General features: G+C 34.6%; 9 protein-coding genes across 25 annotated transcripts; 3 read left to right on the forward strand and 6 right to left on the reverse strand.

Moving 5' to 3' along the window:
- The first annotated feature begins 5,344 nt into the window (after positions 1-5,344).
- On the forward strand, positions 5,345-23,461 carry LOC138332063 (zinc finger protein 235-like). Its single transcript, XM_069280013.1, has 2 exons — positions 5,345-5,476; positions 20,283-23,461. Exon 2 carries the CDS (start codon positions 20,346-20,348, stop codon positions 21,615-21,617), a length of 1,272 nt encoding a protein of 423 aa, XP_069136114.1. The 5' UTR covers positions 5,345-5,476; positions 20,283-20,345; the 3' UTR covers positions 21,618-23,461.
- A 3,625-nt stretch (positions 23,462-27,086) lies between these two features.
- LOC138332005 (putative RNA-binding protein EEED8.10) lies at positions 27,087-45,909 on the reverse strand. Of its 11 annotated transcripts, none has more exons than XM_069279938.1 (21): positions 45,840-45,909; positions 44,488-44,623; positions 43,716-43,810; positions 42,560-42,643; positions 42,075-42,207; positions 41,268-41,496; positions 40,647-40,760; positions 39,503-39,600; positions 39,067-39,107; positions 38,636-38,711; positions 37,645-37,701; positions 37,314-37,424; positions 36,721-36,769; positions 36,438-36,481; positions 34,331-34,410; positions 34,008-34,113; positions 33,178-33,265; positions 32,477-32,620; positions 31,591-31,704; positions 27,665-27,895; positions 27,087-27,323 (listed from the first exon to the last, which is right to left on the reverse strand). In XM_069279938.1, exons 2-20 carry the CDS (start codon positions 44,614-44,616, stop codon positions 27,693-27,695), a joined length of 1,995 nt encoding a protein of 664 aa, XP_069136039.1. In that variant the 5' UTR covers positions 44,617-44,623; positions 45,840-45,909; the 3' UTR covers positions 27,087-27,323; positions 27,665-27,692. The 11 variants fall into 11 exon arrangements, with proteins under 11 accessions (XP_069136039.1, XP_069136048.1, XP_069136022.1 ...); XM_069279947.1 differs by having other exon boundaries at positions 44,488-44,593; positions 45,799-45,908; XM_069279921.1 differs by having other exon boundaries at positions 45,799-45,901.
- Positions 45,910-59,946: 14,037 nt separating this feature from the next.
- On the forward strand, positions 59,947-63,909 carry LOC138332072 (sulfotransferase 1C3-like). Its single transcript, XM_069280023.1, has 5 exons — positions 59,947-60,343; positions 61,269-61,580; positions 62,316-62,425; positions 63,066-63,252; positions 63,775-63,909. Exons 1-5 carry the CDS (start codon positions 60,172-60,174, stop codon positions 63,888-63,890), a joined length of 897 nt encoding a protein of 298 aa, XP_069136124.1. The 5' UTR covers positions 59,947-60,171; the 3' UTR covers positions 63,891-63,909.
- A 3,887-nt stretch (positions 63,910-67,796) lies between these two features.
- LOC138332080 (retinol dehydrogenase 11-like) lies at positions 67,797-87,075 on the reverse strand. 4 transcript variants are annotated; one of them, XM_069280047.1, is made up of 9 exons: positions 85,907-87,075; positions 83,401-83,597; positions 82,610-82,695; positions 73,477-73,684; positions 70,856-70,890; positions 70,339-70,536; positions 69,438-69,591; positions 69,140-69,257; positions 67,797-68,006 (listed from the first exon to the last, which is right to left on the reverse strand). In XM_069280047.1, exons 3-9 carry the CDS (start codon positions 82,661-82,663, stop codon positions 67,880-67,882), a joined length of 894 nt encoding a protein of 297 aa, XP_069136148.1. In that variant the 5' UTR covers positions 82,664-82,695; positions 83,401-83,597; positions 85,907-87,075; the 3' UTR covers positions 67,797-67,879. The 4 variants fall into 4 exon arrangements, with proteins under 4 accessions (XP_069136148.1, XP_069136136.1, XP_069136157.1 ...); XM_069280035.1 differs by lacking the exon at positions 83,401-83,597; XM_069280056.1 differs by lacking the exons at positions 83,401-83,597; positions 85,907-87,075 and adding an exon at positions 85,105-85,644.
- A 146-nt stretch (positions 87,076-87,221) lies between these two features.
- On the reverse strand, positions 87,222-93,495 carry LOC138332103 (ADP-ribose glycohydrolase OARD1-like). The gene is made up of 4 exons (XM_069280068.1): positions 93,243-93,495; positions 92,835-92,904; positions 92,302-92,455; positions 87,222-89,896 (listed from the first exon to the last, which is right to left on the reverse strand). The coding sequence occupies exons 1-4, from the start codon at positions 93,254-93,256 to the stop codon at positions 89,616-89,618; spliced, it is 519 nt and encodes a 172-aa protein (XP_069136169.1). The 5' UTR covers positions 93,257-93,495; the 3' UTR covers positions 87,222-89,615.
- Positions 93,496-99,103: 5,608 nt separating this feature from the next.
- Positions 99,104-101,032, reverse strand: LOC138332112 (kelch-like protein 35). The gene is made up of 2 exons (XM_069280080.1): positions 100,875-101,032; positions 99,104-100,563 (listed from the first exon to the last, which is right to left on the reverse strand). Exon 2 carries the CDS (start codon positions 100,541-100,543, stop codon positions 99,302-99,304), a length of 1,242 nt encoding a protein of 413 aa, XP_069136181.1. The 5' UTR covers positions 100,544-100,563; positions 100,875-101,032; the 3' UTR covers positions 99,104-99,301.
- A 9,100-nt stretch (positions 101,033-110,132) lies between these two features.
- LOC138332119 (galactose-binding lectin-like) lies at positions 110,133-121,277 on the reverse strand. Of its 4 annotated transcripts, none has more exons than XM_069280115.1 (3): positions 121,116-121,277; positions 111,591-112,052; positions 110,133-111,261 (listed from the first exon to the last, which is right to left on the reverse strand). In XM_069280115.1, exons 2-3 carry the CDS (start codon positions 112,023-112,025, stop codon positions 111,250-111,252), a joined length of 447 nt encoding a protein of 148 aa, XP_069136216.1. In that variant the 5' UTR covers positions 112,026-112,052; positions 121,116-121,277; the 3' UTR covers positions 110,133-111,249. The 4 variants fall into 4 exon arrangements, with proteins under 4 accessions (XP_069136216.1, XP_069136200.1, XP_069136206.1 ...); XM_069280099.1 differs by having other exon boundaries at positions 111,591-112,055; positions 121,116-121,275; XM_069280105.1 differs by lacking the exon at positions 121,116-121,277 and adding an exon at positions 113,814-113,950 and having other exon boundaries at positions 111,591-112,055.
- A 4,667-nt stretch (positions 121,278-125,944) lies between these two features.
- LOC138310710 (galactose-binding lectin-like) lies at positions 125,945-128,326 on the reverse strand. The gene is made up of 2 exons (XM_069252048.1): positions 127,865-128,326; positions 125,945-126,171 (listed from the first exon to the last, which is right to left on the reverse strand). The coding sequence occupies exons 1-2, from the start codon at positions 128,297-128,299 to the stop codon at positions 126,160-126,162; spliced, it is 447 nt and encodes a 148-aa protein (XP_069108149.1). The 5' UTR covers positions 128,300-128,326; the 3' UTR covers positions 125,945-126,159.
- A 3,510-nt stretch (positions 128,327-131,836) lies between these two features.
- Positions 131,837-134,135, forward strand: LOC138332141 (kelch-like protein 29). The gene is made up of 2 exons (XM_069280124.1): positions 131,837-132,016; positions 132,490-134,135. Exon 2 carries the CDS (start codon positions 132,623-132,625, stop codon positions 133,802-133,804), a length of 1,182 nt encoding a protein of 393 aa, XP_069136225.1. The 5' UTR covers positions 131,837-132,016; positions 132,490-132,622; the 3' UTR covers positions 133,805-134,135.
- The last annotated feature ends 10,044 nt before the right edge of the window (positions 134,136-144,179 follow it).

A 144,179-nucleotide genomic window follows, 5' to 3' on the forward strand; every position in this document is an offset into this window, starting at 1 on the left:
TAGACGGGAAAAAAGATATATTTGAAGATTCAAGTCTATTATTAGGAAGTGTGTAATTTTCTGCATTACGAAGAAGGTGTTTGGTGTTATCAGCAACTATAGAAGGAAGGAGTGTTTGTAGATAGGTTGGGGTTAGCCCATGGTGTATTTTATAAAAGAGTTGGAGTTTTCTGCGAGACCGTCTGTTAGATAAGGGCTACCACCCAGTTTCACAGTAAATAGAGTTTCTGCTTGAGAACGATGGTAATCCCGTAACAATGCGACTTGCCTCTAATTGTAATTTTTCTAAGATTTCAGCTTCAGCGACCGTACAACCGTCCCACAACTCACAACAATATTCCAATATAGGAAGAATAAAAGTTCTATAAATTTTGCTTAACGTTTGTCTAGAGAGAATGAATTTTAATTTCCGTAGAACACCTAATTGTTTCGTGACAGTTTTACTGATATGGTCTATATGTCTGCCCCACTTACACTCGGAATCAATATACACTCCAAGATGTCGGTGGCTATCAACAAAGTCAATATTTACATTATTAAAAACAATATCAATTACATAATTAAGGTCAATATTCGAAATGAGGATAGCCTGTGTTTTTACTGGATTAAATTTCACTAACCATTTCTCGGCCCAAGACTGGATATTCGAGAGATCATTATTTATTTTTTGTTCTATAACTTGTGGGGATTTATCAGTGCATAAAAGAGAAGTATCATCAGCGAACAGCTTAGATAGGCTGTCTAAATTATCAGTAATATTATTAATATATAGAATAAATAAAAGGGGACCTAGGACAGACCCTTGGGGCACCCCTGCCTTAGTAATTTTAACATTAGATTTAGCATTCCCCAAACATACTTGTTGCGACCTATTCTTAACATAATCAGCTAACCATATCAATAATTTTCCCGATATACCATAGCTAGTTAATTTTTTTTCCAATCCCCTGTGCCACACTCTGTCGAACGCCTTAGCGATATCACAGAACACTAAACAGGTTGGTTGTCTTTTTTCAAAATTATCACATATATTTTGAAAGATTTCTATGAGTTGATGAGTAGTAGAATGGCCAGGTTGAAAACCAGACTGATATTTATAAATAAGCGAATTATCTAACAAATAATTATGTAAATATTTTGCGACTAGTCTCTCAAATACTTTACCAATTGTACATAATAATGAAATGGGTCTATAGTTTGAAGGATCTTGTTTGTCACCTTTTTTAAATACATTGTATAGGAATAACTAATGCACGTTTCCATTGTGTAGGAAAGGATCCAGTCTCTAATGAGGTACGAAAGATAATAGAAAGAGGGTAGGCTACTGCACTTGCAGTGTTTTTTTAGCATAATGTGACTAATTGAATCGTGTCCTACTGCTTTCCCACTTTTTAATGATTTGAGGATGTCAATTATGGCATTTACGGTAACTGGTACGTCAGAGATTATAGAGTCAGTTCTAGGTTCAGCAATAGGAAATTCCACCCCCCTGTCATCAATATTGGATATTGATATAAAGTAGTCGTTTAAAATATTTGCCTTTGTGTAGTCATCAATTTCAATAATTCCAGTCGCACTCCGCAGAGGAGGAATACAGTTAGATACATCAGAAATTTTAATAAGTCTGCGGACAAGTTTCCAAAAATTTCTGGGATTTGAATTACTAAAGTTATCGAGGAGACCATTAATGTCCGCATAAAACAATTCTTTTTTTTCTTTTCGTTTGATTGTTAACTTTATTGCGCTGTTTTCTAAAGTTATTTAAATTTAACGGAGTGCGATTAGTTTTATATTTATGAAGCAGTCTATCTCGTTTCCTAATTTCTCGTCTCATGTCCGAGTCAAACCATGGTTTATCATTTGGCCTAATGGTTACAATTTTGGAAGGAATGCACGTGTCTGCTATGCCTAAATATTTATCTGAAAGAACTTGACACATGTCATCTACATTATCTGTTGGAGAAAAAAGTTCAGTCCAGTCAGTCGTCTCTAATTTATTGTTAAAAAGATCAAAATTTGCATCATTATAACACCAGATTTTACGCTTTAAGTTTTTAGTTATCATTGTGCCTACAGTCAATTCTACACAAGTCGCCTGGTGATCAGAGATATCACGATCTATATCGATAGTGTCCGCAAAGGTGTGACTACACGTGTCAGATAGAAGAATAACGTCAAGGAGTGTGTCGTACGTGCGCCCGATTCTAGTCGGTCTGTCTATTACATTGGTGAGGTGAAAGTGATTTATTATGCTTATGAAAGGATGATTTCTGTCTGCTGTAAGAAGGTCTACATTGATATCGCCTACAATGAGTACAGTGGACCCGCGATAATCCGGACGCCGGTAGTCCGGAAAACTCACAATCCGAACGGAAATGTCATTTATAGCAGCCATTTGCATTTACTACACTAGGCTCCTGCGCTATTTGCTGGTCCGATTTTGCCAAACAAACTGTTGGAGTACCTGGCATATTCACAACTGAACACGATGGCATGATTATTTGATTCCATCAATGCAATTCACACGAGTTCTATGTCTTCTCCACAAATATACATTTTTCTCATATTTTACTGTATTTTACACGCAGCTTCATAAATTACATATCAACAGTAAGACTGACAGTTAGCCAGGGTATATACCAACAATTAATGAAATTAGTTCTGTTCAATTGCAGCACAGTAATGAGTTTTAGGCTTGCAAAATATCACTGTTTAAGGCCATTACATGAACCTTAAATGCTGATTCAAGGGAGAACCTGAAGGAGTTCCAAAAAGCGTGTATGCAATTTGGAGGTTTGTATACTGTGCAGAGAAGGTATTTTTTATTTGGAAACTGGATCTCAGTCCACACAACTTCACCTATGTGGAATTCTAAGTCGGCTCTACGACTAGTGCACAGGACATTGGAAGTATATACAATAATCCCCCCACCCGGAGCCCCACGGTCTTTACGGAACATATCATACCTGTCTAGAAGCATGTCGTCGTCTGCTATCGATATATCGAGGTGAGTCTCAGTAACACATATTATATCACAATCAGATGCTAAATTCTCTAGATATGCTAGCTTATTTCTAAGACTCCGAATGTTAAGATGAAATAAAGATATATCGTTAAAATGTGGGATGGGGCCTGGATTTGGATGAACATCGTTACAGGTGATCAACAATTACTGTATAATCAAGAAGAAGCATGGATTGTCGACAAGGGCAGATAAAGATAGCTGGACCATTAGTATTAATTTGATAGCATAGTACTTTAAATTAGAACATATTCCACTTAATAATCTATAAAGATTCATATGTGAAAGATACTGACTATGTGTTGAAACACAATGTGTACACATGTAAAAACAACCAATCGCCGCTCGGTATGACTCTAGATCATTACCCATTATCAAAAACAAACACAGTTATTGATTGATTGTATAGTAACTTACTTTGTTTTGAAACTGGCGCTGTATGGTTGCTTGCTAGGACATTGTATAGTCGCTTGTTATAAGAAAAAAGAGATTCATTTCCAACAGGCCTGTGAAACTAACATAGTACCGGTAAACAAGTTAATTAATAAAATCATCAAATACGCTGTCAATTCTAACTTTTTGTCAAATTAATTTCACAAAAGATAAATAGATATTTACATATACTTAGAGTAAATGCAACAAAAGAGCAACAGAAATAATCACGTTATGCTTTTTTAGGTATAACTTGGATTTCCGTGGGACAGTCGTTACAAAAGATTAAAAAGTATGGAAAAAGAAATGAATTAGTTTGATGTACTTTCTGGAGCAAAGGCGTAATTCCAACCGTATGGACAAGAATATTGTCAAAAAATATTTTAGGCGATCTGCTGAATTATCAAGACACAAAAAGTACAAATATAAGTTCATGTTAAGTAAGGTCTAACATGTCCACATAAATGCAAACAAAAATTTAAGTGTGCGTCTGTATTCCGTCTTTGCATATTACAGAGTTAGCCCCCTTGTAATATGCAAATACAGAATAGATTGGTATGTAATAGGTTTGTGAACCTAACGCCATTTATTGTTTCAGAAAGATTATATGAACATATTTCCATTCATAAACTGAAAAAAGCGACAAAACCGATAATTACAAAAGATAACCAGATTGAAGCGTCATTTTCGTGGTTGGTGCCAGTTCAAAACATGGTCAGGTTTGTGTTTAACGCCTTCAGTAGCTAAGACCCATTATGGTTTCAATTAAAAGCACATATGTTTACAATTATCATGGCACATGTAGTAATTTAGCAAAGAGGAAGTTTTTTTTATCTTTTTAGTACATGTCCTTTCCGTCAGCTTTTGAAAATAACCAATGTTATTCCAGGTAACTGCCACACAAGTAGTATTCAAATTACCCAAATGCATTGTCTTAATGATATAGTAACCTAAAATAAAGTAACGAAGCATAATTTCTTTAGGATTTACGCTGCTGGTTTTTTCAAATGTCGAGTGATTGAATTGGATAATTATTTTTTGACCACTTGTTTTATAATAAAATTTTCATATACCAGGAAACAGTGTAAAACATTATTGTTTTGGATATTGGCAATAATCGATGTTTACCATACTATCTTCTCTTCCTCTCGTTTCGATACTCCCAAGTGACTATACAGTCTCGAATTCATCCACGTCCGTTCATTCACTTTGAAAATTTAGCCAATTGTTATTCTAAGTAATATCACTATCTAACTTTAAAACTTAAAAATCTGGAGTCGTGTTGGCTTTTTTGACAATACTTTTTATATTTTGGTAAATATCCCTAACACAGACGCATGAAAAAACTAGCAATAATTTTGAGTCGAGATCTGTTCAATATATTTTCATGTGTCCTGCAATGGCTTTAGTCTATCGTGTAAGCACTATTGCAGCCAGGATACAGGGGTTTGTAAAGAGAAAGTTATGTAAATATATCGATATATTTAAACGATTGCGCGATTTTTAACTATTGTCACTCAAGGAAAACTTGATGACAAAATATTGGACCTAATGGGAATTTTGCCGTTTTAACCATATACAATAGTTAAAAAGTATGTTTTTCCCCATTTCCTTCATGAACTCCCATTTCCAAAAATCTGTTGAGAAAAAAGTTTAACACGAGAAAATTTTGTGCACATGTACATCCTTAAACGTGATCATGCATAAAGCATTTTTCTAAGATCTTACTTGAAGCGCTTCAAATAAGCCAATTCAACATGCACAATAATACACGAACTGAAATGTACACATACAGTACAGTTAGGGTCATCGCGTTAACCTCGGCTATGGCTAGATCTGAGCTATATATCTAGACCTAGAGTTATCGTTCCTTCCATTTAGATCTGGGTACAGAAGACGCTTGTCGAACATACGTTGCAGGAACAGTCTCGCACAGGAGCTAAAAATATTTTGCCAGATATCTGCATTCCTATATATTGATGTAATAGGAAAATTGTCTACAATAATCTAGCTGTGTTGAAGGTAAGACGTCATCAATGACAATGACGTGTCGTCTGCTACAACATTAGGCCTAAAGTAAACTTGAGTTTTTGAAAACGACCGCCATCGAACTCAAAATCTCGCGAAATAACAACGATATATCACCGAAACACGAGGAACATCTCAGTCCCGTGCTCTTGGCTTATTTCAATGTAAATTAAGCTTAAGTCTAAGGCATAACCTCTGTTTGTACATTGTAGTAAGTTGTTACTTGTAGACTCTCTTCCGCAAGATCTTGTAATCTCAAAGTCACTTGACTCCTTCAAAACTCGTCTTTCATCTCTAATTATTTTCTTCTCTTCCCCTATTCATAGCCACACCTTCAACAATATCGACATGATCTTCAATATGATGGAGTAGGTCGATTACTTGGTAGATGTAGATGTAGATGACTCGAACAGTACAATGCTCGAACACCTACTTTATTTAAGTATTAAGAAAATCGCTCAGTCCCACAAACATGACGTTGATCGGTTTCACAAGTGCCTGTGTGAAACTGATCGGCGACTTTCCTCTTAAATACGAGTTGCTTCCCCTACGCCAGTTTGAAAGTTGATGACGCGGCGAAAGTCAAACGTAACAATTCAAGCGTTTTCTAGACTGTGATTATAAACAAATGAATGTGTTCGTACCTACAGCAGGCGCGGATCCACGGGGGGGGGGGGGGGGGGGGGGGGGGGGGGGGGGGGGGGCGACCCGGCGTACGCCCCCCCTAAAATTCGAGGACCAAAAAATGAAAGGGAAGGAAAGAAGGAGAGGAGAGGAAAGAGAAGGAGAAAAAGAGAGAAAGGAAGAGAAAAAAATGAGAGAGAAATTTATGACACTTTTATACTACATGTGTGAACATTATTTTAGTGGTGCAAGTCGACGTGATAGGTTGTGTACCATTCCATATGTGTTAGTTGTTAACAAAAGACGACAATTCTGTCAATAAAATAAACGAATAATAGAACAAAAATGTGTATCGTATTGTGTTTTCTAATTAAATATATTATGTACTACTGGTATACAGTACTATAATCTTCCTAAGTTATCTTTGTAGGAAAAATATAGTTCCCATTCGAAGGGAGATTACTCTTACTGTTAAAACTATACGATTTAGCTCCCCTGAAAAAAGTTTTACGGCGGCATATTTCAAAAATGGCGACGTCATTGCCTTCGGCGAAGAAGCGGAGAAAGTTACCAAAGACTACCATTCAGCCACGTTTGGAGACTTTCTTTAAAATAGACGACATACAGAATGGGTAATTAGTTTAGAAATTGTTTATCTTAGATTTAATTTATAAATAATCAATCAAAGTTTAACTTTATCGGACCACTGATACTAGGTGAGTCAAAAGCTTAACAGTAGAGAGGAATGAACTAAAGCTGATGAGTGTGACTGTCCATAGAAATATTCGACATTTTACGTAACAAAATAGTTTACATTTGGATTTGTTAATTTTGAGTATATAGTGTAGCTAAGAAAAAAAATCAAAATAGAAATTTGGGCCCTGGTCACCGATCACAATCCTCCCCGGGAGCCCCCCCCCCCCCCCCCCCCCACACACACACACACACACAGTGACACAGACACACGCACACACACACCTCCCCTCTCCTCGAACACCCCAAACCTAGTTTGCAAATGAAAACCTTATCACACAGGTACACACTCCGCCTGTTAAAATCAATGCTGTCATTATTATTGTTGGTTTTTTTGGAGGGGGGGGGGAGAGGGGTTGTAAGCTTTTTTTATCGATTCCCTATATTTGCTATTAATTGTTGCAGATACGTAATTCTGTAACTAAAATATCAGATAAAGAACTTAAAACCATACTTTACCTATTTTTTTTACAATTTGGAATCTAGATCATTATAGGCAATTCACGAAGGATCACATGATGCATTACATCGTTCATCAATAAGACTACACAAAGCAACCATCAGAAAAATATGCAGTTTAAGGAAGGCTCGTAGTCTAGACATATTGAAAATCTGTGTACATTCTGAACGCTTAGAATTTTGGGCCGGAGTTTTACATCTCTGGTTGGGCTCAGAGAGTTTTACATAACGTATACATAATTTTTTTTTCTATAAGCTACAATTTAATCATAATAACCTTTTCGCCCCTCATAATCTAATTGGAGTATCAAAATAAAAACAAAATGGTTAAAAAAATTCGAAAATCGTATAATCAAAAACATGATATATATACATGTTGGCAATGCGCAGCCGTAGCGCAAGTTATAACCATGTAATTTAAATTTAATTTGTAAAAAGCCCATGTTATTTTACTATGGAGTTAACGAAACAGCAGTAAAATATGTCGTGTGCATACATGAAGAGCAGTTTCACTGTAGTGCAACTAGTACGGCAACGATGTTTTGATCCGTTTCCGGTATCGCTTCGGCGACATGAAGACCACGGTACTGTGCTTTGTATCACTAATTTGCTGGCGTTACGGATGATACCATGATTCCTGGTATGTAGTGATTGCTGAAAAGTATGATAAGTTTCAACCAAACCAAAAGAATATATTATTATCTGTTTTCTTATATTTCAAAAAATGCATTTGAATATCACACATGACAGTAAACACAGCTAAATTTTTCGTTCAGCTTCGATTCACCGACTTATATTGAGGTATAGTTTTACTGTGATTCAATATTGGAAATATTTAGACTTTCCCGTTCCCATTGGTATATAATTTGTTTACAATAATGGTGAAAATACTTATGAAATTCAACAATTTGTGTTCGATATCAGACTAGTGTCGCAACGGTTTTGAATTTCAATAGTGTACGGTTGAGATACAAGTTAAAAACAAAAGTGAGAATTTCTTTCTTTCAGAAAATGACATAAAAATGGACCAATTTTGTGTACTATTTTTAGAATTAAATTCATTAGACATAATATTTAACGTGTATGCGGTAAGACGACTTAGGAAAGCTTCAAGTAAAGTAAGTTTCAAATACTGGTAATGCTATCTTAATTTTGTAGTAGACTAGAAATGGGTATACTAGTTTATCCCGTAATGCGCTTGATACGTGTACAGTAACGTTTTTGCATACATTGGCTATTGTAATTTAAAAAAGCATATCGAATAGCACGCACAAGGACTTAAATATACTTATAAATTCTTGGTGCGAATCAACACACCATAATAGAAATATATATCATGTGACTGTGTTTTAACATACATCCGCACCATGATAGATATGCTAGAACAATCAATTTATGTCACACACCAATGCATGTCAAAATATGACAACGAATGCTTCATTGCACTAGTGATACACAGGCAAAGTCACTAGTCGTTCCAGTTATAAAGAAGAAAACAAACTAAAGTTTGATTACAAAACGCGTTCGGATACGTCTGTATCAGTAAGAATATTATTTGATAAACAGTTGAAGATTGGGGGAAATGCTTGGTTCGATTTCTATTTGTGTGTTGTCATGAACAACCGATTAAACAATGACAGTATTTGACTACCGATAAACCAAATATACAAAGATATATATACTTTTTACAGTTTTAAGAATATTTTAACGTTATTCAACGAATTCTCACAATGACTTAAACTCAGTTTTTTGTGACCTCTTGAACTCTGAAGAAATTAGTACAACAAAATCTACATGTAACTGCCAATGCTAATATTGAGAATTATCATACAATGGGTTTAATAGCCAGACAAAGGTACTGTACATGTGTACAGTGACAATATAAATATCGGTTCTTAACGGGCACGAAATTCAATCTGACGTTATTTCAAAAACGATTCGGAGACATCAAGAAACCAAGACGTTACGCCAACAAGAGTATGATAATTAGCTTAAGTTTGTATCAATGTTCACCCAACACAGTGCCCATGGACCATTTTATACGATTTTAAACAGAAAAACATGGCTCTTTCCAACGGTAGTAATCTGTTTCTTAAGCTTCCTAGAAAAATGAATTTTGGCCGCTAAAGCGTAGGCGTGGTAGATTTTTCTTGTTTTTTTTTTGTGTGTGTCGGGGAGCTTTCCACCTTTCGCAATATATACGTACTTTGTAGAATGTGAGTTAAACGATTTTTATCTAGACCCCTTAAACGTGTAAACATGGTCTATGGGCTCTTTGATTGGTCCATATTGAAATGAACTGTAGCTTATTCTCAGATCCTTGTGGTTACGCTAGGATTCGAGGACGGCGGAACAAGATGTCCGAATCTATTGCATATTTACAACAAATTTTGCCGTTAAAATTCTCCCAAAATAGTTTTTGTAGGTGTGTGATAAAATGTTTCATACATTCAAAAGTTTTCAAAAGTAAAAACTCCTTAATCCCACATCAAAGGATTTGAGAGACCTTATAGGCATTGTGATGATGGGCATAAAAACGGTATACGAAGTCATGTGCATATCAGATGCAGGTACACACATCTCATTCGTATAATGAAAATGTGCCTAATTAGTAATAGTATATATGCATTGGTCAGTGTGACCGAATGGACAGCGGCGAACTATCATTTGAAAGGTGAACTGGACAAATGTTATTAATGTCACAGCTAGGGATCTGATAATTATTTACAGTTTATATATTTATGTGTACATTAATTTTAATGTAATCGTGGACCCACAAGAGTACCCATAGACCATTTTAGACGTTATAGGGGTCTAGATAAAAAAAATCGGTAAACATCCTATTCTACATTATTGTACTACGCGAGTTTAATGTAGAATATGATTTTTACTGATTTTTTATCTAGGTCACTAAAACGTCAAAATGGTCTATGGGCACTCTGGTGGGTCTATAATTATATAAACTGTAACTAATGGTTAATACGTTACGGTTGGATTCTATTACGCATGGAGATGTCATCATATAAATAATACCAAACCGTTGCAATCTCAAACTCCAAACCGTACACTTTTTCGCAATATCATCGATCAAAACCGTTGCGCAAAGACTGACACAACGATATAAACAATGGGTCAAACACCCTTTATTCTTCATCAAATTTAGCAAAGTGCATATCAGATTGATACATATGAACCTAATAATTTGTTTCTCAGTCATATTTTGTGAATATCTTGAATAATAAGCAAGATTCAATTGAAAACTTACAGTTTTTGCTAGGAACTCGCATTAAGCTGTATATAAGTGTCACAATAGTATGATAAATAGGAGTACTTTGCGTGAAATCACGATCTTGATACAAGGTAGGATATCTAATTAACACTTGAGCTGAATATCGGTCTGTAACACCATACACAATGTCTTTAAACTCTACAAGTTGGAACCTGCCTACTCGGTACTCGTATATCAAAGCGATACCGGAAACGGATCAAAACATCGTTGCCGTACTAGTTGCACTACAGTGAGTTTGAAAACAGATTTAAGATGTGGCGCAGTGGTAGAAGGCTCAGGTATATAAGTTTGGCTAGGCGATTGGGTGCCGTAGATCGTGAGTTCGAGGCCCGGATAGGGCACGAGTCAATAAATTGCCATGCTTTGTTAAATTGTGTTTCTTTGATATTATATAAGGGTCAAAGAAGTAATATATATATAAGTTTTGTGTTACGTTGGTGTCAAGGTCACAGTTCACAGTAAAACGGAAATCACGTATGATTTCAGATTCCATATAGTCCACCACATTTTGTATTTGTTAAAAAAATGTATGCACCACATGATCTAGGGGTCTACAATTTTATTTTAACGACTCCAAATGAGCCAAATAAAAGATGAATTCGGACACGTTGTATTTTAACAGGTATAGCGTATATCGGCCCGTTTCGACCTACAGGTGATTGTTTTATAAATCCAAACATAAATATCAAAATATGAATCATATCTGATACATAAATGTTCTTATTTAGGGACATGGCACAATGTGCTAAAGGTTCAGTTTTCAAATTACAACCAGGTCAATCTGTTCTTTTCATTGTAACAAACAATAGAAATCCTTGGTTATGACATAATATATATTAAAAAATATGGTCTGAATCACATGATATCAAATAAATTTATAAATTCATACCTCATATACATTGTATACATCCTGATGATTGTAGGGAAAGAGTCAGTATAGATTAGCAATTATTATTTAACACATAATATTAAGGAATACATTTTCTGTTTATTGTGCGAACAATGAAATAGACTTCTGTATAAAATTTATTTTTGACATGGGAGATTCATAATACGTCACGTGCATTTTACCTATTCCGGAGTTGCGGGTAGGTATTGATTGTTACGTCATTATTTTGTGAGCGCAATTCGCCAATCTCTCCAAGGGTGCATTAGATTTACTTGTTAGTTATAGTCACAATTTTGGCATACGACGTCCGCCGTTTCAAAAACAATCACTGTGACGTAATATATAAAGGGACACAACGTATTAAACAATCGTCATGACGTAATATTCTGTGACCCCCCGAGGCCAACAGAGGTCACAGAATATTACGTCATGACGATGAACAGACGGTCAGTTCGTGAGCCGTTGACAGAGGTTAATGTGAGGACCGCAATGAACTCTGGGAATGATTGGCAATTCACGTCGTTTTCCAATCTCTCCCATGGTGGATTACGGTCCCCACAATTTCAATGTGGGGACCTTAATGAACCCTGGGAGAGATTGGTCGTTTTCTCCGAAAAGTATGACGTTACGCTCGCAAACACATGACGTCACAAAACAATACCTACCCGCAAGTGCAGATAAGTCTGTAATATGCCAATACGGAATAGTTCGTATTTAGCACGAGCAAGAGCTGTGCGCGTTTTGTCAATCCGCTCTTTTTACACACATGGATTTAGTAACTCACATACAATATAGAAGTAGCTTTTTACTAATGTTTTCCTACTTGTCCGAAATGTACAGGTAATATGCCTTTGCATATACTATATGAGATATCTTATACCGCCCACATCGCACATCGAGCACATGCAAACATCGTGAACACATCCCACAAATGTATATAGTGTCGGAGCGGAAGGAAACAACACTAACCCATCACAGGTTTACACAATGCTAATTTTACCCTGCTTCCCTTAAAATTCTTGACGTCGTTTTAAGGTAATGGTTGATCTCATGACGTCACAATTGATTCCTGGCATATAACCAATGAAAATTTGTCAGACATGGATCATTCTTTGGTGGGCGCCAATATCCCTCTGGGAACTTAGTTAATATTCTGCCCTTTTAACTGTTAGCTTTCATATCGAGCATGACTATCCTTTATTTGATTCATTATAGGATAAAATGCATTGCATCGGGAAGTCGACATCAAGGAGAGCTGAACGAGGGGGGACAGCAGTGTACATGTGTAGTCTTATTATTCCTTGCTTCATCCTCAATCTACCGTTCGGTTACATACCAAACTGAAGACATAGACACATTTCTTCAAAATGGCACTGATCTCTTTTTGGAACTGAACCGAGGAGGACCTCTGCTGATATCTGAACTTCCTTCGGTTGTTCGACTGAACGACCGTACAGTATCAGTTCATTACGAAGAGCCAAGAAGCGGACTGATGACACAGACAACAGATAACAATGATAGCATCACATTTGAACTGACAAATGGAATGAAAAAATGTTTGTCTGACTCCAAGACGTGCTTTGTCACAATTGGTGACAATCCAGGCGTTACCATTGGTGTAATCGACAATGACGTTAATTTTTTTATTATGGACTCCAACAGCAGAGATTCCTTTGGTAGATCCTGCCCTAATGGAAAAGCAAGACTTTTAAAAGTCAAATCAGTAGTTTTCTTAGTGGAATACTTGAAAGAAATGTGTCAGTCCATCTGGTCATCACCAGATATACCATTTGAGATAACACCCGTGACCTTTTCTTCTCCAACGGAACACCGGTGGCATGATGATATAGATGCACGTGTTCTTGCGGTATGTATTAGAATGAAATTAGAGTATACTTGTAGGAAACTACATGCATTTCCTCTTGACACACTATGTAACCAAGAGATTCCAACAGTTGTCTTTACTCTTCATTTATATATAAAATTGGAAAGACGTCCATCTTTGAATGATTATTTTAGTAGTCTGTTGCATGTAGTAAATTTTAGTGAATTGTTTTCCATTTTCTTTCACATTCTACAAGGCGTTTGATTATGATACCATTGCAAAACGTTTTTGAAGCATACAGGTGCCATAGTGAAAGCATCGAATTGGTAAATTTTATGACAGCCATAGTGCGGTGACCTCTTTCTCAGCAAGCTTAATAGTATTGTCGAACTCTAATGTCAAAAAACAAGCAATTCAAATCCAATCAAAACCGCACAAAGTTTGAAACTGACATATCCGCACGCGAAATGACTAAATTTGCAATTTTGACATTAAGCGGTATGGTTTATTTAATTAAGTACAAATTAAGAAAGAACAGACGAGATTCAAATTTGAAGAAGCGAAGAAATAGAAATTGCTTTAAATCGATTTTTTTCCTCGACAGAAACGTCCAAAGGAAACCGACAACTCCCCATACGAAACAGAGACTTCGCTATACTCATCAATTCAAACTCCTCAACATCCCCACGTTGCCGACTCCTGTCCTGTGCAAACGTCTAATGATACTCTCAACTCTCCTCAACATACCAACGCTGACGACTCCTGTCTTGTTCAAACGCCTAATGATACCTTCAACTCTCCTCAACATACCACCGCTGACGAGTCCTGTCCTGTTCAAACGTCTAATGATACTCTCAACTCTCCTCAACATCCAAACCTTGACGACTCCTGTCCTGTTCAAACGCCTAATGATACCTTCAACTCTCCTCAACAAACCAACGCTGACGAGTCCTGTCATGTTCAAACGTCTAATGATACTCTCAACTCTCCTCAACATCCAAACCTTGAAGACTCCTGTCCTGTTCAAACGCCTAATGATACTCTCAACTCTCCTCAACATCCAAACCTTGACGAGTCCTGTCCTGTTCAAACGCCTAATGATACTCTCAACTCTCCTCAACATCCAAACCTTGACGAGTCCTGTCCTGTTCAAACGCCTAATGATACTCTTAACTCTCCTCAACATCCAAACCTTGACGATTCCTGTCATGCCCATCAAAGATCAGTACACAGACCACTCCATGACATTGATATCAGTCATTTCATAGGCCGTGGAATATCCACTGACATAAAAAAGATATTGATTGATAAAAGAATTCCTGAAATGACCTTCAAGTTTCCAACGAAACAATATAAAGATAAGCGAAACAAAGACGGTGTTATGAAAAGGTCGTGCTGTCGAGATTGGTTCCAAAAATTTGAGTTCCTTACCTATTCCAAAGTAACCGATGGTCTGTATTGCCTCCCCTGTGTTTTGTTTCCTGACACAAAACATAGACGACCTAAGAAACTGGTCATAGAACCGTACAAAAACTGGAAGGATGCCCTACATGACTTAAAGAAACATGCGTGCTGTGACTACCATCAAGACTCAGTTGCCAAGTACAACGAGTTTAGGGCAACTTTGAATTTCCCTGAGAGGCGCATAGATATTGTTATGGAAGATAGTAGAGCGATTCTTGTAAACAAGAATAAAGTTATTCTAAGATCCATCCTGAAATGCCTTGAATTTTGTGGCAAACAGGGCATTGCTTTGAGAGGTCATAGGGATGATGGGAGCCCATTCGAGAGGGAAAATATCAATAACAATGGTAATTTCAAAGAACTCTTAAAACTAAGAATTGATTCAGGGGACTCCATTCTAAAAGATCACTTGGAGTCCTGCAAAAAGAACGCAACATACACCTCAAAGACATCGCAAAACGACTTCTTGGTGTGCATAAAAGACTTTTTGCAACAAAACATAGTCAATGAAATCATGAGTCAAACTGCAGGACCATACTTTGGATTCCAATGCGATGAAGTGTCGGACAGTAGCAACTGGGAACAACTAGGAATTGTTCTGCGTTACATCAAAGGTCACCAACCGGTTGAGCGACTCATAGGATTTGTTCCCTGTGAGTGTATTACGGGAGAAGCCATTTGCCAATATATCATCCAATGTTTTCAGGACATTGGATTAGATCCCAATATGTGTAGGTCAATGACAATGGATGGCGCAGGAAACATGGCAGGTCGCCAAAGAGGATGCGCAGCTCAATTTACCCGTCAATATCCAAAGGCAGTGTACCATTATTGTTCAAGCCATGATTTAAACTTAGCTTCATGTAAGAGCTGCCAAGTCAAGGAAGTACATCTAATGCTAGAAAGCCTAAAACAATTAGGCATCTTCTTCAAATATTCGCCAAAACGATCTCGAAGGCTTGAACAAGCTGTCAATGACGCTAATACGGGACTACCTACTGATGAGAAGATTGCTAAGACCAAATTCAGTTTGTTCTGCGAAACAAGATGGACTGAAAAGCACACAACGTTGTTTGACTTCGACGTCATGTACGAGGCAATCTTAAATTGCCTGGAATCAATAAGCATGACAGAAGAAAACTGGGACACAAAAACAGTTGGAGATGCCTATGGGTTACTGAAAAGAATCACGGATCCAACCTTCATAGCTTCCTTCCAGACAATTTTGTTCTTTTTTGGCTATACAAAAGGTCTAAGTAGAAAACTACAAGGCACATCAATGGATTGTTGTAACGGGATATAGAATAGTGACGCACGTGAAACAAATACTTCAGGAATGTAGAAGAGATGAAACATGTTACAACACAATCTTTGAAAAGATGGAAATCATGGCACAAAAAGCAGGACTTGCAGCTCTTGATATCCCACGAAGATGCGGTCGTCAAACACAGCGAAACAACACACCAGCCGATACTCCTCTGATTTATTTCAAGAGATCAATATTCCTGCCTTATCTAGATTCGCTGTTACAGCAATTCAATGACAGATTTAACCATTTGACATACCAAGCAGTTCTCAAGCCATTAATCTTATTCCATCCCATGTACACAGTACAACTGAGGAACAGATAAACGACATTCTGGCGAGTTACAGGGAAGATTTGCCATCACCAGAGGTATTCCCACAGGAGGTTCGGCTGTGGAAGGTGATGTGGCAGGGAGCAGATGAGAAGCCTGATACGATAGAGAGAACTATTGCTGACAGCAGAACATGTCATCTTATGTATCCGAATATAAAGAAAATTCTGAGTCTTCATTTGCTAACATCAGTGACAGGCTCCAGTGTTGAAAGGGCAAATTCCACGTTAAAATTTGTGAAAACTCCCTACCGAAGTACCATGGGAGCGGACCGTTTCAACTCGCTTGTCCTAATGTATATCCATAGAGACATTGAACTGAATTACGAAAAGATCATTAATATGTACGCCCAAAGGCATCCGCGAAGAATGACTCTTCTGAATCCTCTATCTGTTGACCAATGAAGAAAACATACTCGCCAATGATGAATACGGTAATTCTTCAACTTCGTGTAGTTTTCCAAAACAACATAATGCAAGCTGACAATTATCTTCATAAGTCTAAAAACGTGTACTGTTATCACGTAAGTGGTTCTTTGTAGAAACGTTGACGTTGTTTCTTATACAGTAATCTGCCAAACTTAAAACATTTGAAAACCTTTGCGCTTCAAAGGCTTGTTTTACAATTTGAACATCAATACTTAATTGTGCAATGAACAATCTTCAAAAGTTATTCTGTACAACATTATTAACTGTTGTGTGTTTTTGTTAGTGAACTTTAATATACCTTATGGACTGTCGCTTTTCATTCTCCGCAGATGCCTTTGGGCATACATGGACTGTCATTATGATGATAAAATGACCATCGGTATGGATGTAGATGACGTATAATTTAGCATAAAACACGAATGGTATTGGTAAGTAGAAACTTAACTTAAATGTGTTCATTCTGTCACGAAATTAAAATTGTGATCGAATTTTCGTTGAACTTTAAATACAATTCTAGACACTATTGACGATTTTGGTGCCTAGCATTATCACTATATTTTTCATCGACAGGATATCGAAAATCGGTCGGTCATTCAACTGGAATTCCTCTGAAATATGCGAAAATTTGTGGGGTCATCTTTGGCGTCTGGATGCATGACATCACGGCTAACGCTTGACAACAGTTTACAGATTATACATTTTTGACAAATAGATTTTAGTGTCTGTTTTATGTGTAGTTATCCAAATACAGGAATTTTAATGTTTGTCTCGATGAATTTGTCTCTGCAGAAAATTTGAATTAATCTTATGAAAACGAGATTAAAAATAGGCGCGATAAGTTTCTCGTGGGACACGATTTCAAAGTGCCGAAGGGGTTCTGCAATGTACTGGAGTCTACATTGTGTATATGAAGTTACACAATTTTCACAATTTCTTCGTGGTCTTTTGGGGCTGCCCATAAAAATTAAGTTTTGAGACATTGCAATTGTAACAATGTAAGAATGATGAATGAAAATGGCAAAAAAATACCCTGATGATTTTCTGGAAAAGTGTTCATATATGCCCCAGAATGCAGGATTTTGCAGCATTCATTCGTGAGCTTCTGGGGGCCTAGGCGGCCCCCAGACCCCTCGCCTCATTGGTTTTGTCCCACGCCCCCCCTAACTTAAAATCCTGAATCCGCCCCTGTACAGATCAATATTAACTAATATGAATCATGCACGGCATGGTAAGAGCGAAGCTCTACTTGTTTATTTTAATTTCTATTTCACGTAGAAGACATAATTTAGAAATAAAATAACGTACTTTAAACTATTAAAGTGTATGATAAAATAATTGTCTAACATTAGCCTAACTCAAAGAAATGAACTCAAAGATTCGGATTTCTCTGTGTCCATGCAAGGCCTGGAGTGCCGCGTATGCGAATCCTATATGATTTCGCGCCATTTGTTGACATGATGTGACGTCATGGTTCCTTGTGCTCATCTTCGCTTGGTGGATATTTTGACTGCATTCCATAGCTTTTAATTTTCAAAGAGTTATTTTTATCATTTAAAAAAATAACTAGAACACTGACACGTCAGAAAGGGCCCCGCTATGTGTCTGACGTGCTTAAGTGGAAAAGTAGTATTTTGACAACGAATTCTTCCGTGTTAGCTATATGTTGCTAATAAATAATTAATGTCAACATTAATTGGGAAACCGATGATGGTACATTATTATAATTCTTTGGAAAAAGTCTTCCAAGTATTTAACTTGAATCCTGATTCCAAGCTAACATTACATTAAGAGCATACAATTAACTCAAATAAATTTGACCTTGACCTTTGACTTAGTAACCTTGGCCCATGACCTTACCTTTGGACAGTCAACTCCTTGTTTAATTCTGAACAACTTTGCATCATAATGTTATAACAAAATGTTTATCAGTTAAGAGCAACAACATTGTGATTTTTTTAAATGTTAAAATCCAAGATGGCCGATTTTTTAATTTAATTTCAGCCTGAAAAATTACCAAGCAGATCTAGGATGGATGGGGAATCATCATGTAAAATATGGGGAAAATACTCCACTCCCTTCCATCATTAATGTGCAAAAGAAAAAAAAAACGGACAGACGGACGGACGGACGGACGGACGGACGGACAACCTGATTACTATAGGGCACCCGCATCTCGATGCGGGGCCCTAATTATAAATGTTTGATTACTCCTATTATGCATTTGCATTAGTTAAATATATATTTACTGTAGAGAGCAGTACCGGAGCAACGCAGGTTAAACCGGAAGTACGAAATTTTTTTAGCTATCCATGCATGCAGGTCATTGATCTCAATATGTACTTTTGCTTACGTACATGTTACCGGAACAGGGCTTCGATTTTCGACGCGCTTCGCGCGTCGAAAGAGCTTCGCTCTTATAATCAATTTATCGGCATAACTTTTAAGTGATTATCTCAGCGAAAATGCACAGATGATCAAGGAGATTGTGCTTCCAATGTTAGATGGATGTTTGTGTCACTCTTCTTTGTGATGCTTTCAATATACAGACGATCTGATGTCGTATTGAGGTTGGCCTACTGTAGGAATGTCGAAATTATTGTTGATTTATGAATTATTCATTATTCTTCTGCAGGTTCCTCATACAGAATATTTGAAAATTCTTGAAAGAAATACACAGATAAATATGTAGCCTAGGCCAATTATTTTAAAAGTGGCGATTGTTTGTTATCATTCGCGCCAGTATGATTTAAGTTTGATTTCAGATTCTTGACCAAACAAATAGGAAACAAAGAATTAATGAATCAAATAAATGGTCCTCGATGCGATAAATTCGTTACTATATAACTAATATTGTTGTAAGCAAATACTCCTTTTTATGTACATAAAAAGGTTTTCTTGTCTCTTGCGTTGGCAGATATTTTTTAATCATGCCTTAATAATATTAATATTGCAATTTAGCAGATTGTCTTAATTGGACATATCTTGTTTGGCACTCGCCTCACTTTTGGCCTTGAGTTAAGCGTTCGCCCCTGTGAGGAAGGCTCTGGTTCTGTCCACTGGTCGAGACACACCAACGTCTATAAAAGTGGTAATTTCTGCCCCTGCTTAGCGCTCAGCATTAAAGGAGTGGAGTGGAACAAATGGTTCACCCGTGGTCAGTATAAGCACTATATATATGTATATAGCACTATAAAAAGGGCAACAGTTCCACTATACAAGAAGACACAATACGAACATACCGCAGTCTCCCAAAACACGTACCTAGCACTTCACTCACACTACACACTGCATACATGGGAGGCCGCCCTTACATAACCATGGCTGTTAATAGGACGTTAAGATAATCAAACAAACAAACAAACATCAAAGAAAGTTTGGCACTCTGACTGTTGATACCATTTCATTTAAATATTTATTTTTATGTTTCAACAGGTTGTCACTAATATCAGTAAGAAGATATTGCATGTGGCGACTCACTCATTGTGAGAACTGAGAATGATAATGGAGGATAGTAATACACAGACACCAGAGACAGATCAAAACCAGAATATCGGATCAGAGCAGTGTTACCAATCTGATTACTGTGAGAAGGATGAGAAGGAATTAAGTGACAAAGGTGGTCCAACGCAATACCCAAAGTCGCGTAAAGTTAAGAAGTATTACAACTGTGGTGTATGTGGCAAGAGGTTTAGGCAGAGAGGTCTCGCACGGGCACACCTCCAGATACATGTACATACAGGAGAGAAGCCTTTCAAATGTGACTTTTGTGGTAAAAGGTTTAGTCATGCAGGCACCCTTAAGGCACACATCAGGATACATACAGGAGAAAAACCTTATATATGTGACGTTTGTGGTAAAGGGTTTAGTCAGACATGTACCCTTAAGGCACATATCAGGATACATACAGGAGAGAAGCCTTACAAATGTGATTTTTGTGGGAACAGTTATAGATATCCAGGTCCCCTTCAGACACATCTAGGTATACATACTGGGGAAACACCTAGAATATGGCAATGCGATGTCTGTGGTAAGGGATTCCATCAGAGAGGTGCCTTGCAGGTACATCTCAGGATACATACAGGAGATAAACCATACAAATGTGAGGTATGTGGTTATGAGTTTAGCTTTCAAGGATCTTTACATACGCACCTCCAGACACATACAGGAGAGAAGCCTTACAAATGTGATTTTTGTTGCAAGAGGTTCAGGCAGATGAGTGCCCTTAAGTCACACCACAGAATACATACAGGAGAGAAAGTTAACACGTGTGATGTTTGTGGTGAGGGGTTTAGCCAGTCAAGTAGCCTACAAACACACCTCAGGACACATACAGGAGAGAAACCTTACCAATGCAATGTTTGTGGTAAGGCTCTAAGCTCAAATGTATCCCTACAAACTCACCTCAGGACACATACAGGAGAGGAACCTTACAAATGTGATGTCTGTGGTAAGGCACTAAGCACAAAAGGGTCTCTACAAATACACCTCAGGACACATACAGGAGAGAGACCATACACATGTGATGTCTGTGGTAAGTCACTAAGCACAAAAGGATCCCTACAAATACACCTCAGGACACATACAGGAGAGAGACCATACACATGCGATGTATGCAATAAGGCGTTTTGTCAGTCAGGGTCCCTACGGGCACACCTCAGGATACATACAGGAGAGAAGCCGTTTAAATGTGATGTTTGTGGTCAGCAGTTCTGTCAGAAAGGTGCCTTACAGACACATCTCAGGACACATACATGGGAGAACCCTTAAATGGTAAGGATTTAGCATAAAATGATCTCGACGTATACACCTCAGAATAAATGTATGTACATCACAGGACAGGACATGTGCAGAAAACGTACCATTTTGTTACAAACAGATGAATTTCAGTGATGCCTAACAAATGAGATAGGTTTAGAAAGGAAATTCATTTAAGGATCTAGACACGTATCAGGATAAATGTACATAGTATGACATGATATAGAGATCATACAAGTGTTAGGTCTTGTCTGTCTGGAACACCTAAGAATACACACTAAAGAGAAATCTGACAAGTATGATGTGTTTAGCCAGCCAAATTTTTTTTTTAAAACATGCGATGTTTATTGTAAAAGGTCTGGACAGACAGGTCCCCATACAGACATGCATCAGTATACGTAAGGATAGAACCAATACTACGATGTCTACATTGCAGGGTTTATTCTATTCTTTTAGGAACATTAAATCATTATTCCTGAATTTTGTATTTCTCTTCAAAATGGGTTCAAAATAATTTTTATTAAATGTTGAATGGTTTATTTCAGTGTTTTATAGGATCTTTGTTTATGCTTTGTTCGTTCGTTTGCGGTTTAAGATAAGATTCAGGCCTGCTTAGAATAAAATCATCTTTCATAATGTAAGCATAATATTGGCACTTCATCATTAGTAATGTGAGAATAATTTTGGCACTTCATTTATAATGTAAGAATAATATTGACACTTCATCATTTATAATGTAAGAATAATATTTACACTTCATCATTACATGTAATAATGTTAGCATGATATTGGCATTCATCATTACATGCAATAATTTAAGAATGATATTGGCACTTCATCATTAGTAATGTAAGCATATTGGCGCAGCACTTCATCATTAGTAATGTAAGCATGATATTGACACTTCATCATTAGTAATGTAAGAATAATATTAGCGCTTCATCATAACATGTAATAATGTAAGCATGATATTGGCACTTCATCATTAGTAATGTAAGCTTGAATTGATATTGGCACTTCATCATTAAATGTAATAATGTAAGAACGATATTGGCACTTTATCATTAACAATGTAGGAACGATATTGGCACTTAATCATTAGTAATGTAAGCATATTGGCGCAGCACTTCATCATTAGTAATGTAAGAATGCTATTGGCACTTTGTCATTAACAATTGGGACTTTATCATTAACAATGTAAGCATGATATCGGCACTTCATCATTAAAAATGTAAGAATGATATTGGTACTTATTTGCCATTAAGTTCTTGCGGGCAGACCCGAAAGTGATTATATAATAAATTGACTAAAAAATTTTAGATATTATAAATGTCTTTACCATTGGATGTGTCATAAATTATACTTAGATTAAAAGGGGAAAGTGTAGTGTTGAAAGTTGCATCGACTAAATATTTTTACATTTATATTCACAGGTTTAAGGATAGTTCATTTGTAGAAATTTCAAATTACACATATTTCATATTTTAATCCTTTCTTGTATTGGTTATCATCACTTGTTGTATTTTATGATGAATGTTTGAATTTTGATTGAATAAATGCAATAAATGCGGTTTTGCTTTTTTTGTCATAATTGTAAATATATAGAACAATTTTTATTTTTTATTTTGTTTAAATATTGTGTAACGGTACGAGAGTTAGGTACATGTAAAAGGATTCGATTTTTTTTTTTTTTTTTTTTTTTTTTTTTTTTTTTTTTTTTTTTTTTTTTGCTTTTTACGGCCCTTTGACAACTAAGGTTATTTAGGGCCAAACTAAAGTAATGCATTAGTTTAACATTACTATTAGGATTTTACATCCAAGACATCCTAGAGTAATAAGTTTATATCCACACTGCCATTGGTAACGTATTTACTCGGTTTTGTGGTAATGCAATAAAGCCTTGGTACTATCAATATGGAAATACCTTTATCACGCTGATAACACAGGAAGTTGATAGTTCTGATGTTGACCAAAAGATTACATGTTTCATGTGTTGGCTGATCTAAGGCCTTGTTGTTGACATGTTATTTGTTAAACTGTTTGTAAATGTTGACAAAATACAAATGTATGGGGACATATACGTTTACGGAAAGCAAAGTGGAGCAGTTTTTGTCATAATTCTTTCGCCAAATAACCATGTCATTATATTTGCTGCTGTCAATAGCAGGTACTTCAATCATTGAGCGGATTAACAAAAAGTCTTTTAAATTATATATAACAGTGTGGTAAATTAATCAGAACTGTCGAGTAACTTGTACATATCAAGTTAGCAGCTTGAAATAATGAACTGTTTATCGTTCTTTCGATCGGTTCTAGCGCCGATGTGAGATGCGAAATGCAAAAAACAACAATATATTAGCAAAATTTAATGCACATTATCAGACCAAAACACTGGAAGCATAGAAGTAGCTTATATAGTATTTATGATATTTCATGATATGGTTACAATTAGACTACGAAATATTTTTTTAATCATATTTTCGTCCGATGAAATTAATTTTTTTTCTAAATTATGCGCGGTTGCATTCCGTGCATATGATTCATGAACAAGAGGCACATGGGTCTTAACGGTCACCTGAGTTCTGATACAGAATGAAACAAAGACATATAAACACTATTTATTGGTCCTTTGCACATATCAGGCTCTTGAAGTCTTTCTCAGACTAATAATTCTAACTAAGTTCGAACCATTTCCAATGGAAATTGAATAACCAATGCTAAAAAATATGTGAATGATCTTAATACTAGCTATATGAAAAGTATTTGACTCTACCCCTTTTGGCACTTTGCACAACCTCCTGGCGATGGGACCATATATATTTTTTAATTCTGATTGGACTCATGCCTTAGAAGACTTGTTCAAAATTTGATTGAATTTGCTTCAGCTGTTTTAGAGAAGTAGAAAATGTAAATCGTTTATGGACATACGCCGGACGACGACAGACAAAGGCGATTAGAATAGGTCACTTGCGACTAAAACTCTTACATATAATATTATTGACATACATGTATTGATCTAAAACAGGGAACACAAAAATTGTATATATATATACTATATATTGAAATCGGACCATAAATCACAGGCGTCTGCTTCTGGTTTGATAAAAAAAATATAATATCCTACCACTACTATAGTAGTGGTAGGTCATTATATTTTTTATCAAACCAGAAGCAGACGCCTGTGATTTATGGTATAGTAGTGGTAGGTTATTATATTTTTTATCAAACCAGAAGCAGACGCCTGTGATTTATGGTCCGATTTCAATCAATTTGGTATATTGCAGTGTATTTTTCCAAAACCAGATGCAGACGCCTGTGCATAAATACTAAAGTTATTAAACGGAAACCTTTTCTCGGACGGCGATACCTATATATCGCCCTTGCGTTGCAAGCGACACAAAAAGATGCAAGGTGACATTAAATAGCATGTAGCGTCAATTTTGATAATTGTTTTCTAACTCAAATACACTAAGTCAATGACCAAATACCGCGTCTAATGAGAGATACATCATACACGCAAGACCAAAGGTATTACCCGAGTTTGAAGCGGTACATTTGTAGATCTCGGCAAGCTTTATAATGTCATAATCAAACGCGACGCCCAAGTATATTTCCACAAGACTTTCATCCTTCAAAACATATTCGACCATTAACATTAAACCCTAGAAATGTCAATCATCAGCATCCAAAAGAGATTCCAAGTGGAAATCCCACTAGGAGTGAAGTCATCTCCAACTTCCTCACCATCTGGAATCGATGCTCAGTTTGTATACAATAAGTTCTTCCAGTCATGATTAAGACAGGTCTACATACAAACTCTGCACTGTACGATAATCATAATTGATGCCCCAAAATGTAAACAGTTTAGTAAGTGAAAGAAAAAGAGACAGCGGCTAAGATTCAGAATTTGTCGTGATCAAAAGTATGTTAGGTCCGTAGAACACCTCGCTACTCACAACGAACATCTTGCAGATTCAACTAAACATCAGTGCTGTAAGACTTTGTACAACAGTAAGAAATATCTAGATCTGTTTATTGTTTTTGTGTGTACACTGGTTTTTAACAGGTCGATCGACTTACCAGAAACATAATATAGATAGAGATTAATTGGAAAATCATCCATTGTCTTTGCTGATGTCAGGGGACCTCCAGTTTATAATTTGTCTGCTTACTACTACATGTAATAAGTTAAAATGTATATTATTTTAAATATGTCATTTTCCCATAAATACACATTAAATAATATATTAATAATATCATAGTCTGATATGATGTTTAAATATGATTTTTGCAAGCATGAACATAAGCAATTTCAAAACCGGAAGTGGATTTTCTTTTATATGAATCAAAATATTATTCAAAATTTGCCCATGTAATTTGAAAATAACTAAAAGTTTAATGCATATTAAATTTTCCCTTCTTTTTTGTACTTATATAATTATTGTTGAGGAATTTAATATTGATACACCGTATTATCATACAGGGGAACATCTGCTGATCTCTGGTATATGTTTCTGGTATTATGTATATCTGTGAATGCACATGAATATATAATTTAATATTCAAAACTAAGTAGATTTACGTATAGTAGTAAAAATATTAAATATTTGAAGATTTGTATATCACTCGATGGAGTAGAAATTGATATCATTTTATTTCAATAAGTACCAATATTAAGAATAGCAACAATGACCGTTTATATTCTTTTATAAATGAACGACACCTGATATTACTACCAAATTTAGTCTGAAACATCCGTGGAAAAACGGACCATTAGGAGTAATTTTACAACTAGAAGGATTTTATTTACGTTTGGTTTGTAATATTCTTCTCGAAACAGAATTAAAATCTTGGCCCAGAAGACGAGTGTATCGTTAGGGAACAAGAGGACAATTTTTTATTATCTTACATCCATTTTCTATTCATCATCAAAACAGTCTGAATTCCTCCTCCATGTCCATAGCTAGTATTTATTTGTGTCAACGATAAGGCCTTCTTGTGCATATAATCAGGCCATTGCCCTTTCATCTTGCCTGAATGTGTTTTAGTGGAAGCCCTACAGGTTCACTGGCTTTGTTTTATATAGAGAGAGAGGATATGATTGCATGTGACACAGTGACAGTCGCTTGATACAGATATATAATTATATACTAATTTTCGTTAAGGGGAATAAGACGGGTCGTTTCAGAAAGTAGCTAAGGCAGGCAATGTTTATTCTAATATTGTTTTGGTTATCAATGACGAGACATTTTACACTTAATTTATACATATAGTAATGATGGCTTTGCCTTACATGTACCCTATCGTATATCTTAGATGAGCGATATCGACACACACACACTCTTCTAACCTACATGTAATTAGCAGTCGCTTGATAAACAAATCAAGATCGTCAACTTCAAAGCGAACTATTAATTTATGCGATTATCAACATTCTTATGAAGTGATCCAATATAAAGAACTAAAAAATGTACACATTCGTGTCATTCTGGACATAGTTTAATGTTTATTTATAGCAAGTTCTGATATCAAAACATTAAATGAAACCATTATCGATTGCCTTTAAACAAAAGATTCACAAAGATGTTTCTTCTCCCAAACATCTCTCAGGTGTGCAGAGAGAATCTATTCGTGTTGAACATCTTTCCCAGATTATCTTAAACCTCTCGTTCTGTTCAGACGTCTCCAGAAGCACGGTCTTCCACCCACCAACGATCCCTGTGTTATAGAATAATAACAATTCACCACATATACATTCAATTTGGTACATGTAATCCAGTACCGATAATCACCAATGGCCAGTTACATTTGGAGGGATAACAATGCCAAAATTCAAACCATTTCGTCTTTCATTGTGTCTCACAATCTAGCTATCAATCAGTCCTCAATTCATACATGTAGTTAACGTATACATCGGTTATTCCTGTTCAAAGCATACTCCTATGCTTGTACAATATTAAATCCTTGTTCCTACAGAAGTTAAATCCTCTTCCTTCATAAATAGGGTAGGAATGATGAACCTTCTTTATTTAGAGGTGGTAGGGAATTTGAAAAATTACCTTTTTCCTTTAGTAGTGACAATGAAATTCAAGACATAGACCATCTCTCCTCTTCGAGCGGATCGTCTCCGATCAGGTAGTCATCACACTCTAATCCTTCCAATTCATAATCATCCCATTCTGTGTCCGACGTGATTTCAGCACCAGCAGCCATGACAGACTGGTAATGTTTGATCTCTGATGACACGGCCTCCCCCTCCCATTCCTCCTCCTCCTCACTGCTACCGTCAGCTGTAACAGTAAATAAAATTTGAAAAATATCTCGTGCGATTAGAGAAAGATTTACACATAATTCTTGATGTTTGCGTCTATGTATCTATTCTTATTTTGTATACGCATTTCTTCACTGTTTCTATCATAGCTGTTCACATGTGATTATGTCCGATATTTTTTTTAATAAATCGTCATGTTATTGAAAAATTCCTATTGCTGTCTAATGGTACTGATGGCTGAAATAGAGGTTGTAAATGCACAATGGTTTTGAGGTCATATCAACTTGGAATTGGCTTAGAAAAATAAGAAGAAAAGCCGAACTGAAAAAAATAAACATCACTGTAAGCACACCAGTCACTGTGAACAGGGAGCCAATCAAGAAAGTAGATTGAGTTTGCTACTTGGGAAGTGCTGACAAGGAGGAAATGAAGGGGATGCTGCAGCCAGGATTGGTTATGCAAAATCTGCTTTCGCTATGGTGAAGAGTGTTTGGGCGTCAAGTGAGATCTGCACAAAAACCCAGATTCTTATATTTTACTCTCATTTTATATATGGAAGCAACACTCAAAGAAAATCTAATGAGATCCAACAAAACCTGTTTGAGGTGACTTTACATCATCTGATGGCCAGAGAAGATCAGAAATGAAGATTTGTGGGAGCATGTGAGACAGGAACAAGTTGCAAACCAGATTAAGCGTAGGAATGGGACTAGATTGGACATACCATGAGAAAACCGACGTTTAGCACTAAACAGCAAGTCCTGACCTAAAATTCCACAATGAACGAGATGGAGAGGTCGGCCCGGAAAGGGTTGGAGACGACACACAGACACGAAGATGAGAAGGGAACAGTTAAAATGGTATGGAGTAGCACAATTCAGAAAAAAGTGTGATGAAGGCGTCTTTAAGATGGTCTATTGATGGGGTTAAGTAAGTATGCTCAATATGGTCCTTACATGATCGTTACATGATTTTCCTGTCTGCCTTTAGGTAAGGAAGTGAGAGGTTGTACATGTTCAGTGTGATTCTTACCTGACCGTAGCATGATTTCCCTGTCTGCCTTTAGGTGAGGAAGTGAGAGGTTGTACATGTTCAGTGTGATTCTTACCTGGTCGTAGCATGATTTCCCTATCTGCCTTTAGGTGAGGAAGTGAGAGGTTGTACACGTTCAGTGTGATTTTTTACCTGGCCGTAGCATGATTTCCCTGTCTGCCTTTAGGTGAGGAAGTGAGAGGTTGAACATGTTCAGTGTGATTCTTACCTGGTCGTAGCATGATTTCCCTGTCGGCCTTTAAGTGAGGAAGTGAGAGGTTGTACATGTTCAGTGTGATTCTTACCTGGCCGTAGCATGATTTCCCTGTCTGCCTTTAGGTGAGGAAGTGAGAGGTTGTACATGTTCAGTGTGATTCTTACCTGGTCGTAGCATGATTTCCCTGTCTGCCTTTAGGTGAGGAAGTGAGAGGTTGTACATGTTCAGTGTGATTCTTACCTGGTCGTAGCATGATTTCCCTGTCTGCCTTTAGGTGAGGAAGTGAGAGGTTGTACATGTTCAGTGTGCTTCTTACCTGGCCGAAGCATGATTTCCCTGTCTGCCTTTAGGTTAGGAAGTGAGAGGTTGTACATGTTCAGCGTGATTCTTACCTAGCCGTAGCATGATTTCCCTGGCTGCCTTTAGGTGAGGAAGTGAGAGGTTGTACATGTTCAGTGTGATTCTTACCTGGCCATAGCATGATTTCCCTGTCTGCCTTTAGGTGAGGAAGTGAGAGGTTGTACATGTTCAGCGTGATTCTTACCTGGTCGTAGCATGATTTCCCTGTCTGCCTTTAGGTAAGGAAGTGAGAGGTTGTACATGTTCAGTGTGATTCTTACCTGACCGTAGCATGATTTCCCTGTCTGCCTTTAGGTGAGGAAGTGAGAGGTTGTACACGTTCAGTGTGATTTTTACCTTGCCGTAGCATGATTTCCCTGTCTGCCTTTACAATGTAGGTGAGGAAGTGAGAGGTTGTACATGTTCAGTGTGATTCTTACCTGGCCGTAGCATGATTTCCCTGTCTGCCTTTAGGTGAGGAAGTGAGAGGTTGTACATGTTCAGTGTGATTCTTACCTGGCCGTAGCATGATATCCCTGTCTGCCTTTAGGTGAGGAAGTGAGAGGTTGTACATGTTCAGTGAGATTCTTACCTGGCCGTAGCATGATTTCCCTGTCTGCCTTTAGGTGAGGAAGTGAGAGGTTGTACATGTTCAGTGTGATTCTTACCTGGCCGTAGCATGATTTCCCTGTCTGCCTTTAGGTGAGGAATTGAGAGGTTGTACATGTTCAGTGTGATTCTTACCTGGCCGTAGCATGATATCCCTGTCTGCCTTTAGGTGAGGAATTGAGAGGTTGTACATGTTCAGTGTGATTCTTACCTGGCCGAAGCATGATTTCCCTGTCTGCCTTTAGGTTAGGAAGTGAGAGGTTGTACATGTTCAGCGTGATTCTTACCTAGCCGTAGGATGGTTTCCCTGTCTGCCTTTAGGTGAGGAAGTGAGAGGTTGTACATGTTCAGTGTGATTCTTACCTGACCGTAGCATGATTTCCCTGTCTGCCTTTAGGTGAGGAAGTGAGAGGTTGTACATGTTCAGCGTGATTCTTACCTGGTCGTAGCATGATTTCCCTGTCTGCCTTTAGGTAAGGAAGTGAGAGGTTGTACATGTTGAGTGTGATTCTTACCTGACCGTAGCATGATTTCCCTGTCTGCCTTTAGGTGAGGAAGTGAGAGGTTGTACACGTTCAGTGTGATTTTTACCTTGCCGTAGCATGATTTCCCTGTCTGCCTTTACAATGTAGGTGAGGAAGTGAGAGGTTGTACATGTTCAGTGTGATTCTTACCTGGCCGTAGCATGATTTCCCTGTCTGCCTTTAGGTGAGGAAGTGAGAGGTTGTACATGTTCAGTGTGGTCCTTACCTGGTCGTAGCATGATTTCCCTGTCTGCCTTTAGGTGAGGAATTGAGAGGTTGTACATGTTCAGTGTGATTCTTACCTGGCCGAAGCATGATTTCCCTGTCTGCCTTTAGGTTAGGAAGTGAGAGGTTGTACATGTTCAGCGTGATTCTTACCTAGCCGTAGGATGATTTCCCTGTCTGCCTTTAGGTGAGGAAGTGAGAGGTTGTACATGTTCAGTGTGATTTTTACCTTGCCGTAGCATGATTTCCCTGTCTGCCTTTACAATGTAGGTGAGGAAGTGAGAGGTTGTACATGTTCAGTGTGATTCTTACCTGGCCGTAGCATGATTTCCCTGTCTGCCTTTAGGTGAGGAAGTGAGAGGTTGTACATGTTCAGTGTGGTCCTTACCTGGTTGTAGCATGATTTCCCTGTCTGCCTTTAGGTGAGGAAGTGAGAGGTTGTACATGTTCAGTGTGGTCCTTACCTGGTCGTAGCATGATTTCCCTGTCTGCCTTTAGGTGAGGAAGTGAGAGGTTGTACATGTTCAGTGTGATTCTTACCTGGCCGTAGCATGATTTCCCTGTCTGCCTTTAGGTGAGGAAGTGAGAGGTTGTACATGTTCAGTGTGGTCCTTACCTGGTCGTAGCATGATTTCCCTGTCTGCCTTTAGGTGAGGAAGTGAGAGGTTGTACATGTTCAGTGTGATTCTTACCTGGCCGTAGCATGATTTCCCTGTCTGCCTTTAGGTGAGGAAGTGAAAGGTTTTACATGTTCAGTGTGATTCTTACCTGGCCGTAGCATGATTTCCCTGTCTGCCTTTAGGTGAGGAAGTGAGAGGTTGTACATGTTCAGTGTGATGCTACTTCCAGTTGTATCAAGGTGTTCATTCTCCACAGACGTACCTACGATATGTAATCAGAGCATTCTGTCAGCGATAAAAATTACATTAACAGAGAATGACAAAAGGTGTTCTTAGAATGAAGAGAGAAGTATAAATTTAAAATGCACTTTGACTTCACAGCTTAAAAGAAAATGGATTTGATTAAGAGAATAAATATATATAGTGATGCTTCTTATGTAGGTCAAACACCATCATGAAGGTAAATTGGTAATATTGAGAAAGCAACTTAAATTGAAACAATCATTTTTCTACCTAAAACAACAAAGTCCTCATCAAATCCCAAATTTAACAAGTCCCTTCTTCAAAGGGAGTCATATGGAGACTTATTATAATCCTAATTTGGGACTTAATTAAGAAAATTATTTGTGTTAGATCTTCTTTTACATAATTTAAAAAAAGACAGAAAATATTCTATACACAATAATTTTGTTAAAACTAGTTTTACAGAAATTAGAGAGTTGTAACAAAACTTTTGGATGGCAGTGTATACAAATATCAGCGAATTGCTTAAGAAATAGAATCTTCCAAAATATTGAAAGCTTATATCCATTTGTCAGAACTGGCTATAATTCCAACTGATTTCAAATACAAAAGTGCCAAACATGCAAAGGAGAATGTCTATATTTTGGAAAAACCAAGAGAACATGAAGAATGAATGCGTCATGCTCAGGACATCTATTGGGTATAAAATTAATAATTTTAATATTTGATACAATTTTGTTTAATTTTAGATCTGTCTAAAACAGAAGAGATTGGTACATCTGTACACATACCCCCGAGGACCAGGGTGAGAGGTTTGGAATCTTCCCAAGTATGTGTAGCAATAAACCTCTCCACACTGAGATTACTGATGTCAAAGTTTCCACTTAGGTCAGCAAGTTCAAGGTCATTACAAAGCTCAGCAAAGGTCAACATCGCTGAAAAGGCAGTGAGTAATCAATGGTTAGCAATGCTAACTTAACATGATTGAATGAATGTAGAATTGAATATTGAACATGATTATATACTCTTACTGTAAACGATAAGGCAGGTAAAGTGCATGGTGATCAAGTATCATTCAACAGGAATTCACATCTGTATTATTTACTTACATTTCGACTAAACAGAATATTTATTTTCTGATTTTTTACAGATTTACCATTTATTTGTACATTAAAGAAGTTTTTCCACTATTTTCCCCGTTGTTCATTTAACTTTATTTGGCCGAACTCCAGACATCTACAAACCACATGAATCAGTTTCATTTAAGATATTTTATTAGATTATGCCCATATCAAATAATTTAAATGATGATCTCTTGTGAAATTCAATGTGTCAAAGTACTTTTCAGTAACAAATGAGGATTTTTACTTTACTTGAAATGCATGTATGCTAATGTAAAATTCCTAATAAACACAAAATATCATCAGGTCACTTTAGATAAAGTTCAATTTAGTACTGAACTGTTGACGAGGTTAGCACTTTGTGGAGTTACCTTGATCTGTTATCCCAGAGCAGACACGGGCCACCAGTGTCCGTAACTTCCCAGACATAGCTAGAGCCTCCACACAGCTATCACTCACCTAAAGCACGAAGCGACAGGCTTTAATGCAACCAATAGTAATAAGATATAATCATTATTTAAGCTCAAGTTACTTACAATAAGCTGTAAGCATAAATTACCTGCTTAAAATCATATTGATCTTTGTTTGAAATATGAAGATGTGACACATTGATTGTGACAAATTGGGCTTTGATAAGACTCCAATGATATAATTGTGTAATATGTTCAGAGTGTAGAAACTTTAATGGCTCTCATTATTGTTATGGAGCCATCATTATAAAACACTGAAGGTCCTATAAAACATCAGCGTAACTGGTTTTTCTTGGAATTAGCCACAAATATTTCTCCAAGCTCCAAAAAAAAAAAAAAAGCAAAAAAAGTATTCAGAGTTATAGAAGACACTGACATACTGTATATTAAAATAGCTGCATTGACATTGACAGTTATCTTGATTATTAATTTGAACAAACTAATTGCTATTAAAAATGCTTTATTGATCAGCAATTATAAGGTACTAGTTCATTTTGTCTTTTTCTGTTACCGTATCTGAAAGAAGTAATTTGACAAGACTGAAAATCCTGGGACCCTGAACCTGAATTAGGTCATGACCATTCCTTTTAATGAGTATGGCATTCATTCATCTGTGTTTGTTACTTCGTTAATTTATGACCCTTTGCCTGGCGGGAAGAGTCATTTGAGAATTGTGATACATTTGACACCTATACATAGAGTAGAGTATTGGAAAAGAAATTAAGACTTACATGTGAGAGGTAGCTGATGTTGAGATTTAACAGATCAGAACATCGTGTTAAGGCCTGTATACCACGATCAGTAACATGTTGGTAACAGGCAGACACATCTACACAACTGAAATATGGATATAATTCATCAGACATGCTATTAATTAAAACTTTTATTCTATTTTTTATTAACAGATTTCCCTTATGTTAATCCCTTATGTTGGTCCCATTATGAATTGAACATGCATACTCAATACTTCTGCAAAATATACTATAATTTTAGTTGATGCTCCTTCCTAATTAAATGGTGAGAAAGTCTATTATGAAGAATTACATAGACTTACGTGAGGTTAGGACAGCCTACAGCACATTGTGTTAAAACTTCATCATCAACTGCAGAGTTCTGGGCAAAGCTCACTTCCTCCTACAGGGTAAAAACACAGATCAGGCCTCAGGATCATGAAACAAACTTTTTAAGTCCAAAAGTGTCTTAATTTCAGACGTAGCTACCGTATTTCACCGCAAATAAGACCCCCCTCCCAGAGAAGAAATAAAGGTCAAAAGTGGTGGGGGGTCTTATTTGCGGACAACCCGCCTGATAACATCAATCTATGAGGTCGCCATCTTGGATTTTTTAATGTCCTGTCATCGTTGTAAGTCGTATGACAGATGGGTAATAGCAAGATATTCAAGTATTTATAATAATAATGAAGACGCATGAGTAAAATTAAATCAAATGTTATGACAAATTAAAATATAATTTGTTAAACAATATTAGGGCAGTTGTAACGTAAGTCTGAAAGGAAACGCACATTTTTGCAAGAGTCACGCGGACATTCACCAATGAATCAAAACGAAGAAACAGCATCATAAGCAATGTCATTTTAATCTAGAAGTTTAAATAATCGTATTGTTATTTTGAAATATTCAAATTAGGTTATTGTTTATGATCACAACTACATCTCCGTCTTAGTAAACACGTGAATCAATTGCCATAAGTAGATGTTTTAGGTAATGATTGTATTGAGTTAGAATCCACGAGTGCAGAAACAATCTGCATCAATGACGAATATCTTTGCTGATTCATGTAAAAAATGACAAGCCGTACGAACACTAAAACGTGTTGAAGTGTTCATGGAAACATATATCGACGTATTTTGTTGAAAATAGCCTCCAATTAAATATAAGCACTGTTCACATTTCGTAGTTATTGATAATTAAATCACCCGTGAATTAACTTGAAGTTAATGACAAAAATAACAAGCACACAAACAGTACTAGTTCTTTACTACGTGATTTTTCTATGCCGATAAAATAAACAAAAAAAAGTTCCGATACAAAGTCATTTTGGTGATATTTTTAATTACTCCATTGCTGAAATTCATCATCCAGTAAACTGAAAAATAGGTGGGGGTTTTTATTTGCAGACATCCCCCCTAAGTCTGAAAATGTGTCAAAATAGGTGGGGGGTCTTATTTGAGGGAGGGGTTTTATTTGCTGTGAAATACGGTAATCAAAGATGACATAACAAAAAGTTACATAATTTCTGATTTGCTAAATCTAAACTTAAGTCTAAGATTGTTTCATGAGCCTGGAGCCAAAATTTTGATCATTTCATAGCCTAATAGTTCTTTAATTTAGATCTGGTTTGTTTATTTTATTTGCTTTAAATTATTTAATTGCCTAAAGTCCTATTTACAGCCTTGGTATTTAAGGATTGTCAGCAGAAATCTTTTCATTTTTAAAATGGTTATTACTAGCTACTTTTATCATATAAAAAGGTTACCATAAACAGAGCAGTACCTCAACATTCATTCGTCAGTCCCTCAGAATGAACAGACTTTTTCCCTGAATTTTTTTAAAATCTCCTCTGTCAATTTAATTTGCGCACCCCTAACTTCAAATTTTATTTTTGCACAGAAAAAATGTGCAAATTACAAAAGTTTTTACACTAGTTTGTTTATTTTATTTGCTTTAAATTGTTTAATTGCTTAAAGTCCTATTTACAGCCTGGTTATTTAAAGATGGTCAGCAGAAATCTTTATATTTTCAAACGGTTACTACTGGTTGACCTTGACCTTTACCTGATGTATATAATTAAAAATAAACATGTAGCTTACTGTATAGTTGGTAAATTTTGCGCATGAATGGCGCCTTCAATTGCTAGAAAGATAATTTGCGAAAATAAACCTCACAAATACATTCCAAACAGTAAATTTTGAAATTGTACACATTCAAAATTTAACAAGTATACAGTATTGCAGCTGTTAAACACTGGATTAATATTAGAAAAGCTGTTTCTTTGATTTATAGGTCAATTAAAGGTTAAAACTAACAGTCACTCAGTGCATCACCTGGCTGTCTTCATGATAAAGTATACCATATTGATACAGTTTACTGTATCTTGAAGACAGCTAGGTTCTGTACTGGTCTCATAAACACTGTACTCACCAGACAAACCAACTGTTCAATCTTCTTCAAACCTAATGGTGTAACTGAAAGAAAATTCAAACAAAACAACGAAAAAATATAACATTCAGATGCTAAATAAAAGTGATTGTACACAACATGTACATCAACTGGTAATCAAAGTACAAACCAAATGTAAATATTGGTTTCTTGGAAATATCAAAATTCTAAAATCCATGCTAAAATATGGGTTCTTTTTTCATGTGTGAAACCTTATCATCCTCACATCATGATCAGCAAGATGTTTACTTTATATAATGCTTACTTTGTGAGTAACTGCCTTCCAAATTAAAGACTTTTAACCTTTTAAGATTCTGAAAGAAAAGAAGAAACACACTAAATATATCTTAGACAAACACTTCTGCCTCGATCTATACAAAAATCAAAAGATAAGAAGGCAATTTTGCAAGACTGGATCATGCAAACAGTGATGGGTAACAATACTTCAATGTCTTCTATTTCATTGTTTGGACAAATCACACAAGAACACAACAATACAAACTAGAATCGATTGCTAAATAACTGATCATGACCCAACAGGGTATTAGACTCAACCACAGGCAAGTTGTGATAAAATTAATATACATTGCGCAAATTGAAATATTTGAACAACCTTTATGCTTCCAGGCAACACCCTTTAATATTAGAAATGAGGGGATGATGTTCATAAATTACAAATTACAATCTTTTCATGCTACGATCATGAAAGATGATGACAGAATACCTCGACCTAGCTCTAACATAATTAAGTCCTTGATCTGCATGTGATCCACTGTCACTGCATGACTTATGATCAGTTAGTCTTAAAATTTCCTTAATTCCTTAACAACATTGCTCTATAATGCCATATATGTTTACCTGTGTAATGTTGACGAGGCTCTGATCAGTCAGAGATTTACAGTGACTGATATATAACTCTGTTAGGTGTTTACATCGCAGACAAATCTTCCTTATTCCCAAATCTGTAAGCTGTTTAAAAATACATAGTTATGACCAATTCAAGATTAAGATTGATTCAATTATTCAATTATTCATAAGAGTCAATTATTCATAAGAGACATAATCTTCAGCTTGGCAAGTTGAGAATTATGCCTAGTAAGCCAGATCCATTTCTAGAACCCTGTTACAATTAGAAAACAATAGTGAACAGTTTTACATGACCAAAATAGAATTATTGTTTAGTACTAACCTTTGTACAGTGAGTAAGGTTGAGGAACTTCAGTGTTGTTGGCACAGAATGGAAACACTACAAAGTAAATTTCCAGAAATCAACATACAAATTATAAGAACACATAGATTCAGAGTTGATCATCATCTGCATATATACATGTGTCAATATCAAAGAAATCTTACAAAAAATTGATGCTTGAACTAAAGATGCTCCACGGCTGACATAGCATAAACCTCATATTCATCATTTGAACAATTATAATTAACACAAAAAATAATATAAGATAATTTATTTTGCTTTTGGTGCATGTGCAATCAGTATGTCATTCCATAAAGGACATACTGACACAGAATTTTTTCGGGATGCAATTAATTATTTTTAATATTTTTATCTTGAAGTAAAATGAAAAGCTCAAACTGAGAAGCTCAAACTTTTCAATGGTAGTAATGGTGTAAAGTAAGTAATTTTTGTAACTGAAGAAAAATTCTAATTTGTCCCTTCCTGTTTTTGATGGATAAAAAACACCATTTGTCAGCGGTGGAGCATCTATAATCATTATCTGCTTGTTATTCATCTGATATGATAAAATCTTATTCATAATTGGTATTGGTAAATGTATACATATATGTTCAGTATTATGAGCACAATATGACTTGGACATGACACATGAGGTGAGTGTTGCTATGTATGCTATACTGCTAAATGTTTATCCTAAATAATGACATCCATCTGAAAAGTCCTCTTCCTTGTTAAGTTGAGATTTAGGTAGAATAGGTAGGTAGAAGCATACTGGCTTAAGGTCTTTAGTTTAGTTTTTAAAATTGATCCTAGTCATGCAGGCTTTATAAAATGGTACTGTTGTGTTTCAGTATTTCTTAAATCATCTTGATCTGATATGGAATTCTTTTAATACAGTTTATAATATGCCAATTTTTACTTACAATTAGCCTTGTACATACTTCTATACATAGTTAACATTTATGATAATCAGCTGAACTTGTATACTTACATCTCCTATTATCCTGGCATTACTTTCTAAATCTACACGTTCAAGAGATGCACAGCCTTGGAAAAGCCATGTCAACCTGCATATCAAAGTACTGAAGGTTAAGTATGTTATACTTTCCTCGTACATTTAAATCATCTTATGATATGGATATTTAAGTATACTTAGAGTTGTTCATCATTAATTTGAATTTGGTTAACTCAAAGACATAGACGTCATTAATTTGAGGTTGTTTGGAAGCAAGAGGAGTCAAAATTAAATAACTTGCTCATCTCCCAGAATAAAATTACTATATCTAGCCAACACAAGGCAGTATGATGTGACCAATCAGACCAAGCTATTGTCTATAGATATTAATTGAGAGTAAATGTTTCTCAGTCACAGTGAGCTGACCCAAAATCAATCAGATGTAATGTTTAATGAATTTTACTTACCCTTTGTCACCTACATAGAAACTGCTTTGCTGGACAAAGTCCTGTCAAACAATGCATATAAAACATTTTGTAAATTTCACATTTACAATAGAAAAGGGCAAAAAACCCTAAACAGTATAAAAGCATCAAAAGAAAACAACACAGCATTAAATTTATTTAGACACGAACTAGACAATAAAAGTTGATATCAAGGTGACGTCTATGCTAAGTGATAATTGGAGAAAATGGGAAAAATGAAAAAGAAATGTTTTTCTTTATCAATGCAGATTATCAATATACAGCTATATTATTTGTTATTATGTATACATCCTCGAGTTCTCAAGGCTCATGGAATTTCTGTCAAGGTAAATCAAACCAGTGTTCCATAGTAATGAGCCAAAACTTGCAAAAGGAAATATTTGAACAAAACAAGGGCTGCAATAATTGCAGTAAATACCTTGAGTTTAGGACAGGCCTGAGCTATGGTTCTCAATGAGACATCAGTGACATTTACTCCCGACACATTAATCACAGTCAAGTTAGGACAATTAGCACCTGTGTTACAAAGATAATATTCAAGTTAGGACAATTAGCACCTGTATAATAAAGATAATCAGGTTAGGAAAAATGACACATATACAACATAGATAACCAGGTTAGGACAATTAGCACCTACATGTATATTACAAAGGCAATCAAGTTAGGACAGTTGGCACCTGTAATATTACAAAGATAATAACCAGGTTAGGACAATTAACACATGAATAACAAAGATAACCTGGTTAGGAAAAATGACACCTGTGTAACAAAGATAATCAGTTACAACAATTGACACCTGTACAACAAAGATAACCAGGTTAGGAAAAATGACACCTGTGTAACAAAGATAATCAGTTACAACAATTGACACCTGTACAACAAAGATAACCAGGTTAGGAAAAATGACACCTGTGTAACAAAGATAATCAGTTACAACAATTGACACCTGTATAACAAAGATAACCAGGTTAGGAACAATGACACCTGTGTAACAAAGATAACTAGGTTAAGACATTGGACACCTGACACAAAGACAACCATTAGGACATTGAAATGTTTCAATATTTCAGTATTAATTTCTATTCCCAATCATTCATGCACTTAAGTTCTTAAATATGCATAAATGTAATACGAGCACTCTTTCAAAATTGTTCTGTAAGTTTTATATTGATCAATAATGCAATGACTGCACATATTTTCCTGTGATACTTTCGACATTGCACACTGTGCAGACTCCATTAATACACATATTGTTACATTGTGAATCACTAAACTGTAATTGATTTTGTACTTTGGGGCCGCAATGGCCGATTGTTAAGGTGTCTCAACATATTAGCACAGGTCACCCGCCTGTGGGTCACAAGTTCAAATCCCAAGTGGAGCAGTTGCCAGGTACTGATTGCTGGTTGATGGTTTTTCTCCAGGTACTCCGGCTTTCCTCCACCAACAAACTTGGCACTTCCTTACATGACCCTGGCTGTTAATAGGATCTTAAACTAATAAAATCTTCAAATCAAAATGTCGTAATAAATACTAGGAATACCAGAATTAAAAACACTAACCAATACTGTCTGCACATAAGTCGGTGAGTAGTTTGGATGAAGCTGAGAGATCCAGCGCCCGCAGATACACACCACACCGAAGTAACAGACTGTTTAGGATGGAATCGGTCAGACCTGTAAACACAGAATAACACCACTCTGTTATGATTGAGGGACACAATTATGTATCTGGACGATGTGTTTCCTTTACACAGTTTAAAATATCAGCGATGTGTCTCCTTGTGGTAACAAGAAAACCTTGTCTACTTTATAGTGCTATCATACTGAAATAACAGGATCCCTTACTAGTATCCATAGTATTTTGAAAATAGGTGAGCCAATCAACTCACTGCTCTATGTTGACCAGGAGCAGAAACCATTGATAAACTCGTACATATCTACATGTATTGTATTCTATACAAGGTAATACATTTCACTCATTTTTTTTTTCATTCTTCTTTCTTATTTTTTTTTTAAAAAACACTTTAAAAATATACCATAATCAAATAACTAATAAGTAATTTTTCATGAGGCAAATTAATTTCCTAAGAAACAAAAATATTGTCATCTTTATTGCAAGAAACAAAAAATAAAAATCAACCTAATATAATGTTTCTTATAATCTTATTTAAGATAACATACCTTTCATAAAACCTTGGAACATGTTATGAAACTGAAGCTTGTATTGTCGACTCCAGGACTTCTTGGCCAGGTGGCGCCATTTTTTACAAACTCTTTCAATGCGAATGCGTTCTTTGATTGACAGAAAGGAGAAGATGAGAATGAGGCTGTCATCATAAAGACGTTCAATCTCGCATGCTCCACACTCATCGAGTTCCAGGGTAGTCATGTCAGGTTCTGGTTTGTGATCCTATGGAGGAGGGCAGATCAAGTATCTAAATGTAGCATTCAATAACTGTTACAGTAATATAAACATTTGAAAAGTTATAGTTGGAAATTTGTTTTGAGACAACTGATTGAAAATTTTTAACAAAAGTTTTGTTTAAACGATTTTCACAATGTCTTTAATATAAAAGTGCTTATTCATATACAGGTGTTAATTTATCTACAGTGCTAAATTTTGTAAAAGTGTATTTACACTATTGAACCATCGAATTATGCTGAATTATATCCCTGCTAATAAATCATAATTTACAGTTTTATGAATTTGCGCTGAAATTTGACCCCCATTAAATAAGTATGTTTACAATAAAACATAAAAGAGACATACAGGGCAAGAGATCATGCTTATTATGCATGCATGGTTTGATGAAAATATTATGGAGAGATATGATGAGACCCTCTCTATTTCAACATGGTAAGGACATAAAAGTACCCCTCTTGTCAAAAATATTTGACTGTAATTACTGATGTCAATGTTTTCATATCATATATAAATACATTCAGCTAATTGAAGTAGAATAAATAATTAATTAATATCTTTGTTACCTGTTGAGAACATCGAAAATCCCCAGCGTCATTTTCAGTGTGATCCTGTGCAGAAGGAGGTGGAAGCTGTCGATTGACACCCTCTGTGTAGGACACTCGCTTGGATTCCTCTGCAGGAGCCACACGCATCTGTCTAAAACAGGAATAAAACCTTAGACCTAAAACCCTGGCAGTTGCCTGTGACATAATTACTAAACTGTATAATCAAACCAAATTGAATATGATTTTAGTAATAGGATAAACTGTTCCTATATAATTATATTGGGGTTTTTCAACATGTAAACCATTGAATGATAAATTATGGAAACATATATTGTGAGATAAAATTATCAGAATATCAAAAAGCTGACATTTCATTTTGGTTAGGGTTAAAAGGTGACTTCAACACTTCATTTAGACACTTACAACAAACTATTAAAGAGATTACGGTATTATTATTAATACTAATTTTAGTTTCTGAAAACTGAGAAAGCAGTGATGCAGACCGTCCATCTATCACAAGTTCCTCATTAGCTGCTTCCAGTGCTCTGGTCATTCCCTCCTTGTCTTTGAATGTTACAAAGGCAATACTGCAAAAATAAATATCATTATACGTGTAGTTAACACCTGATTCAGCTTTTCGTCTTTTTATTATTTTCCTCTCTCCTCTAAAATTATGCATTTATAATCATGATGATCATATGTAAATGCTTGTTCAGAATTTTCAACTAAAAGATGTTTGATTACCAAACACATAACCGACGCTTTGGGAACAATCTTGAGAGATGTCTCTAGTATTTCTATTTTACATTCACATTCTAGAAAAATTCAGTACCCAAAGGACTATTTCTATATCTCTGGCTTATGGACTGCATAGTGTAATTATCCCCCAAGACTATTCCTAGGGGATGCCCTCCCCCTCCTCACTATTACCTAACCATTATAACTCCCTCCTCATGGTACCAATAAAGATGGTGTAAAAGAATTACCTTTGAGACCATATCTATATCCAAGGTCTGCATGTACACCAACCTACTCTCAGTATGATATACCTACTCAGCGATTTTTTTAGTTACATTTGAGGCCAAATAAAGGCCCTTTCCTCTTGAGAAATTTGGCTGTATTTTCCTATTCTTTTGTAAATATTTTCCAAAATAAAGAAAAAACTTTCTAAATATATGTTTCAAGAAAGATGCAATGCAGTGTCCCCCCCCCTCCCCTGACTGGGGTTGAGGGCAATAGATGATTTGTTGGACCCGAAGACAAACTGTTGCCTGAAGCCGAAGGCCGAGTGCAACAGTTTGTGTGAGAGTCAAACAAATCATCTTTTGCCCGAAAACCCAGTCAATAACTGTTTCGTTATACCCATTGACTCAAAACAATGCATTGACGTCACGAATTGTAGGTGTGGCGTACGCGCGTCACTCCAGTCCCACAGCACATTTTAACAGTCAATTTTAACAGTTCTTTGGAATGCTTGAAGGAACGGTTAATTTACTGGAATTTTTGTCAATAGAGTTTATATAGAAACTAATTTATAGGAGAATAACAAGGTAAAATATATACCTACCCTAGGGATCCATTCTACACCTACTTCGGAACAATATATTTATCAACAAAACATCATAAATATATATACATTGTATGTACCTATGTACCTACCCCCGGGACCATTTCTTCAGGTGATCTTTGACAAGGTAACAGTAATCCACAGTTCCAAACTGACTGAAGTGTTTTTCCAATTGATGCTGTTTCACCTAGCATACAATAAAACACATGCTTCAGTACCATACTTTTCCCATGGACTTAACCTTAGAATCTCAGAACTGTTCTATGTCTGTCCTAGTTTCACATTACCCTATCTGGTACTAGGATGGCCTTCAATTTGAATACAACATTATTTTAACATTTACTATCATGATCTCACCACTGCAGTGCAACTAGTACACTATGGGAGTGTTTATACCTATTAAAACAGAAATGAAAGAGATACAAGTATGTAAAAGAGACATGTATTTTTATGTTATATAATACAGAAGTATTAGAAGAGCTACCCAATTTGGTTAAAAATGACTATCTTAATTTTATTTTTCAATTTCAAAATGGTACATTTGCAGTATCATGATTTATCATACTACTATTAAACTTCTATGAAAAATGATATGTGTCACAGTAATGCACAAGTTTACTGGCCCTCTCCAGATGGATATATCAAGAATTATATCCCAGGACAGGGTTATTTCTTTTTGAGTTTTGTTACGATCACCCTTGTAAAGGATGGATAACTCTGTTTCTGTCCAGCTACATAATTCTGGTTACATGTAGGTATACAAAGTATTTTATATTAAACACATTTAAAAAAGGTACTAAATCATTTGTATGATCATTTAAGCAGCACAGTGATGTGAGAAAGAGCAGATCAAAGGACACTCACCCTGTAGCTGATATTCCCCACAAATATTTTTCTTTGGAGGTTGTATTTGTCATCACAAGTTGTCTCCTCTGACATGGTATCAGAGCTTCCTTCTGTACCTATATAGCTATTATAATCAGCCCAAATCATACATCATCTGAAATTTTACCAGGAGTAAGAATCTATGGTGTACCCACACCCCTATTTATAGAAACATTATTTTGTGGCTCCAGCAATTAATCAAAAGGAATTATACATTTATTCCCCTTTGTGTATATTAGCGATAATATGACCTATATATAATGTAGCTGCCAACTCTTAACAATAAATCAATAAGGAACACTAGTATAGCTACAGTTGTAAGTTATTTCACTGACGTATGTCAAAATTTACCAACCAGATTGTATGTTTGTTTTCGACAAAAAATGATATATTAATGTATGTATATGCTTAAAATGATTGGAAACCTACAACAAAGTATTAAAAATTGTGCCCAAAAATTTAAGTGATTTTCCGAGGCAGTGCTCCACTACGACACATGGGCATTATTTCATACCCTGCGGAAATGTTTAATATGTCGGATACGTATATTTGTTCTTTCCCTGGACTACATCTCCTTTTAAAACTGGAGAAAATAGCAGACACACATAATATATTTTCTTTAATGTACTATTTTCCTTTGATGTACATCAACGAAATTGTATAACGGTACACAGTTATTCACTGCGTTGCTTTGAATATCTCTAGTAAAACTGAAGGCAGTTGCCAGTTAATTCAGGAGAAAAAAATCTGATCAATCACAGGCCTGCAAAAAACTTCAATAGAACTGTAGTACCTGTTCTGTTCTGCTGTCTCTAGTGAGATAGTCCAGGGGTGGATATACATAATGTACATGTTTAACGACACTAATGTTGATGGGGGCTACTGTAGAGATCTATATACAATCACAGGAGTTTGACGTTCTGTCAATAATATATAGTATACATGTATAAAAAAAAATACCCCTATATACTATATAGGGGTATTTTTTATACTGTGATACAATATACATTATCATCATTAATGTAGACAGGAGCTGGAGTCGGGCTAATCCCTATTGAGATTCCTCCTCTAGACTCTTTTATATTCGGACGTTTGATAGATGTCTCTCGTCCGACGAGAGACATCTATCAAACGTCCGAATATAAAAGAGTCTAGAGGAGGAATCTCAATAGGGATTAGAGTCGGGCTAATGCCTATCTAGCATGTTACTTTACTCCCGAGTTAAATCATTATAACTGAAGTGTTATATAAGAACATTTTGACATTTGAGATGTGTTCATCCTTAAATACCGACAATCCCTTGCTGACAGTCGTTATTTTGGTTGAATTACTTCAGTTTTCCTCTCGTTGTTTACACATGCAGTCTGCGGTTGGCGCATATTTTGGTCCTTACAAATTTACCTTCCCTTAGTTCTCTACTCTCCACCAGGCTGCGCTCCGCTCACTAGTGAAGCGTACGCAAGGGAGGTAACTAAGGGAAGGGAACCAGTCTATGTACAAGTTGTAGACTGGTTCCCGCCTCAGTTACCTCCCTTGCGTACGCTTCACTGAGGACCGGTAGCGAGTAGCCATCTTGAGTGGGAATTCCAACTCCAGAGTAGTGCGCATCATTTCCGCGCATGATATGTCATCATGGAGACGGCTACTTCCGTTAAGAGAAAATAACGTCATTAACGTCGTTCCTATGAACACTCTAAACTCTGTTAGCACGAAATGATTTCAAAACTTAAGATCTTATTTACTTTTGTTTATATATATCGTTCAAATAAATTATTTATTCTTTACGTTAAGATCCGTCGCTTCGTGCGTAAAGGGGTTTCCCACGCCTAAAAAAAGTGATGCCAGCGAACCGGATATGTAGATTGACCAATCAAAAAAAATCATCATGGTTACCCGCTACCGGTCCCTAGTGAGCGGAGCGCAGCCTGGCGGAGAGTAGAGAACTAAGGGAAGGGAACCAGTCTACATATTTTGGTCCTTACAAATTTACCTCCAATACAAAAGATCTACAATCGTATAGTTACTTCCCCTTGAAATTATATTTGAAGCTACAAAAAATTATCTTCACTTTCATTCTCCACTAAATGTACAAATTCCATTATTAAGTGTCCTCTATCAATATCGGGACTTAAAAACCATGTTTGTATATCATGTTTGTTTCACACGTAAAATATATTGATTGATCTTCGAAAATAATCAAGTGTTGTTCCTCTGACCAATTAAGATTTTTCTCATCATCACATTAAATATGGCTCTCGTGACGAATTTCGACTGTCCTCTTAAGCTATAATGTATTTCGTAAATCAACTGTGACTAAGGAAATGGGTAAATGTTACATTTTTTTCTATCATATCATAGATATTAGCATACGCAATGAGAATAGACAAGTATTGGCACACAAAATGCTTAGATATTTTTTATATAACTCATTTTATCATTGTCACAAACTATGTTGGCAGATACGTTACAAACAAATAAAATCATGTACACAATTAATGTATTATTAAATGTCCACGTTTTTTTCGTGATAATGAACTTTAATATGTATACTAACTTTTACCTTTATGACAAGGACACATCCATTAACAATTAAATGGACAGGTGCGATCTAATCTTGAAAATATACATGTTACGCAACGACATCAACAGATACGTTACTACTATGTACTTGATTACCTAAGATGCCACTTTCCCACAGAGATAAATTCACATCACAGTTTGAAAAGTATATAATACTAAGTGTTACAATGTTTGTGGTTTGGTCGACAAGTCACACGGTGTCATTTAAATGATGAGAGGGGTTAGTGTCGGTCAGTACGTTACCGACAGATACGTTATGGAAAAATACCCATATCGACAGAAATTCTCACGCTTGTCATAAAACATTTGAAATTAGCTTAACCACGTGGCAAGTGTCCGAGAGTTTGTCAATAGTTTACAAGCGGGAAGATTCGTTGTGTTGCCAGTGTTGGGAAACTCGAAATAAGAAAAACCTTTACTTTCCTTTAGTATATACCTGTACATAGTAACATATATATACATTTCTGATAATAATCACGTGATTCCTAACACTAGTTAGCTGTATTGATTAAGCTATTAGGTATATAATTAATTGTTAAATGTATAAATCACATATCAAAATAGTAACGTATCTGGTATAAAAGATCACGTATCTGTTTGATGAAAGATGTACCGTTAACTCTAATATTTAGTGTAAAACCAATAAAAATACTGTTACATCGACTAATTCAAATACATTTTATAGCCAGATATTGTTAGAATGTTTGTTATACTAATGATACGGTAATGTGATATATAAACATGAAATAACGTATCTGTTTATTTGGTAACGTACCTGTCATATTTGGTAACGGATCTGTACTTTTGTACGTAAACCTTAATTTGAGTGAACTTGGTTTCATTTGTAGCAATTTGTTTCAGACTAGATATGGTCAGAAAATGTAAGTTTAGGGTTGTTTGTGGCAATCAAGTATGACGGAGACTGATACGTTTCTCAGGTGAAGGAAGGCGAGGACAATGACAATGAATTATTCCTTTTCCTCATGTCACAAAACATCAACAAAGGACAAGTGAGGTTTCGTTGGCCAATAATATTAGACGAACTGTTTATCCTGAGTTATCACATCTACCTGTCAGCCTTGCGAGTCGTTTTTTTTCCCAATTAAATGACAAGAACGGGTCGCCGAAACCATTCGCAGTCAATGGGAATCGGTGTAGACAGATACGTTACCAATATGGTACAAACATAATCATCCCTTCATCGACGCCACTCAGTAGTTTTGATCTATCGTTTGATAATTTCGATGTTGTAGTTTTGACTACAAGTTTTGAAGCAGATTCGTGTTATTGAATTCGTTTATTTTCTAATACTTCATAAAGACCTATACCAAGAGAACAGATACGTTATCGCTGCTAATTTAGGCAAAAATCATCTAAAGTATTGCAGAGAAGTGAAACCGCTGATAAGTACGTTTTCTTTGATGCATTTTGACGAATTTATGAAATAGAAAAAACACAATAATCCTGTCAGATTTCTACAGTCATATATTAAGTATGTTGTAACATATACGTTACTGTTTAAAGCAGGATTTTAATGTTCTATAGAGTAATTTGTGATTTGTACAAATACAAAATTACTGACATGTACTGATGCAGATAAAGGTACAGTTTGATAATAAGGAAAAATATAAAAACAAAATACTTTGGTACTATTTTTATATGAAACTATTCGAACACACTTATGAATCATACAAACCAATATTCACAAATGAACTTTTCATAACTGCAATTGATAAAGACAAGTTGCTTTTGAGACGGACAAATGGCTTTGAATGGAAAGAAAAGTCCAAAACTAAAGCAAAAATTCAGTTAAAATGTATATTTTGTGGCATTTCTAATGACAAACCTCAATTTAGTTCATTTTAACAAAGTCACGTATCTGTTCTTTACCAAATTATGATGGTTGGCTGTAACAATTATAACTTTTCTTTGAGTAAAGATAAGAGCCAGCCCTTTTGGATTTAAAAAGTAGAGATATTTGCCAAACAAATGACAATACATAAGAACTTTGTTTTCAATTTTCATATTTTATGTTTTCATTTCTGAAAACATGCAAATTAGTGGAGAATGAACGTTCACATTATGTGAAGATAATTTTTGTAGCATCAAATATAATTCTTAATATAATAGGCCTGTATTAAATGCAATGGGGAAAACTCATTGGTGTTGTTTTTTTTTTGTAAAATAATATGATACAATGTGTTTTAGGAAACATTGTACCCTTATATAATACGTAATTTTTGTTCAACAAACTTTATTATTAATGTACTCAGAGATCTAAGAGTAGTATACAATCAAAATCTCTGATGTACCAATATATCAATAGTAACTGTTTACAGTCATGAAACTCCTGAGAAATTAAAATTAAGGTTGTATTCTTCTGAGGTTTCTGTCCCGTTGAAGTCTCGTTTCGATATAGGCCTAGATCAAAGAAGTTATGAGGTTTTCAAATAAAATCTATCAGTATCTGTAGGAAGTTACCAGTTGAAAATTTTGTCAAAAAATTACATTTCTATTTTAGTGGATTTTTTTATATGGGGATTTTAAGAAATGGCCCATTTGGCGGCCATTTTGAAATTGTGTCTTTTTTCGCTTTGAGTAGAGCCACAGTTTTACCATTTTTTACTGAAATTGTGTTTACTTAAATCATCACTGCGCCAGTATTTTTAGCTGTATCGAGCTAATTTTTGCTGTAAATCTTTACTGGGTTCGTGGTCATTAAGATATTGAGCATAAATGTGTGATATGATACACTTTTGTCTCTTTATTTTTACATTTAATGGTTATTTGAGCACATTTATTTTTTACCCGAAAATACTGAAAAATAACAAATATTCAAATGGGACAAAAAAGTAAGCACCCGGACCCCCCATTTTTCTGCCTAATTTAGAAAGAACAACCCTTTCTCTGTTGATATGCAAAATATTACATGTAACAAAATTTTTAATACCAGAACTTTTTCTATAAAGGGCTAAATTTGGCAAAAATGACTGAAAATGGTGCATTTTGTAGCTCAAAATTAAGGGGTAGGGATAGCATATGTTGTTATTCTATTAAAAAATGTAAGTCTTGTTGATCAAAAACTGGTATATTTTTAAAGAAGACAACCAGAAAATAAATTCTACAAACATCCATACATATCAAACACCTCATTAGGAAATTAAGGCTTTAATCTCTTGTGTATATGATCAAAACGGCAAAATTAATATAAAATCCAATATTTTGGCAATTGGGTATCTTTGAGTGACAAAAGCTCAAAAACGAGCACACGGACATATGTTTTTTTCTTCTATTTTCTTTTATGGCATGAACTCCTGTTTCCAAAAATCTATATGAGAAAAAAAGTTTAATACAAGAAAACTTTGACTTCTCAGAGGAGTACATCCTTAAACGTCAATATTTTATTAGTTTTTGAAGTTATAGATATCCCCAATTCTCTTCAAAGAGAATCTGACTAATGCCCTTGGCTAGCGAAGTTGAGATATCCCATGTGCTCTAATTTTCATACTCATGAATACTCAAGAAGAGCGTTCGATATTTCATCTACCACCAAAAAGTGCCAATATTTTGAGAATTAAAGGGATTTGTGTAGCCAAATTTTTTTTGATAATTACGTACTATGGCAAGCCAAGTTACTTTTTATTCCAATTTCCGATATCGGGAATTCTAATTTCCGATATCAGAAATTCAATTTCCGATATCAGAAATTCTAATTTCCGATATCGGGAATTCAATTTCCGATATCGAGAAATCAATTTCCGATATCGGGAATTCATATTAATTTTTGATATCGGAAATTCTAATTCCGATATCGGAAATTCTAATTCCCATATCGGAAATAAGAAAACAAATTCTGATATGGGTAATTCTATTTCCGATATCGGTATTTCAATTTCCGATATCGAGAATTCAATTTCCGATATCGGAAATGAAGTATAATCTGCAATGCAAATAATGAGTAGAGAGAATTTCCGATATCGGGAATTGAATTTCCGATATCGGAAATTGTTTTCTAATTCCCGATATCGGAATTAGAATTTCCGATATCGGAATTAGAATTTCTGATATCAAGAATTTTTGTTCTAATTTCGATATCAGAATTAGAATTTCCGATATCGGAATTAGAATTTCCGGTATCGGAATTGAATTTCTGATATCGGAAATTCAATTCCGATATCGGAATAAAAGAATAAAAAGTAACTTGGCTTGCCATACGAATCGCCTAGCTTTTAGCGCTATCGGTTGGTTTTGGTCGTGATTTACGGGTAGTGTCGACTACGGTTCAGAGATAATGAGCTAGGCGGTCACGTGGTCTTGTGATGTCACAGTAGTCCGCGGCTAAACAAGGTAAGCCAGTAGTACTATACATCTATACAGCACATACACGTATACGTTAGATATACAATTTGAGTTTTTCGAGTAAATGGTTATTCTAGCTTTATGATGTAGATATTTTCAGTTTCAAAACATTCAATTTACACCATTTCAAACATTCAAACAAGCGTATATCTAACTTTAGATTAATTAATCAGTCCAATTTGATAGCGATATCAAAATGATGTTCGGATCAGTCTGAGATTGAGATAGCATATTATGTAAATTTCGGTGTAATAAAAAAACAGTATAATGTAACACTATCTTTTTACGATTAAAATCTCAAAAATTAGCATGAATATATCTAGAATCCGTGTTTTTATTTCAACCTTCTACCATTACGATGCAAACACAGCACAGATTTTGAGTAAAAATAAAATGTGGACGGTTATCAGTTACGTGATATTGGAGTAACAATACCGAACTTATACCGAAAACAATATTAAATATTATCTAATTAAAGCTTACTCGTTGCTGAACTCCTCGACCAAAAAATCTTAATCTTTTATTTCTGTGTGGATTTTCTTTCATAATTACACGATGATACCTGCTATTAGAGCATAAATAAGAGTATTTGAAACATCGAATTTCACTCTTTCAGTTATTTACATTCGAGCCAAAGTTATTGTATGATTAACTTCACTCAAAAGTAATTATAAAAAAATCGTTGATCGGCTTTTCCTGTGACCGTCGATGTAAGTGATAGCACATCAGTTATAGTACAGCTATAAGCCACGGACTAACTATTATGACGTTACACGGTTTAGAGCTAGAAAATATGCATAATCGGGTGATCAGAAGTTTGGACCTCGATATCGACGGTTAACAGGTTATTCCGGTCGCGCGCGGAATTAACGGAGAGGTTTCTACACGTGCTTAAGCCATTTCCAGCATAAACTGAAATTATCATTTTTTGACTGCACAAATCCTTTAAAATACTTACAATGCATATAGGTTTTAATTTGCATGACACATGTAAGTACAAATAAAGACAATTTGGATTATTTCATCAAACCTGATGGTTTTCAATAGATTACTGAAGAAAGAATAACATGTCAAGTATAGCCCAATAATGGCGCATAAACCTTTAAACAGTTTCACGTAATAAACTCAACCTTCCAATTCCACAAGAATTAACGATAGTATCTTTACCCCAGGGCCCTCCCACTGGTGCTGCTGCGCCCCTTTTACCCACAAAATAATGACGTCACAATGGATAGCTACCCGTAAGTGATCAATCTCCCTAGGATTCATTGCGGTTATATTTACATTTTTACTGCAGTTCCACTCTGTAATCTTACTAAACGCAGTTGGCAGTCATATAGGCTATGAACTTCAATCGCTTAATACGACATCATTATCATTGTGACGCCACAATTGTCAACATAAAATTGTAACCAAATGTAAATATAAGCATTGAACGTCTTTTAGTTGGCATTCATAGCCCAAAAGAATGCCAACTGGGCAGAGACAAATCCAACATGAAGCGCGCTTCATGGAATTGACAATTATGTTTATTTTGCCACCCTATTCGCACACATTATGTAATCGTCAAAACCACAAAAGATCAGTCACAGAAAACCAAACAGTTCGATGTTCATAAGAAAAACAATGGCAACGTTCCTCCTTTGACAAGATTTGCAAGATGTCGCTATTTACATAACATAAATAACAATAAATTTTGCAAGATGTTACATTGTTGATATTTGTTCAATTATTTTGATATTCATCATTATTTTTTTGTCAAACTGACAACATCCTTATTGACCATACTAACAAGACTTTATTATTAGTATTACCGTGTATTGTTAGCTATTTCTTTGTGCCTTAGATACCGTTAATTGTTACATGTAGCTTTTTCTTGATAGTTTGCTTCCTGTCTTGAATCCCTCGTTACAACAAAGTTTTTTCAGCATGTGATTAACAGACCGAAAAAAAACCCAATTCTTATGAAAAATATTACTGATTTCTCATTAACTAATTCAACTTCTCAAAATTCGACAGTGCCTCGTCTTACACAATACCTACAAGCATATGTCCACAAGGTAAGACTCAATTTGCCAGGCCAGGCCTATTCCTCAGGACTGTTTCGTAGTCCCGGGAGAGAACGATCTCATAAGGTAACTCTCGGTTTTAAAAAATCGTCTTATATTAGTAGCCTACTTCAGTTTCTAATATCTTGCGCAGTCTGCCAGCTACGCTATTGGCTTATGATCAAAGTTGTTTGATAAAACCATTCCGCGTCAATTGGACGATACTTAGTGTCGTTATATATATCAAAACAATAATGGACATATTGTTTAAATGACATCTGGTTTTATCTGAATTTAATGTACAAATACATAATAACTGCAACTATTATCTCCGGTATCGCTTATATTGTATATCGGTTCTTATCGAATTAGAATTGTATTATCAAACACGAAAGTTGAGTCAAGGAATAAATATTAACGGCTGTTCTCTAGATAACACTGAATCCTTATTAAACATTTCTCTGTAGGATACGAATTACTTGAAGTAGTAAATATGATGCAAAGAAGTAATTCTAACAGCATGTACAGAATATTGTCGAGTTTTCTAGGCGATCTGCCCCTTTGTTAAACAGGAAATTCCTTAAGGTAAAGACAGTACGAGATGCTTGTAATTTTTAATGTTCTTGAAAACCAGTAACGATCGATAATTCCTAACGGTTGGTCATTCTTTTCATTATGCTGCAAAGCAAATAATCGTTTCATTCTGTCTCTTTTTCACGTTAGACATATTTTAAATGCATTTCAAATTATAGAGCATATTGTTTCAATTGATACAAACTCAAGATCTACAAATATGAGACAGTCCGTAGACTATATGTGAGCAAATTGTAAGAGTCATTGTACGTATGTATCCAGCAATGAACTAAAACATTTAGGATTCATATTACATAATGCGTTCCCTATCGATCGTGAGACGTCTAATCTTAGACGTCTACATCATAAACCAGGAAGATATCACTCACATTGACAATCATTTCTAATAATCATAATACTGCGGGTCATTAAACGGCTCATATGCAACTTATGCTTCTATTTAACACCTGTTTCATAGATATTTTACTGTTATATCAGTAAAATATTATGGGGTATTTTTTAATTTAAGAGTAATATTAATATATCATCTTTTAGAATTTAAATGTTTGTAAATCACTGTAATACAAGGAATTTCAGAACAAAATATTCCGACTTTACATTGTTATAACTTCTTGAAAAACTTCTAAATTTCAAAAATTCGAAGAGAATATGGAAAGCAAACGATATCACAACATATTGGATCGAAATAATTGACAACTAGAATTTCATAAAAAAAAAACTGCCGGTGTAGCACTAGACCTATTTCACTGTATGTTCCAAAACATTTGAAACTTCAATTATGTAGAATATGTAACAGGGTGCAGGATTTCTAATAATTTACTGAAGTTACTGTACATTTAATTTGTACATGTACTGTAGCTGTAGTCTGAAGCTTAACCGATCGAGCTGTAGGTATATGTCATCTTTTCCTAAAAATACGTGTTTATCAAATATCACATTTACACTAGTACAAATGTAAAACAAATACGATATCTCTGTATTTCATGAACTATTTTCGGTAACATTAATTTACGGACATCTTTTACTTGGATTGTATATCAAGGACGTATATATCTACTTATAAATCCTTATATACTCCATTACATTAAAATACGATCCGGTCAATTGAAACTAACTAATATATCACGAACTAAATTTAATTTCTACACGTAGAAATACCCACTACCCGTTACGGTACAGTGAGTCAGGTAACATCTGCACCACCATCATCATCATCATCATCAAACTTTATTCCCTCCAGGTGGAGATACAATATAAATCGATATAAAAAGAGAACAAAGAGAGAAGTTCAATTAGTATAAATAATAGAGTAATAGGCAAGCCATTCGTATTCCGCGTCAATTGGACGATACTTAGTGTCGTTATATATCAAAACAATAATGGACATATGGTTTAAATGACATCTGGTTTTATTTGAATTTAATGTACAAATACATAATAATTCCAACTATTATCTCCGGTATCGCTTATATTGTATATCGGTTCTTATCGAATTAGAATTGTATTATCAAACAGGAAAGTTGAGTCAAGGAAGAAATATTAACGGCTGTTCTCTAGATAACACTGAATCCTTATTAAACATTTCTCTGTAGGATACGAATTACTTGAAGTATGTATGATGCAAAGAAGTAATTCTAACAGCATGTACAGAATATTGTCGAGTTTTCTAGGCGATCTGCCCCTTTGTTAAACAGGAAATTCCTTAAGGTAAAGACAGTACGAGATGCTTGTAATTTTTAATGTTCTTGAAAACCAGTAAACGATCGATAATTCCTAACGGTTGGTCATTCTTTTCATTATGCTGCAAAGCAAATAATCGTTTCATTCTGTCTCTTTTTCACGTTAGACATATTTTAAATGCATTTCAAATTATAGAGCATAATGTTTCAATGATACAAACTCAAGATCTACAAATATGAGACAGTCCGTAGACTATATGTGAGCAAATTGTAAGGTCATTGTACGTATGTACCCAGCAATGAACTAAAACATTTAAGATTCATATTACATAATTTTGCATTTCGTGCTATTGAATTCGAATTTCCACTTTTCACTGTAATCATGGCAAATATTCAGTAGACTTTGGAGTGAACGAGGCGACGTGCTTATCAGCGTTATGTCATCTGCAAGCGTTGGATTTCCAACATTTAGTGTTTCCACTTTCGCACCATGGTTACTTTTTTCTAAACGTAAAAGTAGATTGTCGATAAATGTTTGGTATAAAAATGTGGACAATACTCCACCTTGCCTAACTCCCGATTCAACGGCGAACCACTTTGACGTCATTCCGTGCCACGTCACAGAGCTCAGCATATTCGTGTAGGAATCGCAAATCGTACGCGTGTTAAAAAGATTTCCGGTGATACCGAGATCAAAAATCTTACGCAGTAGGCCAGCGTGCCAGACAGTGTCAAAAGCCTTTTTTTATATCAAGAAATGCTACGAAGACCTTGCTGTTTAGTTCAAGATTGTGGAAGATAGTCTCTTGTGAGGAAAACGTGGCTGTCGTACATCCTAAGGATTTTCGGAAACCGTTCTGCTGATCGCTAGGAAATGTAACAACTGAGGTGTCTAACGAGTCTTGTATTCGGAAACTGATGATCTTTTCAAAAAGTTTATAGATACAACATAAAAGTGTGATAGGTCTGTAACTTCTGAAAGGGGAGTTATTTCAATTCATATTATTAGTGCAAGTTACAACATGTCAAATATACTATTTATATTACAAAAGAGACTGATACATATACCATGGATATTAAATTTTCAGCAAATGTCTCATCTTTTTCACTTTTCTCACCTTTTCTTAAAAGCAAAATAGATAAATCAAGGATTTATAAGTGTGGTCATCTAAGTCCTTGGTGTTGTTACTTGTAAATCCTTGGATAAATTTACCAGAATTTTGTAATTCTTTAACGTTGTTAACACTTAACAATTTAGCTTATAAAAAACACACACTTGGTCTTCTGTATTACTATTTCTTAATATACTTTTGGCGTAAAACATCATAAAATGGACATTGTAATAGAAAGTGATATTCATCATCAAGTAAGTTCATTTAAATCACAACATATCCAATAGGTTAATTTGTAAAATAAAATTATAACAAAAATTATCAATTGAATGTTTCTACAGTATACCATGTGTTGTATTACAGTAAATACATTGTAAATAACCTCTTGTCTATATGCCTCATTAATTCTATTCTGAATAATTTGAAATGTGTACTGTATTAGTCAGCGTTATTTGGATACCATATTCCTTCACAAATCATGTTTGAATATGTACGATAACATACATGTACCATGTACAAGTAATTACCCAAATAACGACAGAAACATATTTGCAGATTAATAATAATATGAAATTAAGAATAAAGAACAAATAATAATGAATTTCATAAATGTTCACGTATTTTTACATTGAATGTCTCATATAATTAGTTCACATATTTGAAGACCTCTTCTTAAAATTACCGTCAGTGCATGTAAACCGTATGGTGAACTTTTTACAGTAATTACGAAAGACCTTTACGAAAGACTAATGATTTTCGTCGTGTATATACCACGTGCCATACGAAAATTAGTGCATTTTTCCCCGTGAAAATGATTGTCAATGTCAAATTATATATATGTATTTAAAAAAAATATATTTGTATATATTATAGTTATATAATTTTCAAGTGTGTTTTTTATATTATAAGATACTGATAAAATGCCTATTGTTGAATGCCAATCGTTTTCAGTGTTGTTCATGTTATTACACTTACAATTTTATTATTTATGTATCTTTGAAAAAATATTGTATTTGCAAGCCGGTACAGCAAGGACGTACATTTATGAAATTGTATAAACATGCGTCCTTTGTTTATATAGTACACCCGTGACCAAATCTTTTGTTATTGTGCCCTGGGCCGTGACATTGCTTGCCGAGGTGAACAAGTACCAAGATACTATAGTCTGTAACTACATATAGACTAATCCGGATCACTATACAACCGTTGTGCGGATCGATTACTATGATCACGTGTAATTTCCGGTCTCGGCGATTTTTACCTTTCGTATTTTTGTTTGCGTATTTCGTTTTGCGTTTTTCGCTTTTCGTTTGCGTTCATTTTCGATAGCTAGAGTTTTTCGTTTTGCGTTTTTCTTTTAGAGAAATTCGTTCTTCGTTTTTCGTTTGCGTTTTCGTTCGTTTGCGTTTGGTTTTTCGTTTTCGTTTTTCGTTTCGCGTGCGTGTCGAGGGAACGTTACGCACATTAAGTACTGTAGATGGGGACCATTTAGTCAAACAAGCCGATTTTAGCCGACAATGTAACGTCGTTGCCAAGAACGTCATGTGACAACTGAACTACGTCTATCCGAACTCTTCCGACAACGGGTCATGAACTTTCCGACTTCTGTTCGGCAATAATCATATATTGCGACCAGTTAAAAATGAAGGCATGTTTACAAGTATCGACTGTACTAAAGTTATGAACCACTTCTGTGCCAAAGAGCCGATTTTGAGCCGATTGAACATCTATAGCTACGTTCAGTGCTCAAATTTTGAGCCGATGCAGGTGCTTCAAAAATCGACATCGCATTTTCTAATTTTATTCATAACTATTCGGTAGCGTGATATCTCCTCTTAAGAATGATACTTATTTGACGTCATATTTTGTAAAATGAAATCATTAAAACTATTCTTTGATACAACTTAATTTCAACTACATCTACAAATACTATCAATATCGAGGTCGAATATAACTTGACTTTTTGTTGATAGTTACGTATAGTGTGACTTTTACATATGTATATAACTATCGACTATTCAATGATGGTTTGAATATTTTAACAACAATGATCTCTTTGCAGAATCTTTTTGTTATTTCTACATTTTTCTATTCCATAGATTGGGAGTTATAATAAAACAATCACTTTCACATGAGTCAAGATGTGCACTGAGTGGAATTTTGCGCCTACTGGTGAGCGAGACTGTTGCCTATGGACTCGAACTTTCTCACTCTATGTACTCCCTAATTGGCTGATATAAGAATATTTGCATCTGAGAAATACAATGATATAAATAAAGTTTTTACTTTTACAGTTAAAATTACTATTAAAGGTGATCTTTTCCTGCTCTTTAGAAGTATCTAAATTCCATCGTGGATATACGGACGTGATCCGCCTCTCGTGAACATCTACGTTCAGTGCTCAATTTTTGAGCCGATGCAGGTGCTTCACGGTTTGTAACGCAGAACGTCAACCTGGCTGAGTCATCAACTTTGCTTTTGAAAGAATTCTTCTTTCAAAATGGATGGTTGCAGAATGTCTGCTATTTGAACTTATCCAAACATCTTTTGGCTCTAGTGTAGGATTGCGTTTATATCTAGATATTTGTATTGATATCTGAATATTAGTGCACATCTGTTTGTTTGTACTACATACTGTTGTTGTTTTGTCCGATTTTTGAACTAATAATTCAGAAAGACCCGGTATGAATCAGCGTAGTTCATTCTAAATTGGATAGCGATGTTGAGACTCTTCAGCATATTGTGAATTACCAACCATAAGGATTTAATGTTGCTGACCTCCCATGACAAATTTTCAAGCATTTTGTACTGACTTTATTATATAGAATTTGTTGTTTATTATTACAATTTTTATTAATAAGGAAACATATACAATGTATTAGCGAAATGTTTACGGAACTTACATAAGAGATATGTGTTGAAATTATAACTTTGTATAATTTTATATTAAATTTATTCAAACAGATGTCACTTAAACCATATGTTAAATACTCTTTTGATATATGACGTCAATAAGAATTGTCATTTGACACAAAATAGTTTTAGACTACGTCAAACAGCTTTTACTCATAAGCCAACAGCGAAGCAGAGAGACACATTCAAACATCAGTAACGGTAGTTTGAAGGTCATTATAACATGTTGGTAAAATATGCCTGCTCGTGTAAAGTTACATGTTAATATGGTTTTGATGGGCTTCAGTTAGATCTTCAACATATTCTGCAGTTATTAGTTTATTCATCATTTCTCTGATTGGTTTTCTGTACAGGTACTCATTGAACAAATCCCTCGGGATGGATATTGTTGAGAAGACCGACGACCAGGGAAACACCATCATATTTAAGCGTTGTATGGGTCGGACGTTTGATAGAGATACCCGGGGTAATGTTAAGGATCAGCTTGACAAGATAGCTTCATTTCAGACCAGGCCTGATGATGTTCTCCTCTGTACATTTCCAAGGTCAGGTATGTATCATAGAGTACAATTGATAATCTCCCTGATGTGTAAATGTGTACGATGTAAAAGTGGAGACGTTTTTGTTTTCTCCATGTTTCATTATTATTATTTATATGTGGCTACTTAAAGATGAAAACGTTATCTGATTTAAACATAGCTAACATAAACAAGTGCAAATAAAGAATTGATATTTATTAAATATCTAAATGAGATTTATTGATGGGCTTTTGGTATTTGCACATTAAATATATTTCTAATTTATATATATCTGAATAGATTTGTCTATCCATCCATTTGAATTGACATGTTATATAGCATCATATTTATCGATAAAGAAAATATTCCGTACTGGCATATTACAGAGTTTTTTGTCGTCCTTGCGGATAGATATTGATTATGACGTCATGTGTTTGTGAGCGTAATGTCGTACTTTTCAGATAAAACATTTTGAGTTTCGCTCACAAAATGATGACGTCACAATGGAAACCTACCCGCAAGGGAGGTAAATAACTCTGTAATATACGAAGAAGGAATATTGAAAATTCTACAAAAATGATAAAATTGAGTAGTTTTGGAAAAAAATTGTTTCTTATTTTTTCTCCATGTTATTTTTTCACATATCACATTTTAAAATATGTTTTTTTTTATCCTTGCCAGCGAAATGGAAACCTACCCGCAAGGGAGGTAAATAACTCTGTAATATACGAAGAAGGAATATTGAAAATTCTACAAAAATGATAAAATTGAGTAGTTTTGGAAAAAATATTGTTTCTTATTTTTTTCTCCATGTTATTTTTTCACATATCACATTTTAAAATGCTTTTTTTTATCCTAGCCAGCAGCCAAAATATACTCATTATGCTGCATTGTTTGCCACTATGGGATTGTAAGTATTTTGAAATAGTAATTGTGAATCTGTTTATGTACATGTAGGCACTCACTGGGTATTCAATATGGCCAGGATGATACAGACAGGCACACTCCAATACTCGGGAACACCAGAGATGATGGAATATCAAGATATTAGTATCATCGACAGGATGGGGTCTCCAAGAATGTTCCACACACATCTGTCCTATCCATTTATCCCCAAGGCGGCCATGGAAGGACAACTGAGTATCATCTACGTTCTGCGAAATCCAAAGGACGCGGCCTGTTCATACTTCACCTTCCTGTCTAAAGTGGAGAACACCTGTTACAGAGGAAACATGGAGGGATACCTTAATGCCTTCTTATCGGAAGAATGTAATTATTGTAATTTTATTTTTCATTTTTTATAACTTATAACCTTTTGCATCATTTAATGCTATCGAAACAAATATATACATTTAAGTTACATTATCGATATTATTGTTTGCCATTTTATTCACGGCTACAATTCTTAGATGATATAGAAGAAATGTATTTTCAGAGTATGTACAATTGTATATAATTTTGTAATTTCAAGCATATATATCAAATGGAGGTTTAAAGCACGCGAACAAAACTTTTTATTAGAGACAAAAGTTATCTAAACTTCAAGATGTGTGTTTATTTTGATTTGCATATTTCCGAAAAACTATAAGGGTCAAACATGAATATCACGTTATATTGCAACAAAAGACATTATAACGTCCATTAGAAGTCATATTAACGGCTCTTAAAAATGTAGTTATAACGTCTTTTTGTCTAAATAAACTGGAACTGTGAGACCTGGACCTTCGAAAGTATCTGTAAGTCATGATATCTAGATATTGATATGGTTCCATTCTTAATGAATAAGCAGTTAGATTTTAACAAACAATGTTCCTACTTCCTAAGTCGTTATTATGAATTTATATGAGTTATTACGACTTCTGCAATGCACTTCAACTATTTTTCTGGTATTACCTTCCAGTAGTCTGTACATGTAGGACTTTTATTTGGTTCAAATGAAATGTTAAACAAGGATATCCATAAATTATAATCTTTCACCTTTTTATATCATTTTTGTCCATCCAGTTATAGGTTCCGGTGGATCATGGTTTACCCATACTAATGAATGGAACACAGCTATATCAAAAAATCCACATCTGAAAATTCTTTGTCTCAGATTTGAAGATCTAAAGAAGGTAATTGAAGTTTGAGTTTTAACATTTATACTTTGTTATAAATAAACCATGTATTAATGATTAAAGATTAAGAAATCTTACTGACTTTATGTCATAAAATTCTTAAATAGATGATGTAATATAAATTTCGTAAAACACATTAGCACGGCGTTTTCTTTAGCTCTTTGAATGAAGACAATATTGTGGAAAGCGTTTTCTTTTCTACATACCTGCCATAGATATGGTTTAATACGGATAACGGATGACTTGAAATTTCATTCAAACCCGTGACATTTTGCTTTGCAATTTAGCTCTCATATATACCATATTGAACATAGACCTTAGTTATCGAATTTCAACTCTTACATTGGGTGCATAATAATTTCAAACTTTTCATCTTTCATTTTTTCGACAAATCGTCAATATTATTTGTGATGCAGTGATACAGGCATCTGTTCTACAGAGCACAATAAGTATGCTTCACGTAACAGAGAGGATATGTCTGTATGTATGTAGTATATTTTGGAATTATCATTCTTTGTTTTCCCATTGTCATGTAGAAGATGTTATTCTGAAAACACTGTCGAATAATTATCATTATCGCCATCTTTAAACTTTTCCATTTTTAAATCACCACATTTTAAGCATTTGTCTTTGTTAGGATCTGTATCAAAATATTCTGCGAATTGCATCTTTTCTGGAAGTTGATCATGGCGAAGAATTTTTGAAAAAGGTCAAAACAATTGCCTCATTTGACAACTTAAAGAAAGAACATGCTACTAGACTCGGAGAAAGTGAGTTATGGAAACATCTCGGAGACAACGGAAGAATGCCAATATACAAAAAAGGTGATGTACTATGATATATTTGCGTGTTCTTTATGTAGATAAAGATATTTAACAAAATATAGCAATACTGTAACATTAAAGTTTACACATCAGTCTTATTGTTCCTTCTGGCATGTTTTAGATTAATGTGTTAAATCATAGGAATACTGCTTATATGTCCAAATCAGTAATTAATGTATGCACTTGATTGTAGATGATGATAATAAAAAATAAAAAAAATAACACGACTTGTGTTATATTAATGTTTTCTTTATCCATGTATGAAATAGTGAATATAACATTCTATCCGCAAATGCACTACTAAAAATATTTAACATAATGACGAAAAACGGAATTTTACGTTACGGCAACAACATTCGTCAACAATTAAAAAGTAGACCTGAATGTGTACCAACGAGGAAAGACTCTCAGATGGACTCAAGTAATATTCATATCGGCTATATACTAATATTGGTATCAGTGTTTTGTTGAAGTACAGTATACACAATTAAATAAATGTCACGTTGTTGGTTTATGATGTAGGAATCGTTGGTGAATGGAAAAATATGCTGACTGTGGCACAGAATGAAAAGTTTGACAGAGTCTACAAGGAGAAGATGAAGGATTTGGCTTGTCCTATCGACCTCGACTTCGAATAGTCCTAATGTGCACGAACAACGTCTAGATATATAATAACTTTAAGCAATGATAATAAATACAAAGTTTGCTTTATTCATACCTTTATACTTAATAATACTCTTTTCTTGTTGGTGTGATGATTATAATTAATAATACTCTTTTCTTGTTGGTGTGATGATTATACTTAATAATACTCCTTTTCTTGTTGGTGTGATCATTTTACTTAATAATACTCTTTTCTTGTTGGTGTGATGATTTTAATTTTTTATGAACGACCCACTGTATTCCCGATACGAACATGAAAATTAAAAAAAAAAAATCTTAAAGTTATAGCGTCCTGAAATCTGTATATATGATCTAAGATGATTTTACAATACCAAACAAAGCAATGTTCTCTGTGAAAATTTATGCAACAAATTACATATGTAGGTTTTTTTTCGCTGTTTTGCCGTACTTTTCTTTCACACCCAATATTTTTTTTACATATTTGGTCATTAACAAACTATGCAAATAATAGAATCGCACCGATGGCAGAATACACTGAATTTGATTGGTCGAGAAGGATACGACACGTTCTTGGGTTAACTTGATGACATCGGGCATTATACATTTATCTCCCCTCGGTCGACCCGGTCGGTTCCTAGTAGCTACCTACCTAATAATAGTTTTGATATTACGTGTCCTAGCTTCCGGAATTGACATAATTGGGATGTCACAGGCAGGCTACTGTAAACAAATATGCTTGACAGGCGGTTTATTTCGCGACGTAAATATAATGAAGATGAGTAGATATCTGCCTTTTGAGGTAAAATGTAAGTCAGTATTGAAAAGCTGAAATGTCACTTTTAAGCGTTCAACACCAGTTTACAGCACAGTTTTGAGTTGTACGATGAGCTTCCTTACTCATCATATTTGCATGAATTTGGACTTGGAAAAGCAGTGGTGAGAAGTTTATCGGTTATACGAATCACGACAGGCCATTCATGTGATAAATTCGTTATAGAGTGTTAAAACAAGGTGATACGAAAAAGTGGGTCCATGAAACAGCTATATCGATAATGAAAGTTGCAATAGTTATAAAAAAGATTGTTTATCTGTTTATTTTTAACTGTCCTGAAATACTAATGAAATTCTAATGTTCATGATTAGTTTAGTTTGGACATATGAAAATCCAAAATCGAATTTAGAAATAAAACAGTACAGTGACAGATCTAGAGAGAACAGAAGTAAATGATAAACAGATTAAGCAATAGTAATGTTGGATAATTGTGTTCAAAACAATTTGTATTGATAGATATAGTGAAATAGCAGTATATGGGTGCCTCAATCAGAAAATATATGAGAATTCAATCGAGAATTTTTTTCCCGAATTTTTATTCCAATGGCTCCCCCACTTTCGGTTATTGTATACTTATACATTTTTTGTATTTGCAAAACGTGACCATAGTGAAAGAGTTGTATCGGAAACCGGGAAGTTTGCAATTTCAAGGTCAAAACTTGCATGTTTGCGTATTAATACAAATTGTTTGGAACATTAGATGTAATCATGAATTTATTTGAAAATAAATAATATTGTTTCCTAATAAATCATAAATTGCGAGCAAAGCTGTAGTATTTGATTGAAGTTTTAAAAATAGACCTTGCAACAGTTTTATCTTTAGATATAAAATTTAAGCCACACTTTAAAAGTATCTTCTTACATGTTCTCTGTCATGGTACTACAAAATGCACCTGGGTATTGTTAAATCGGTTCGTGGACAAAATTAACTGGTACCTGTAACAGGTCCTTTACAATAGATTGATAGATTGTACAACGCTACGTGAAACACTACGCTACGTCTGTCTGAAACACTGAATATCTCATGTTTCGTTCAACACAAAAGCATTATATGTATTCATACCGATACTAGCAGATATGACATTAAGTAGGTGTTTTCTCAAACAGTCAAATTTACGGTAGTGATTGTTTCCATTTACTGATAGGAGGATCATGGAAAGATGATTTTTTTCAAGGCACAATTTTGAGAAACTGTTTCGAGCTCCAATAACTTAACTTTTGCATATACCCACCCGCTTCCACTCTAACATTATTCTTATATAGATCATTTGTCATAATTGTTTCTATACATATTTGTATATTCTATTTCAACCCATTACCTGTTATTTGACTCAACTTCGATATTTATCATACAATGCTTTTTGTTCTACTTCTTAGGTCTTTGTTAAAGCATGTAGTGATAAGAGTTTTGGTAAACCCTACTCATGCTTTTCTTAATTTTACAAAGTGATATAAAATATAGATATTAAATGTCGCCATCCGATGACCATTTCACACATATCAATTTTTAGTTGTTTATGTGTCAAGATGGAGGATGCATAAATGTATTTACGTTTTCATATCAGTAAACTGGATCTGTTTCTATATCGATGTACTATTACATTAATTTTCAACCTGATCAAGCAAATCATCTATTCAATAATGTCCTTTCGATAACAAACTTAATCTTCATCTAAATTAATTCCGTACCAATACATAACGTTCATGTATTCATCTATTCTATACAAAGTGTCGGAGTGAATAAAGATATACAGACAACTATTATTTTGTGTCTCAACTGCAAAAATATTCATAATTCAATCGCAAAAAGTAACATTAATGACGTTGATTGTTCATGGATGAATGAAATGCGGCAATACTGCTCTTTGTCTAGAGTACTTTGCTTTCCTTGGGTGTACTTGTGGTCATTTCTGCTTGACTTTTATATGTTTTGGTTCCTATAATACAATAAATGAACTTCTTGAGGATGCAACATGGTATGAGTTGAATCACTTCTGCATAAAGAAGTGAAACATTTCTTCAAATACGATTAATATATTTACGTCGCAATAATGATATATTCAGAGGTTATTATATGACAATTTTGATATCGCACCCTTTATCAGCCCGAAACCGCCATATAAGCCCAAGGGCCGCAGGCCCGAGGGCTGATATCAGGTCAAGGGCTGATAAAGGGTGCGATATCAAAATTGTCATATCATATACTTTTTATCACACATTTTGAAAAAAAAAGAGAAAGAAATTTTAACAATTTAAAAACATGTATTAAAACGCATTGATCAATGACCGATATTCAACTGGCCATAATGTAGGCTGATTAATGTTGAAACAGTGGAAAAACTTCATTACATGGATACGTTTTACAAATACATTATCCTCGGTTAAATGAACGAGTTGAAATATGTATTTTAAACAAAATTTACAAGATCCTAGTGAAGGCTAACTATCACTTAAAAATTGTTAATGTTCAACAAATTCTGGCAAAGCGGGTCCAATTCAGAATGATCAGTTTTAAAATGGACAGACATTATGAATTCGACGGGAAAATTAAACTATCAAACTGTCTGATTTATTCATGCGTCTCTTCTTGTTATTTCATTTATACCAAATACGTTATTTTTATGTTATAAATATGAATTGCAATGCTTTGTTTTCCGCAATGTGGACAAAACTCATTTCGACCTGATCTTAGTTAAGACAAAATCTCCAGTAAAATCATCATGAAACAGGCTATTTCTGATATCTGTCTCAATACGTTTATCCGAGAGCTATTTTGAAATTGAAAATTGTATCCGTTATCCAACTTATCGTCTGCAGGAAACTGAATCGAAGCGGCAACTCTAAAATCCGGAGTGAAAACCCGGATGACGTGATATCAGCCCGGGCCGATAACTCATATTAGCCCGGGCTGATAACTGATATCAAATTATGACGCTGATATCAAATTATGAAATCATGAAAATCGTGAAATCATGATGTGATATCAGCCCGGGCGATGATATGACGGCGCGGACAGCACCAGTATCGCATGGGCAAAACGTTCATTATCAAAGACAAAAGTGTAATAAACAAAATTAAGACATAAATCTAGAATCAGCATAAGATACAATTTTAAAACATGACTTTGAACAAAACTTTCATAATATATCTACTTCTCAAAATATCATTGAATCAATTGTCATTGCCATTTTCGCCTCCCATATTAAATGATGCAAGTCGATTCCATGTTTCAGATTCCATGAAAGGCTTAAGACATTCAAGCGTATAGGTCCAGAGATGCTTCTGGTGATCCTTATTCCTGTAGAAAAATAAACTGACGTTAGAATGATCATCAAATATAAAATAAAACAACGTGAAAATAATATTGATTAATGAACTTAATTCATAAAACAAAGAAATATTTTACATCTTCGTTTAATGATAATTACCTTAATATTAGGTTTGGAACGATCGCGAAAGCACCCAAAACAAACACCAAAGGGTTCAATCCAAGGGTGCTATTGTTTATACTAGTATATGAATTGCAAATATTAATATGAATCTCTTGAAGCTCACACAAATTCATATTAACTCTGGCTTATTATAACAGAAATGACTTATTGCTCTCGTCCCCTCGGCCAATGAATCACTGAAATATCATTGGGATTTCGTTAAACACTACTAAATGGGTCTGCGAGCTGGTTCTGATGATACGTGTGTATTGTCGCCGTGGTAACGACAACTTGTCAAGGTATGTAGACGACAGCAATTATTTCTGAATAGACACCCTAGGAAACACAAAGTGGGGTATACTTTTATAAGAGAGATTTCCTCACTTAATGTGTTTATACCACAAAGTGGGGTATACTTTTGTAAGAGAGATTTCCTTACTTTATGTGATTATACCACAAAGTGGGGTATACTTTTATAAGAGAGATTTCCTCACTTAATGTGTTTATACCACAAAGTGGGGTATACTTTTGTAAGAAAGATTTCCTTACTTTATGTGATTATACCACAAAGTGGGGTATACTTTTATAAGAGCGATTTCCTCACTTTATGTGTTTATACCACAAAGTGGAGTATACTTTTATAAGAGCGATTTCCTCACTTTATGTGTTTATACCACAGACATTGTTTTACCCGAACGTCTTAAATGCTCGTTTAGATTCTCGGATAGGCCCAAATATAATGCACCCGAGCTGTATTAATGTTTACATAAGTATTTGAAACATGTGTCTATGCACGCGCACTATTTGACCTACCTACTATTATATTTTTGATATACTATGACAAGCCGATTATCGGGGTTTATTTTACACTTGTATAGTGATTTGGTGTCCCTGTCAATCTGTAGTGTAGTATGTAGTATCACATTGGTCGTGGGTTTCCTTAAGTATATCCAACTTATAATTTGATATTCGGCATGGATCATTAAGGTATATACTTTACCGTGACGTTCTGCTATGATATCCCACTCTGTTGTTGGTATAATATGGGGCTTCTGGTTTATCGGGACTGACGGCGGCATTGATGCTCACAGTGGCACCCTGGTACATCGTCTTGAAACCTAAAGGATTTAAAAAAGAAACGTCGTTACTGATCATCTAGCTTTTCAACATTTCTAAAACAATTTTGCTTTATAACTTTTCATATGACCTCATATAAATACTGTTATTTTCTTTACTAGATTTTATTTGAGCAATAAACAGTCGTATACGGAATTTCGTTTTCGGTAGGAATTAGATACCTGTCCATGCAACAATGCTGTACGACCAGTACATGAGTGTCCCATAGTCGCCTAGTCCCCGGACTATATCGGTATATACCCAACCTGGGTTTACGCAGCAGATGGATACATTGCTGTTCTGTAGTAAACGTTTCATTGTGTAAGTCTGCATAATCTAAAACAAATGATAATTCAACAATAGTACAGTGTCATCTGCCCTTGTGGACAGTTATTGATTCTAGCGTCAAAAGTTTACGAACACAACGTCTTATTCTTCAGAGAAAACAACGAGAATGTCGCACAAAAAATGACGTCACAATCAATAGCTAGGGCAATGCAAGGGCAGATTACTGTAAAATTTGAATACACAATAGGATATGCATCATAACATTATATTCCTATCTACATATTTTTTTATTAAGTAGCTTAGAAAATCGTTTACATGTTCCTTGGATATTTGACACAATAAGTGATATTGTATGTGATATTGAATTCACAATGACAGATTTATTTAAATTTTAATATGAACAGTTGTAGCAGTTTTGATTAATTGACGACAGTACAACCAAAAGTATAACGAACAGTCATGTCCTTCTTATTTCATTTACTACTACTTTTGAAATTGGAAAAAACAAAAACAAAAGTTTTGCACATCCGCCATTAAAAAGAAAAATTAAAATTGTGCATCTTCATTATCTGCATAACATATTATGATATAATATATTTTGTTTGATCCCTTTTACTAATCGTCGGAATCCCAAAGATGTTTTCGCTTTGCATATTCCATTTATCGTCACCAGGTGATGAGAGCAGTAAACGAAGCCAGATCATCCGTTAGTCTTTGACGAAAATGGACATGTACATTTATATATACTGTAATTTTATATCTTTGCTATGACAACATCAAATGTCATTTGTTTACCTGGTACAGTTTGGAGTTGCTGTAATGGATGATCCTGTTATACAGTGTATAAGGATATATCCCCTGGATCCTCTTCGAATCAAACCCAGAGTTTAAGTGCATAAAGCTTGAAACGAGAACAATTCTACAATCCTGACCGTTGGCCTCCATCAGGGGCAATAACTCTGCACACAATAAGAAATGTCCCAGGTAGTTTGCCTAGAAAAAAGGACAGGCCAGGATATACCATTTCTTATCATAACATGTTTCACGCATTTGTGTATAATATGCTAATATATAATAAAACAAAAACAATATGTCATGGAAGAGATAAATATGTCAGCATCTATATGACATTATATCATATATTATGATTACTGTATTATATTGCCAATCAGAAAAACGAAGGGTAGACATGTCAACTTCCTATCATAAAGTAGTTTCACGTCAGAGATTTTGAATGGGTAACTATGAATACCGCCTCGTGCAGTTAATCATTTAACATTTGGTGAATGTGAATAGTTCAACAGATACCGACCTGAAAATGTAGCTCATATCCGTCTTCTGTGATTTCTTTATGACAAGAGAAGTCAAAACAGAAATAGTCATTACTTCAATGTATGTCATTTTGTATTCCTGTCTTAAAAGGGATATGCATGACAGTTTCACTAATAAAATTGAAATTTATGTATTGTCAAATTACAATGAATATTTCTGGACACAGCAGCTTTACATTTTTTATTTAATAAGATAATAGGAGATAAAACTATCATATTTCAAAGAAAAAGAACAAGAAATTATGGTCAAAGTCATTCATATTCAGTCCAATATGCTACTGGTTCAATGTCAAGTCTCTAATCCTTTCAGAACTTGACAAGAAGTATTTTAAGATATAATGTTATTTGGTCCGTGTAACCTTGAATGATAGTCCTTTATCGCAGCATACTATAGGTCCAATAGTAGGTCTCAAAACTTCACAAGAAGTCGTATGAAGATTTTAGGTTTTTCGACCCATGTGACCTTGAATGTTATTCATATAACCGAACATGGAAGTAATTTATGTCAGCATTTTGCATGCCCCATAACAGGTCTCTAGACGTTAACGAGATATTGATCTTTGTATAAAACCGGAAGTGAGGTCATAGCGGCCATAATAGATTTTGACCAACTTTAAAATTCTCCTGTCACACCTTCAACTTATACCAGACAATATATTTCTTTGGCGTATCTCTTACCACTGCGAAGATCATTTGTATACAACTATAAAATATAATATAACTATATCTATAATTTTATTTCACATTTTTCGGTGTTTTTAGTAACTGTAATGTAGTTTCTACAGGTACATTTCCATCTTTAAAATACATAAGGCATAAAATCAAGAATTTTACAGTCTAAATAAATATGCCAAAGTTTTCGTCCAGGTATGGCACAAGAAAGATTTGATTGAAATTCATGAAAAAAGGTCAGCAAAAAGACCTGAGGAAGTTTTATGAGTTGCATAACTTCGCGTTTGTTAATATAAATTCAACATCATTAACTGACAACACACTGCTTGAAAGATTTATCTCAGTAAATTCTCGATGAGTCGAAGTTGGAGGGATTATCTTTAAATGTTCAACTCATCTGGAATTCGACTTAAAAATGTGCTGTGGTGGTGTAGTGGTTCAGATGTCTCGATATATTCCCACAAGTTCGAATCCGATAAGTGGTTGCAAGGTACTGACCATTGCCGGTGATTGTTCTCCGGGTACTCCACAAACAAACCTGGCACGTCTGGACGTTAGACTATTAAAACCTAAATTGTAGACAATGGCCGATAAATTTTCCGTCTATTTAGCTATTTACTGGTTATACACAGTGCATACACGTGTGATTTTGTTAATGTTGTCTCAGGTTTTCAAGTCCTTTTTGTCAAAATCTTATACATCTTAATGGAACTGCTGCAATAAAATCAACTGAACGAATCATTGCCTATCATGTGAAACATACATATGCATTGAACGAATCACTGAATAAGTTGGAATGTGGCGAATTATTATGTAATCAAATACATTTTGACAAGTTACATATACTATATCTATAATAACATTTGAACACATTGTGCGATTAATGGCACTGTTTATATGACCATAAGGACATCCTTGTTGAAGAAGAAACGTGTTCTGAATACATGTAACAGCGAGCGTCTCATCAGTTGCCGCCAGATCTTACATGCATGGCTGATCAACATTTGTTTACACAACTGTAATGGAAACCTGATAGCATTCACAGAACAAGATATTTATGTTGATGTTGTAAAAACGTATGTTAAATTAAATTGGTCCTACAGCTTCACCTGAATAGAGAAACCATAAGAATCATATCGAAATGAAACTAAAGTTATCAATCATGTCATATTCCTATGACGAAGAAACACTTTTCATTTAATTCATCATTATAGAAATGTACCAAGTGTCCCTGTTTGTCGATGGTACAGCGCATATCGTGTACATACACCAGGTAGAACAGCTTTTACACAGACAACAGCATATTGCACAATAGTAATGTCGCTTGTTCCAAATGTACTATGTGACTAATAGAAAGATATTTTGAAGTTGACGTTTTACAGAAAAGTGTTACATTAGATGATCGTTTCATTTTTATTCGACACAACATGTAAATAAATGGAAGAAAGCCCTAACGAGATATTGTTTAAAACTGGAAGGGACCCTATTGGATTTTTGACCTGCTTTATTTTGTTCCTGTGACACCTTCAACAAACTAAACTGTTTTAAACTTTTTTCACTTATTAACTGGCTGAGACTTCACAAAAAATGGAAGAACAAACACAATATGTGTTTCCACCAATGGTGAAAAGTCCTAATAACAAAACCAATAGAAAAGCCCTAATTATCACGAAATAGAATTTTAATTGTAAGTTAGCTCAGTTAAATACCTTATGAAGTTTGTTCTCAAAGATTTCGCCGATTCAATGTATTGTTAAAAGAACATACAATGCTGCAAAACATGTTGATGTTCGAGGATTTCTATTTTGTCGAGATCAAATTTAAAACTACAACAAATAAGGTAAAAGCGCATGTGTCTAGTATACCATAATGACTACTGCAAAGCTTCCAAAAACGTGTTAATTAATAAATAGGATACATGTATATATACCTGGGGGACACATAGCTACGCCAGCGTTACATATGAGGACATGAAGAGGTCGGCCAGAATCCCGATAGTCGTTGATGAACTTTCTTGTGGAAGCGAGGGAGGCCAAATCGAGTTCCATCACATCCATTGACAACTTGTCGTAATCACAAAGACCAGGTGTACCTTTCTTTTTCTCTTCTTCGTATTCTTTGTTTATAGTGTCGATAGCCTGCAACGTAATACGAATTATGGTTGGTCAATATGTGATTTGTTGCTTATTTAGTGATATGACTGAACGTAAAAATAGCCCTACAATTTGCAACTGTACCAATAGTCTTAGCGGAAAAAGGAACGTCGATAAAGATATAATAGATTTACTATGAAATAAGATATCATACATACATGTATTGGCAATAAAATATTCCCCAGCTTCACAAATTTTATTTATTATTATAATATTTATTTTATTTTAGGACGTGTGTAGACACCAACATAAACACAATCTTATTTGCACTTGTCTCTGGAGACATATATACTTAATCATACAAAAAGGTCTTAAATATGTAATAACATATATTGATAGATAATTATACAGAGGGAAGTTATAACTAGTATATACATCATCAGGGGAGGTGTAGACATTACAGATGTAGTACACATAGCGAGAGGTCATTATGAGTAATGGGGTTCAATACATGTCCGAAGCTAATTAAAAGTACACATATATTGTTAATTAGATACCGTTACCTACGTAAAGAGCCTAAGGGTAAAACGCTGGTCAAGCGGTTTATACTGGACATGGGCCCAAATAAGGTAAAAGGGTTCTGGAGTCTTCTCAGAATCGTAGGAAGTTTGGGGATAAATAGAGGTGCGGGGGTTAGGAGAGAGAGACTGGACAGAGACGAGAGAGAGACCGGACAGAGACCAGAGAGAGACAGGACCGAGAGAACATCAGGGAGAGTCCGGAGAATGAAACGAATATAGCAAGAGAGATTGGATATACTAGTGACATTGAGAGAAAGAATATGAACACTATACGATCATGAACCAGGAATAAATTGTCAACTTTACAAAAAGACCCAGAGTTATGTTTTATAACATGGGGTCTTTTCTGGTGCCTTTGAAGACCAGGATGACGAACTTGGACATGGAGCGCAAGAAATGGGCATAAAAGGTGAGTGACAAGAATGTAACATGGCCGAAAATGTAGGGCTTCTATTTGGCAACTTAGGGCAACAACTTACCGGGTTAACGTCAGCAATCAATGTCCAAGGGGTTGTTGGTTCTATACCTCCTTATGATGGGGATACAAAAAAATGTAGAGAATGGCTCAGTGCTATAGATAAGGTAGCCACATTAACACAAATAGGGCCCGATAGGACTAAATTAATTGCGTACCAAACAAGCAGGGGGGCAGTAAGTGAGTATATAAAAAGATTTTTAGCTGAAGCACCCGGTGGTACGTGGGCGGAATTAAAACAAGAATTAAGGGGACGTTTCTCAGATGTAAGCGACCCTCAGCATGCTTTTGTCGTGTTAAGAAAAACACGTCAAAAAGAACATGAAAGTGTTCAAGTGTATGCTGAGAGACTCCTTACTCTGGCAGAAGATGCATACGTAGGGATGCAACAAGGGAATCCTGCCATTGAAAGGCAGATGATAGGTTTCTTTACAGATGGGTTAGTAAATGACCAATTAAGATTAAAGGTCATGAGGGACAACCCACAAACCTTTCAGGGCGCAGTAACCTGCGCAATGACAGAACAAAATCTGCGGAAAAGATTCGCACTAAGAATGCCGCAGCGTTCTGGTCCTCCAGTCCCTACGCATGGGCCTGAACCTATGGAAATAGGTCAGAATAGGATACGAAATAGGGAATTGGTATGCTGGGAGTGCAACCAAACAGGTCACCCTCAGAGGCTGTGCCCGAAATTAAGGAATAGGAACCCTAGAAAAAGGTTAAACTAAGACGCTCTCCTTACAATGAAACCGGTAGGCAGGGCAATAAAACAATGATTTATGAAAATACCCTTAGCAGGCTCACCAAGTTCAGTATTGTTAACTTTTGGTAAACAGAAATTTAGATCACTTGTAGATTCAGGAGCTCAAGTATCACTTATGCATAAACGAGTATTTGACTTATTGCAGCCAAAAATGAAACTTTTAAAAAGTAGTATTAAGTTACAGGCAGTAAATGGGAATACTATGGACACATTAGGTCGTGCTATATTGACATTTAAGCTAGGTGACGTGACTGTGAAACAATGCTTCCATATTGTAAATGAAATGAATAGGAATTTGCTTTTAGGTCGTGACTTTCTGACAGAACACGGCGTGAGACTTTATTTTGACCTCAAGAAATTGAGAATAGGGAGTACCTATGTTCCATTAGAGGAGGATATACATATTAGTTCATTATTACGTTTACAACAAGGTATAAAAGTAAAGCCTCAAACGTCTGTTTTATGTGTAACTAAAGTTAAGTCCCATATGAGAAATAATGTAGGGATAGTTCAAACCAAACCTGTGGTTTCAGGTTTTATAGGGTCAGAACCAGGTCTAATGGTAAGTCACTCAATAGCAAAGATATCAAAACATGGTAATCTACCGTTACTATTAGTTAACAGTACTAATAAAACATACCATCTTAAGAAGGGTTGTATTATCGCAAAAATTGAATCAGTAAATGAAAAAGAAATAAATCAAACATCATGTCGCTTAGGAGATAAAAGTGTAGAGACAAAAGATGAAACGAGTACTGAAAATCCGTCAATGCATGATAAACTAATACAGGAACTTGTAAAGAAAAATGAAGATTTGTTTGTAGAACATGATAAAGATTTAACTCATACTGACACGGTAAAAATGAGAATTGATATTGGTAATAGTCCGCCAATAAAAATGAAACCGTATAGAACTCCGTTAAACAAACGTGAAATAGTCGATAAGGCCATTGATGAAATGTTGGATGCTAAAATCATCAAAAGATCACAATCACCATTTTCTTTTCCTGTAGTAATAGTTGATAAGAAAGATGGAACAAAAAGGTTTTGTGTTGATTTCAGGCAATTAAACAAAATCACTAAACCATTTTCATTTGCGTTACCTGTAATTGATGATATTTTAGCCAGGTTAGACCAAGCAAAATATTTTACGTGTTTAGACCTTAAAAGTGGGTATTGGCAAGTATTGGTAGATGAAAAAGATAGACCTAAAACAGCCTTTGTTTGTCATAGAGGACTCTTTGAATTTCTTGTAATGCCTTTTGGGTTAACTTCAGCTCCAGCAGTTTTTAGTGAATTAATGTCAATAGTACTAGAAGGGTTAGATCACATGGCTATAGCTTATTTAGATGATATTTTAATATTTTCAAAAACCATTGAAGACCACATTAAAGATGTTCAAACAGTTTTTGATAGATTGAGACAACATAATTTGAAATTAAAAAGGAAGAAATGTAATTTTGTTAAAGAGGAAACAAAGTATTTGGGTTTTGTAATTAATAGGAATGGAATTAAACCAGAAATGGACAAGGTAAAAGGCCATTAGATCCATGGGTGAACCCACTAATGTAAGAGAAGTTAGAGGATTTATCGGTTGTGTCAGTTATTATAGACGATTTGTACCAAATTTCTCAGAAATTGCTGAACCTATCATAGCATTAACAAGAAAAAGGGCAAGGTTTAAATGGACTCCGTCATGTCAAAAAGCATTTGAGTATCTCAAAGAAAGTTTAACTGCCATACCACAACTTGCGTATCCAGACGTAAATAAACCATACGTATTATATACTGACGCTAGTGATAAGTGTATAGGAGCATGTTTAACACAAAGATCGGACAATACGGAAGATTCTATTCCAAATGTTAAAAATGAGCGTCCAATATACTTTTTGTCGCATAAACTAAGTGAAACACAATGTCGCTGGTCAACTATTGAAAAAGAAGCGTATGCAATTCACTATGCATTACAAAAACTAGATCATTACTTACATCAGGCAGATTTTGTAATCAAAACCGACCATAAACCTTTAAAATATCTACTAGAAGCTCCAATGCAAAATCGTAAAATTCAATTATGGGCATTAAATATTTCAGGCTATCGTTGTAAAATTGAATATATACCAGGAACTGAAAATACTTGTGCAGACTTATTGTCAAGAACACCAGATAAAGTCCACCCTAATACAGGAGATAAAGTAGACCAAACAGGTGATGAAGATGTCCTCCCAGATATTTCGGGTAAAACTTATGAAATTGCTGTTTTCAATTCCAATAAATTTGACTTACAACCAAGAAGGGATAGTGAAAGTGATCAGGAACATAGTGAAAAGGAATTACCAAACTTACCTAATATGGATATGAAGGTAGAACAATCATTAGATGTTGAACTCTCTAAATTGATTGACCAAATTAATAACAATAAAGCCAGTACTAGGGATCAAACTAGGTTTATGTTAATAGATGATGTCCTTTATTATCTGCAAAATGCTGACGAAGACGTTAAGCCACGTCTGTATGTTCCGTTACAACTAAGAAGTGAGGTTATAAAACAATATCATGATGGTAATGGACACATGGGTATTGATAAAACTTATGCTGCTATTCGTCAGAAATACTTTTGGCCAAAATTATATAAAGAACTATATGATTACATCTCAACCTGTGTTACATGTCAACAACAGAGTTTACAAAAACGTAGAGCACCTATTCAAGAAACAGATATACCAAATTACGCGTTTGAGAAAATCAGTATGGATATTTCTGGCCCATATCCAAAATCTCTATCGGGAAATAAATATCTTCTCACTATTGTTGATTGGTACAGCGGTTGGCCTGAGGCTATACCATTACCCGATAAAAGTGCACAAAATATAGTACATGTGTTAATAGATGACATCATTCCAAGGTTTGGTACTCCATCATCTATTGTAACTGATAATGGTACAGAATTTGTCAATCGAATGGTAAGAGAAACTTGTGAACACTTAAATATTAAACATATAACAACCTCTTTCTATCACCCCCAAAGTAATGCTAGGGTTGAAAGATTTCATCGAACTATGCATGATGTATTGGCAAAGAAAATAAATAATGACACATCTGCCTGGGATGTTTATTTAAATCAGACATTAGCTGCTATTAGATGTAATATTAGTGAATCATCTAAATTTTCGCCATTCTTCTTATTGTATAACCGTGATGTAGTGTTACCGCTTGATAACCTATTGCAACCACGTCGGAAATATATGGGTGAAGAAACTCATAAGATAGCTATGGAAGAACAGCATAAAGCCTTTTTAACGGTTCATAAAAATATGAAAAAAGCTAAAAGAAAACAAGAAAAATATGCAGAAAAACGCAGTAAGCCTGTAGAATTTGAAGTTGGAGATCCAGTCTATTATCGAAATCACCTTCGTAAAAATAAATTAGAAAGTAAATGGAAACCCTATTTTAGAATTATTGGTCAAACGTCTCCTGTTTCATTTAAAATTCGAAACCAACTTACTGGTGCAGTAACTAAAGCTCATGCTGAACATCTACGACTAGCTAAAATAGATGAATGGGACATACCTCAAGGTCAAAATCAAAACAACACTAGAGCTCGTTCACTAAGGACGCAAAAATATGTAGTAAATCCATCTGAATCTGATAGTAGTAACAGTGAACATAGTGAGGATAATGATCAATTAGTAGGTAGATTGTATAATAGAACTCGTAAAGAACGTACCACATCTGCTTATGAGGATGATATCCCCTTAATGGAATTAGCCAAACGACTCAAAGAGCGACAGCGAAATCAAAAATTATTAAAAAATGTAACGAGGAGTTCAGATTCAGAAGAATCTGACTCTGAAAAAGATATAGGACACGACATAGATGTTGAGATGGATCAGGGATTTGAGGCAGACGTAGCTACCGACAGTGACAATGACAATCACACGGACAAAAGCTATACAAGTAGTGATCAACAAATGACTATTGACTTGGTAAATATGAAACACAGAAAATCTAAAAAAACGACGAGATGTTAGAAAACGACAGAATAGATACCACAGTAAACAAGAATATAAGGCAGGCCTGTTAAGAGTGTTAGATAAATTAGTAGGTTTCGAGCTTTGACATAATGTATATTATTGTATTTATTAATTGTTTTTGTGGAGTGTGAGAATAAAATATTATAGTAATACTTAGTCATTTAAGTTCTAAAAGAGATTAATGAAACCATAACGGGGAAATTGTGGGATCCCTTCCATAAGCAACTATCCGAATTTAGTCCATTTGAGGTACCTAAAAGATTACGGGAAATAGACCACATTCCAATGAACCAACTCATCAGTGAATTAAGGGGTAGACGTAGAATTAAACAACAGTTAGGACATCGCTGGCCTACTTGGAAAGTTGTGCTCACCACAGTAGTTATAACAATTTTCTCAGTTATATGTTCGGCTATCGCATGGTACTACCGTGCAAAATTACAAAATTGTACAAAATCTCGGCCAGTTGCACTTGTCCGACCCTTGACTTCCGTCCCAGTGTCCACCACATACACATCCACTACGCCTTCACCTACACTTCTCCGAAGGGAATTGTCAATGCTTAATAGTTCACCTGCTGCTCAACGACCTTCAACCACGCCAGTTTGGGATGCTGCCAGGAGAGCACATCTACGCTTTGCGGCACCACCGCCGACTTCTCCTCAACAACATTTGGACATGTTACGATTTAGAGTACCCACCAGAGATCCTCCGACCTTCCAACCTGTCCGATTCCAACGATCCCTGGAATTGCTCCAACGTTTGAATGCACCAACTCGGACGCCCAGTAATCGGGTCCCTACAGATAGTGGGGCTAGCATTAATGATAATGCTACGTCCGCAGAAAATGTGTCAGGATCCCCCATGAGCGGGTTATTAAACCCAATATCGGATCCAACTCGATCCACAATGTAAACAATGATGTTCTTAGTAATTGTGGACAATTTGTGTATTTAACTTTACATATTACGTTGTAACCATAACGTACAATACAGTGCGGATTCGCGTGGCAACAATTATTATACAAGAATGATCACTACCTTCAAGCAGTGATTAACATTTATTAGTTGACATAACTTTATGACAATATTGATGAAAATGTCTTCGTGTGATCCTTATATTTATGGACGTGTGGACCTTATATTATTGACGCTATGGTGTGAATTTCTTCAGTGGATTATTGACTACATACAATAGAAGTCGTTCCGCTTCATTGTGAATCCTGTATTATTAATTACGTGAACTATGTGAACTATGTGTATACTATGCGTGGACCTTATAAATAAATTAATTAACATACGAGGATTACTACCGCCTGTGGATTATACTACTTAAAGACATGGGATTATGAAGTTATGGATTGTGCTAACCAAATATTTATTTTATAGACGTGAAAGTTATAAACTGTGCTAACCAAATATTTATTTTATAGACGTGGAAGTTATGAACTGTGCAAACCAATGCAATTAATAAGCATTATGCGCCTTAATTATAATTCTAGGCGTTATGCGTATTGTTTGATTTCTAAGTGATTAGCTTATAATTTGAATGAAGTGGTAAGAGAGGTGAGAGGGTGTTGTTCCGGAACTCTATGTTTAACGAACCTAAAAAGCTGGGTGTTAATTGAATATTAGTAATTGGAGTAATAATTAAGCTTTTTGTAAGTAATTGTCTGGGAACATTTGTCGATTTAACATAACTACAAATATTCCTTAAGTATGGGAGGTGTGTTACAAAAAGGTCTTAAATATGTAATAACATATATTGATAGATAATTATACAGAGGGAAGTTATAACTAGTATATATATCATCAGGGGAGGTGTAGACATTACAGATGTAGTACACATAGCGAGAGGTCATTATGAGTAATGGGGTTCAATACATGTCCGAAGCTAATTAAAAGTACACATATATTGTTAATTAGATACCGTTACCTACGTAAAGAGCCTAAGGGTAAAACGCTGGTCAAGCGGTTTATACTGGACATGGGCCCAAATAAGGTAAAAGGGTTCTGGAGTCTTCTCAGAATCGTAGGAAGTTTGGGGATAAATAGAGGTGCGGGGGTTAGGAGAGAGAGACTGGACAGAGACGAGAGAGAGACCGGACAGAGACCAGAGAGAGACAGGACCGAGAGAACATCAGGGAGAGTCCGGAGAATGAAACGAATATAGCAAGAGAGATTGGATATACTAGTGACATTGAGAGAAAGAATATGAACACTATACGATCATGAACCAGGAATAAATTGTCAACTTTACAAAAAGACCCAGAGTTATGTTTTATAACAATACATGTATCGACTTTAATGATATTTGGGCTTTATTTTCATATTCAATGAGTTACAGCTCTTGAGATATATCTCTCCATGTCTGGTTATAGACTTAGTATCAACATTGCTGTGTATTAAACATTATTTAAAAAAGGTTTCAGTCGCGGTTGCTATAGCGATCGATCCTGTATCATTTCGAGATTCTTTCCGTTTTCTTGCGTTCACCACATAACGATGTACCACATCAACTGTCCACACACGAGTGTAACATATCAACTCGTAGTGAATAACATCAACTCATTTTGGTGTAAAGATTCGTTTTCACACTATTTCTACTTTGTTGTATCTATTTAATCCCCGCAAAAGGGAGCTGGAAATGATGGGAATACAAACCAACTCTCTATCGCGAGTTTCGCAATCCAAATAAAGTGTATGTACACCATTGATATTGATAGAAAAAAAAATCCCTTCAATTAAATCCGCCATTAAGATCTTCGCGAACTTCTTTTCAAATGCCAATTGCGAAATTTAATAGATGCGAAATAAAGTTGGTTTACAGTATATCAAAATGTAGTCTTTATTATATCATAACTAACATCCGATATTCATCCTAGAGGTAGCAGAGTTAGCTCCCTTGCGGGTAGGTATTAGTTTAAACATATTTCATTGTTAAAGAAAACAAAAGGACCAGGCAAAAGTTATTACAGCTATAAAAGCCTTCTCCTAACATACAATGACGAGACAAGAGACAATTATGACGTTATACTCGCAAACAAACACATGACGTCACAATCATTACCTACCCGCAAGGGCAGATAACTCTATAATAGTCAGCATTAATACTCACCATACGACCGTTTTCTGCAGACCGACATGCTAAAATGACGGTGGCACCCAGCATGGCTATCCATTTGGTGGTCTCATAGCCCAGACCTGAACAAATATCAAATGGCTAGCGTTGTTACCAAACAACACAATATTTCAAACGCAGGTACCATACATACTCTTTGAAATACTTAAAATAAAATCATCAACGTGTAGTTCACCGATTTGTAGGACGATACGAATAGTTTACGAAGTATTTCAAAGAAATTGAAAATTATGGTGAAGAATTTATTGAATACTAATATTGTCTATCACACTTCAATACACAAACCAATTTATGAACGCGATATCGAAATGGGAAAAATATTTTACATGTTTTAATTTAGAATGCCTTTGTCTACTGCATTTTATAGAATGATATGTAAATGATGATTTGTTCGTATTAGTGTATCCGTCACACATATTCCGTACGAATACCCTTTATTATTGCAATAATACTTATCAAGTAAATCATCTTTTGTGATGAATACCAGCAGTCATGATATATTAAAAGTAACACTCTATAAAATAATTTTCAACTTCATGACACGAGGCTGTGGTTCTGAGGTTTCTTTCTTCTTATATAGGTATTTGCATTGAAAAGTTATATATGTGCAGATGTTTCTCCGAAAATTTCCAATGCTGATAACTAGCTTCATTCTATAAATGGATAAAAAAAATCCCGGTAGTCCATGTACATAAATATGACACAGGCAGACAGACAAAAACAGTTTCGCCTGATTTATAATAGGTTGAAAAGATATGAATACGTACCAATGTTCCATTAACATACATTATCTCACTGCTTGATCAGCGCAGGCCCGCTTAATTACGTCGTTATTTAGCTAAATGACATTGTCACTGGTATATAACAGGTTAAAGTTTCCAATGTACTTCAGTATATCATTTAAGTACGGCTTCCCATGTGTACAAAGTGTTGCGGTATGTGGATGTCTGTTTGTTTTCGGAGGCTGTTAGATAGAGACCATATAAATGGCATTGGTGTACATGTAAAACGATATATTTGCAAAATGTATTCTAGATAAATGTGACGCGTCCTAATCGCATTTCATTATCCCAATAAATTATTAACCATCTAGAAAATATGCGAGAGGCCCATGGGCCTTAACGATCATCTGACTATTGGCTCAATACAACATATTCATTTAAAGATTTTAACCACTTTGACCCCTGTGATCTTGAATGAAGATCAAGGTCATTTAAAAAAACAAAATATGGTAGCCCTTCATCCCAGCATGTTGCAGGTCCATTATGAGAACCCTGAGCCTTTCCGTTCTTGAAAAGAAGTCGTTTAAAGATTTTTGCCTATTTGACCCCTGTGACCTTGCTTGAAGGTCAAGGTCATTTATTTGAACAAACTTGGTAGCCCTTCATCCCAGCATGTTGCAGGTCCAATATGAGTATCCTGAGCCTTTTGGTTCTTGAGAAGAAGTCATTTAAAAATCTAAGCCTATTTGACCCCTGTGACCTTGAATGAAGGTCAAGGTCAATCATTTGAACAAACTTGGTAGCCCTTCATCCCAGCATGCTACAAGCCTAATATCAGTACCCTGGGCCTTCTGGTTCTTGAGTAGAAGTCGTTTTAAGATTTTAGGTTTTTTGACCCCTGTGACCTTGAATGCAGGTCAAGGTCATTTATTTGAACAAACTTGGTAGCCCTTCATCCCAGCATGCTACAGGCCAAATATCAGTACCCTTGGCCTTTCGGTTAATGAGAAGAAGTTGTTTGAATGAAAAGTTTACGCACGGCGGACGGCGCACGACGGACGGTGCATGATGACAATAGGTCATCCTGACCCTTCGGGTCAGATGACCAAAAATCAAATAATCAAAATGAATTGACTTTGGGGTAATTTTGGGATATAATATTAAAGTGAATTCCTCCTACTATTCAATTTAGAAAGATTGTGAAATAGGAAGGTTCGATGTACAGTCCACGAGAAACCGACTACTGTCAGTACGTTTTTAATTGAAACTACAATCTAGGCCTCAGGCATACCACCTCATCCATTATACAACAAAAAGTTTTTCTCTGTCGTTAAACAGCATAAAGTCACTGATACTATCATTTACCGAGGTTTACGTATGCTGTGGCAGTAAACCTTTCCAATATTAAATCACTAGTATAACTCATGTACACAGTTTACAGGGTAAATAACACCAGTCTGAAGTTACGTGTGTATGGTATATAACTATGATAAAGTACACCATTTAGTTTGGCTGTGGGAGAGAAGAAAACCTGTCGTTGGTTGTATATATGATTTCTGTAAGATACGGCGTGTACAACAATGAGGAGGTTATTAATACTTGTACGAGAAATCTGTATAAAAATCTAATTTCCTTGTTTATTACCAATACCAACACATAGAGTATACATTAATTTACAATAAAGAAAACAAGTTTGCCTACCAACAGACGTGTTAATCAAGTAATCGCATCCTTTATCAATAACATTACCTTCGTCGATACTCCAGGGGTTACTTTCATTGTCGTTTTATCCACTCCTGGATACTATATCTCAGTTAAGGTGAAGACAGTTCAGGAGGAAAATTCTGATCAATCACAGTCAGATATTTACATTTATTACATATTTTTGTTTACACCAATCTATATATGAGGAAATATAATATTTCCAACTATTATCCCGACCGTTCGGAGGTTTTCTACAAAGCTAGACAACAACGGCGAGGTGTTCCAAAAGCCGTGCAATATAACATCTCGAACCGTGCAATATAACGTTTCCATGGTAGCGTGCAATATAACTTGGAACTGTGCAATTTACAAAGTTTTATGGAACGGTCGGGATAATAGTTGGAAATATTATATTTCCTCATATATAGATTGGTGTAAACAAATTATGTAATATGAACTAGAGCACAGTAACACATGAAATATTTGTATATTATGTACATATCTAAAGAATCGTATCACGATACAATGTGGTTGACTGTGTTGCTTTGTGGTCGTCGCTCTCTCTCTCTCTCTCTCTCTCTCTCTCTCTCTCTCTCTCTCTCTCTCTCTCTCTAATCTTCAAAGGAAGTCTAAATATGCCTGTGATTGGTCAGTTTTTCTCCAGAACTACCTTCAGTTTTACTATGACATAGTCCACAGGTAAATATAACGACAGTGAAAGTTTATCCTAGAAAATCGAGGATGCAGTGTTACAAAATGATGATATGACTTGATTAAGTCAAAATACATAAATGTATCTTACATTGACACAACTAATCATTTTCTACGATAAAATGCTAATACCTACCTCTGTTAGCTCCCGTCACCACGACGACCCTCTCCCGAGGGAGCGTCACCATTGGAAAACTGTAACCTCCTCCCATAGTAGCATTACCCCCGGGCTGTACTCAGTGTTCACCCCGTACTGCGATCGGCATACGGTAAGTCCGTTCTCAACTGAAATGTCTGTGTAACCACATACAGAACGATGTATATAAGCGACGTACGTAACTTTTTTACTTCTCGGTTAAGTATACTGATAAAATTGACTCGTAAATTTCAAAATACTGCGTTTTTGCGAAGGTTGTTAATAGAAAATGTATCCCACTTAACTTTTATAATTAGGTTTTTATCTTCCAGGAGGAGACCCGCTGTGATACCATCAAATGTTTGGTTGCATCCCAACGTTGTAGCCCATAATGAAATTCGTTCATAACGCGTGAAATTTATTTCATTCGTTTCGTCCTACTGCAGGCAGTAGGTGTAAGATATTTTCTGGAACTGAACGAGTGATAATGTTTTCAATCGGTTACACAATTGGAAAATAAAATCTTGAAAACATATATATCTTTATGTATGTAAATGTACATTTTATATTAATCAAGCATTGCCTGTGGTAGTGAACTCGATATTTCCAAACAGCGCGCTGAAGTGCTTGGTAATAATAGGAAACTTAATAGATGACGGCTCCTTGTACACACAATTTGGAAAACGAAAAAGACTTTGTTTTATTGCGGTTTAATGTTAATATCATGCTTAGAAAACCTTTTTATGCTTCTTTTTTTCTACCTATCAAAATATGAACACGACTTGACGTTCAACGAGAGTAGCGTCTCCCGTGGTATCACCAACAGTGTTTATCAACGGGGACAATATATATAATTTAAATATCCATACAATGCACACGGAAGCGACCTGTTTTTAACACATGGAGATGCCGACAACGAGGCCTAAAAATAAAACAAATTTTGTGGATTGAAACGCAATATCCCTTCGTAAAGCCATACTGGGTATTTTTCTATAATATATTTAAATTACTATTATATATCAGTGTTCTTTTCGAAATATTATTACATCAACACTTTGATAGTTATTTTTCTATACATTGTACTTGTTTGTTTGTTCTTTGACACTCTTTGAAAAATGATATTACAATAAAAAGCAATAACCTTCCATACATGTCCAATATTGCAATGACTTTTACATGCACAAATTTGATAAAGGTTCAATGGACCCACACTTATTTCAATTGTCATTAATACTGTAGCTTTCGCGTTGCACCGGGGTCTTAATTGTTGTAGATTGTGTATATAATTGATGGTCTCATAATACAACTACAAACACACGAAACACAGTTTTATTTATACTAAAATAACACGTTTAATCTTGTTGACAATTCGTTATTGTACTTTATCAATACTTCCATTGAATTAAATAGTAGCCAAGCTGGAAAACGATCGAGAGCCAAGTATTTTATGCTGTATAATGTAATGCAATAGTTCATATGCCACACATGTACATACAAGTAGGCCAGATCACATTGATAAGTTATAGTTAAACAGTAGAACTCCTTTAATTATTAACAATATCTGGAAGACGTTGCTAACAGGTAACCACGCCTCCATATTTAATGCCATTAAACCTTGGTTTGCATTCATATAGCCTATGAGCCACAGCCGCGTATTATGACGTCATTATCATTATCACGTCACAAATGTCGTAGCAACGATCACGGAAAATGGCTGTTCAAATGGATGTTCTATCCTTGATGATAACGAAAGATTTGGTCATTATAGATGCAAAATCCTTTGGGATTTCATCATAAAATTGTAACCAAATGTTAATAAATGCATTGGACGCCTTTCATATAAATGCCAACTGAACAGAGGCAAATTCAACATGAAGCACTAGCGCGCTTCATGGATTTTGCCTCTGACCAGTTGGTATTTATATGGGCTAAGAATGTCAACTGAAAGACGTTCAAAACTTAATTCTTTGGATCGCACATACCGTACTCGACGCAATAAGCGCCCCTCCCCCTTCTTTAGGCTTCGATTTCACTTACTCCGAATTAAATGCAGACTGAAGCTATTAAAACTGTGCTGTGTTTCCTTACTGAAATATTTTGCAAATTGATTTATGGCTTATTTGTAGAATTTTTTTTGAAGGGCTAGTCCAAATTTGTTACTATTAAGCGTTCCGTTATCTGCTTCATTTTCAAGCACCCTGGGCGCTTATTGGGTCGAATGCGTTACTAGTAATCTCTAATACAAATAGATACATACTCTATTGTCAAGTATTGTACTCCCATGGTTTAAAACTTAGAATGTCAATACTTGGCTGACCAAATATATTAGTTTTGATTCAGTATTCGTGGTTTGGTATGACAGAGATTTAAATATAAAACATTTAAATGCTGTATTAGGTTACCTTATACTACCATCAGTTGCAACAAGGCGACATTCGGTGGTTTTATTTAATAATATTTTATTATTTTTATTGGGACATTTTCCAAAATCTTCCATATTTTAATGGATAAGCGTGTATAAAGTGTTTATGTAGGAAAATTAATGCATGTTAAATATTTATTTTTAAACGTGGTAACTGATTCTGAGAAACGTTTCAGTCAAGTATCTTTTACCACAACGTATGCATGGAAAACAACATAAAATGGAAACATATTATGCCAAAACAAAAGCACATAATGAAGAGCATAATTGCTGTATAACGTAATAATCAAATAAAATCATAATCAATGAGTATGTGTAAAACAACGCAAATATATACAAAACAAAAACAAAATATAAACGTGTTTAGCATCAATCATAATTATTATTAGCGAAATAACTAAATTGTATTAAGATTGTTATGAAAAACAAATATAATAATTACTATATACACTGTATCTGTATGTAGAAACTCCAAACGTATATTAGCAATGGCAAATAAAAGCACTGAATGTGCATATCCCATCCATATGATGCAAAACAAAAGAAATTGTATATATAATATTTGTCAATGCATCAATCATCGGCCGGATATTTCTAAAATAATGATGAAAACCATGCAATACTCTCAATGCATTAAAACTAGAAAGTTTCCCCGATTTCTAGTTTTTATGTTTTAATCTCATGTCCCACTAATACCCACATGACTAATACAGAAGAGCCGATTCCTTTTCACCAAAATTATTATCAAATCATATGGAAAGTAATTTGATAAAAGATTGTTTCACTCGAAAATTAGGCTTCATTTTTATTAGCCCATACAGGTCAAAGTTGCCATTCATGCTAATTTTGCTCATGTGCACCTGTTCTAAAAGATGTTTCTGACAAAATTTAGTTTAAATCTATTTATTGCTTTATGAATAATAGACGGGTCATCTTAAGTTTCCAGTCGTCGTTCTAATTACCGCACATTAGTTGATTATCACTTAATATAGATTACCCAAGAATGTTGCATTTGTTTGGTGTTGTAACCTCATCTTAGGCCATTGATATGCATGGTCTTATTGTATTATTGTTTTTGATGAAACTTTTAATTTTTGTTTCAGAAATGTAGTGGGACTGTAATAATATTTTATTTGTCCAATGTTAGTTCTGCATAACTTTCATAAATCAAACATATGGTTTTGAAAGGTTTATATACCAGTACCTGTCAACTGCTACAAACGATTTTATACAGACACCTTATGTATTTGGTAAAGGATATCACATCCACATTTTCACGTTTTGGGTTTAGGGGGGCAGCTGGTAGACTGTAATAACCATGTTTGTGTCACTAAACAGTTCACATATCATCGTTGATACCTCCTCCCAGCTGAGTTTGTCCAGACCACAGCCTATACGAGGCATAGATAGTGACATCACATTGTTCCTGGCACAGTGGGTCTTCATCTCCTTTAGACTAGCCCTCAGTGTGTCATATGTGGGCTTATCATTGGCCTTTGGTTTGGTGATGAGGTAGTAAATAAAGCGTTTCTTATCACGTAAAACTGCCACTTCACCAGTCCTCTTCTCTTGAAATGACAAAAAATGAGACTGATATCATATAATTATCATGTATGGCATTAATAGATATCTGTACCATGATTTTATTCTAAAAGATAATGCATGGTTTTCAATAGTACATAATTTGTAAATGTAGATATACTAAATCAGTGATCAATGAAAAATAATAAAACTTATATATGTTATCAACATGTCATTTGAATGTAAAAATAAATATTAATCTGGAAAAAATACACTTTCCAAGATGTCAAGCTTGCAAAGACTTTTATCCATATTCCTAGAAATCCTAGTTTTGCTCTAGATAATTCTAATATTAAAATCATTTTATAGATATATTCCTACATAATCTAAGATTTTTTTATCCTAACTTTTCATTCATTACATTAGGTATACGACACAGACAACAATTTATTAAATCAAAGTACTGCAAATACAACACAGCAGACTTCATATATGTTTTGTTTGACCTTCTTATTAATTAAAATTCCTACATAAAAGATTTCAAAATCAGGAAAGAAAAAGTATTTTATTCATTATTGCTGGTTACGTGCACTCTTGACTCTTGTACATGTGTTGCACACTTACGACTTACGTAGGTAAAAATATTAGTTTAATGTACAGAGGAAGAAAATATGATTACTTTACGTTATATCTCTCAGATCTATAATCCTTAGATACTAAATCCAATTTGTATTGCCATTAATAGAGATTATGTAAGTTAGACAGAGGAGTCACCAGTGTGCATATATGACAGACAGTCTGGATATTCTATACACAGTCTGTGTATTCTACACACAGACTGTGTATTCTACCAATCAGAAGGCAGTCTTCCCATGACTGCCTTACAGTAATGCAGTAATGGAAAGCCCACCTTCTGATTGGTCCAAAGAAATATTTTTCAACGACTAGGGAATTTATGAAAGAAACTTTATGAATGAAATGGTTCAAGAGGTCACCACTAGATCTCATTGTACGGCAAGTCTCATTGTACGGCAAGTCCTACACAAATAATAGTATACCAGATAGTCATAATACAAACGCTACGTGTTGCATTAAAAATAATCTATATAACTTTCTAATACTAGGTATCCCTTTGTTATAATAATAATAATATAATAAAAACTTTATTTCATGAGGGTTACATATTTAGTACAGTACTAATCTTACATATGGCCCTCACAACAATATGACGAAAACAAGAACAAACATGTAATACAATCATATTGACAGGTATAAACATTATATTGTAAACTTTCAGTCAATTTTTTTTTTCACTCAAATTCACATTTATTCAAATACAGATTTTGTTTTGATATAAATAAACTTTTGTTGATTAATACCAAACATACCCGGTATTTCCATTGCATTGAAACATAAAAATGATTTATCAATCATTTACAAAAACTAAAACACGATATTGTATCTACTAGCTATATATATATATAGGGAGACAGCAGCCTATAGCTATGTGGTGTTAATAATATACGTGTATATAGATAAAAATTACATGTAAACGAGAATGCAAAGAAATTTCAGTTTGATAAATACATTGTTAAAAAATAAGTTTTAACAATCTTTTTGAAGGCAAATAGTGATGGCACAGTTTTTAAATTCGCTAGTAAGTTATTCCAGAGCTTAACTCCATTGTAATGGAGGGATTTTTTGAACAATTCAGAGTGTACTCTATTAATATATGATAATTATCATTTATGTTCTTTTTGGCATTTATGGTACTATATTGAATTTTGAATTGCAGATAACCCTTAATTACTACTGATGAGATGCCCCATATTACTATATGCTAGCTACATGTAGATACTCAAAATGATTCATTCATTTCTCATGATATTCTTTCTTATTTATATTATGTTATCTATATTATTTAATTTCCCAAAAGACTCCTTATTTTCCATAACTACTGCACCATTACCCACTATTTCATTTTACTATCGTAGCTTTCGATTCAGTATCCTCCATATATGTATGTAACTGTTTACTAACATATATTCATTAAATTTTACTTTCAAGAATATTAGAAATGTGCTTTGCTGCATTAACAGAATATCCATTATAAATTCATTCTGATTGATAACGCTTTTTAATTATGTAATCCTGGATGATCCTTAGATCATATTTTCATTCATTAAATAACTCCATATTCCTTGACTTAGTTGACTTATATGTTTTTTAAAGTTACTCTACCTGACAGTGTTCCATATCATTTTCGAGTGTTTTCTTCATTATAACAACTATATACTTGTAAACAGCAGTTAAAAGCTACGTTGAAATCTATCTAAAAATATGCCACCCTACTGCCCACAATGTCTGATAGCATGAAAATTGTAAATATTGACTTCCACCTAGTTAGGCCTACATCAACACAATTTTGTAACTACAAGAAAGGAATACATACTCATTCTCTTGAGTTCATCCACTCGACCAAATTTCTTTTTAAACAGGACAGCTATTCCTTTCCCCATACGGACATCTTCACTGACACAGTGAGCTAGTGATTCAGATTCTCCACAGGAAAATAAATCACCTCGTACTTGGTTAAACTGGAAACTCTGGAAATGAAATGAAAATCTTATCATGATTGCACTATGAAGTGATTAAATTTGATATCTCATATCAAGTTGATAATTCTATCAACTACATGTAATTATCATATTTGACTTTTTTCGCATTCAATAAACAGCTGAAAACTTTGACAGCATATCATGCACAATTTTTAAGCATCTTCGAATCTGCGGTTCACAACAGTGTTCATAAAGACATCTAAATGGAAATATAGAATATACATATTATTTGTGTGTATTAACAGCATAATTAGAATGTTTTTTATTTATCTTTATCTTGAATCCACATTTCAATTACAAATTTTATGTATTATTCCTTGAACCTAAAATATACATTTCCGCTCAGTATCATTACCAAACTACTTACCACACCAGGCGATGCGCTTGATCTACTAGCCATAGTTTTTGCTAAATTCTGAATAGGTACACGAATTTTTCTGCAAAGTAAAAGTTTTTGTACGAGTTAATCCCCCTTAATCACAAACCCAGCATATGTCAATTATTACAGCCAATACAGGTTGTCATAATGCTTCGATCTCGTGTCATTTACCATTAATCATAATACAAAAACTATAAGAGTTCGACGTACCGTTATCAGTCTTAGCCTAAAAAACTAACAATCTTAAATTTTGTTAGGTAAAAAATATCTAGAATGTCTATGATCAATAATTTTATCCACATCCAAATTTGGATAACGTTATCTAGTATCATCAAGATCTATCGACAGCTTTAATTATCCTCATTGAGATATTGTTAATAAAGGCATGCCACTTACCTTAATGTGTGCATATATAAGTCTACCGACAGATAAATTACAACAGTTTTGTGCAATATAGGTTTACGCGGGCATGCGTTGCCTTAGCACTGAACCCACTTCCGTCATCCACTTCCGCTTTCACTTTCGATTCAATGTTAGACCAATTTCGAATACATATTTCAATTCTTTTGGTTTTTACGCTTATGTGTTTTATCTCACAAACGAACAGTAAGACTAGTTTGGTGTTTTACTCTGCCGGGACAAATTGACACACAAATAGCCTTGCTCAAGTCAGATTTGAGGCAGAAACTGGTTTTCTCATATCTAGAAGAATATATATCATACTCAGTATATAAGATTCATTCACAGCATTTACGAATTGCATATAATAAATGCATAGAGCGATCATCATACGGTAGATCTAACTCACCGTCCAGGATGACGTCATACCATTAGTCTGATGCATCATCTTATTATGACTGGTTGAACCGGTATGACTACTATGTTGGTTCCTGTTTTGTAGCATGATAAGCTAAAAAAAACAAGATAGAACGACCGCTTGTTTGTGAATATTAGGCCTACTTTGTAGCAGCAACTTATATAAATACATGTACATGTATGTCTCTGTCTTAAAGCTAAGATTGTTTTGTAGCATGATATAGGCTATAAAGCAATATAGAACGACCGCTTGTTTGTGAACATTAGGGCCTATTTTGTAGCAGAAACATATATTTATATCTGTACATGTATATCTCTGTTTTAGGCTAAGATTATTAATATAACTACAGTATACATACATTACACACATACGTAGTTTAACCCCTTGACTCACAAGATTTTAGTGTGGTTTGCGAATATTTTGTGATTTTTCACCATTTTTGCATTAAAATTTTTGGTAGGCATTCCATATTTATATTTATATCATCCATATCACATCCTTTATATTATGTAAATATATGTAAATAAATACATGTATATAATTGCTCGGAATTACGTTGGCATGATTTTTCATCTCGCTGAAAGAGGAAGTGGAAATTGGCAAATGAACAAAAGTTGCCAGTTATTTTTGTAGTCTTACAACGTGTAAACGATATTCTGGTAGCTCCATAGATAAGACCGGAACGTATTAAAACATGTATTTTATTTTTCGTTCAAAAAATGTGCATACCACTAATATGCCTACTTAAAATATTGAACTTTTAATTTATTGCACATGAAAAACTTTGTATACCATCTGTTCTACACATCAAAGACAACGAATCGAATGAGTCTTCGCGATACACGTTTCTGTTTTTGTAAATCATTGTCACATTTCTATATAGTTCACTTTTGTTCCGTTTTGTATTTTCCCCACTTAAATATTTAATTTTTTTAAATATTTTTTTTCTTTTTCTGATTAAGAATAAATATATCTTTATCGATATGCTAATGGCCACATTTTCTTGTTTCATCTAAACGGAATTGTTCGTGAAATTTAAGAACTACGATATCAGTATATATTTTACAGAAAAAGATCAGCATGGCGCTATGCAATAGTTTCATCAATATAGGCTGAATAGAGCCAAGGAAGCAGGCACTATGGTGCATTGTTTGTTTTAATTTGTGTTTTCATTATTACTTCTTTACATGTTTAATCAAATTATATTTATTTATTTATTACTGTATCTGAGAGCTGATGAGATGATATTATACGTGACCCGAAACACATAAATAAATAGATGGCGCTTACGAACGCATCATTTTGGCAAAATTGTCAAATTGCTGTAACTGACATTTTAGAAACTACAAATATATGTCAAAGTCAAACTATAGGCGCGACCTTACTTGAGCTCTTTCAAAGAAACTATTTTCATCTATGTCGCTATTTTAACGAATCCCTCTACATTATAATGCATAACTTTAGAACTATGCAGGAAATTGAACGGAAATTGTTTGATAATACACGATAATGTCGCTGGCAGGCTTTTGTAATTGTATGACGTGTATTAAGGGTTCAATAAGGTTATTGAGTCACGCTTATACTGCGAAAAAAATGGCAAGCTATGTTATTATACTCTGTTAAAGTAAAAAGTGCATTATCGTAGTCTAGAGTTATATTATTAGTTATTTCGCACCTCGGTCAATCCATTCTACTACGGACACTTTTCGGCTTCTCTCCATAACATACAGTTACTGACCTCTTTCTATATAAAGGGTTAGACTGGCCACCAGACCCTAAGTTGTTGATAAGACTTTCTCAGTTGTATCCTTTACTTAGATTATCTCCCTGTAGTTTGTAACTTATGATCAGACATGTAGTAGAGACAAAAATAATCGAGCCAAATTTTAGTGATTTTGTATATTCTAGAGACTGGTGGTCAGACTAATATATATATATAAAGGGTCAGTAAGATGATTGTATTCTCTTTGTCTTTATCATTTATTAACCTTTTCTCGATGATACCAGGTAAACATATTCCTCTTCAATGTCGAAACATAACATACATATTTGAAAGTTGTAAATGATATAAAGATCTGTTACAACTTACAAATTTGTCGCAAATGAAAGTTAGAGAAAATAAAACTGTTAATCGAACCCATCCTAAACTTGTTACTAGTAACAACCAACGTGTACAGAGATACACTGCGATGTTATACTGTACATATGCAAATTTACACTCGTACGGATGTTGGATTTACCTGTAAGTTAAGCGGTTAGTGATCACTAAGGTCTTTAAATATATATGTAGGGGAATCCAGTAGCTCACATACTAACGGAAACTTACACACAGTCATGACATATTTTCACGTGTTATTAAAGTAACGGAGATGGGAAAGCCCCTGGACACTTCAGTTCCGTTTTCCCATACAACACAAAACCCTCTTATTCTAAATAGTTTCATATATTGAAAAAGCAAACCCGACTGTTGTCCAGATCCCTATACATGTAATTAATTATAACTTATTAATTAAGAGTGAAAATCTCGTATATATTCATTAATTAACTTTAACACGTGGTTCGCAGCTTTACAGGGTTCTGTGATCTTACAAGTAAACATTCCTTATTCATTACGACCAATTGTTGTTTTATAAAATTTATTTTAAATGCACACTCACTGACATATAATACGTAGATGACCAAATTACGTGATATACGTACTATAACAAGTATATACACAAAGACACTTTATTGTATCAGGCATATCACGACACATTGGTATTTATATACTCTAGTACCGTGGCAATTTTCCCGCCAATAACCTACCATTTTTGTAATTAAATCACATTAATCTAGAAAAGATAGACATCAGCGCATGTTTTCTTTTAATCAAATAATTGAATTGTCTCCCGATTAGATAGCGCTCTGCAAAACATTGCCCCGATTTACACTGCATTTCATTAGTTCAGTAAGAGCTGGTTTGACTTATAAAAGACACAATACTTTTTTAATGTAATCAAATGTCGGAATAATTGTAAAGGAATTTAATACTGAAAAATTACTGGTTACAACCCGGTTTCTATGTAAATATTTCGTGGAAATTTTCCCGTTAAAATAAAACTAGTCATTCGTAACCAAAACAGAAAAGTGGAAATAATCTAAAATCGACACGTAATCATAGGGACCTTCCATTTCTTTATTTCTTTAAACTTTACGGTTCGTTTATCGGAAAGGGTGTATTATCATTATACATTGAAAAGTGCAACAAAACTGATTTCCAGCCTTATAGAATAACAATTACAGGCATTGTGTTAATTTTAGACCGGGAACGCAGCCGTACAGGTAAACATTTTATGACTATTAGGTATCTCCGGAAAACCCGGAACAATTCTAAATATAGATCTAATGTATGAAAACGGTGGCATATTTTTTAAGTTGTAACGTACATGAAATAAAACTTATTGATTTGGATTTTGTGGATATCTTCGTGTTTTCGTGACGATAAAACAAAATATTGCAATCTTTATCTATGATACTTGTTCTAAAATTTTTCCCATTTTAGCTTCAAATACGTATATTATAGCTTTACCTGTTCAGTAGAACAAGATACAGCTGGTTGAACAACGCTAACATAAATAAACCCTTATAAAGATGAAATCAAATAATATAACGATAAATGAAAATAATACAATGATAACACCAAATAAAACAATGGTAGATGTAAATCATATAAATATGTCACCAAATCAAATAATGGTGAAATCGATTGATATAATGATACAAGAAAATAATACCATGACAAATGAAAATAAAACAATAGTAAAAACAAATGATACATTGATCATATCAAATCAAATATAGATAAAATGATACCATATATTGATAAGGTCAAATCATATGATGATAAAACTATAATATAACGAAAGCACAAAGTCATATAGTATATTTGAATCATACGAGACAGCTACGGCGTTCCATACCCTTTACTGATTTTTTTTTTATGTTTCAAAATTGATTTTATTCCCCAACAAAGTAGAGGGATACCAGGGTTAACATTAAAATATCTTCCGGGAAATAGAAACTTAAGATATAAAATATATATATTTGCATAACACAAACACGTAAACATAAATTTCTTTAAATAGACTTTGAGTAAAGGTGTATGGAAATGTAAAAACCGGATGATCCTTCTGGAAATGCATCCCGCAGACTTACTTTCTAGGGATGGTAATAAGTTTGTCAGTCGGGAAAAACCAAAAAGGTACAGAAGGAATAGCACAAACTACGATTCCGGTCTAATTTTATCTGACACAGGAAATGTGGTGTGTTACCTTATTGTGAATTATTAATGAAACAATTGATTAAAACTATAATTTTAAAATAAATTTAATGTGTCAAAACGAAAAAGTTTTTGGATAAATTCTTATATCCATGAGAACAAAAAAAACCTATTTCATACCTACTGCCTACGAAAGTCACCCTAAATAAAAGAAAAATGACCAGATTGCATCATTCTATCGTAATCTATATTTATCTACAACGTTACATTGTTTCCGAAAAATAATTTGTAGTTTCAACTACGTATACGTGACGACTTACTCGTGTCGAGTTTGATCATGAATATTCATACTTACACACATATACGTTATTTAGGGCATCGACTTATGTTCACATCATAAGGTGATGTAATTTCGTGTAACACACGTTTGATTAACACGGCTTTTAATTATTGTTATGAATGTTCATTATTTCAAAATAATGGCCCATCGACAGGCAAGGTCTCAGGGCCGAGCTTTATGTTAAAAAAAAAGATCAATGACATAACTGAACTTGCAAACTCGTACACTGTATATAATAAGCTAAACAAGTTGCAGGTGTGTTCTTTATGTTCCAATGGACATCTGAAAGGTTGTGAATGGTAAAGGTTATGGAAATCAATAACAGCATCATTTCGTCCTTCTAGGACTTATCGGTAATATTTACAGTGATGAAGGCATTTCCCACATATTTAATCTATGTAGTTTTGAGTTGTTACATTTCGTATAGCTTGTCAAACTGCAATTTAAATCAGTATTTCTGTATGCATGTAAAATTAATCTAGATTGTTTTCCCATTAAGATCATAGATACGTAAAATATGTAAAATATTTATGTATTTTCCCATAGATTGGTTTCTAATTAATTGTAATGGACTCAGGTTTTCAGAAGTCGGGTGAAGGCGTATCTCAGAATAACCACGCTTTCAAACCCAGATGAAATGATTTCTGAAAATAAAACTCAATTTATGATTGTCTAAGCACTCCAGTCAAGCTGTTGGTCTTGCATGGCACACTAATTTGACATGGAGATGTTTTGTAGAAAATGTGAAATGAAATGTCTGTAACAACAGAGTTCCTCAGTGTACCTGTTAGGTATTACAACGTACACGTGTAGCATTAACAAATAAAAACAAGTATATCTAATTGGTTTTCAAAATTTTATTAACAATATATTGCAGCATATTTTGTGGAGATTTAATAAAATAAATATATAAATATAACTATTGCACATATTTTCCTATTCTTATTATGCTTACATATTATGCAGAATTGAATGTAATTGGATTTGCACCGCACATTAATGTATTTTATAATATAATGAATATAATCTTTCAACAAAAATTACCCAAATGGAACAAGTCCGTATTCTGATGGGATTTCTACTGAACAGTGACCATACGAAAACAATGGACGAGAAAGTTCTTTGTTCGTCACATGCCACGTGCAGTTCTCAGGTGAATACACGTACACCGTTTTCAGGGCATTGTCATCATTGGGTGTCTTGCCACCGGCAAAGAAAATACCATCTTTTTCTGCGAACATTGCAAAGTTTGTACAACATACAGGCATATTAGTGCAGATTTCTTGTTGCCTTGACAATGGGTCATATGTCACGAGGCGCCCGTTACCGCACGTGGTAAAGATCTTGTCATTGAAAAGGACAGCCTGTGCCCCTGATACTGCAAAAGGGAGACTCGGTAGAATTTTACACGAATTGGTGTTCGTATTGAATAATTGAACAACAGCGGTTTCCTTACCATTATCTAGTATTCCACCCAGAATGTAAATGTCATTACCACGAACAACAGTTGTGGCGCTATGAACACCAATTTCAAGATTACCGATTGTTTTCCATGAATGTCGTTTGGGTGTGAATTCCTCCACGGTGTGAATTGTCTCCCCTTTGCTATCCTGTCCTCCCAACACATAAAGTTTGTTCTGAGCACATGTCATACAGTGATGGGACCTGCCCTTCACGAGACGCTTTGAACACTTCTTCCTTTTGTTCATCACAATGTCACAATGATAAACGTCACTTGAACTTTTGCCACCTCCAGAAATGTACACATGAGGCGCGTCTTCGTTATTATCTTGTAAACAACAGGTTGCAAATCCTGTTCTGACACCGGACAGCTCGGGAACTCTACAAGTCTTTTGGAAGTTACCCCGACAGTCATACAAGTGAACGCCGAGAGATGTTTTGTCATTTTCATTCCTGGTGAACATCACTTGGTAGCGAGCAGCTTCGTTCTCAGACCTTGGTGCCAAACTTAGACGACGGCATAATCTGTGGTTTCTAATATATGTCTCGCATTCTTTTTGGAGCTTTTGGTGATGCAGCTGTCTTGATATTGCTAAAAATTTGTCCACATTGTTGGAGGTGATACTATCTTTACTTGCAAAGTCTCCTACTCGAAAGTAGTTAGCCAAAACTGTTCTGGATTCAGCATCAAGGGTATGGTAGACTTTTGTCGGATCCGAACTGTTGGCAGCAATTGAGCACTGACGAGCCATGACCCGGGGCTGCTGATCCGTGTTTGTACAGTGGTATACTTCAGTATCTGTGTGCTTTAGGTTGGTCATACTTTAGCTTCTTTTTTAATCTACAAAATTCAAAATTAAAAAGAAAATAGAATGCATACATAACTCAAAAGATTTATCACATATTATCAATCATGCACATTTTCACGCACATGATTGTATTTTGTATTAAATGTAATATGACTGCACCGCCTGGGTGTATGCACGTTTTGATATAAGCTATAATTAACAACGTTAAATTGAAAGAATTTTGGAAACATATTTTAAAAACATATTCAGGAATTTTTAATCCAGCACTATCTAATTAGTGTTAATATGTAATTAGACATTAACAAGAACATTAGAACATTACTATATTAGAAGTAATACATACCTTTCTTCTTTAAAAAAAGTTCTCTGTGTAGTCTGTCTTATCTCAAATTCGTTACGGTTGTATTATGGCTGTATATCATATTGTTTATAGTTCAGAATTCGTTTGTGATTGTGATGGATTTTCAAGCTATCGGCCACATATATGCGGTGCCGTAATCTATTTTTAACGTACAGGGGGAATTTTCCCAGCTATGACTCCTCTCTAATTATAGAGCAAACGGGAATCCCTTATCCCTGTGAAAAGTCAGTGACGCGTTACTTCCATAGGCACACGAAAATATTTGAGCTAACTTAAATAACCCAGCGCAATCGTTGTTGTACAGAAAGGTAATGAAGCCAAGCAGCGTGTATTGCGCGGCGTTAATTTGTGTGTACACACGTATGTTTACACTACTGTGGGGATATATTGACCGGTAGTGGTGTAATACCTTTATCACAGTTCAGTTGGATTTAATACCTGGCTATCGTGACGTCAACAAAACTTTCTCTGGTTATTCTTTAGTATAGTAGGGGACATAGTGTGACGTATACCTGTATATGTGTGTGTTCCTATGGCAATAAAACACACACATATGTATTAATTTGATGTTTTACCAACTACGCAGATTAAAACAAATCATCACCTACGTATACAGGTCCACGTGTTCATTAGTCATATTTCTAAAGACAATGTTGTAGTTAATTCACTAAATAAATGGAAAAACAGTATATACTTGTTCTTAAACTTTTTCTTTTTATGTGATATCAATAAATGATGCAATATTCTTTGAGATCATATATCTTGTCATCCACAGCCATATAACCACAAACAAAAGAATTCATAAAACCATCGTTCTACAAAAAACGAAAAGTATTGATATTGGCAGAAAAGATATTATTATTATCATTGGTGGAAGTGCGATAAAATGACATTTTAAAGAATATTAAAACATTATTACCATATATCTTGCTTGGCTTGAAGATGAATTCCTGATATTCTTTTGAGCCACTAGAGTATGATATGCAGTTCTTACAATGTATATGATTTTCTAGAATTCTAAATGAAAATACATAGCTTCCTTTTCCTCAAAGACAACATAAAAAGCATAATTTAGGGAAATATGTAATGATTTTCATTTTTAATTCATTTTTATTTTCCTTTAATTCTAAGCACAAAATTTCATATAAAATTATCAATGATCTAAACATAATTGTACAACAGATTCTGAAGTAACTAAACATATTAATTGCTAACACACAGTTGGGTGAGAAATAAGTCAATGGCGATTTAAAAATAATTTACATAAAATTGGGAAAAACGTTTATCAACTGACTGCTGAATTTTTCATTTTTTAACTTTTACATAAACATCAAAGTTTAAAATGTGTTTTCTTTGATCAGATGGACGTTCTTTTAAATAAATTGAAATTATGTTTTCAATCTCTCTTCGCAACATGGATGGATTGCACTAAAGATACCAAGGTTTTAATGTCATCATGCAGTGGTTTCGTCCTTCTATGACAGTACAGAAACTTTATAACGGATACCAGATGAGAGGACACATGACGAATTTGGAGGATAATGTCGACGTATTACATATGTTCAACATTGATATCAAAAGAAGCTAAGCTTCATAGCAATTAAAACATTAGTATACAATTCAGCGGTCAATGTATACTTAATACAATATCAGGTATAATAAAAACTAATTAATTTTTGTTTCCTAAAATTTAGATATTCGTTTTGATAAAATAAACTAATTATTAAGCTGGTTGAAACGCATACATATTAAATCGATAAGACATTGACAGCCATTGTTGATTTAACCACTTGATGTTAAACTTTTCCATCTAAAACAAGGTATGTTGACAAGACAGAGTCTGAGGTCGTTATCAATCACATCATCAGGTGCGACCTAGCGGAAAGTCACCACGATACTATACAGTACTGACGTCGATTAGATATTACTCACAAAACAAACGATAGACTTGATAGATACACAGTGGTAAAAGTACTTTGTAGACTGTCTGATGTTGACGTCTGATATTATAGATATGAAAATAAAAACATCTCGTCATTATTTCACACTCCGCCCAATTAACATCACATGTGACCTACTACCCAGCTAGGTCACTAGCACAAATACCCCCTAAGGTCATAATCATGAACAATAAAAAGTCCACAGGAATCGTCTAGAGATTAAAGTCTACCTGGAGCATTGACGTCATAACGAGTGAAAATACGTCAATGAAAATAATTAGCTAACCACAAAATATTCAAACAGTCAGGGTCGAGGTGAAAATTGGGTCAATTGGGATTTTCAAAACTGTAACAGAAATATGTATGACTGGTGGTGAACGTAATAGAATGATATTCATCAACGATTTTTTTTTACATTGATCTGAATGTTATGACGATGGTGGAATTGAGATAACTCCTTAGACCTACGGCTAGACACCGCAAATGGCATGAATATACGTCACGCATAAGTCAGAATAAAATAATGGATGTATGGACGATCGTGTTATAAGCTAAATACAACTGGGGAAACGATGTAAGCATACATGTATATACGGTCGACCCCTTTTTGAAATTAATAATAAGTCTTAGAAATTTACTTTCGAAGCACAAATCATCATTACAAATAAATCAATAAAAAGTGTAAAAAGTTTTTCTTTCCATAAATTGATGTATACCAGATTTTCAGTCATGTAAGATGTACTCGATTTCATCAGTGTATACGATATGCTATGTAAGTAACATATATATGGTAACATTGTGTTTGTTACTACGAGATTTATCGTTTAGAGAGATCGTCTGAAATGGATTTACAGATGGGCTTACACACGTGACACGTGACAACGTGTCTACGCTTTAGATCGCCAATATCTTTGTCAAACTATTGTATTTAGATTAACACAATTGTCTTATATCTCGGTTACCTGGGTAATGAAATATGTTGTGAGGGATGCAAGTGTTGACTGTTAGGTTCAAACTTGGTGCGTCTGATTATGAGAAAAATATGAAATTATATTGTCCAAAAGACTGCTGTTGTTCTGCCCTCCTTGGACTCGCCAATTATGCTACGAGTCATGCTTATTGATAATTTAAAAATGTGAGTGATAAGAAGTTATGCAAAAAAAAGAATTGATGATCAGTACCCGGATGCATTCCAACAACAAACAACAGCAATAGCAACAACAAAATATATATACAAAAAGAAACATAAATGGAAAGATATGGAGACATTTTTAAGGCGACAATTTAAACTCAAATTATAATAATAATTAAGGATAATGTAAGCGTTTCAAAAGATATTGAACTGTGGCCGAACTACAGTGTGATAAAATGTCAAAGTTATGGCTTAACTTTCCACCAGCTTCGTCTGTCACCTATTATCGCAAAGTATAATAGAAACCCACAAGGTAAAGAGCTATTAAAAGCCTTCTAAATATTATATAATGTATTTGGAATGGGTGGGATGTGTTGTGTGGTGTCTCTTCTAAATATTACATAATGTATTTGGAATGGGTGGGGTGTGTTGTGTGGTTTCTCTTCTAAATATTACATAATGTATTTGGAATGGGTGGGGTGTGTTGTGTGGTGTCTCTTCTAAATATTACATAATGTATTTGGAATGGATGGGGTGTGTTGTGTGGTGTCTCTTCTAAATATTACATAATGTATTTGGAATGGGTGGGGGTGTGTTGTGTGGTGTCTCTTCTAAATATTACATAATGTATTTGGAATGGGTGGGGTGTGTTGTGTGGTGTCTCTTCTAAATATTACATAATGTATTTGGAATGGGTGGGTGTGTGTGTGTGTGGTGTCTCTTCTAAATATTACATAATGTATTTGGAATGGATGGGGTGTGTTGTGTGGTGTCTCTTCTAAATATTACATAATGTATTTGGAATGGGTGGGGTGTGTTGTGTGGTGTCTCTTCTAAATATTACATAATGTATTTGGAATGGTGGGGTGTGTTGTGTGGTGTCTCTTCTAAATATTACATAATGTATTTGGAATGGGTGGGGTGTGTTGTGTGGTGTCTCTTCTAAATATTACATAATGTATTTGGAATGGATGGGGTGTGTTGTGTGGTGTCTCTTCTAAATATTACATAATGTATTTGGAATGGGTGGGGTGTGTTGTGTGGTGTCTCGCGGCACACGTCATTGTATAACACTACAACACTTCCAAACTACACAGCTAGCACTTCAAACACAAAAAACCAAATTAAACCAAAGATGTTGTCAACATAATGCACGATTACAGATATATATATAAGTATATATAATAAATAAATGTTGAATATCCCTGTGATGGAATTTAAATAGAAAAAACTAAACTAAAATAAATCTGCGATCGATCTCTAACGTTTTCCCAGCAGGAGATGTTAATTGATGTTGATAAGTATATGTATATAAATAAAAGCTTAAATTCACCATCATAAGTTTAAATGTACATCATGGGTGGCATGGCCGATAACTTTATTGTGACGTCCTTTTGACATCTTTGTTCATTCAAGAGTACAAATGCAGGAGTTCCCTAGGAAAAAAATAACGTTATACGACCAATATTTGAGAAACGTCATTAGCAATAAATTAGAAGCTGGTCAGTTTTTATCGTACATCGTAACTACATGGCCAGCTCAGTTTTATCACTAACATAACTTCATCTAACAAAAAATCCAACTACAAGGATTATTATTCCTGGAGTGACCTTACATTGGAGCGGCCGTAGTTGCATCAGCAATATCATATACCGAGAATATCCACTCCCTATGGCCGATACATTGGGACGGTCGTGCCGATTGCATCAGCAATACCAATAACTACCAGATATAATCTCGGACAATCCTCTACATCGATAGCCGTTTTCCAGATAAAGTTCTCGTAAGATCGTTTTTATCATACTCTCAATAAAGGTTTGCACATAGATAGAAGAGAGTCGTATAGCTAGGCTTTTAGTTTTGGTCATTTAATTAGTTTCTTTGAATATATACAAAATAGAACACTTCAAGATAGAAGCTATCTATAATGCAGTTCTAGTTCTAACTTTATAAATGGAAAATATGCGGATATCCCACAAGTGTCGCTCTGGCCGGATGTTCTTTAGAAGTCGTATTAATAAGTAAACATAGCCGAGACGGGACATGAGATAGCCCTGACCTGGTTACACCAGGATGGAACCTGCGATTTCACAAGCTATAATAATACACGCGTATCCATATCACATCATTGTTTTCATACTTTTGTGCATATGATGTAGATGATTTCCAGTTTTTTTTAATAAATCAATACGCGTAACCTCATACTCTTCAGAGAAAACGACGTCAGTTTTCTTCATAAAATAATGAAGACAATGGATACCTACCTACTAGGGAGCTATTTCTGTAATATGCTAAGACGGAATATTGTTTTATCATATTTCTAATCTTATATGTTGTCTGCTTTCTACGTACACCAACTGTTATTTTAAATGTCTATTACTGGTCCTTTTAGGATTGCAAACTAAATCTTTAGTAAATACCAGCTATCTATTACTTTTGTGTCGGCCTGAGGGTCGAGACCAAAATAACAATAATTTTGTTGTTTAGATAACTTGTGAAACTAAACAATGAATATTGTCTTTTGCACTGGGAAGCTTAATGTCACTATGTTTATGTGAATATTTCTGTTAAATAAAATTTTCCTGCTAACTAATTGTGTGCGCGCACAGGTGATAATAGGACAATTTTCAGACTAGGAAGTAGTGTATCTGTTAACTACAATAGGAATTACAAGTGTATTTGTTACATTTTTATAGAAGTTACCTGATAAGCGATATTTACCCCCAGTCTCCCGATGTTGAATGTGTTTTCACGGTTGTTGACTAGTCAACATAATCGAGAGATAACATGAAGCGTTCTCAAAAAATGCAGAAAGATAACCTGCTACTTCAGGTAATATGTTGCGTTTTATCTAAAAATAAACGTCACATTGATATATGTATGACATAATCAAAAGCTAAATATATCTGGAAAGTTTCAATAATCAAATTGCTAAAAAATGCAGAACACATTTTAAATATTTTTTAAAGTCTTTAAAAACTCAACCTTACTTTCTAAGCTTAATACTAATAAAGGATGTACACCTCACCTTTGATGAGTCAAAAACAAAATATTCACATATAAATTTTACTTAAACAATTAAGCAAACGCAGTTAGCGCGTTTGTTTAAGATAACAAGTAAGCGTGGTTGTCATATTTCAACATGCATTGATGTGTAACATACATTGGGTGTTTTCGCATAACCAATTGCGCGCGTTAGCACCGTGATATTAAACAGTGGAAGTAGATGAAATATTACCACCGATAAGCAGAATTTACAAATATTAATGTAATACTTCATTCTATTTTAAATATTTCAATTAGAATATAATCTCATATTGACCAATTTTAAGAATATTTTAACATTCTGCACAGAATTATCACAATGTCGTTAACTCAGTCTTTTTGTGACCTCTTGAACTCTGATGACATTATTAGTACGCCAGAACCTTACTGACAATATTAATGTTTGAATTTATCATACACTGAGTTTAGCAGTAACATAAAGGTAATGCGCAATGACAATGTAAAGACTACATAATGACTGCAATATTTCCATATCCAATTTAAAAATAGTCACATAAGCATGGCAAAAAAGGAAAATAGATAAAAAAAAAATAGAGAAAAAAACACAAGATGAAAATTCTCAATTGTACTATTTTTAAATTTTGAAACTATTTTTATGATTTTGCAATGTCACGGAAAACCTGAATTTAATAATAAACACTGCAACATATATTTATCAAGATACACGACATAATTTATAGGAATTTACATATGTATAGCATTTAGCATCATCTTTTGGTTTGGTAACATTATAAAAATCAAGGTGACTCACCACATAGATTTAAGCAAACAGAGATTTATTTTCAAACATTATGTTTCCTTTATTTACTCCTAAACGTACCGCATAACTACCCCAGTGGATAGTTACATCATGCATATTTAAAGAACGTTCAGATAACATATATTGATTTGGTAGAAAATGATAACATTAAGAATACGTTTATTAAGTGTTTGTGAAAAAATATCTTCATATTTCCTAATGAATAGAAAGTTATCTGTAGTAATGGAAGTCATCATATGGTATGGGGTTCTATTCTCTAAGATAGGACTTGTACATATGTAGCTTTTTATTCGTATGTAAATATTTATAATTAACTAGTATTTTGTCATGAAAAGCATGCAGTATGAATAAGTGATAGAACTACAAAGAATTTTTATCTTTCTTGAATAACATTGCATCGTCACCGGAGTATGTGTCATTTACTACAGCTGTATACTTTAGGAAGTAATTTGAATTTAGAATTTACGGTGATACAGGTAGAATTCAGATCACGTGTTATACAATGCTGTCTGCTAACACGCTTTAAAGAATGAATGAAGTAACTTGATATGGAGAATAAAACAAAACAACTTGGGTATTTGTTAAAGCCACCAACTTGCAGTTAGAGACTGGGATTAACACCCTATTACTTTGTCATCAAGAAGGTGGATATGAGAAATTGTGACTATAAACGAAAGATGTGGAGATGCACGTAACCCCTACATAGCTTCCGGTTTGTTTTAAGAATATACAACGCTTGATAAACATTACAATTTGTCGGTTTATATATGGCGTTTTTATATATCAATCCGTTGTTATCAAGCAACAGAGTTGCATATCTGGTCAAATAAAATTAGGACATGTTCAACTAGTTTTAAAGTTCAAAACCATATATTGAAAGAGACATTGGTTACACTTATTCGATTTCTGGGTTATCATAATCAGTATCAATTTTTCCTGCGTTAAACATATTGAACTCGTGTAAGTTAATTTTGATTTTGTGAAATTTATGAAGGGATAATGATAATTGAACGCATGTGAAGTATGTTATTTCGACGAAGCCCGATTACAAACAATTTCACGGGCTTTATTATCACTAATATGTGACTGGCCTGAATAAAATCAAAAGTTAATCACTATATTTTCAGGAAATATTTTGCGTAAATTGCAAGACTAGTTTCCATAAAATACTTGTTTTACTCTGTATACCGCCATTGCCAACTTCTTAGATACAACAGCTGTTTCAATCGGAACTCCTCGCCTTGTAATGAGGTGTTTGGATCGCAATGATTCTTTGCTGCCAATATTGGCGGCAAGTCATTTTATTCACGTCAATACATGTATTTATGTCAGGTCATTCCACTGTCATGCCATTCCATTGTCAGGTCATTCCATTGTCATTCCATCACCAGCCAAAGTCTTGTTCCATCACAACAGAATCACTCCCAATGTTTCGGTATATCTATGCAGTGATACAGTGAAAGTGATTTTTATTGGGACAAGCCAGAACAAACTGTAAATATTACAGTATATAATGATAACCTGCTTCTATTCTAAATATTGTACAGGTTTCTACGCTCTATTTGTTTTTGTTATTGCTGTAAACTCTACATCAGTTTATTTCCAAGATTAAAACATGGCTGTGATGTCATCTATTTTTATAGCTTGAGATATATTTGAGACAGATTCGACTATTATTACCTACTACTGTGGAATAGCTACCTTTTCCTGTGGAATAGTTTGTGAATTTAATTACTTGTACCGATGAATATTACTAAGCAAATAGTTGATATTATATCAATATTCCTTTAGGGAATTCGCATTAATTAAATCCAGAGAGAGATGAAACAATAGTAATATGAAAATGACAAACAAATCTAGAATTCAAGCTACAACAACTTGTATCCAATTTTCATTACTTCATTCCAAAATCAATTTTGTCATTTCTTTCACAGCCACAACATTTTTGTTTTATTTTTGTGTATTCATAACCCAAAAAGAATTCACTTTAATAAAGGGGAAAGGTTTACATGGAAATAAATGAGACCACTGCTTTATTTAATGTAGAAAAGAAATTACAGATGCTTACATTTGTTCATTTTTGTTTATCTAAAACACTTCATATTCTGTAAAAATGGCATCAATTAAACACATTTACATCCAAATACTGTTCATAAAGATAATAAATCCCCAGGAATGTTTCCATAAAACACGAATTATTGTGTCACGTGATTTCACTTTTCTATGTTCAGTTAGTATTATGATTCAAAATATCTTGTTAATCTATTTTTTTCCAAAAGGTTTTGGTCCGAATCACTACAAGAATATTTTCCCTTCAAGAGAGACAAACAAAACAACACAGATTATAGAATCTAAACATTTTAATTGTAGAGCTGGCAGAAATTGTTAGAGATGGCAAGTGATATTTTTCATTTAAATACATTTAAGTTAAGTTGGTAGTATCAGATTGTCCAAAATTCCCAGAAGTTCAATACAATATTATTTATACTTGTTTTTCAAGTTCCAGTTATCTCGTTGTTTTGCATCTTCTGTAAAAGTTTTGGAAATTTTGAACCATTTGTCTTTTCATTCAATTTATATTCGAATTTGTCATTTAAAATATCTGTAAATGAAAAACCAATATTCGTAGATCCACCCTTAAATAAAAATCTTATCTATTGTTTAACAGATGTGAATGTAAATATTTTTGAGAATATTTTGATAGTAAATAATGTAAAAACAACTCCCTATAACGTCTTAAAATCACCAAAAATCAAAATTATGAAGAACAATTGTTACATAAAAGTAAATTTTGAAAAAGATATTATTCAATTTGTAAGAAAATTGAGCTAATATTTATCATAATATTACATTTTAAGCATAATGAAAACCTTGATTGGGCATTGATCGGGACGTTTAATTAAAGAATTAATCTCCTTTTGGTTTTAAAACTGAATGCATGTTTTCCATTTATCATATAACCTTAATGTCAAATTCTTCAAGTTTAAATCAGATAATAATTTTAAGCAATAACAATAAAATGTATACCGAATTTAAATCAAATTAAAAAATGTTGGAGTTGTTACAAATAAATTGATTTATCAATACCTTCAAAGGAAACACTCTGTATCTTGTTACTTGAGTCATGGTCATTGAATGCTTGGAGACGTTTACATGAAAAACATTATTTGTGTCCTCAACACTGAAACTAAATTCTTAATTGACAGGTGCAACTATAATCGCACCCTAGAACTTAGACGATATAATTAAGATAAGATAATTAACAAAAATTAAAATCATTACAAATAAGCAAATAATTAATGTATTTAGGTATAAATTACATAGATTTGAAATGTAATGTAAAGTGAATTAGATTTAGAGGCAAAGTCTTCGATTAAATTAACATATACTTTGATTTTAACTTCATTCAAGGATCATATTCGTGATTCGTTTTCCGGCTGCGATGAACATTGAATACATCTATGGAGTCACCTGCAACAACAAGTCTTAAAATTAATGTTAACCGATTTGGGAGGAAGTCTGTGACGTTAAATGAATTGGAATTGTTGATGCTGTATAAGTAACTTTTTTTGATCAAATAATTTAGAATGGAAAATGATCATCCGTTCAGAAAGCTACGTATGGAGGTTTCTTATTGTAAGTAACAATAGGCGGAAATAAAACTACTTTTGTTTAAGGATCAATAAAGATGCCAAACATTCTAGAACCGTGAACAAATGATAATTATAATGAGCGCGAGATGAAAACATACAATGACTACTTGAAAACAAGTACACAGGCTAAATGTAAAATCTACTGACCTCTTGACAAGTATTACACGGTGAAACGATGAGGAACTCCATCCTGTCGTGACAGTCACCGTGAAGAACCAAAGAGTTATTATTGCATGGGTTGGCCTGACCTCCCTTAGGATGGATGAACTTGCCACCATGGTGTCGAATTTGCTTTTTGCATGTGTCTAAATAGAAGAGGGCTCCATTGTGACGATCACTGTGAAGGACGAGGCCAGTTTCATTACAAGGATCAGTGCTGCCACCATAGGGATGGATACATTTGCCACTCGCCACGTGTCGGATGTAGCCGTATCCATTGCATGTTCGGTCGAATGCAAAGTACATGCGATCATGTACGTCCTGGTGCAACACCACCGCCGTGTTTTCACAAGGGTTACGGGAACCGCCCAGAGGATGGATGAACTTCCCGGAGGTTCTGTGCTTGATCACAAAAGTTGTCATGGTTTCAACTCTGTTTTTATATAGATGCTACTGAAAGGTAAGAAGGATCGATTTACAGGAATCATTTCAACAGGTTAGTATATTCATTCACTTATAGTACATTGTTTAATGTTATTAATAGACGCATAAGAATTATCATAAAACCATACATAGAAATGTCTATTAAAGCTTCTTCATGTTAGACTACCTGTTGAAAGAGCTACAATTAATACGCATCATTATCTTCTTAAATTAACTTGAATATCGGATAAATATTAACATGAAAAAGAGAACATTATTTGTGATTCCATTTGTTTTTGTCCACCGGTGAAGTTATAGGACATGGTAACAAAATTTCATTATCGCAAAATGTAAAATTTAGAAAATTCTCGAAACGGTTTATTTAGAGTACACTCAGAATGTTGTGGTATATCTCCATAACATGAAAAAAATCCTGGATTCTGATTGGCTACAGACATGGCTACTATATGCAAAAGTGCCCAAGCAAGCGGGCACTATTGAAGTGGCCCGAAATTGAACGTGAATGAATTGTGACGTCACCATTACATGACGTCATTATAACGTTGCGCTTCGGCCAAGACATCAAGATGGCGGACATTCTGTTGTGTGCGGAGATGGAAGCAAATGTTGCTTTTCTACAAAAGACAGTTCACTGTATTGATCTACTTTTAAATCTTCGTGAAGCTGAGTCCCATTTTATAGAATCACAGAATTCTGCGAATATTCATATGTTGTTTTTTTAATGTAACAACATGGTGTGGAAATGAAAAGGAGGTCTGAAGTTGGTTGCGAGTTCCTAGTTCCTAGTTCCGTTTAATAAACGGAACTAGGAACCAGACCCGAGTTCCGTTTAACTTAAACGGAACTAGGAACCAGACCCGAGTTCCGTTTAACTTAAACGGAACTAGGAACCAGACTGAGGTCTAGGTATCAGATCCGTTTAAAGAAATCTGTGTTATAGATATGAATTCTGTTCTGTATTATGAATGTAAGCTTTAAGTTCGATTCCCGTATATAATATATAATTGAACATGCAATTAGAGGTAGGAATCCTAATAAACGGAACTCGGCTCGTTGACCAGTACTTTAGTTAAACGGAACTCGGGTCTGGTTCCTAGTTCCGTTTAAGTTAAACGGAACTGAGGTCTAAGTATCGGATCCGTTTAAGGAAATCTGTGTTATAGATATGAATTCTGTTCTGTATTATGAATGTAAGCTTTAAGTTCGATTCCCGTATATAATATGCAATTGAACATGCAATTAGAGGTAGAAATCCTAATAAACGAACGGAACTCGGGCTCGTTAACCAGTACTGTTTTGTTTGTTAAACGGAACTCGGGTTCCTGGTTGCAATGACCTAGTTCCGCTCGTTTAAGTTAAACGGAACTCGGGGGTCCTGGTTCCTAGTTCCGTTTTTAGTTCTTTTTTAAACGGAACTAGGAACTAGGAACTCGCAACCAACTTCAGCCCTCCAAATGAAAATAGCTGAGGTGTCGCCTGACATGTTTCTGTTATGATGACATGAAAACGGGTCTCATGTGAGGGTGATGTACTAAACCCATTATGACATGGTTGAGAGGGCACTATTTGCCTCATAGTAATGTCTCGTGATGGGATAATGCCCTCGCCTTCGGCTTTGGCACTATTTCATCACTCAACAATACTATGAGGCAATAGTGCCCTCTCAACCAGGCATAAGCAGATAAAGGAATAAAGTAATTTATACCATTGTAAGTTATTAACAGGTAGAAAATGTGTTTTAAATGAAAATGAAGATACTGAACAAACCTCAGTAGTATTCCAGGGTAACGTGTGTGTGTCCTCGAGAGAGCTGCTGCAGGTTTTCATATAGAAATGACTGTCCTTTATATATCATTTAGGTTACCGAATGACAGTCACATGATTTCCTGATATATACTTAGTATCAGGATCTGCTAAACTTATTAGACGGAACTACGTGTTCACCAACTTCTTTCCTTACAAAACATTTTTTGTCATAGCAGGAAAGTACTAATACGGATTATTTACATTTGTCACAATACACTTTTTATTTATTATAGCATGTCAAGAATTGATGCAATGGTGTACTCAACACAAATCTCTTTATCGCACAGAGAATGTTAATGCTGATTATGATCATGATATTTTTTCTAAAGAACATTTATGCCAAAATGTATTTGTAAGATATTTATTGTAAAATTATTTTAATTACATAACATTTTAGATTATTTACAAAATTAACGTCCAATTTACGGTATTAGTCACGTCATGAATGTCAAATGTTCAAACAATTTTATATGTAGTTATGAAACATTGGTGCTGGTATGGCTAAACAAATTAAATATGACTACCAACAATTGTTAATGTTTGTTTGTTCTTTTACTTTCTTTCTTTTACATATACTTTGATATATTATCATTAATGCTGCTATTGTATGTTTTATTATGTACCATCGTATACATTTGTATTGGAGATGGCAATTCTAAGTTGTATAACTTGTGCCTGATTCCTTTTGACTTTGTTCAAATGAAATATGTTTAAACTAAAGCTGATTATGTTGCAATGTGATGTTCTTAACCCGATCCTGAACAATGCCATCTTGGCATCCTTGGAAAAATTACATTATTGAAGATGGTCGCCACGAAATCGATATTAATCCAATAGATAGCTGTAACTAAATTGCAAAAGATACTTTCCTTTATCAATTTTGAAAGATAGATACTTATTCTTAAAAGAAAAAACAAATGTGATAAAAGCGATCTTTCAGAATTGTTTATTTTTCGTCAATATTTTTATTAATTAGAATGTAATATTTTAAGCCAATTATTAACCTGAAAAAATAGTGTGGGATAAAAAAGTAATTCTAACCGTGTGGACAAAAAAATGTCAAATTTTCGAGGCGATCTGTCCTTTTATCAAGACAAACAGAACGAACACGATTACATAATATTATACGATCAGTAATATTGGACAATGAAAATAGACAAATATTTAGCAGCACAATGCAGCGTAGCTGCAATATTGTAGCTCAAAAGACTTTTTGACAGAAAATGGTGTCGTCTTTAGAGCTACAATTGGTGCCTATTACTGCTAATGGAGCAAAGTAATGATTATGCAAACCATTATAAAACGTTTGTTTGCATTTTTATCGTACTTGTTTGATATCGCTTACCTACTAGGCAATAAAACTGAACCAAATATAATATCAGATTCTCATCGAGGCATTATTTTTTTACATAATACATATGAAGGTCTTTCTCAAGGGAATTTGACGTCTTGTGAGCGGTACGGTAGATAGTAAGAATGATAGTTATGTTTGTTTAAGACAAAAATAATATGTAATGCAAGTATAAGCATAAAAAATGGAAACCTACAAAAAAGTATAGAAAACTATGCCCGAGTGATTTTCGCTGGCAGTGCTCCACTACGACACATAGGGACCAATTCGTACCCGGCCGAATGGTATTGAAGGCTGGGTACGTATATTCGTTCTAAATGCAGCGCAATTAACCCTTCGGCAAGTGGCAGCCTACATGTAGCCATGATGTTCGGAAAAACACTACGATATGAGCGGTGACTGGAAAACGTGCCACGAGTGACGTCAAATGTGTGGCGAAATTTATATGTAATACTAATTTGAATAGGAAACAGGTTTAGCCGCCTTTCTTCCCGGTGTATGCAAAGGAGCAAAATCCTATATTTAGTCGCCTTTTACGTGGCAGCATATGCAAAGGATCGATAAAGCGTACAAAAGAATGGGAAAATGTTGAAAGTGGGATTTAGTAATTGAAAAGCGAGTGATCGATTGTGGTCAATTGAAATATATATATATATATTTAATGTTCGTTAATTTTCGTCTGTTTCACTTTCGTTTTGTCAGCTTTCACTTTTGCAAATTTTTGAGCTTTCTGACAGGTATTGAACCCGGAGGCCTATCAGACGAGTCCGGTGCCCGGGACTCATGTACGTCGGCAAAAACTAGCACATTAACACCCATTCCGGGTTGGAAAATTCATTTAAATTCAAAAATTCTTCCTCGAAAGCAAGTCCGATGAACACATCATCACCCGAGTCTCCCATGACACGTGACTCGTGTGAAGTAGAAAATTCCTGAAAATAATACGGAAAAAAGAAATGTCATTTCGTAAAAACACTGAAATAACAAAATATGAAAACGAAAAAAATGAATTGAGAAATTCAAAACCGAAAAATGCGTGCCTAAATTGTCGCAGGAACATACCTTACGAGGTGCATTGTCGCTGCTCGAAAAAGAACATGGCGGCGATGTGCGTGCGTGGCTATATATAGGCTAGCTCATTTTCATATTTTTGTCTCTAAAACGAGGTTGTCAAGCTTGAAATGGAAATAGCTACTTATTCCCTCAGCATCATGCTGATACTCAAAGAATCACCCTCATCCGTCACTAAAGCTCGGATGAGGGGGGATTTTTGGTCTACGGTAAGCTAGTAGCGATTGCTCTGGGAAAATACGCCCATGTTTGGTTATTGACTCGATGATTCTAATGGTTCCTAAGGATAGAAGGGAGATGTGGCAGTTCTGGTTTTATATGCGAGAAGATTGGCTCTATAAAGGGCGCGATCCTTGACGATTTCTTGGTCGATTTGATTTGTATCCTCTAGAGAGAAGGTGGCATTTCATCTCTTCGCACTCTGATCTCGCGAGAGGTGGAGGGCTTGTGGTAATATGTCGAGAGATCTTAACCACTCGGCCACCGCTGCCCCTATAAATTTCAGCCATATGTACACATACTCAATGATTTTATAGCAAACGTACGAAAGTAGAATTGAAATATAACACTATGGCTACAGACATATCTTCGGGAGCTCCGTAGTGACATTTATGACGCATTTACCGACATTGTTGTATACAAAAAACGATCAGATAGATCCAAGAATGCTCAAAGAACATGAGTATATGCGCAAGAAACAACCCGGACCGGAAGAAATGCCAGCGGGACCGTAACTAAGGGGAAATCAGATCCCAACCGGTTTCTAAGAACGTCTAAATTCCATCTCTGATGACATTTTGTCAGGATTAAATGAGGAACAGTTGAATTGCCGGATGTGTGCACAAATATTTGAAGAAAAAACAACGAATATCCAATGCAGTCGTTTTCATGGACATTATTGTTTCAACTGTCTCTAAATTATAGACCGGAACTACAAAATTCTAAGCAAGCCATATATCATGTGGTTTTGCATCCCGTGCAGAGCGGTCGTGGAAAAGAGTATAATTACGGACAGGAAGACTGAGGAAAGATGTTAAGAGAAAATGGCCGTATATGAATCATAGATCGCGGAATTGTATACATTATTTAACACAAAATGGAAGGAATCAAAATTACGAAAAATCAAAAAAAGAGAGTATATTTAAGTTGAATGCCATCGATGTATACAATACCGTAAACATGGAATCGGTTATATCGGAAACAATGGAAAGATAAAGAAAAGAAAAAAAAATGTTGGTGTATGGAATCCCGGAGCAGTGCCAGGAAATTGGTGTTGAAAGAATTAACTCGGATAAAGAAGCGATTAACGAAATTTAATGAATGCGAAATGAACTCAGCAGAAAACGCGGTAAAGATTAAACATATAGGAAAACCAGATAAAGACAAAACAACACCAATTCTGGTTAGTCGGGGGTCAAAAGAAACAAAAAGGATATTGTTTAAGAACATTAGAAACATGTGAAATAATGAGAAGTTCAATAAAGTACAGATCAGAAAAGACCTCACGAAGCATGAGCGGGAGAAAAATAGATCTTCGAGAGGAAATGAAAAGAAAACAGATGGAAGACGAAGGAGGTATACGCAGAGTACATGAAATGACTCTTATTGGTGTACTGTATCTGCATAACAAAACCTCTACTATATTGAATCATTACCTGACACGTGATATGTCTAAGACGTCAATGGTTAGCTGATATACGAATTCTGACGCGAATGTTATCTATAACTCACTGTTATCTGGTATCGCGGCATAACAACGTGGGTAAAACTTAACAGGGACTTCGCACCAATGGTTGTTTTAAAATTTAAAAGAAATTCAATGTTAGGGCTTTAACTAGGGAATTAGGAAGCAAGCGTCAACCTTATATTACTTATTAAGTTGTGCTGCTATGTTTCCTCTGGTTCTAGTGCTGCTGTGTTTCCTCTGGTTCTAGTGCTGCTGTGTTTCCTCTGGTTCTAGTGCTGCTGTGTTTTCTCTGGTTCTAGTGCTGCTGTGTTTCCTCTGGTTCTAGTGCTGCTGTGCTTCCTCTGGTTCTAGTGCTGCTGTGTTTCCTCTGGTTCTAGTGCTGCTGTGTTTTCTCTGGTTCTAGTGCTGCTGTGTTTCCTCTGGTTCTAGTGCTGCTGTGTTTTCTCTGGTTCTAGTGCTGCTGTGTTTCCTCTGGTTCTAGTAACTGACTTGTGAATAGCTTGATCTTTTCTAGTTTTGCCAGGTCGTATAGTAATTTACAACTTTTTGCAACATAATAACGCTTGCGTCTACATTCTAATGATGGTGGACCTAGTTTAACATGGTATGGTGGATCTAGTGTTGGTATGTTCTCTTGTAGTAGGTTGCTCTTCTCGGAAAGACTTTTATTTATGCTTTGCATAATTTCTTTCTTTATAGAATAGAAGTAATTTGCATCAATAAATATATGTACAGAATCCTGCAATATCGATATATTACTAGGCAAAACATTAGAAAACGTTATTCATGAGACACAAATGATAGTTATATTTTTTCTCAATTCTTTATTTTCCACCCTTCTATGTGTGTCTTATATGTCCGTGGTCACTGCGTAAAAATCGAAACACAGATGTGAAAGCGGAAGTAACGATTTCTATATGCACCTATAAAAGCATTTCCCCTAGTAAACCGCATTTTTACTTTGAAAGCGATACATTAACACATCGAACGAAAAGCATTAGGCGACGTACCCGAAACGTTATTCATACTATTTAGGTTTATATGTACAGAATTCTGCAATATTGATATATTTTTACAAAAAACGTTAGAAGCTTTGAAAGAAAAACGAAAACAGATATAGTCAACGACGAACAAAAATGATACCATTATCCTGTTCAGCGGGTGTTGTGGTTTTCCTCTCATAATATCACATGATCCATATATAACATCTGAATTTGAGTTCACATAGGTGTCGTTAAGATATAATGTACAGCGTGCGTTATGATATACTGATGGTACACTTTGTATGTACATCATCCATAACAAATAGCTACCTTATCATCAAATGTAATATCAGTTGATGCGAAAATAAATACAGAAAAGTCGATGAACGAGTTTTATGAATGGTTTGTATTTCCTAACAACATGTATAATTTCAGTACAGCACTTTCTCATTATTTTAAAAATAAAACAATTATTTGTAACTGTTTTAATTTTAAAATAATGAGAAAGTGCTGTAGTAAAATTATATATTTTGTTAGAAAAAAACAAACCAGTATTTTTAAAATAAAACAGTTATTTGTTCTAGAATTATTTTATTTTTAAAATAATGAGATAGTGCTGTAGTAAAATTACATTTTTGTTTGAAAAATACGAACCATTCATAAAACTCGTTCATTGACTTAGAAGTCCGTGCCATTATAGTTATTCAAATCGATCACTTCGTGATTTGATTAGTCAATTTGAATAAAAAACATTCTACACCAGGTATTAACATAAAACCTGAACTTATGTTGAGTGTTGTAATTGTATGTGGTAATGTTGAATAATACTATAAGACTTTTTATATGGGGATATAAAGAATAAACCTATCCCTCATATCCATGCATGAAAGAGCATTTTTCTCTCATACCTCGACGTTTTATTGCAATTTTCTGCCATTTTGAAATAAATTCGAAACAATTATGACTGCAAGTCAATTCTGCATAAATGAAAATTTCATGATATTTTTAACGCAAATCCCGTTGTTTGTATCTTTTAAAGTAAATCCAGCCTAGTGTATGAAAAAATGTTAAAACTCTACTTAGTAAATAGTAACTTTGTTAATGCTGTGACGTCACAATGCTTTATTACATGGGTAGTCATGCAATATAGCCTCAGACGATATCAGTGTGTTACCATAGACCAGCCAGTATTACACGTGCAGAGAAATAAATGAATTAGCCTTTTCTGAATCACTTTACTTGGTGTAAAGATGGACAAATGTTTAAGCTGGGAAGATCATATCGAAAATTCATAAAGGCTTGGGTTTTTTCAGAAAAACTAGGAAAAATCTTCCCACTTGTGCAAGAACGAAATATTTTATATATACACCATATACTTTATGAGTGCTGTTTTACTTACTGATTTTCTGTGATAAGCTGACTGTGATATTTATTATAATAATATTGCTGTATTGTTGTAAATATTGTATATTTGTATGTCAGACGAGTCTCTGATTCCAAGTGTTATCGACTTTAGATAAACACATTATTATTTTGTTATAAAAGCAGCACGGTGAACGATTTAAAGATTGAATTACCTCAATTTAAAATGTTAAATGTATTGAAGATGAGTAATTTTTTGATAACTTTATGATTTATATCAATCTGTAAAATTGCGAAATACTTTTACACGAAAACATATTAGTGTCACTTTAAAAAATAAAATAAAATACTTTTCTCGTAAAAACGCGATGATTATCTCGTTTTAATGCGTTAGTTATCTCGTTTTAACGAGATTAGTTAATTAACAAAAACGAGAATATTGTTTACTATCTCGTTAAAACGAGATAGTTAAAGCGTTTTAACGAGACAATTATCTCGTTTTAACGCGTTAGTTATCTAGTTTTTAAGCATTATTATCCCGTTTTAACTCTTTTGTTATCTCGTTTTAACGCGTTAAAACGTGATAATTGTTTGCTTCCTCATTAAAACGAGATGATTAACACGTTTTAACGGGATAATTGTCGCGTTTTAACAAGAAAAGTATTCATTCTATTTTTCAAAGTGATACTAATGTGCTTTCGTACTTTAACGGCATAATCAAGTAAAAACATTTTGATAACATTGCATGAAATTGATACGTAGAAAATTAATTTAGAATAAAATTTTAAAACAAGCTATTTAGTACTTACTGAACAAACTTCAGTGGTATCCCTCGGTAGCGTGCGTGTGTTTTCGAGGGAGCTGCTGCTGCTTCTATAGAAATGCTTGCCATTTTTATGTCATTTGGGATACCGATTCACTGTCACATGATTTCCTGATACAGATTTGACCTACTTGCACCCAGATCTCTTTGAATCATTAGGGAGTCGCATTTGCAAATTCGTCCTTGAAACCATCAATATGCAAATGTCGTAAATCGGAACTATATGGGCGTGTTCCATTACTTATTTCCTAACAGCGGATGTTTCCACTGGACTGCAATGGGTTGTTACGCATTGTAGCATGGCCATTTGTTGTCGCCATGACATCATGACGTAAAATGCCGAATCCTGTTCAGCAGATGCTGCAGTTTTCCTATCATAATATCACATGATCAATGCACGTGATAGATTTGGTACGCATTTGAGTTTGTATATGGGTCGTTGTGACATGATGTACAACGTATATCATGTAAAAGTGACGTAATTTCAACAGCGTGGACAAAACATCGTCGAATTTTCGAGGCGATCTACCCCTTAATCAAGACACAAAAAGAACAACTAACATTGCATGGTATCGACGGTCACCAATATTCCCAAAAATGCAAACAATCTATACATGTAGAACATAAAGATAAACTATAGGGACAATATCGATGCGTATTTTCTCCCATACTTCACAGGGATATCTCGCGGTTGCTAGGGAAAAGATACCTCTATCTTACACAGGGGGGTGTAAGACAGTTCACACGCGCTAGATAATAACGTGGCGTCATCAATACATGCGGCGTAACTGCGGCGCGCATTGTGGCGTCATCAATTTTGACGGCAAACCTCGGGTTGACGGGCCAAAATCTTTCACTCGGGTTGAGATATCCCTGTCCACTTCACAGACCCATGTAAGATTCTATTAGTCTCGATGATCCCTTCAATCAGTCGGTATAATTAGCTGCGATCGCCGAAGGCTTGTATGGTTGATCTAATGAAAGGCATATTAAAATGGTGTACAGGTTAAATGAAAAATTATAGACACTCAATGTAACAAATGTGTGCAAGTAAACTCGCCTGCCTTGGCATGTTGTCGTCATAAACGCTTACTCCGTGTTTGTAATGCCACAGCGGATTGGCTGCTACACTTGTGGAACAATTTCTCTAAAATATGGAATTTCACCACGTAAGCGTAAAGATCTTACAGAGATATTTATAATATATATAAAAAAGTCTACTTTATTTGGTCATTAAATGTAATATCAGTTGATGCAAAAATAAATGCAGTAGAATTCAATGAACGAGTTTTTATTAATGTATTGTTTTTCTCCAACAAAATAAAACTATATTCTTTATAGGATATGACACAAAATTCATCCAATATTCTATAAGAACTATGAATACTTGTTTTTTTCAGACAGAGGTTTGTAATTCTACAGTACATAAGTTTTAATTTGAAAAACAAAAACAAACAAAAACGTCCTTGGCATTACAGTTATAAACTCCATCATTTGATGTTATGATTAGTCAATTTCAATAAAAGTATTCAACACATGGTACAATGTATTAACATAAAACCTTACACCTGAACTGATGTGGAGTATTGTTATTGATACAATGTTTTAGAAATCTATATCAAAATTCTATAGATTGAATATCGGACTCATCCTCCCTCCTAGTCTAAGAGAAGAGCTCATCATGGGTTAACCTGTAACAAGACAAATGTTAATATTATAGCGATTTCTCACTCTTCCCACGCATGAGGAAACGATATACAACAACTCAACCCGAAGAATTAGCAGAAAATAACCATATTTACCAAGTATACAGGACAAGACCTGTCGTTATACAATTGCAAATCTTTTATTGACATTGATGCATTCGCTTTCGTTAGAAGAAAAAGGATTTTCAAAACGTATAGATCTATATAACTACGAAGAAGAATATACACATATAAACTGTAGGAACGTGTAAAATTGATTTGAAACATTTAATTTTTTTTTTCATTTTGCACAATATTTCACGTGACTATCCCATTGGTTTAACAAACTAAACAGACACGTGGAAATCAGATTTACATATAAACAATTGCACATGCAGTATGTACTGCATCATACATATGTATTCTTCGCCTTGGAAGTATCCCGTCTTATTACACATGCTACAGATTTAGCTCCCTTTTGGTTAGGTATCCAATGTGATTGTTCGCTCGTAAACCAATGACGTCACATTCAATTCTACCCGCAAGGATAGACACTCTTCATTGTGGATATTAGAAATATCAAATTGACTTGATGCAACAGAAAGTAAATATGACTATGCTACGTTTTTCTTTTCTTTTCTTTTTTTTTTGGTTTACTTTATGGTTGATTAAAGTACTATATTCAGACATCAACAATGGGACTTTCATCTCCCTTTCTGTCTGATAAAACAATGGAATAACAATACTGAGTTTACTTTAGTTGTATGTGCTAGTGTTGAATAATACATAAATGTGTTATCCTGAATCTACCAATATTCCAATCGTATCTTTGTGAATGTTGGTGTTTAGATTATATATTACTTCTAAACATTCCATGCAGCAAAAGGATGAGTGTCAATTTGGGCCCTCTGGTGGCCATGACCGATAAGACTTTTTTGTGTTTACAGATACCTGAGGGTTAGGGCATCATTATATGACATATCATTAAGGTCAGGTCGGAGTCCCTTGTTAGTTATGGGGAGTTAAACAGGAGTGGCAAATTTCTGTTTTGTCCCGTTTTGTGCGGACCAAATTATATATTTGAATTATGTTTTTATGAATTAAAATGCATTTATATGTTAAAATTGAAAGATTTTGGAAAATATTACTCGGTGTCAAAAAATAAGTCAAATTGACCTAATTTTGTAAAAATGTTAATTATTTAAGAATAAAGTTTATCTGGTGCTATAATATACCTGACAAAATGCTATATCATTATATTATATTGCATTGAGCAATACATTTGCATATTATAAACTTAGACAAAGAATATATGTGGATTAGAAAGGATTGGGGAGGGTGAGCAGGAGGAGAGGTGAGGGGAATTTTTATTTTTGAAACTTTAAAACACCAATAAATGTTTTTGCTTATGTTCAGAGGGTCATATACTTGCTCAAATACGTTACTATAAAATTTTCAAATGCAATAATGATTTTTTAAATGTATGCATTTTATTATATATAATTACATTCTCTCAAATGCGATTTATTTCAAAAAATTAATACTATTCGAGTCAGTTTATATTACTTCTGAACATAATAATACATTTATTGGTGTTTTAAAGTTTAAAATATAAAAAAACCATCATCCTTCTCCACCCCCTGCTCACCCTCCCCAATTCCATCTCATCCACAATATATTTTTTGCCTAAGTTTATAATATAAAAATGTATTGTTCGATGCAATCTAATATGATGTATAACTTTTATATCTGGTATATTATGGTACCAGATATAATTTTTTCTTACATAGTTAACATTTTTCCGAAATAAGATTACTGTAATTATTTTTTACACTAAGTTATATTTTCCAAAATATTTTATTTTTAACATATAAATGCATTATAATGCAACAAAATGGGACAAAACAGAAAAATGCCCCTCCTGTTTAACCCCCCATAAGTCATAAGGTACTCTGACCTGACTTTAATCATACGTCATATCATGATGTCCTAACCCCCGGGTATCTGTAAACAAAAAATAATGTTTATCGGTCATGGCCACCAGAGAGCCCAACTTGACACTCATCCTTTGTCCTTCAAACAACCAAGATGCAAATGCCGTAAATCGGAACTACATGGGCGTTTTCCATAACTTATTTCCTAACAACGGATGTTTTCATTGGCTGCAATGGGTTGTAACGCTTTGTAGCATGGCCATTTGTTGTCGCCATGACATCATGACCTAAAATGTCGATATCCTGTTCAGCAGATGCTGCAGTTTTCCTGTCATAATATCACATGATCAATGCACGTGATAGATTTGGTACGCATTTGAGTTTGTATATGGGTCGTTATGACATGATGTACAACGTATATCATGTAAAAGTGATGTAATTTCAACAGCGTGGACAAAACATTGTCGAATTTTCGAGGCGATCTACCCCTTAATCAAGACACAAAAAGAACAACTAACATTGCATGGTATCGACGGTCACCGATATTCCCAAAAATGCAAACAATCTATACATGTAGAACATAAAGATAAACTATAGGGACAATATATGTCCCTTCAATCAGTCGTCATAATTAGCTGCGATCGCCGAATGCTTGTATGGTTGATCTAATGAAAGGCATATCAAAATGGTGTACAGGTTAAATGAAAAATTATAGACACTCAATGTAACAAATGTGTACAAGTAAACTCGCCTGCCGTGGCATGTTGTCGTCATAAACGCTTACTCTGTGTTTGTAACGCCACAGCGGATTGGAACACTTGTGGAACAATTTCTCTAAAATATGGAATTTCACCAGATAAGCTTAAAGATCTTACAGAGATATTTATGCTATCGATCTATGACACTAACATTAGAGTGTAGACTCCTATATCTCCATAACAAAAAGTCTACTTTATTTGATCATTAAATGTAATATCAGTTGATGCAAAAATATATCAGTAGAATTCAATGAACGAATTTTTATTTATGTAGTGTATTTTTCAAACAAAATAAAACTATATTCTTTATAGGATATGACACAAAATTCATCCAATATTCTATAAGAACTATGAATACTTGTTCATTCAGACAGAGGTTTGTAATTCTTCAGTACATAAGTTATAATTTGAAATACAAAAACAAAAAAAACACCCTTGGCATTATAGTTATAAACTCGATTTGATTTTATGATTAGTCACTTTCAATAAAAGTATTCAACACATGGTACAATGTATTAACATACAACCTTAAAAATATACCTGAACTGATATTGAGTATTGTTATTGATACAATGTTTTGGTAATGAAAATATTTATATCAAAATCCATAGAGTGAATATTGGATTCATCCTCCCTCCTAGTCTAAGAGCTCATCACGGGTTAACCTGTAACAAGACAAATGTTAATATTATAGCGATTTCTCACTCTTTCCACGCATGAGGAAGGCGATATAAAACAACTCAACCCGAAGAATCAGCAGAAAATAACATTATTTACTTTGTGGTTGATTACAGTACAAATGTATATTCAGACATCAACAATGGGACTTTCATCTCCCTTTCTGTCTGATAAAACAATGGAATATCAAAACTGAGTTTGTATTAGTTGTATGTGCTAGTGTTGAATAGTACATAAATGTGTTATCCTGAATCTACCAATATTTCAATCGTATCTCTGTGAATGTTGGTGTTTAGATTGTACATTACTTTTAAGCATTCCCTCCAGAAAACGCTGCACAGCATCAACTAGTCTAGGGCATATCTGCTTATTATATGTATGCTTTGTCAGACGTTAAAAAGCTCAACTTTCGCCATGAATCATTTACATATGCTATCATCATGACAAATACATCTTTAAGGTTATGACAAACTATAATGTTAAAATAAATTTCATAATACAATTTCGCAAACCATTCATGATATACCGCTTTCTTTACTGAATTTTTATATAATATTTTAAGTTTCACTTGTCCAATTAGTATTTAAACTAACCAAGCCGATGTAAGTTTTTTCACGGGTATCTAAAGACGTGATCATTTTGACGTCAATAATGTTAACATGGACACTTCAATTGATCACCGTCAAAATGATTTCATTGTGTGGAATATAGCATATCGTAGTTGATAAACGGTTTTCCTGGTCTAAATTACACATATTTGTAATGCGGAGACCCCCGTGTTCTGCAGGCAATCAATATAAAATGCGTTGTGTTTATATAAAAAGAAGCTGTTTCAATGATTAAGAAGACTTTAAGATACAAAAATGGACGTTTGAAATTGCTATATGTGTATCCTACATGGCGATATCGGTAATAAATACTATGAGTTACCTTAATGTTCTAAAGTCCATTGTCAACTTCGCTAGCCAAGGGTACAGTGGTCTCACGACTAAAGTAACGTTCACCGCAGTGGCCCCCCTTCTATTTACGTAATAAGCAACAAATTAAAAAACTCGTATCATTGTTGTATGGAATGGAAAATGGCATCGCCATTTGGGATGCACATGTTTTTTGCGAAGATTCAAAATACCAAAGATATAAATGTTTGGCAGAGGCATTAGTTTGTCGTTTCGGACACTGTTTTTTGTGTTTCATGTCAGGAGATCGCAGTTTATTTTTGCATCATTTGTTTATCTTTGAAAAACAGAAACCACGCACGTATTTACTTTCCGAATCTCCAAATTTCCAACGTATCCATGTACTTAATATAGCTGGTCTAACATATTTAATAATTGACTACTAATAGTAAATATGACTCCGGCAGTAGCTGTTGTTGACAAATGTAGGTCAATACTATCACTTCGGTTCAGTTTTGTTGACATATAAAAACTGGGTTATCATTGGTTGCCTGAACATAGCCGCATCCAATCAAAATTTGAAAGCGGGAACTTCAATTTTGATACGACATATGCCAAGGGTTGCAGGTAGAGTATCGAACTGAATACCCTTGTCTATCGAAGTTGGTCCATTGTATGCCTCCCCACTTCATTAACAAAATCTTAATGGCGTGTACATTATGTTGTACCTTTTTTCATTATAAATAACAGTGTTAAAGAGTAAATAAATAAGAAAACCTTTTACCTCTTGATTAGTATTGCATGGTGACACAATTACAAACTCCATGGCAGCATGGCGACCTGCACGAAGAACAACTGGAATCTGGTTAGCCGGGTTTGGGTGACCTCCCTTTGTGTGAATGTATTTGCCACCATGGTGCCGAATGTGATGGTTTCGAGCATTAATATAGAAAAGAGCTGCAGGATGTCGGTCCTGGTGCAGTACAAGATCGGTTTTATCGTCAGGGTTAAGATTGCCTCCAAGTGGGCACAGGTATTTCCCACTTCCGACATGACGGATGTATCCATACCCCTGTCTTGCCTTCTCAAATGCAAAATGCATTCCTGCGTGTATGTCCTGGTGGACAACCATCCTGGTATCATTAGGCGGGTTTAAATCACCGCCATACGGATGGATAAATTTGCCTCCAGACTTGTGTTTGATAACAAAAATAGACATAGTTTTGTCACACTTTTAGTTTCTTTCTGTACCTATAAAAAAGATATGTATACATATGTTTACACTTGTTATTGTGTGATAAAGCATTCTTTAAAGTGTATACGGTGATTTAAGTGAGAAACGAGAACCAATATATATCTATTTGAATAATACGATACAACGGTTATAATATGCGCTCCATACTTCATCGTATTTGTATTTTTTTAAGTCTGAAAGTCCTTTTGGCACACCAGCTCAAAACTAATACAGGATAGTACGATATATATCATCTATATTTATCGAATAAGAACTACATCATGCACCGTTGATATTGTTTCCATGACCAAGCATCATAACATATCTTACCTGTTAATAATAGCTTGACGTTTCAGAATAATAGTGAAATGTCATATCATTGTAATTGTTATATATTGTAACATGAATGGTTAAATGATATGCGATAAGATACAAGAATTAAAACATAACAAACGTTCGTTTACTTACCACGAAGGATCACACTAAACTCTTCGGTATCAAACGAAGACTTACTATTTCTCGTTATATCGACAACCAAAACAATGAAAAAGTTGATTATTATCGATTCTTCGAAAGAATATGTAAACCATGAGAGCATAACAATGGCACATTCTCCGAATTTGTTGTTCGAATTTCTTTGCATGCTATGATTTATTAATGAATATGTTGCGAATAAAAACAAATGTAGTATTCGATTGAAAGAGAACCTACTTAAACTTCAGCTCCAACGTAACAAAATGATTTTTTTAAACCGTTGTATTATAACTGCACATATTCCAATCGGATTTTCTTTCTATCATTCATATTTGTGTTTTTCGCTGTATCTATTTCTATTTTCAACTTTGTTCCCTCCAGTTGTTATTACGATTTTAGCATTACTGAAATAAAACCAAGTTTTGCATGGATGAAATAATTATACATTAGGACTGAAATAAAATTTGATTCTACCATTTGTATATGAAATCTGAGCAATAAAATAAACTGTTCTTTTTGCTAGAAAGCATGCTATGTATTTTCAAACCTTACGCAAAACGCAAAACAAAACGTTATTCATGGCAAAGGAAAGATAGAAGACTCCAATATGTAATGTAGTTTCGTCTTCAGAAAGCAATGTAAATGCCCTGTTATTTCATTTGACAACATTAGATGCTGTTATATTTAAACAGAAATGTTACTAGTATAGTAATAGATGGCTTGATTGATTGATTTTGCTATGTCCTGTTAAGAATGGTATTTAAGAATGACATTAAGCGTTCATAGATAACGAACATAGAAAGGATATAACTGCATATATATTTTTACAATTGGTGCGTTCCGTATCTGTCGAAGCCTCTGATTTCATTCGATAAAATATCCAAATAATGATTAATACATGCGTACAAAGATCAGATTTGATTCAATAATTGGTATGTTACAGTCAATTAAAATTTTCCATCGAAACATTTAATTTTAATCCTGTTTTATTAGCTTCCTTGTTGCAACAGTTGTCGTAGTTATCTATTTTTACATGTAATGTTTTACTATTCAAGTTTTATTTATATAGTATATGTCCCCAACAAACCTCGTGGAAAACTACTAAGTACGTTTAGTCATATCAAGTTACCTTAGGGTTAAAACTGATACTTGAGTATTTAATCTGGACCTGCATATGCAATAATATGTCTAGAAGATGGAAGTTTCCATAATTTAATTATAATTGCTATGTAATCCTAAAACATTTAAATGCATTGCAAATTTAAACTTAGATAATTGATAAGACAGCCAATGCAGTTGTTTTGTCTTTTTTGCCTCCTATATGTCATTTGCCTATATTTTGTTTTGCTTTTTTCGTTATTTTTGAATGCATTTCTCTGTTGTTTCAAAACGTTTTCTTTAGTGTCATTTAACGCTTTGAGGTGTACCCGACCCTACGTATGTATGATGAATATGCGCTGTGTCGTATACTTTGTACGTGTGATCGCTGAAGCATGTCCACATTCCTCACGTATACAGTTTACCTCTTATAACATTGTGTAGTGTGCCACATCATATTGGGTTCAAGTGGTCTATACCCTTACATATGTATTTAACTGAAGGAAATTCTCATGAAAAGATTATATTGATAATGTTTTTTATGTTTACTAAATAATATGTGTAAGTAAAAGTACATGTACATTGAAAAGAAAGCATTTATATAATATGTACTGAACGTTTGGTTAAAGTCGTAAATATGTGATTCACATGACCTCTAAATGGACCTCTTAATTCCTACAATATAGGGGAAGACAAAGAATAATAAAATGAAATCTCTTTGAAACTCTGACATAAGCTATTGTTGATCGAGGGGATATTGAGAATACAATGTACGTGTATATAAGTTTGAAAACTTATGCCCATTGTCATAGTTACTAGTTCCTTATACGAACATGTTTATAGATAAACCATGATTTATATAACTAGAAAAATGTCAGTGATGATAAAAGCGATAGTATCATTATGTATACACAGGGCTGAACGTGGGCAGGAAGGGATGGGACGATTATCCCTTCATAAATTGTACTTGAACGGACCCGTTCGTACATTCTACGTCCTAGCCACAACTGATACGTTTGACAATTGATAATAGGTCATATAAAATAAACTCTTTTCAAAGCATGAGCTCCGATAACCACAAGTATGACTGTACCAAGCGATTATTCACTGTGCTATACACAGACACTATCAGGTTCGGTTTTAACATTGATTCAGTACAGCTAAAGATATACTTCACAGCTGTTTTAATATCACAGCTAACAATATAATTTACTGCCATTCAATTATTAATTAAAATATGTCCAAGATATTAAGTGGAAGAATGTGTGCTTTGAACGAAGTAAATAAACACGTTTTTTTTCAATTTTTTTTTTACTGTAATTTCATAAAAATGACTTAATACACGGACATTGGTAGCGGACATTGGTAGCGGACATTGGAGTGGTCAATTGAGATGTTTACAAACAGAAAACAATAATAAACTAACAAAGTTTTTTAAAAAAAACACATGTTTATGCGATAACTTTGGGTACCTTTTGTATTGTAGAACTTAAGTTTCTAATAAAAACTGATGGTCAGCTGGCAGCGTCTTAAATATAATAAACATTTTTGTGCCTGTATCTATTATTATTTATTTTAATATTCTTGTTCATTTTATAATGATATGATTGTTTTAAGAAAGCATACGTTTAAATATCTTTATATAAACGAGAGAGCATAAAGAAAAAAAAACAAGCAATGGACTGAGATTTTTTTTAATTAAGTATTTACAACATGAACACCGAGAAGCCAAAGCGATGTCGTGAATATCTGTAAGAAAAGGGCGATATTATTGGAGGGAGTATTGAACACTTTATTCGAGCTTGTTCATGCTTGCGTTCTATGGGGTACCTGTTAAAAATTCGTCTGTTTAACGTGTTTGTGGTAACACAGCGAGGTCGTATCTAGGTCCCGTGACTAAATGCTATCTAATAATAGCATTGATGTTAACAAAGAGGGAAATACCACTGTACCGTAAAAATAGACCAGTACAGTACCTAAAACTGGGCGACAAGGAAAGGGTTCATAGACGTGAAACTGCGTGTTGATGGCATTGCATGGAGGAAACTTGGATCTCAATATTACTGACTTGACCCGAGAACAAGAGAGCTGTAACATTAAAGACTCTGAGTAGAATAACCACATCGACAGGTAAGTCAGTCATTTGAGAATGTTTGTGAATAATTTATATACCTCATGGCAGAGCTGGGTTAAAGTAGCTTCGTCTTTGTATGGGTAGTCTGTTATAACTATCTTATACATGTCAATACGCATCGAGTCTGGTGATGTAAAATGATCAACATATGTGCTGTTTATTTGTAACTTTGTCATTGATTTTGTTTATGAAAACCTTATTAAATGTTGGTTATCATATTAAGTAGGCGACTGCTTTATCGATTTGTCTTTGTGTGGAGTTCATGATGGACAGATTTAAAACGCGGATCTGTCTATACCGGACTAGATATTAAACAAAAACTCCCGTCTATACAACATTGCCTTCTCTGTAGTGTTCTTAATACTTAATCTCGTCTCCAGACTTCCTCCTGCTAACTACTTGCTTCCGGTCTGATGTATTGTGGACAGAAAACGTGTCATATAATAATGATCTTCTTTGTTTATTACAGAATCTAAACAGGAAGAGACAACACACAGCAGGATAGTGTGTTATGGTCATACATACAGGACCCAAAATTTTGGCTGCACAATATACGCCTGACAACGCAAATCCAGCTCTTGGGTGGTTAATTATCATATGCCATGCAGTGCCAGAACCTAAGCCCAAACAACAACCTATACCCAAACCTCATCCATGAAGGTCTAGACCCGGAATCTAAGAAGCATCTCGCCGCATTTTTCTGTGAAGGCTGCTTTAAAGATGACGAATGCATCAATTCATCCAACGTTGAACAATACCTTGCGATATCTCGTCAACTTCATCATGATGAATTGCAGCACGCATGTGAAAACTTTTTGAGAAATAATAGTCTATGTCGGCGACTCAGCTTAGAACCGAGGTCAAAGAATGAGGCATCTCGTTACCAACTGATGTTTACAGGAAGCCGAGATGATCGAGCATCTGGTCCTCTCATTTTACATTTGTATGACTGCAGGAAGAACTTCCAGAAAACATGTCGAGTTCCAGAACTTTCGGGGGTAGGAGCTGGGTGTGCAGTGTGCTGTTTGCAGGATCATGGGTATGATGCGCCTCACGTGTACGTGTCGGGAGGTGGGAAAAGTTCATGCGATGTTTTTCATTGTGACATTGTGATGAACAAAAGAAAGAAGTGTTCAAAGCGACTCGTGAAGGGCAGGTCCCATCACTGCATGACATGTGTTCAGAACAAACTTTATGTTTTAGGAGGGAAAAGTAGCAAAGGCGAAGCGATTGGTTCTGTCGAGGAATTTACTTTAAAACGCCATTCGTGGAAGACAGTAGGGACTCTAGAAATAGCTGTCCACAGTGCCACAGCTGTAAAACACAATAATCAAATTTATGTTTTCGGCGGAATATTGGACAACGGTAAAGAAACGCCAATCGTCCAGATGTATGACCCACAGACAAAGACATGTAAATTTCTTACCAGCCTCCCGTTCCCCACATCTGGAGGTCAGGTAGTCGTACGAAACGGGAAGATCTTTGTCGCGTGCAGCAATGGACGTCTCGTGTCGTATGATCCCGACTCAAATCAGAACATCGTCTGTACAAATATGCCAGTGTCTTGTACAAACTTTGCTATGTTCGCGGAGAAAGATGGTATTTTCTTTGCTGGTGGCAAAATACCGAATGATGACAATGCCCTGAAAACGGTGTTCGTTTATTCACCCGAGAACTGCACGTGGCATGTGACGGACAAAGAATTAGCGTGTCCACTTTCTGTGTATGGTAACTGTTCAGTAGAAATTCCAGCAGGCTACGGGCTTGTTCCGTTTTTCAGTTGAACATTTGTCTATAATTATGTTTCTATTATGAACAAATTAACGTGATAATCAGCTATAACTTAATGGTGCCTTTCATATGACTTACACGTTTTGCTTTTTCTTAAAATACTGTATTCAAAAAAAGATTTTGGTATTGATGCATAGATGCAATATTGGTGCTTTCCGTGTGTCCCTTTGTGCAATATTTCTTTTTTATTATCCTTGCATTTTGTCAAGACTGCAATTGATTCATTGAATTTGCTTGCGTTTTAAGTATATTATCATTGTAACATCTTATTATTGTAATAAGAACACGCTACACTTTGCCAAAAATAAAGGTTTACAAAATACGTTTGGGTCTTATTTCATTGCAGACATGATATTTACGATTGTTTACTTTTGCTATCTTTTAAAGTGAAATTACGGGAGTTATCTTCGATCTATGTCAACATTTCCTTGTCAAGCTTAATATGTTTAAGCTTTCGCTTCCGTTTAAGTCATCCTTATTGTCACAAACGAGAGGTTTCCCCAAATTTCAAGGAACTAGATACCTGTAAACTTTCCTTGGTCCATTTGACCTTGCAGTAAGCGTTTTAAATACGTTTTAATCTGCTGTTCCTCGTGAAATATTTGTTTTGTAATATTTGTCTAAACTTCCTACAAGTAGTGGCATTCATTTCTACTCACTGGTTATACAGGAAGGCAATACGTAAGCGTGAATTTTTATCAGTTAACTAAATAGCGATAAAAGCCGAGATATACCACATCCTGGTAACTAATCAATGTAACAGATTGAATATCCTACAGGAACTTTTATATCTGAAAAAAAAGTCATTTCGAAATCAATATAACAGGAAACTCAGGTTTTCGTGTCTACTTAAATTTATATAATGTAAACAAGCATAAGAAAAATATAAGAACAAAATTATGATATACGTAACTTTCTGTAACTGTATTTGGACCAATATGATGATTCAATAAAATAACTTATTCATGAATTGATTCCACAACTACTTTAAACTAAATAGACATAATTTTGATAACCATTTATTAATCACATTGTCTATTTCATGATTCTGTATACGTATACACCACTTTGACGAATGTATAAATATACTGGGTAACATGTAATATTCGTGGGTTCCTTCTTTCGTGGTTTGCATGGCACATCAAAACCATTTCGTGGATAGAAATATTTGTGTTTTAGGCGATGGAACAACGATAATGATTATGCATATTATCGCTGTTTTTGAATTCCTCATCCCACATAGCAACAACGCCAACTACGGCAATATTTACACGAAAAGTTCATGTTATATGGTATCTGGGTATAACTATATCAGGCCATTCGGACTTATTCATGGTCCAGTCTGCTCCAGCTCTCGTTTCTGTACCCTAGCAATCTGATTAAAACACATATATTCATTAAAAAGTACGTACGCTACATAACGTAGTGTAACTTGATGTTTAGTTAATCAGTTTGGTTTCTTAGCACGGACTTCTTAGGTATACACAAAGTACGATCAACTTCAGATAACCATGCATACCGGTGCGCTGCACATGACAACGGTATACAAAACAGAATGCGCCAATTCTGTAGTTCTCAAGAGACATTCAACAAAGAACACCCTTTGCCAGAGTACATTAAAAAGGGGATGGAGAATGTGAGAATAGCACAGGCCTTGTAATTTAACAGGATATTCTATGGCTCTGCCAATTAAGTATACAGATAGATGTTTGATTTACCATCCTCTACTGGAAAGAGAATGATGAAATTTAGTTATTTAGAAACATTTCCATCTCACCATTTACATCAGCATTATGGTTACATCGCATGTATTGACAACATTGTTCGACGATGATTGTTTTCCTTTACCCCTCAACATCTCACTCCCCCAACCTATCCCGCCAGCAGAGACGGTCTGTTCAGTTGTCTATTTTGCATATGTGAAATGGATTAACTGCGTTCTTGCACGTTAGCGTTTTAAACGTTACCATCTTCACTATTTCAATTCATATTCTAACCAATTGATAAAGGCAAATCAAATCAAGAGCAGTTTGCCATGGTCCAGTTGGCATGAAGTTGCACTATCATTGCTGAGAGCAGGTTATACTATTCATATTTAAGTAAAATAGTTTTCTAAAAAAAACTATCATTTTTCGTGAGAGTGTCTTGTGTAATGATTAAACGTTCTTGTATCGCCAAAGACAATGTCTTGTTCATGATTCATTAAACAAAGCCGAAATAAATGATAATATACCAGTAAACTACTCTATACGTATATTGTATATGAGTATATTGTAAAGAACAACCCTTTAATTAGTTGATTATCAGTGTCACTTTTATAAACATCAAATGGAGGAGCTAATGTGATTAAACATGTGTTATGACATTATTATAGAAATCAGCTTCAATCAGAAGGTCAAATGCAAAATCTATATATATATTACTTAGCCAATTGATATGTTGTGTGCTGAAAAACATAAAATTTCCACTGTATCACAAGTGTATCTGTGTACTGTCTCTATTTTTAACTTTACCAAACTTTTTGTGGATTTCCAATTCTTAAAAACGAATCTATCCTATATCGACAAGTGTTTTGTCGCCTGTTTTAACTATTTAAACGTGTTGGCATTTTGCCAGCAGTAATACAAGTACGTTGATAAGGTTAATTCACTGCGTAATTAAAATGGACTATATAATTGTATAAAACATTAGTTGTCATGCTACTATTTGTGATAAATGTGACCTTCCCCGATCACTATTATACTATACAGCAACTAAAGAGATTTACATTGAAATCTGTAGACATGCCTGATACATAAAATGCATTTTCATTGTCTAAAAATAACACAACAGTGTAAAAGTTAAACCTAAATCGATCATTTAGTTTACACATTCTAACTCTAATGATTTTGAAAGGAGAGATAAAGTAGAGGCACGTGCAATATATCAAGGTTAAAATTAAAGCACGATACTGTAATGGTGACATTACGTAACATGATAATAATTAAAGTGGACAGGCCCGTCTGATCTACCAACCCTATACCCGACGACTTGTCCTCCTTATGTCTGATTTCACCTCTGTATCGGACACCCCACATTCTGAAATCTGTTAGATAGCATAATACTTTAAATCCTTAAAAACCCTACAAAATAATTGTATGACATGCCATGTGTTCAGTTGAACAAAAATTTGAACTAAGTATTATATCCAGATGTTGTATAGCAACATGTAGCCTGTACTCATATTCAGTTAATCAGAATATAAGTCAAATGTAAACAATTTTGCCTTACCATGACATAGTTAGATCGGAGAGGTCTTTGGAAATCGCTTCTATTTTAAAACATTAAACACTTCACTATTCGTTAAGTAAGCACTGAAATATAGTTAAGTGTTAAAACATTCAAGTTTTTGGTAAATATTTTATCAAAGCCATTTTATACTATATTGAGAATTACAATGTGTACCAGGTCATTTGCCGTGGAGTTTATCCTTTCTAACTGGTACCTATGATTCATAAGAGTAAATACTACAGGAAAGGAACAGGATTTTGCGCGGCACATGATCTTGCGCACATGTAATTTCAGCTAATTTTGATAAAGTAACAAACTTTTTCAGACATAAACATATGGCAATGTCAATTCAAAACAATCTCAGTTTTTAGTCTAAGATGTAGACGTACCGTGTTACAATAAGGCGATAGTGGAAGAATGGCGGTAAAGTGACGTCTGATTTAAAAATTCTCCAACATGTTTTTTTATTTGACAATTTTAAAAATTGCAAACTGATTTATAATTTAATTATTTTGTCTTTCATTGGAATTAAAATGGTCATCTTTTTTTTTAATAATTTTTTTTATTTTTTTTTGTACATGTATATAACATTAACAACGAGACAACACCCACACATCACACTATACACACAAACACACACACACTCACACATACACACATACAACTCACATACCCTGATACATACATATACCCTCACACTTTCTTACTAGAATATTTAAATTATACATGATGTGTTTACTATAATTACATATAATATTTGTCTTTTTGTTTTTATTTTCATTCCTTCCACACACACTTTTATTCAGGGGGGAGACAAGATGTTACATTTACAGGAGAGAAGTTTGGAAAGGAAAGGGTGGGAGGGGAAAGAGAGATAGGAAAGGGATGGGTTGGAGGGTAAACATTGGGGAGAGGTGGGGAACATATGTTGCCAATAATGAAATGGAATAATTAACAAGAGATTATTCATTAAAGAATTATACTTATATATTGAATAAATGTGACAATAATCTGGAACAGACACCAGTGTACCAGTATCATATACTTGTACTGTACGTAAATCATATATAATAAGAAATATCAATGTAAGTACTGGTGTAAATAGTAACAGCTAATGAAATAATGTTTGCAAGTATAATTATTGACTGCTAACAACGAAGGAAGAAGGGGGGAAAAGGAAGATCTACCAATGTCAGGTATCATCAGACAATGTCTAATTCAGGTCTAATGTAATTAAGTTTTGCCATTTTCTCCATTCCATTGTAAATTTGTCAACACTTTGTTCACCTTTACCACAAGCAATATTTTTTTGAACTTTATGGTAATCTTTGATTGAGTTAATTAATGTTGAAATATTTAGAGTTTTATGTAAACATTTAGTTTTGTATATATATTGTTTAATAAACAAAGAAACTTCATTATCAATTCTGGTATTAATACCATTCTGATTAATAAAACCGAATAGCAAAGCCTCCTTATTTAAAGCAAATGGAATACTGAGAGCAGATAGCAAATTCTCAAATTTTATCAAAAAATCTTGAACTTCCCTACACATTCCCATTGAATGGTCATCTTAATAAATTGAATATCATAATATGACTGAAATTGGATTATAGCGTACTGCGCAAGATTATGTGCCGTGTTTACTTCCAGTCTCAACATGCATGGGGTAAGGTCAATGTTTTTCGTTTATTTTTGGTAAACTGCAAATATACCATTTATTTTTGGAAGGTACTGAAAACAAACATGTGTTCCTTGCTGTCATCATGATATAACAATAAATGAATATTTAATTATCGGCTATTAAACTCTTAGGTACGCAAGATCATGTGCCTGTATTGTATTATAAATGCAAGAAATTTCAAATAAACAATTATTTCATGGGAAATGATTTAGTTATTGAGGAATTGGTATGGTAGACTTGTTTAAGTTTTTACATGTCGTTTGGTGTATTTGGATTTCGGATTTAGGTGCCTATCAGAGTTGATTTGTTAATTATTACTAAAGAGTTCACGAGAACGAAAAAACTTTGTGTCATAACTTAATTTTTATTTATCAAGTGTGGAGAAACATGTTACTGAAAAACAAGAGTTTGTTACTCCAACCCATCAGCATTTCTATATAGTCTATTGTCTACATTTGTATTTTGCATTCCTAGTCTTTCACGTGTACCCTTTTTATTTTAACATTGGATAATTTACGTATCAAAGCGATGGCAATTAATAAACAAATATAGATAAATGACATCAAACTTACTAAACGAACAGATGAGAGCATACACTATACCTGGGTGGTCCACTGTTGTTACAGAAAGACAACTCTTGTATCCATATACAGATATAATAATGATGTCCTTTGTCAACACCTATATTATAACTTATTGTGCACCATGCATATGATATTGGTTAAATATCATTAATATTATAACCATACCATCTGCTTGACGGAGGGATACGATTTTCAATCCGACAAAACAGAGGTTAGGCCTAAATGACTCCAATACCCTTTGACATTTTGTACAAGATTATAAGTATTTGATAATGTCATTAGATAATTAATGTGGTCCCTTCATCAGATATTTTGCTTAAATATACATTCTTATTATTAAAACAAGATTTTGAATATTATGCCAGGTTATATGTAAATATCAGTATGAATGTGTGTGCTAAACACGAATTTACAACCGATGTATTTTAGAAGATAAAGGTAAGTAACTCTTGGATGAAAAAAATAACAAAAATATTACGAATAACTTCATATACAGGTCCAAAAGGAAGAATAAAGATACGTTTTCCATCGTATTACTTTAAATTCCATCAATCGTCAATTACCACTTATGGGAAAATAGTATGCTATAGTTTCTCGATTCTCATGCTGAGCTCGTCCTTTGATAGTCAAATAACTACTTTAAATTGAGCAGAAAAGGGTCTATCTGGCTAATGAGATTAGACCAGGAAGTTTATTATGGAGCATTAACTCGGATTTGTGCTGTGGATTTTCAATCCAGAATAGATTTCTTCACTCGTGACTATTATCACCATCTAATGATACAGCATAAATATAGTATTATGACTCAACTGGCTGGGAATGTCAAAACACAGCCATCTAACCACTTATGTCGCTCGTGTTTGTAAACATATCGATTAATGAAATTATCAATTATTAAAATTATGTAATGGCATGCGGTTGTAAAACAGAACCAGTAATGCACTTAAAATAATACATGTTTCTAAAAATAATAATATCGCAACAAACAATTAGGTCATCTAGACTCACCACATAACCGCACACCGATAATTTCACATTATCTTAATGCCCTATTGCGGACATATATTGGGTCTAAAAACAAACATCGGACCAGAGGAAGCTTGATTGATGCAAATAAGGAAATAATCAAAGTGCCAAGGCCACTCATGAGTGAATGAAGGACTCAAACAAAGGAATAAAAGAATTGGTGTATCATTTATATTAAAACTAGTTAACATGTAGAACATTGTATTTATGTAGTACAATGTTGAATTTTGGAGTTAAACAAAAGATATTTATTATTTTATTAAAATAACATATTTAAATCTTATTTTTTGTATAAATCATCATTTACAGCATCAATTTTGTACCATTCAACTAGATAGATAAACTAAGAAAATCAACTGTGAAGGAATAAATTAAGAAGGCGTTGTGTATGATTTTCGAGAATACACAAGATCTGAACCAAGATCAAAACGAAATAGTTCTAAGTAAACATCGAATAACATCACTGATTGCGTAATTGTACACATCGATTATTGTTGTGACAAGTATTGTACATGTGTGTTTTATTATTTTATACCTTCAATTAGGGTGTGAAAGTAACAAAACAGCATTTAATTTTCATCGCTGATTCTTATTATTGTTTTGATGTGCTCAGGCTTGCTTAGCGTACCTATGATTGCTGTTTCACAGCATAAATTAGGAAATTAAATTGTCAATATAATTAAGATACAGATCGCCAATATACACTACTTTATAGAGTATACAATGGTAATTTGTATTTAAATCAGATTGTTAACTTGTGATCGGTCCATGTCAGTCATGCCATAAACAGAATAACATGGAAAGTAGGATACGCTTCCTTAAAACATCATCTCAGCATATTCATTAAAAATAATCAGTTTGTCATGAGAAAGGTAGAATAAACGAAATTTCAAGATAAGTAAATATGACCCTATGATTTCAAAATGGATTTGTCGTTCTTAAAACTATATTATTCTTAACAGTCACCCATGCTGTTGGTAATAGGTTCGTTTGAAGTACTACCTTACTTGAGTGAAGTAATATTGTTAGGTTCACTTATGAAGTATTGTGCTTGAGTGAAGTAACACGGGGAGTACCCGTATGTAAAGACATGTGCTGAATAAATCTGACAGTGTTCGACGACCGTCTGCGAGTCTTTATTGACAAAACCTGTAACATGGTGTCAGAAGTGTTTTAAACGTGGACAAGAGTGTTGCATGAAGACACCAGAAGATCCACAACCCAAGTTGTAAGTGAAGAAACCGACGTCATGGCTACATTCACGCCACCGGAGAACTTCAACTTTAGCGCCCCGGTAGAATGGCCGGATTGGAAACGGCGTTTCGCGCGCTATCGCACGGCGACAAAGCTCTACAAAGATGAGGAAGAAGTGAAAGTAAGTGCGCTCATATATATATATATATATATATATATATATATATATATATAATGGGTAAACAAGCGGAACACGTGTTCAAGTCATTTACATTTACCAACGCCGGTGATGAGGCAAAATACGAGACAGTTCTTGAAAAATTTGACACATATTTCGTACCAAAACGAAACGTGATTCATGAGAGGGCTAGATTTCACATGAGAACTCAAAATCCAGGGGAATCAATTGAGGCCTTTGTTCGCGCACTGTATGAAAAAGCGGAGAACTGTGATTTCACGAGTAAAGACGAACAGATCAGAGATAGGCTCGTGATAGGGATCTCTGACAAATCTATTTCAGAGAAATTACAGATGAAGCCAGATTTAACAGGCTGAGCTCGTGAAATCTCAAATGAAGAAACAAGGTCACAGGATGGTCGAATAAAAAAACCGAAACTCTAATGGTAAAGGACAGAGGACTGCATACAAACCTAGACCAAAACAACATACAAAGGCCACACAGCAACACAAACAACAGCAGCAACAATCCACAGGTAGTACATGTACTCGATGTAACCGCATTCATGGCAGTAGTGATGTGTGCACAGCATACGGTAAGCGGTGTTATGAATGTAAGAAGTACAACCATTTCGTAGTGTGTTGTCGATAAAAAACTACACATGTACAGAAACAAGTCCGAGAAGTGGTGTATGAGACAGATGATCAGCAGCCATTCTTTTTGGGATCTATTACCTGTGAGGATAATGGAGAACTATTGACAGTCACACTACGTATAGCTAGATCTCCAATTACCATGAAAATTGATACAGGAGCAGACATAAGTGTAATTTCTGAATCAACATACAATCACTTACAGGAAAGACCAAAACTGTGTGGAGTCAGTTCAACATTACAAAGTCCTGGGGGAAAATTGTCAACAGTTGGAAAGTTCAAGGCCAACACCAAGTTCAAGGGCATTCAGTACAAGTTTGATGTATATGTTGTCCGTGGTACGGAGGTGACAAATCTGTTAGGCAGGAATGTTGCAGTTCAATGGGTCTAATTAAAAGACTTAATGAAGTGACTATTGATAATGAGGTAGTTGGTTCTACAGGTCTTGTAGAATGTGAACCAGTAACAATCAAGATGAAACCTGATATCACGCCATACTGTGTCACAACAGCTCGTCGAGTACCATTCCCACTCTTGGAAAAAGTGGAAAAAGAACTAGTCAGAATGGAAAAGGACAGTATTATAGAAAAAGTCACAGATCCTACTGACTGGTGCGCTCCAATGGTTCCGGTAATCAAGAAAAATGGAAATGTGAGGATATGTGTTGACTTGAAAAAGTTGAATGAAGGCGTGAAACGCGAACATTTGATGTTGCCAACACTCGATGATATTTCGCCAAAACTGGTGGGAGCTACCATATTCTCGAAGTTGGACGCAAGTAGTGGGTTTTATCAGATACCATTACATCCTGAGAGTTCGAGGTTGACCACATTTAAAACACCTTTTGGGCGTTTTTGTTTTCGCCGCCTTCCCTTCGGAATAACCTCGGCGCCAGAAATATTTCAACGGAAAATGACAGAATTATTATCTGGTTTGGATAGAGTTGAGGCCATTATTGACGATACACTTATCTATGGAAAAACGTTAGAGGAACATGATCAACGTTTGAAGATGGTTATGAACAGAATCCAAAAATTAGGATTGAGGTTGAACAAGGACAAATGCGAGTTTGGCAAATGAATATTTTGGCCACGTGATCAGCGACAAGGGAATATCGCCAAATCCAAAACGTGTCGAGGCCATTCGTGATTAGGAATCTCCGAGAGATATCACTGAGCTGCGTCGTATTATCGGAATGATAAACGACCTCGGGAGATTTCTACCTGACCTCTCTACCATTATGAAGCCTATGACCGACTTGCTCAAGTCCGACCAAGTTTGGAATTGGACAACTATGCAACAAAATGCATTTGATGACGTGAAAGAAAAGCTTACAGACACGCCAGTACTTTCTTTCTATGTTGCGACTAAGCCTATAGTAGTCAGTGCTGATGCAAGTGGCTATGGACTCGGTACAGCATCATTTCAGCAAGATGGGGATGAATTACAACCCATCGCGTTTTGTTCACGAACATTGAAATCTGCGGAAACAAAATATGCTCAAATAGAGAAAGAGTGTCTCGCGTCAGTGTGGGCTTGTGAGAAGTTTGAGAGGTATCTAGTTGGCTTACATGGATTCAAAATCCTGATAGATCACAAACCGTTAGTACCCCTTATGAACAAGCAAGATCTTGACGAAACACCGCTGCAATGTCAACGCTTACTAATGAGACCACGCCGATTCAATGTCACAGCTGAACATGTACCAGGAAAATTGTTAGTCGTACCAGACACCCTGTCGCGCAGTCCAATGAAGTCACCAGAGACTCATGTTAAAAT

The sequence above is a fragment of the Argopecten irradians genome, chromosome 1, assembly GCF_041381155.1.
Source record: "Argopecten irradians isolate NY chromosome 1, Ai_NY, whole genome shotgun sequence".
Classification (NCBI taxonomy): domain Eukaryota; kingdom Metazoa; phylum Mollusca; class Bivalvia; order Pectinida; family Pectinidae; genus Argopecten; species Argopecten irradians.

What these genes read in the sequence shown, in the direction of transcription:
- LOC138332072 (XM_069280023.1), top strand. Translation starts at nt 60,172, where the DNA reads ATGGATATTGTTGAGAAGACCGACGACCAGGGAAACACCATCATATTT. An exon ending in CTGTACATTTCCAAGGTCAG is followed by an intron (nt 60,344 to 61,268) that starts GTATGTATCATA and finishes ATGTACATGTAG; the next exon opens with GCACTCACTGGGTATTCAAT. An exon ending in TGCCTTCTTATCGGAAGAAT is followed by an intron (nt 61,581 to 62,315) that starts GTAATTATTGTA and finishes TTGTCCATCCAG; the next exon opens with TTATAGGTTCCGGTGGATCA.
- LOC138332063 (XM_069280013.1), top strand. Translation starts at nt 20,346, where the DNA reads ATGATAATGGAGGATAGTAATACACAGACACCAGAGACAGATCAAAAC.
- LOC138332112 (XM_069280080.1), bottom strand. Translation starts at nt 100,543, where the DNA reads ATGACCAACCTAAAGCACACAGATACTGAAGTATACCACTGTACAAAC.
- LOC138332141 (XM_069280124.1), top strand. Translation starts at nt 132,623, where the DNA reads ATGCAGTGCCAGAACCTAAGCCCAAACAACAACCTATACCCAAACCTC.
- LOC138310710 (XM_069252048.1), bottom strand. Translation starts at nt 128,299, where the DNA reads ATGTCTATTTTTGTTATCAAACACAAGTCTGGAGGCAAATTTATCCAT.
- LOC138332103 (XM_069280068.1), bottom strand. An exon ending in CAAGCGCATCGCCTGGTGTG is followed by an intron (nt 92,456 to 92,834) that starts GTAAGTAGTTTG and finishes TTTCATTTCCAG; the next exon opens with AGTTTCCAGTTTAACCAAGT. An exon ending in GGATGAACTCAAGAGAATGA is followed by an intron (nt 89,897 to 92,301) that starts GTATGTATTCCT and finishes TGTCATTTCAAG; the next exon opens with AGAAGAGGACTGGTGAAGTG.
- LOC138332119 (XM_069280089.1), bottom strand. Translation starts at nt 113,873, where the DNA reads ATGAAAACCTGCAGCAGCTCTCTCGAGGACACACACACGTTACCCTGG. An exon ending in TACCCTGGAATACTACTGAG is followed by an intron (nt 112,053 to 113,813) that starts GTTTGTTCAGTA and finishes ACCTTTCAGTAG; the next exon opens with CATCTATATAAAAACAGAGT.
- LOC138332080 (XM_069280035.1), bottom strand. Translation starts at nt 85,982, where the DNA reads ATGGGAGGAGGTTACAGTTTTCCAATGGTGACGCTCCCTCGGGAGAGG. An exon ending in GGTGACGGGAGCTAACAGAG is followed by an intron (nt 82,696 to 85,906) that starts GTAGGTATTAGC and finishes ATATTTGTTCAG; the next exon opens with GTCTGGGCTATGAGACCACC. An exon ending in GCAACTCCAAACTGTACCAG is followed by an intron (nt 69,592 to 70,338) that starts GTAAACAAATGA and finishes CATTTGTTTTAG; the next exon opens with ATTATGCAGACTTACACAAT.
- LOC138332005 (XM_069279938.1), bottom strand. Translation starts at nt 44,616, where the DNA reads ATGATTTGGGCTGATTATAATAGCTATATAGGTACAGAAGGAAGCTCT. An exon ending in CTTATGTGCAGACAGTATTG is followed by an intron (nt 39,601 to 40,646) that starts GTTAGTGTTTTT and finishes TTTGTAACACAG; the next exon opens with GTGCTAATTGTCCTAACTTG. An exon ending in AGGCCTGTCCTAAACTCAAG is followed by an intron (nt 39,108 to 39,502) that starts GTATTTACTGCA and finishes ATTGTTTGACAG; the next exon opens with GACTTTGTCCAGCAAAGCAG.